This window comes from Puma concolor, chromosome E2, assembly GCF_028749965.1.
Source record: "Puma concolor isolate L17-30 chromosome E2, mPumCon1.1.hap2, whole genome shotgun sequence".
NCBI lineage: Eukaryota > Metazoa > Chordata > Mammalia > Carnivora > Felidae > Puma > Puma concolor.
In genome coordinates, this window is record NC_141681.1 from 57,969,199 (window position 1) to 58,112,948 (window position 143,750).

The 143,750-nt window shown below is 40.0% G+C and overlaps 2 protein-coding genes and 2 pseudogenes across 3 annotated transcripts; 2 read left to right on the plus strand and 2 right to left on the minus strand.

Annotated features, from left to right (window-relative positions):
* The first annotated feature begins 22,508 nt into the window (after positions 1-22,508).
* LOC112851108 (KRAB domain-containing protein 5-like) lies at positions 22,509-79,605 on the plus strand. Of its 2 annotated transcripts, XM_025914646.2 has the most exons (7): positions 22,509-22,646; positions 29,005-29,143; positions 32,543-32,669; positions 33,172-33,264; positions 45,083-45,304; positions 51,917-51,922; positions 74,454-75,516. In XM_025914646.2, the coding sequence occupies exons 2-7, from the start codon at positions 29,129-29,131 to the stop codon at positions 74,618-74,620; spliced, it is 630 nt and encodes a 209-aa protein (XP_025770431.2). In that variant the 5' UTR covers positions 22,509-22,646; positions 29,005-29,128; the 3' UTR covers positions 74,621-75,516. The 2 variants fall into 2 exon arrangements, with proteins under 2 accessions (XP_025770431.2, XP_086546739.1); XM_086690613.1 differs by lacking the exons at positions 22,509-22,646; positions 29,005-29,143; positions 32,543-32,669; ... (1 more) ...; positions 51,917-51,922; positions 74,454-75,516 and adding an exon at positions 75,523-79,605 and having other exon boundaries at positions 42,744-46,584.
* Positions 23,559-23,899, minus strand: LOC112851145 (large ribosomal subunit protein eL42-like; annotated as a pseudogene).
* A 14,538-nt stretch (positions 79,606-94,143) lies between the features above and the next one.
* Positions 94,144-100,080, minus strand: LOC112850897 (uncharacterized; annotated as a pseudogene).
* Positions 100,081-106,373: 6,293 nt separating this feature from the next.
* LOC147573821 (uncharacterized) lies at positions 106,374-137,972 on the plus strand. Its single transcript, XM_086688670.1, has 4 exons — positions 106,374-106,927; positions 110,121-110,247; positions 110,749-110,841; positions 135,223-137,972. Exons 1-4 carry the CDS (start codon positions 106,913-106,915, stop codon positions 137,970-137,972), a joined length of 2,985 nt encoding a protein of 994 aa, XP_086544796.1. The 5' UTR covers positions 106,374-106,912.
* Positions 137,973-143,750: the final 5,778 nt, after the last annotated feature.

The following is a 143,750-nucleotide window of genomic DNA, read 5'->3' on the forward strand; positions in this document are numbered from 1 at the left end:
TCTCTTTTATAGCTCAAAGTGTATAAGCTTTACTAAAAAAGGACAAACTTCACCCTATTATTTAAAAAGAGTGGGATGGGGGCGCCTGGGTGGCGCAGTCGGTTAAGCGTCCGACCTCAGCCAGGTCACGATCTCGCGGTCCGGGAGTTCGAGCCCCGCGTCGGGCTCTGGGCTGATGGCTCAGAGCCTGGAGCCTGTTTCCGATTCTGTGTCTCCCTCTCTCTCTGCCCCTCCCCCGTTCATGCTCTGTCTCTCTCTGTCCCAAAAATAAATAAACATTGAAAAAAAATTTTTTAAAAATAAAAAGAGTGGGATGGCATAGTGTTTGAGACTTTAATGAAGACTCTAAATCCATAAAGAACTTATCAAACTCAACACCCAAAAAACCAAACAACCCAGTTAAGAAATGGGCAGAAGACATGAATAGACAGTTTTTGAAAGAAGACAGCCAGATGGCTGACACATGAAAAATATGCTCAACATCACTCATCTTCAGGTAAATACAAATCAAAGCAATAATGACATACCACCTCACACCTGTCAAAATGGGTAAAATTAACAGAAGAATCAACAGGTGTTGGTGAGGATGAAGCGAAGGGGAACCCTCTTCCACTGCTGGTGGGAATGCAAAGTGGTGCAGCCACTCTGGAAAGCAATATGAGTTCCTCAAAAAACTAAAAATACAATTATGGGCAACTGGGTGCCTTAGTTGGTTAAATCTGAATCTTGATTTTGGCTCAGGTTGTGATCTCATGATTGTGGAATTGAGCCCCATGTCACACCAAGCATGAGGCCTGCTTGAGATTCTCTGTCTCCCTTGCTTGCTGCCTGTCCCCCCCCCCAAATAAACATTTAAAAACAAGAACAACTGGGTCACCTGGGTGGCTCAGTTGTTTAAGCGTCCGCCTTCAGCTCAGGTCATGATCTCGCAGCCTGTGAGTTTGAGCCCCACATCAGGCTCTGTGCTGACAGCTCAGAGCCTGGAATCTGCTTCAGATTCTGTGTCTCCCTCTCTCTGACCCTCCGCCATTCATGTTCTGTCTCTCTTTGTCTCAAAAATAAATAAATGTTTAAAAAAATTTAAAAACAAGAACAACTTAGTTTCAATCCATCATGACCAATAAAGATACTTGTATTATTTTAATCTTCCTAAATTTCTTAAGACTTGTTTTGTAGACTGGCATGTCATCTATCTTGATGTATCTCAGAATCTCAGAAATTTTGTTTTTAGGACTCGTTGTGGTTCTCATTCTATGCACGCACAAGCAAAGGGATCAACACATTAATAGGAAAACTATCTCAAGTAGATTGTCTCTTGAGATAACAGCTACCCCATGCATCCTTTCCTAGGGAGCATCTTAGTAACTTTTTGTGCCCCCTCTTCCATCATTGCAATTTTTCTCTTTTTCACCAGACCACCTGGCAGCAAGTGAACACCTGGGCTTAATGAATGCACTTTTCCCAACTGCCAGCCCATATTGTCTTGAGTGACTATAACTGTGTATACAGGTTCTTCTCTGTATCCTGGAAGAATTACAAAATTTCCTCATCTCATGAGAAAAATGTAGTCTGTTGTTTTTCATGTCAGTCATTTATATATTCATGCCTTATAGAGTATTATGTAGAAGTACAAGCCAGTGAAATTGTAGGTAAAATTATCAATAAGGTAATCTATTCTAGTAACAAACAAATTATACCTATAGAATGAAACCTCTTATATTTATGTATAAATGGCTGTACAGTTATATTGTTAATGGTCCCAGCAATAAAGCCAGAGTCTTATCAGTAATACAACCAGTTGTCCTGTAATAATGCAGAAATACTTGAAATTCTCTTTGATTGTGATTATAATCTCTTTCAATATGAGAGATTATATTTGCCCAACACTTATCTGAGTACGGGGTGTGAAGACAGTTGCACAAAGATAGTTAACAAGCTAGAGGGTCCCTCAAGAAATGGGGGTGAGGGAAATTGTCTTTGAATTGTAATGCAACTGAGCAGAGATGAAGTTGTAGGGAAAGTTAGGTTTTAGGGAATTCAGGCATTAGAGACCAAGTGGTGAACATTGTGCCTTGTATCCTAGGAGAAATGTTGAAGTCTTGATAGATGACAATACTCAAGGAAATCCATTCGCATGTTTAAGTGCTTTCAGTTATAATTGTAATATTGAACTGCTGGTACAGAAGAAAATGCAGGCAGATGTGTCAGCTGATATATAAAGAGAATGCTGGTAGGTAGCAAATAATGAATAGACTTCTTGTCTGAGATCAATTTAATGTATTAGGTGATGTGCTGTAGTTCACTTGGTCTGTGTTAAGCTTTGATGCCAATTCACTCTTTTGAAAATAGGTTACAAAAATAGTCTTCCGCAGTCTCAATTTTTTGAAAAAAATGTTGCTTTATTTAGAGACAGAGAGTATGAGCAGGGGAGAGAGGCAGAGAGTGAGAGATAATCTGAAACACTGTTAGCACAGAGACTGAAACGGGTCTCAATTCCAAAACCATCCCTGGGATTATGACCTGAGCCAAAATCGAGAGTCAGAGGCTCAACTGATTGAGCAACCCAGGTGCCCCAAGAAAAGAATTTTATTATTGGTAGTAGTACTGTTTTGGTTTACCTTGTGTAGAATAGGAGATAGTTGACCTCTAAACAATGTGAGACTTAGGGCCATGGATCCCATGATGAAGTTGATAATTCATGTATCACTTCTGACACCCCCAAATTTAACTGTTAATAGACAACTGTTAACTGGAAACCTTACCAATAACATAATCAATTACACATTTTGTATTATATATATATCATGGCCATCATATATAGATATGATGGTCTCGCAATATAAGTAAGCTAGAGAAGTATTAAAAAACATAAGGAAATTATATTTACAGTACTCTAATGTATTTATCAAAAAAAAAAAAATGGGGGCGCCTGGGTGGCGCAGTCGGTTGAGCGTCCGACTTCAGCCAGGTCACGATCTCGCGGTCCGTGAGTTCGAGCCCCGCGTCAGGCTCTGGGCTGATGGCTCAGAGCCTGGAGCCTGTTTCCGATTCTGTGTCTCCCTCTCTCTCTGCCCCTCCCCCGTTCATGCTCTGTCTCTCTCTGTCCCAAAAATAAATAAACGTTGAAAAAAAAAATTAAAAAAAAAAATGTGTGTGCAGATAGACCCATGCATTCAAACCCATGTCTTTCAAGGGTCAACTTTAGTTACTAGTAATATTGTCCCAGAAACCTGAGTGTTTATGTTAAATTGCTTTTTATTCTCTTACAAAATAGACACAGAATTGGCTTAAGTAGAATTGTACAAAGTTTTTGCTACATAAATTTGGAAAGACAAAACTGGGAATATCCCATAGGCAGGGAGATAAACATCTTTGCCTCCCCAGCTTCATCCAGAACCCTCGCTTGTAAAGCTCTTCTAGGTCTGGCCCCCTCCTGGACTCTCCCTTCACTGAAGAGCAAACCAAACCTGATCTCTGAGGTTTGGTTTGCTACTCCACCCACTTCTCAATGATAGGTGCTAACATTTTGCTGAAAATCCAATATGGAAGCAAAGTCTGTAGGTTTTGGTGACTTAATTTCTTTCTCATTAAATTCTGTGCCTTGAAAGGGATTGGGACAGGCCCTGCCAGAAAGTACCACTTTGGCATGTGGATTATTTGGAGCTGAAGGCAATGAAGACTCTATGGGCTCAAGAGAAACTTTGGTTCCTTCTTTAACTAGACAGAGGAATCTAAATTGGGGGCCCTTTCCATAATAAGAGTTATTACAGACATAAATTTTATCTGACTAATCCATGTATATAGCAGAGCAAGCATCTAATTACCAATGCCAGGGAGCAAGAATTCATGTTCCTTCAAGGGTCTTTCTAGCTGGAATAAGAATAAAATTGACAAAAGACAGATTAATAGGAGAAAATCAAGTGTAATAGCATATGTACAAGGAATCCACAGAGATATGGAAATTTTAAAGAAAGGCAAAATGAGGCATATATGTGATTGTGAACTGAGGCAAAGAGGGTAGAGGTCCCGGATTTCAGAGGGAAGGGTAATAATTCACAGGGTCATAGGAAGAGCAGAAGTCAGGTAATTAGACACTTCCCATACCACAGAGATGAGTCACTCAGAGAAAATTTATTTGTTAATAACCTTTATTCTGGAAATGGCCTTCAATTTAGATTCTTCTGTGTGGTGAAGGGAGGAACAAACCTTTCCCCTGAGACCATAGTGACTTTCAAGTGTTTTCAGCCCAGAATAATCCACATGCCAAAGTGGCACATTCTGGGTAGGGGGTGGCCGTCCTGAACCTCTTCATCAAACACCTGCTCCTTCCTATTCACTCTGTCAATAGCGTTCCTTTATTTTGAAATCCCAGACTCCCACTCCTTTCTCCTTGGTTCAGGATGAAATATATACCTCATTTTGCCTGCCTGACTTTGGAATGGCCATGTGTACATGGATTCCCCATAGGTATGTAGCAAGATTCTTGCACAGAGAGTCATGACACTGAGGCTTTTCTTTCTAGGAAGCAACTTTATTTGTGCCGACACGGGCTCAGTTGGGTTCATACCTGACAAACTGAGCCCTGAACGCCATGTGGTGTAGCCTTTCATGCATTTTCTACTTCTTTGTATTCCATATATGGGCAACAGAGAGACATACAGTCTGGTTGGGTGGTCTCATGTTACAGGGTCTTGAGGGATGTCACCTACGCACATAGCCAGGTTGCTTTCCCTTATGTTGAGGTCTTTTCTCACCACATTCCTTAGGGAGGGGACTCTACCACACTGCCCCCCTTTGATTCTTGGACCCCCCCATCTTGGACCAAAGAGCATCATCTTGGATTAGAGGTTTATATTTCCATAACATCATCACATGCATGGCCGTTTTTCTTTCAACCATTGCCTCAATGAGGCTGGAGACAGACCATATAAGCAGAGGAGCTAGGTAAGGTAGGATTAAGCAAGGCCCCAAAAATCAAGATGATAATTCACATGAGGGTTTTGAATCTCCTGAGACTTGAAAACCATCATCCGAATAACTTCCTGGGGTTCCAACATTTCCAGCTCTGGACTGGAACATGAACAACCTTTCTCATTCAATCTATGATCTCTTCTATGACTTTTTTTTCCTTTTTCTCTTTTTACTTCTTTAACAAACTTTTTATTTTAGAATGATTTTAATTTTATAAAAAAAAGTTAGAGACAGCACAGAGAGTTACCATATACACCATAAGCATTCTCCCCTATTGTTGACATCTTGTGTTTGTATGGTACATTTGTCACAACTAAGAAACCCAATATGATGGATAACTTATTCACTAGTCATTACATTATTTAGATTTTTAACATTTTTTACTTAATGTCCCTTTTCTATTCAGGATTCTATCCAGGATACCATGTTAATATAGTCATCTTGTCTCTTAGCTTTCTTTTGGCTGTGAAAGTTTCTTAGGCTTTTCTTGCTTTTAATGACCTTGACTGTTTTGAAGAGCACTTTTTTAGTCATATATTTTTTGGTCACGTACTTTGTGGAATGTGTCTCACTTTGGATTGGCTGATATTTTTCTCATGATTAAACTGGAGTTGTGGGCTTGAGGTTTAGGAAAAACCACAGAGTTAAAGTGTCATTTTCATCACATCATATGAAAGGTATATGCTATGAACATGACTTTTCACTGTTGGTTTTAACCTTGATCATCTGGCTGTAGGTGTTTTTCAGATTTCTCTACTGCAAAGTTACTCTTTTACCCATTTCCATACTGTACTCTTTTTAAGGAAGTCAGTATATTTAGTCCATAGTTACAAACTGAAGAGTTATTCTCCACCTTCCTGAGAGGGGTGTGTCTATGTAAATTATTTGGAATTCTGCACAAGAGATTTTTCTATTCTCTCCCATTTTAAAATTTATTCAGTTATTTACATCAGTATCAGTTCATGGTATATATTTTAAACTTTCAGTTATAATACAATATACTATATTATTTAATATTTTATTCAAATTGTTCCAGTTTGGGCCATTGGGGGGCTCTTTCACTTGGCTCCTGTGCCTCTTCCAAGTACACTTATCATTGTGCTTTTGTTACTTTTTTCTTGTTTTTCTCTTTTTTTTAATGCAATTTATTGACAAATTGGTTTCTATACAATACCCAGTGCTCATCCCAACAAGTGCTCTCTTTAATGCCCATCACCCACTTTCCCCTCTCCCCCACCCCCCATCAACCCTCAGTTTGTTCTCAGTATCCAAGAGTCTTTTATGGTTTGCCTCCCTCCCTCTCTGTAACTTTTTTTCCCTCTTCTCCTCCCCAATGGTCTTCTGCTAAGTTTCTCAAGATTCACCTATGAGTGAAAACATAGGATATCTGTCTTTCTCTGACTGACTTATTTCACTTAATATAATACCTTCCAGTTCCATCCATGTTGCTGCAAATGGCCAGATTTTATTCTTTCTCATTGTCAAGTAGTATTCCATTGCATATATAAACCACATCTTCTTTATCCATTCGTCAGTTGATGGACATTTAGGCTCTTTCCATAAGTTAGCTGTTGTTAAAAGTGCTGCCATAAACATTGGGGTACATGTGCCTCTATGCATCAGCACTCTTGTATCCCTTGGGTAAATTCCTAGCACTGCTATAGGGCCTGTCATTTCCTTTGAGTCTCCCTGTCCCCATACACTTAGACTCCCAAATGTTCCCCTCTGGCAAGTGAGAGCAGGAAGAAAGATGGATGAATAGTTCCCAGCACACAAGACCCTGACCAGCCTGAAGGAAGTACTGGACAGGCTGTCTTTCCACATATACAGTATAGTCCACCTGTGGCCTGCCATTTGATAGCTTTGTGGACATTGTCCCAGGCCTCTCAGAGATGAGAGAAGATAGGCAGGGGGTGGGGAAATGGCTCAAGATGCTCTGGGGACCCCCACCATTGGGTTTCCCAGGTGGTTGAGTTATAAAATCTTTGCTCTAGGCATGTTAAGTTTCTAACAGAGATGGTAGACTTTCTCCCCCACTGGGCTAGACAGTTTTTTCCAATAATTGAGCTTTTGTGGAGCCAAACCCCAGTAATAGGACTGGGGTATTCTGCTCCACTGTAAGGTTTGCAGGGAACTAATTCTCTAGCCTCCCATGGCCATTGATTCTTCATGTTGGTACCAACGAAGCATCCTATCCACAAAGGGAAGGTGAGTGCTATCAGAAACCTCTCATCACACTCCCAGCTGGCCAGGGTGGCCTCTGCCAATCCTATGGTGAAAAGTAGAGCAAGAATCACAATAACAGCGAGAGACACAGGGTGACAGTGCATCACAATAAGGAAACAGATATAGAAAAGACAGATAGTCTATTTGTTCCACCGGACCATCGACTCCTCAGGCTTTTGCCATGCGTGGATTAGTCAGCTTCCAGAGTAACTAAAGCAGGGCTGCAGTCTCCCAGAGCCTCTGGAGTTGCAGATTGCTTCTTCCGTATGGTCAGCTTGCACAGCCTTCATAGACCAGGAATGAACTCCCAGTTTTGAGATGCTGGCTTCACTCTGCTGTGGTGAATCTAGGGACCCACCTCGGCCACCTTTACTGCAGGAGGAGTGGACAATATGACAGTGAACAGGCCCCTCCAGAGGGGTTTTAGGGTTTGGACATTCCAATCCTTCACCCATACAGCATCTCCTGGTTTAAAGGGGTGAGCGTCTGTGGCCAGAATTCACAAGTAATTGCTCCCTAACCCAGTGGTGTAAGGTGGTTAGGGTAAAGCCAAAGACGTGCATCTGTTGCTTTAAGGTTATATTTCCTACCTCATTTAGATCCCCACTTATGCCCTTGATAATGGGGAGCAGGGAGGGCGAAGGAGCCCATAACAATTTCATAAGGGGAGAAATCTGCTTCTTCAGCTTCCCATTTGCATCTGCAGGCTGCCTTCCTGAAGGTCCCTTATCTCTCCCTACCTAACGCTAACCTTTTCCCTATTTATTCCTCCCCCTGGAATAGGGCCCCTACCTGCCATTAGGGAACAGGGATGATGACCTTACTGGCTTCTTCAAGCTGATAAGGGATGGTGTGGGGGTACAGCAGTTAGAGTTTACCCAAGGGTCGGTTGAGTGGCCCACGGTATGGTTCTACAGGAAGGCTGGCAGGCATGAGGTGGTATAAACATCGGCAGACACAAAGAGAAAAACACAAAGTAAAGATTATACTGACCAACAAGATGGCATCTTAAGATAATGTCCCCAGTTCCCAAACCAATCAAACAATCCAGGAGAGACCCTGACTTTGTTCAATTATGCCTGAATGCCATCTATCAGTTCTAAGACTGTGAGAATCATCGGTCATATTAAAACAGCATGTCAGCGAATCTCTCATAACCCAGGTGATGGAGGAGCAGTAAGTAATCATGACCTGAGTCGAAGTCGGACACTTAGCTGACTGAGCCACCCAGGCGCCCCCAAGAGAGCAGCTCTTAAAATTTCTTGTCACACATGAAACCTTGATAACTGTGAGGTGGTGGGTGTAACTAAACTTACTGTGGTAAATGTTTTGCAACGTATACATTTATCAAATCATTAAGATGTACACCTTCAACTACTATAATGTTATATGCCAGTATCTCTGTAAAACTGGAAACAAGTTAAATAAGCAGATTAGTAGAATCTTAGGCATGAGGATAAGAGGATGAGGGTAGGGATAGATAAAGAGTATGGAGGTTTCTTTATGAGGTGATGAAATATTCTATGATGGATAATGGTTTGCTTCTACCTACATATGAATTGGTTAAAAACCTATCAATTTTATGCATTAAATGGGTGAAATAAATATGCAGCATGTATATTATATCCAAAAAAGTTGTTTAAAAAGAACCCAAGGGGCACCTGGGTGGCTCAGTTGGTTAAGTGTCTGACTTCAGCTCAGGTCATGATCTCACAGTCCATGAGTTTGAGCCCCACATTGGGCTCTGTGCTGACAGCTCAGAGTCTGGAGTCTGCTTCAGATTCTGTGTCTCCCTTTCTCTCTGCCCCTCCCCTGCTCATGCTCTGTCTCTCTCTGTCTCAAAAATAAATAAAAACATTTTAAAAATTAAAAAAAAAACAAGAAATTCCTACATAAGAAGGCCTAGTATTAATAACAAGTATCAAAGACTGCATAAATTCAAGTTTTAATTAAATTCACACATACACACAGGTAAGCTTCCAATGGAAGTTAGGATTTAACTTTCTCCTCCGTTTTATTTTGTGTGATAATACAAAAAAACAATCTTGAAAAGAAGCACATAAGTTTTGTCAAATAAGACATAATTATCAGTGTGAAAGAAGTTCAACAGTTTGATGATGAATGAAGAAAATGTACAGACAGTAAAATCTGTATGAGGTGTCTCCAAAGAGAATCAATGGAATGGATATCTATACATCTATTTTTGTGTTTTTTTTTATATCTAAAGATCTAGAAATAGATATAGGTTTATTATATATAGAAATAGATATCTCTCTCTTTCTCCCTCCCTCCCTCCCTCCCTCCCTCTCTTTCCCTCTCTTTCCATAGATAGACAGGAATATTTCTTTAATGAATTGGCTAACACTATTGTGAGTCCTGGCAAGTGTTAAGTCTATAAAGAAGGCGAGCAGGCTGGAGACCCAGGGAAGAGCTGATATTGAAGCTTGAGAATCAGAAGGCAGTGTGGAGACACACATAGGTGAGTGGGAAAAAGAACCTCTGGAAAATACAGGTAATTACTATATTCTCTAGAATGGAGTGTCTAATGAGTCATATGGGTTTATTTGGGTAAACCTTTTATATAAACGGATTTAAGTTGGAATAATGCAAATGACTTTTAAAAAACAGTTAAACATAATCTTATAAATATTGTGACTAACTGTATGAGAATATATACCATCTCTTCCACAAAAGATACAAAGTCAGAATTATGGTAGGATGGACACATTTTTTTTTTTTAACATTTATTTATTTTTGAGACAGAGAGAGACAGAGCATGAACAGGGGGAGGGCCAGAGAGAGAGGGAGACACAGAATCTGAAGCAGGCTCCAGGCTCTGAGCTGTCAGCACAGAGCCTGATGCGGGGCTCGAACTCACGGACCGTGAGATCGTGACCTGAGCGAAGTCGGACGCTCAACCGACTGAGCCACCCAGGCGCCCCTGGATGGACACATTTAATAGTATAATCAAGAATGATACAATGTGTGCAACTCAAGAGTTTAGGGCAAGATGTGTGGCATGAAGACGTGGAGTGATATAGTTGAGTAAGAAAGAGGGCACAGGGACAAATGGAGCTGCAGAGAGCCTGGATGCTTGAGGTCACAGAGCCACAGGGGAAGACAGGACGGGATCTGTGTTAGTTTCCTAGGGCTGCTGTCACACATTCCACACCTGAGTGTCTAAACACACTGAGAAATTACTGTCTCAAAGTTCCGAGGTTCTTAGAAGTCTGAAGTTGAGCTGTTGGCAGAGCCACACTTTACTTCAAGAATTGAGTCTTTCCTCTTTCTAACTTCTGAGGACTGTCAGCTATCCTTAGCCTGGCCTGGCTTGTGGATGCATCACTGAGTCTCTGCCTTCATCATCACACACTGTTCTGTGTGTGTCTAAATTTTCCTCCTATACGGATATCAGTCAATGAGTTAGAATTGACCCAAATCCAGGATGACCTTATTTTAACTTGACTACATCTGCAAAGATCTTACTGCCCGGTAAGGTTACAATTACAGGGTTAGGACTTGAGCATATTTCTTTGAGGCGCACTATGTAAGAGCCACAGTAGGCACTAGGTAGTTAAGTGTCACTGAGAGGTTAAAGTACACTACAGGTTTTGAGGTTAAAGAGATGAGGGATATGTGTATTGAGGAAGTAAGAGGGTAAAGGAAGTCCTGGGAAGGAAGGGGATAATGGATGATGAGGAAACGATTGGCAAAAGGGAGTTAGCAGGCAAGGATGACTAAAAGGCATGCAAACCTTACAGCTTATGAAGGGTTATAGAACATAGGGATGGATGGGGCGCCTGGGTGGCGCAGTCGGTTAAGCGTCCGACTTCAGCCAGGTCACGATTTCGCGGTCCGTGAGTTCGAGCCCCGCGTCGGGCTCTGGGCTGATGGCTCAGAGCCTGGAGCCTGTTTCCGATTCTGTGTCTCCCTCTCTCTCTGCCCCTCCCCCGTTCATGCTCTGTCTCTCTCTGTCCCCAAAATAAATAAACGTTGAAAAAAAAAATTTAAAAAAAGAACATAGGGATGGAAGGGAGATAGTTCCTGGTGAATGGAGTCCTTGGAGAGTGTTTAGTGCTCTAACCAGAAATAAAGGGTAGCAAGAAAAGACGATGCCTGAGCAACACAATGGGTACAGTGAGTTAGTGTGGGTGGAGGCAGATCATCAGAGCTGGGAGAAAAGTGGGTACCAGAAGTCTAAAGGCCCATGAGGAAAAAATCAGGGAGTGTAGGGTTAGGGGTCATGGGTGCAAGATCACGAGGAAACTCAGGACTCATGATAAGTGATGGCTGGGACATTGAGGGTGGTAGACATAAAAGACAGCATAGATGGGCTGAGGTCATTGAAATGGCTTCATGGAGGCCCATGGAGGCCCATGGAGAGGGCCGGAGAGGCAATATAAATGGCAATGGAGGAGGAGGAGGAGGAGGAGGAGGAGGAGGAGGAGGAGGAAAAAATGGAGGATGGAGGAGTTGAGGGCCATGGCAGAGAAAGAAGATTGGGCTGAGGGTTCTGGGATCAGATAAAACAGAGTTTATTGGTACAGTGGTCTAAAATGCACCTGATGGGGGCGCCTGGGTGGCGCAGTCGGTTAAGCGTCCGGCTTCAGCCAGGTCACGATCTCGCGGTCCGTGAGTTCGAGCCCCGCGTCAGGCTCTGGGCTGATGGCTCAGAGCCTGGAGCCTGTTTCCGATTCTGTGTCTCCCTCTCTCTCTGCCCCTCCCCCGTTCATGCTCTGTCTCTCTCTGTCCCAAAAATAAATAAAAACGTTGAAAAAAAAATTTAAAAAAAAAAATGCACCTGATGAACTTAGGTGAGCAATGAAGAGAACTAGGAGGGTCATTTGTGGGGAAAGAGTTAGGTTTCATGGAAATCTAAAGGCCCTAGGGGTGCAGAGATTGAGGTAACAATGGTGATAGCGAGGGGTGAGGAGGAAAGTGAAGGTTGGGGTAATGAAAATGTCACGTGTACATTTGGAGGTCCTTAATTCATTCTTGTACTCGTTAATATTTTCATTTGGACTTTATTCACAATTGCCAACAGTTTCGAATTTCAGTCCATGAGGTAATAACCTTACTTCTATAAAAGACCCCGTAATCCTTTCAATTATATAGACGGCAAAGGAAAACGGGTGGAATTTTGAATGAACAGTGAGACTCATTATTTTCTCTCTACTGGGGGGATACCATGCACAAAGTGTGACCATGGAGGAGACCACGTGGAAACCACGAGAAGAAAATGGGTTATGCCCACAATGTGTATGGTCGTGAAAGTGACCTGATCTAGAGGTTCCCGAGAAAATTCATTGCCTCATGAAACTCGATTTTACCAATTAAATGTAGGCATGTCATTAATTGTAAAATGAAAATTATATAGTGTAAACTTATAAAATAAAGCAAAATATACTTTAAGTAAAATACTTAAATAAAGTAAAAAGAGAAAAAAAAAACGTTACCACCATTCGAGAAAAGTTTGATCTTCAGACATAACAGTTTGGCAAGTTGAGGTGGATCCTCCCTCTTGTGCAAACTCAGAGTGTATGTGCAATTGCATTTGAAATTGTATAACATACACCAGCAGTAAAATATTTTCTCCTTGGTTCAATGTTTACATAAATATTGTCATATCAAACTTACTGCCAATCAAATTACTTTCCTTAACCAATAATATATGAAGGTGATATTTTCACACCAGTAGAAATGGATCTGCTTCATATCCTAAGATAAATGTTAATTAAACCTCCTCATTGGAACACTCTTATTTATACATTTACATAATTGAATGTATCTGTCTCCTGCTATCACACACATCATGAAATGTGCATCTTTCATTTGTACACACATGACTTAACTGGGTGGTTCTGAGACAAGAGATTGTTGCACCATCATGACTGTGCATCCTTACAATGAGTGGACAATTTCTAAATTACCATGTTAGTGGATTAAAAAAAAACAAACAAACCTGTAATATATTACCAACTATGGTTTCACTGTTAAAGAACTCAGGTGGCTCTAATACCTTGATAGTCTCTGTAAAGAAACCACAACGTAATTCACGGTCACTGTACTGGACAGAAGAAAATGAACTGAAAAAAATTACAGTCAACTAGGTCTTCAAAAATAAGGCAACTGTTTAAGGTATATCCAATCAATTTCCTTGCTTTGCTTCCACATCCTCTTTAAAAACCTTACCACTACCTTCTACAGGTGGAGAATGCCCAACCGTCTGAATAGACAACTGGTCCAATGAACTCTTGAAAATCTGAACATACATCAGATCGTCATTGAACACCACACAGCATCACCTTCCATTTTGACCACTTTTTTTACATACCCTGAATACCTTGCTCATATTGTGGGCTTAAGAGTCACTGTGACATCTTTTCCTGCCCCTCTTGGCCCACTTTTGCACATGCGTGCTTAAGACACCAATGAAATACCAGACTTCACTCTTAGTAATAGCTCCGCATAGTGCATGTGCAGATTCAGTTTCCAGAGAAGTGCTGCACATGCGCACAGAGGACTTCCGGCACACACGACGCTTCTTGGGGCCAAAACCTGCAGTAGTGTGCTCCTCCCTTTATCAGCCCAGGTCTCCAGAGCGTCAGCATTAAATTCCAGCTCAACCAAGCCCACACACCTGAGTTCATAGTTCAGGCAAGCTGGGGGCACAGTCCATGGACAGATCAGTCCTCCCTCTGACCCATGTTGTTATTGCACCCAGAGGTTTTGATGCCCTCTGATGTTTCTCCTTTTCTTTCTGCCAAAACATCACACATGCGCACAAACAGAACACAGGTGACCCATCCCTCCATCGCCACCGCCACCCAAGGAACTGAATCCGGCACTTCCCACAATGCAGGGGACCACGGAGCAGACCGTGAGCAGGGACTGGCCATCCAGGATCACCCTGTGTAATATGAACACATAAGGCGCCCATCAATCCCACTCCAGCAGACCTTCTGATGCTCCTGCCCCCAGCCCCGGTTCTTGTTTCATACTTCGGGGCTAACATTCTGGGCACGGAGCTCAGCTATCCCAGAATTTGCATCAGGAATAGTCCCTTTGCCTAAATGGGGCCTGCAGAGCCTAACAGAGAATTATCTGTTCAGATTTTGTCGCAAATGACCTCTTAGACCACAAATTGCCCCCCACAGCTCCACTGCCAGTCCCTGATCCTCCCTTCTCAGAACAGCTCAGAGAACAGAGTTCCTGGCAGCTCCACCTCCTAGATGACCCAAGTTGGCATTCATACTTTGCTGACACTCAGACTCAGATAAAGGAGAGCAAAGGATTTACAATTTTGGAAGTCACTTTCACCTTTCTGGTTCAAACAGTACCTCCAAGGTAACACGTCTGCAAACCATCTTCCATTCCTGGGGTGTCAATTGATTTTTCACACATTAAAATAAACCAAATACATAAATGCAAATACATAAATGCATCAGGTTTCCCTCAGAGCCCCTAATCTACCCTTCCATTCTGTCCCCCAGTCTGCTTTCTATATTTGTGCCCTCACATCCAACATTATTTTTAAACTTACTGATAATGAGAAACAAGAGAAGGACTCTCTACTCCCAGGAAGGCATACACAGAAACCAATCCTCCTGGAAAAATGAACACATACCACCTGATTCCCCCCGACGTTAGAAAGATTAACTCACATCTTGTGTGTAAGATTCCCAGCACAGTGTTCTGGACATAGTGTGTCCTCATACACCTGGGGCATATAGTAGATACTCAATAAACATCCCTTTGATGAATGAGTACATATTATTTACCCCAAACAGCCTCGCTCAGACACCACTGCCTTATTTAGTCCCTTTCCAATTTGCAGGGGATTTGCAGAGAATGACATATTCCCAAAAGCTGTTAGTAGTTTTCACACTGGGAACAGCAGTGTTTGTGTTGAGATAGGACAGTTGGGTGTAAGGGACTCAGGTGTGGTCTTCTGCTTTCTCTAGCTTAGTGCTACTGGAGATGAAGCTTGGGGACAATAACTTCAATGCTTGTTAAAAACACAAATTAATAGGCTTCATCCAGATCTAAAGAGTAATGATATCTGAGTATGGGGACCCAGAATCTGCTTTTAAAGGGAACCTCAAGTGATTCGTATATACATGAAAGTTTGATAATGCATGTTTAGAAAAGTCGTTCTCAGCATTGGTTTCACACTGGGATCCACTGTGTAGTTCTAAAACTACAATCTCCTGTGTCTCAACCCTATAGTCCTTAGTCCCTGATGAGGCCTAGCATCAATTAGGTCTTAATGAAGTGGCCCAATTATTCCACTGTGAGTCCAATGTAAGCAGTGAGGCTCCCAGTACATTTCTGAGGAAAGAGTACCAGGTTTTGTTAATGGGGAGGGCTGCTCTGTATAAGATTTGATAGGGGAGCATCAGCCTGCCCCACATTTCTGATGTTGTACCAGAGTCTGTGTGTGTCTCCAGGAGACAAGTGTACCCCAAAATTGGAGAGGATTGAATCACATTGGGGCCTCCAGTTAAAAGTTCTCTGTGTGTACAAAATTTCACATCCTCCCGAAAGCAATGGAATAGTACTCAGGTCACATCCACCCTCACTGTACATGGGGAGGCTTTTGGAATTCACTGTGAATATCATGGAAAACACTGGCAAAATCGTACCGAGTACGAAAAACTACCCATGGCCATGTAACATCTGGCGGCTGTGAGAGAGGGTGGTGCCTTCTAAGTCTCTCTCGAAAGCTGTCCTGATATCAAAGAAGGCAAAGAAGTGTGTGTCTGTGTGTGTCTACTATATGTATGTTTGTGTACATGTATAAGTGTATGTGTATCTGTGTGTGTGTGTGCCTGTATCTGTGTCTGTATGTATGTCTGTGCATGTGTCTAAGAGTATATGTCTGTGTGTCTGTGTCTTTGTGTCTATGTGTGTGCTGTGTATATGTGTCTCCCCGTGTATGTATCTGTGTGCATGTCTGAGTGTATGTGTCTATGAGTATGCGTGTGTCTGTATGTATGTCTGTGAGCTGGCGTGTATGCGTATCTGTGTGTCTGTGTGTCTATGAATGTGTGTATTGGTGTGTGTGTGTGTATAAAATCCATTCAGAGGCTCACCTTTCGATGGGAAATACACTCCAGAATTCTGTCAGCTTCCAGGATAGTGGTAGGAGCTAAGATGGGAAGCCATGCTCATTCTTTTCCAAGGCCCATCCATAATTTCCACCCTGGGAGAAATGGAAATAAAAGTCTCCACTATTCAGTTCTGCATTGTGGACAAGCCAGTATCCCTTTCAGGAAAGAAAAAGATACAGACAGCAGAGCAGAATCAGAAGGCAGCAGCTCACATTCAAGTAACATTCAAATGACCAAAAGCAGAGTAAGTAGACACCAAAAAAGGAAGAGAGAAAAAAAAAAAAAAGGAAAAAAAATCTAAAAACAACAAATTCAGGCATCTGAGCCCATGTAACATGGTACAAAGAGGTCTGAAATAACTGGGTACTAGTTCTCAGTGTCACCAATCGGATCAGTAAGTGTGGGCAACTCTGGTACCCAGAGTCCCAATTTCCTTACCTGCAACATGGGCATGTCCTTCTCTGCCTCTGCCTGCAGAGTGTACTGGAAGGAGGAACGATCTGAGAGCCAAAAGATCTGGGTTCTAATCCCACCCAATCAGCCCGGTACCCAAAGGCAAGGTGAGTTAGCTGGGCTCCCCAGGCTTCTACCGCCTACCATCCCGTGGAAAAATGAGCTGGACCAAACGAATAATCTCTAAGACTCCTTCCAATGCTGATAGTCCATCAACCACACGCCATCCTGCAATGCTGGGTATTGATCCCAGACTATGGATGCCATGCAAATGCTGCATATATGGCAACATTTTATCTGCTTAAAGCCAACCATAATTTTGTTTTTTAGCTAAAACAATTCTTACTCAAGCATGTAGAAAAGTCCCTGTGGCTCATTGCTCTAACCCTAGCAATCAGACAACACTCCTCAATTGCCTTTGTACCCAATTCTGGCTATGCCTCAAGTGGGAGGAAATCTGTCTGTCTGTCTCTCTCTCTCTCTGTTTTTATATAAAAATAGAATTTTCCTGGAGGCGCCTGGTGGTTCAGTCGGTTAAGCTGCCAACTTTAGCTTGGGTCATGATCTCATAGTCTGTGAGTCTGAGCTCCACATTGGGCTCTGTGCTGACAGCTCAGAGCCTGGAGCCCACTTTGGATTCTGTGTCTCCCTCTATCTCTCTGCCCCTTCTCTACTCATGCTCTGCTTCTCTTGCTTTAAAAAATAAATAAACTTAATTTTTTTTTTAATGGAATTTTCCATCAGGCAGAGTCTATCTCTAAATCCCACTGTGAGAAGAGCTCCCCTGGAAAAGGAGCTGTCCACATGCCAAATCAAAGTGGCCAGCACTTCCAGCAACATATCCTGTCACTGTGCAACTCCCCACGGCTGCAAGCCCCAGGTCTGCCAGCAGAAATGCCATTTGCTCCATCAATAATGATGTTCTCACCAGAGTCAGGCCCCACAGGCAGCTGGCCCTCCTCTCACACACCCGGAGCCCCACTGCAAGGAGGTGGACCTAATACCTAAGGGAAACAGCACTGAGACATTCTCTCCTCTGTTTCCAGAATGAGGGGCAAAGGAATGGAGGGGGCAGGACGAGAGAGGGGAGGGGGATGACTTTGTTCCTCGAAACTAGAATTCAAATCCTGCTTCTCCTAAACCCTGAATCACCTCCCACTCTTCCAATAGATGAGTGTGGTGGGTAAGAATTTCCATATATGGAGAAGTCTGTTCTCTCCTCTGGTACTTGAAGAACATGGACCCACATAGGACAGAATTCCTTACTCAGAGTAGACAATTAACCCCAAAAGAAGTGGAGTCTTAACTGCCCCACAGGATATCCTGTTACAGGAATATGGTATCTCCAGCCCAAACAAGGAAGTGACTGGGTTGAAAGGCTTTACATTGACCTGAGGAATGGGCCTTCTAGAATGCAATGACATTTATGAAGTCAGTCTGTTAATTCAGAAGAAGGAGGGGGTGTTATGTGGGGAAGACGTACCTGAAGAGGTCACCAAGAATCTAGAGCACATTCTTCTAATGGCAGATGAGCCCTAAAACTATCCTCACTCTTGGCCCCAATTCCCTGACTCCCTTGGGCCAGGAATCCCCTCTGGGAATGTAGTTTTGCACTAGTTATTCACAGAACTGACACCAGGCAGAAAAATCCAGAATAAAACCAGACTTTCAGGAGAACACTGTAGGGGGGAAGGAGGGTTGAATGCTCAATTTAATTTGTAAACTTACTTGTGATCAGAAGGTCCTGACAAGTGTTTGATCAGTAAAGTGAACCAGTAAATCCAGTCTGGAGCATATCTGGTCTAAAATGACTCCAGATGGAATCAGCAGAAGAGGAAGCAGAGATGAAATGCTGGAAAAACCACAGTGCAGGTGGCGAGGGGTTGGTTCAGAGGAGGGAATCTGCATCTCTGCTTCCCAGTGGCTCTCTCTCTCTCTTTCTTTCTTTCTTTTTTTTTTTTTTTTTTTTGAGAGAGAGAGAGAGAGAGAGAAAGGCACATGAGCAGGGAAGGGACAGAGAGAGAATCTTAAGCAGACTCTGTGCTGACTTAGGGCTCGAATTCACCACCTGAGAGATCATGACCTGAGCTGAGATCAAGAGTCGGACACTCAACCCCTGTTCCTGATGACTCTTGACAATCTTCCAGCCCCTCTGCTTATATAACTCCTTCACAAGCTCAGCCCTCCTGTTCTGATTTCACACCCTCAACCCTAGTCACATGTCCTTGTGTCTGAAATCACCTAGTTTGTGAGCACACCTTTCATTTGTAGAACTTTCAACCCTGTTTCTGTGATTACAGTGCATGTCTGAGTACCCCTCCTATGCTCAGATGCTACAGACTGGATCCATGGCTCACAGTAGCTTCTCCCAAAGCACACTGGAACTCCAAGCCTAAGAAATGTCTTAGGGGGATAAAGAAAAAAAAAAAAAAAAAGGAGGAGGAGGGTGGGGACTTTGAGAAACAAACCTCTTGGGAGGTCACGGTGTGCATTAGGTTACTAAAGGCTCAGAGAGTCCCAAGATAAAAATACCCATTTAATTTTGTTGCGCTTGGACTTTACCACACTTAGTTGGCTACAGAACCTTTTTCTAACAGAATAGTCATAATACTCTGGGGAACAGGACCCCAAATAATCACAGCATTCTAAGGGACATCACATCTTGCCCAATATATATTCTATTGCACCTTTCTTACCGGACTGTGTGTCTTGTTTAAAAGCAAGGAGCCTGGGTGGCTCAGTCAGTTAAGTGTCCTACTTTGGCCCAGGTCATGAATTCATGGTTCGTGAGTTCAAGTGTTGCATCGGGCTCTGTGCTAACAGCTCAGAGCCTGGAGCCTGCTTTGGATTCTGTGTCTCCCTGTCTCTCTGCCCCACCCCTGCTTGCACTCTGTCTTTGTCAAAAATGAGTAAACATTAAAAAAAAAAAAAAAGGGCAAGGACCTTGGGACACCTGGGTGCTCAGTCAGTTGAGTGTCAGACTCTTGATTTTGACTCAGGCTGTGATCTCGGGCTGAATCCCTGATATCAAATACCTGCTTGGGATTCTCTCTCCCTCTGTCTCTGCCCCTCCCCCACACTCTCTAAACAAACAAACAGACAAATAAATAGCAAGGACCTTTTCCAAATCATCATGGCACCCCTGAGACACAGCAAAGTGCTTTATAAACTGCAGGCCAATAAATATGTGGTAAATGAATGCACTAAACCCAATCACCTCATTTCCATGATGAGAAAATAAAGCCAAATATGTCAACACAACTTTCTCCAGATCTTCCTAAGTGTTTAAAAGGATGTCTTAGACAAAGAAGGTGCTCAGTGGGGCACCTTGGTGGCTCAGTCAGTTGAGCACCTGACCTCGACTCAGGTCATGATCTCACAGTTTGTGAACTCGAGCCCAGTATCAAGTTCTCGGCTGTCAGCACAGAGCCTGCTTCAGATCTCCTGTCCCCCAGTCTCTCTCTGGCCCTCCCCTGCTCATGTTCTCTCTCTCTCAAAATAAAAAAACTTAAAAAAAAAAAAAAAAAAAGGTGGTCAGTAACTCTTGCAGAATGGAACAAAATAGAACAGAATAGCACAGAAGCTCCTCAGCTAAGCCCGAAGCCAAAAGTTCTCATAACACCATAACTACCTATGTCCTTCCCCTCTCCATTGCCCAAGTCAGGTGTCAGCCAGAAGAAAATGAAGATGACAAATCAGAAAATGAAAGCCATGGGAAAACCAAAGGTCCTTAGGGATGGGAGGGGGGGAAATGGTGTTTGCAGACTGAAGGGAGTCAACAGGACCCGTCTGTGTCTAATTTAGACTTAACTTCAATGTCTAACCTAAGACCTGGCCCTTCCAACAAACTCCCATATGAGTTCCAGTGCATACACAACTTAGTGCTGTAGTGTACCACTCTCGTGGCAGAACCTTCTTCCCTTTTTTTCAAGTTTATTTTTGAGAGAGAGCGCGCGCAAGCACACGCGCACACGCTCATGAGTGGGGGAGGGGCACTGAGAGAGGAAAGAGAGAGAGAGAGAGAGAGAGAATCCAAAGGAAGCTCCACATTGTCGGTGCAGATCCCTACTCAGGGCTCGAATTCACGAACTGTGAGATCATGACCTGAGCAGAAACCAAGAGTCAGACTCTTAACCGACTGAGACACCCAGGCTCTGGGTGGGAGGCCTGCTTGGGACTCTATCACTCCCCTGCTTGTGGTCTCTCAAAAAAAAAAAAAAAGACTTAAAAAAAAAAAGGAGTTCATTGAACCAAAATTTCTTGAGCACATAGCATCTCCTCTAACAAAAACGGTGGGTGTTTGTTGAGTCACTACCATGGGCCTAGACTTACGCTCATTTATTGCACTACCTACACAGTGAAATAATACTAAGTTTCTTGCCAGTGTACAGGACCTGCTAAGGACTTTCCCGTCAATTTCTCAGGCTTAACCTGCATGAGTCAAGGAGCACGACAGGCGCTGTGGAGATGGGAATCTGATTCTCATTCTGTCAGTTAAAGCCGAGCACCCCATGGGAAAGCTCTTCACCCCTGAACTCTTGCCCACACTCTGCAAAACAAGACTAATTCTTGTGACCCATCTCTCCCACAGCAACTGGGAGCTAAGTAATAAAAACAATTGTAAAATTCACCTACCACATAAAAAAGGGCTATGAAGGCAATGCAATACTAATGACTTCTGTGAGATGGCGGGCTTTAAGAGGGAACGAAAAGGGGCACCTGGATGGCTCAGTCAGTTGAGCATGGGAGTTCGGCTCAGGTGAGTTCAAGCCCCACATTGGGCTTGCTACTGTCAGCACAGAGCCCCGCTTGAGATCACCCCTCTCTCTCAAAAATAATAAACAAAAAACCAAACCAAAACAAAACAAACAAAGCCAAAACACCTTTATCCAATTCGTTCCCCCCGATTTATCTTGGATCAGGTTAAGCACCTCAGTTGACTGAGCGGTCCCTAAGGGCTGGGACTGGGCCCCACCGGCCTCTCTGACCCCACACCCAGCACAGCGCTTGGCACATAGCGGGTACTAGAGAAATGCTTGGAGAAAAGGAAACAGCACTTGGAAACCATCTATGTCAATTATGGCTCGGCCTCTAGTGAGTGACTCCGGGGAGGCCCTCCTCCTCTCCGGGGCTCGAACGACTAGCTTCCCAGGCTCTTTGTACCAGGAGAGCTCCAAGTAGCTGTGTGTGGCCCGTCCCCAGGACGCACAGGAAACCCAAGGCGGGGTGTGCAGGGGCACTCAGGGGAGGGCTCCAACCCCGCCCAGACCCAGACTTCCGGAAAGCTCAGAGTCCCCTCCGCCGTGCGTGCATCCAGTGCTTGCGCCGCGGCCGGCAGTTGCGCACCGTGGGCCGGGGCTATGCGCGCGCTCCAAGCTCCGCGCTCCTGCCTCCCCGGAAGCCCTCTCGCCGGAGAAGGGCCGGGGGTTCCCCGGGCGCCCCCCAGCGGAAGGTGGTGGGGAAGGAAGAAGGATTTGCAGCAATACCTCGGGGAGGAGGCGGCCGAGGCGGAGGCGGCGGCAGCTAGAGGCGGAGGCAGAGGCGAAGGAGGGCCCCGGCCCCGGACAGGCCCCGCCCCTCGCCCCGCCCCGCCCCGCGCCCAGGGCCGTGCAGCCTGCCCTTACCGTGCAGCCTGCTCTTACCGTGCAGCGCCGAGCTCTTCCCTGCCCGCTAACCCTACTTATCCCGGGAAAGCTCGCGCGGGACGGGGGAGCAGACCCACAGACTAAAAGTGAAACTTGAGCAGCGCTGGCACGGCTGCTGGCTGGTGCCTTTCCCCCTCCTGCCTCCCCGCCGTCGCCACGCCCTCCGCTGAGAGCTGGAGGCCGACGTCAGGGGCAGGATTCCTGACTACGCTTGCAGGCATCTGTCCAGGTAACTAAGGTATGGGAAGGTGTGGGTCCGTACGGTGGGGGGAGGGGCGCCCGCTGGAGCTCCCGCTGGGCCGGAAGGTGGGCGCACGCAGGGCACGTTGCTTCCGGGGAGGAAGAGGAGGAGCCGCAGGCCTGCTGGGAGCTTGCAAAGGAGGTCGGGAAAGAGGGAGGTGTGGAGGAAGCCTCCTATCCTGCACGGAAGGCTGTGGAAGGCCACCTAGAAGGAGAAAGTCTGAGTGGAGGGGATGCTGAAGAAATGTGTCTGCTATGGAAGAGCCAATTTATGGCTCTGATCCCTAGTAGGAGAGATCCTGCCATGGAATCCCCTTCTGAGATCTTGCTCCTGAGCCTCGCCCTGGATTCCCAGCAACGCTCAGCACCTGTTGGATGGCAGAACTGGCAAAGACCAGCTTCCCAACCCGCCCACTTCACGCGGGAGAAAACTGAACCTGGGAAAAGAAACCACTTGCCCAGAGTCATGCACAACACAGATCCAGTCGTGGGACCCAGATGCTAGCTTCCCAGCCCTGTTCCTGCAGCCAGTCAGGGTGCTGACTCCCTCTGTCCCACAGAGCTATGAAGCAGGGTACCTGTCCATGGGTCAACACACACCACCCTGTGAAGAGCTTACACCTATTCTTGGCCCCAAGAATCAGTTCCTGGAAGGGTCTGAGTTTTTGCTTTTGTTTTTTGTTTTTTTAACTTATTTTTAGAGAGAGAGGGCACCCATGCGTGTAAGAGGGGAGGGGCAGAAAGAGAATCCCACAAACCATGAGATCATGACCTGAGCTGAAATCAAGAGTCAGATGCTTAACCTACTGAGCCACCCAGGTGCCCCCTCCCCTCCCCCCCCCCCCCCCCCCCCCGCTTTTTGTTGTTTGGAACATAACCTCAAGATCTTATTATCTTCATAATGTAATAAAATATGAAGGTTAGAACTGGATCACTTGGCCCTTTCTTTTCTTATCTCCTCCCAGTTCAAAATGCTTACATCTCATAATAGCCAGCATTCTCTTATCTGCAGTTGGTACCAACACATTCAAGCCTCAGAACAATCTTCTTTGTAGTTTTAGCCTTTTTCCAGAAAGTCAGTTTCGTTTGCCCACCATAGCCACTCTGCTTCCTGTCATAACACCACTTTCCCTGGGCATAAAGAGAACCTTTGCCTTTCTTGTGCTGTGTCACTTTGCAGGATTGGTGCTTGCCACACTTCTTGCAGAAAGTCTGGTGGGTTTTAGGAAGGTTCACCATGGTTGTGAGAGCACTATCAGCAGGGTAAGAAAGAGCTGGAAGGTTCTGATTGATGGTGAGCCCTGACTAACAATGACAGTCAGTTGCTTCAGGGCAGCTTCCTCTGTCCAGTGCCCAAAGGAAACTCTGTAGTTTAACATTTACTTCCCACCCTTGTCTAGAAGCCCAGAAAGCTTGCTATGTGCTTATACCTGTGAAATAAATAAATAAATAAATAAATAAATAAATAAATAAATCTGTGAGTTGGGCGAACTGTTTTGAATAGAGGCAAGCCTGTTTTTGGGAAGTGTGAGTCAGATTTTTTTTCCCCCTCTGACATTTGTAAATGCGAGCAATCATGAAAACCACATTTACGTAGTGAAGAGGTTGAAATGTTCAGCGGCTAGTGCCTGGAAGGCATTTCAAGGATGGGGACGTTGTTTCCTTGTATTTCTGGCCTCCGGGTACCTAAAGTAATAATCCCCACCTCAGAGATGTGGAAAATTTGGGGTTTGGATCCCATGGCCAAGAAAATTCTTGAGATGTCTTTGGTGCAAAAAGGTGGTTTTATTAAAGCACAGGGACCATAGGCAGAGAGGGCTGCACTGGGGTTATGACAGGTGACTAATTATGTACCTTCAAGTTGGGAGGCGGTTAGGGATAGTGTAAGTCTAAGGAATTTTGGAAGCAAGGTTTCCAGGATCCTGAGGGGACTATCTATTGTTAAGAAAAGGTCATTTATTACTGTCTGGTAAAAACTCAGTCACAAGACCCTTCAGATGTATATCAATGGGCCAGATGCTTAGAAGATGATTGCCAACATATATCTTGGGATGGGTGGGGAGGGGGTAGAGATAAAAGAAGTTTCCACAGGAATTTTTATATGTTAAAATAGACTTACAGGATCCTGGAGGGTTGGGTTAAGATTGCCTTTTGTCCTTAGTGAAGAGTCATCATCCAGGCAGCTAAATTCCTAGAGGAAATGTCACTCTCTGTGTTTCAAGGACTTGTGAATGGGCTATAGGCAGTATGGAAATTTATTTTCTTGTGCCTTTGTTTCCCACATCATTTCCCCCAGAGTAATTTTGACCCTTAAATCTTTACGGCTGCTGAGGGTGGAAGGTCTCATCTTCTGTAACATCTTCCTACTGAATGAGGGGCATAGAGATGTCCCTACCTATGGGTCAACATTGATCAGTTGGGGACTTATATATAGGACAGCTGAGTCCAAGGGAGATCTCATGTATGGATCTTCCTGAGTGCAAAGGATCATCTGTCAGCTTGAAGTTATGGCGGTGAAGGAATCTAGGCACCAAATAGAGAGACATGGGAGAAAACAACAAAACACGATTAGAATAACAAAACGAAAATGAAGCTCAAATAAGAGTCCTTTGGTAGTTGACAAAAATCCTCTTCCAGTCCAGGAGTTTGACCAATCATTAAAGGAAAGGGAGGGATCTTTTAGAGCAGCAGTGTGAGTATTTATATCAGTTAGAAACCCAGAAACATTTTTATGGTGACCTGGAACGTGTACACGGCATTCTGTACTTAATGATAGCACATGTTACACCTTGTGCAGCAGGTAAAATGTCTAATGCCATTTTATTTTTAAAATTGCTTTACGCATTTGTATTCCTTCAGTGTTTAATAGGGAAATGCTATTTCGAGTGTCATTTAGGGCTTTGACTGTGTATTTATAGAGCTTCCATGTGCCAAGCAACATCCTCCAGTCCCAGGAGGGAACAAAGATGGATGCTAGGTGATCATACCGATAAGACACAGAACCTGTCCATCATTGCTTTAAATTTGGAAGTTTGGCTGGGTTGGTAATGGTTTTAATAATGCATCCATGTATCCAGGCAAAACCCAAAGTACAGTGGCCTATCCAGCCTGGGCTAAGCCATGGACACAGGTTAGACCCACATAGCCATCCAGTCCCCTCAGGAGCCGTCATCTAATTCCGGGCCTCCTTGAACTTCAGTCAGGATATCAAGGGCCATTTGGTTTTGGAGGGTTACCTTTCCAGAGCACTGTGGACACCAGACTAAATGTAAATAGTAATTAATTTCTTTAAGGTCCAAGCTATTTCCTGAATTATTTGTGCAATAAAAGACAGTCCGTTGTCACTTTGTGGGGATGAAGGCAGTCCAAATCTAGGGATAATTTCTTTTAGCAAGGATTTTGTCACCTCAGTAGCCTTTTTACTCAAGTAGCCTTGTGCAAACCCTACATTACCTTCCATTGATTATTTGGAGTGAGGGGGGGATAATAAATATTTTCCTCTCATTATTAACAAGCCAGTCCTGTGCATATTTTGAATATCCTTGTTACTGGGCTATGTGAATTTCTTGGCCTGAATAGACTGGAGTTATAGACTTTATCAGAGTTAGACTAGTGTAAGACTTCGTATTTGTTTATTTTGTGCCGCCTGCTTGGCTGCACAGCCTGCTAAATTGTTTCCTTTAGATCCTAAGGTCATATCTTTTTACTGTCCTTTGAAGTGAATTACAGCTACTTCCTTGGATAGGTGTACAGTCTCAAGAAGAGTAATCATTTAGGGCCCATATTTGATTGGGGAGTTATTATGGGCTTGATTGTAATCCCCTTTCCTTCCAAATTGTTCCGTGGGGTGTAGAATTAGGAACTCATATTTAGAGTCAGTATACATCTTAATTTTGAGACCCTTTGCCAGTTGTAAAGCATGAGTGACTCTGCTTCTTAGGCAGATGTATTTGCTGGGAGGGCTTTGGCCTCAGTAGTCTGAGTCAGACTGACTGTAGCCTACTGAGCTTTTCTTATCCCCCTTTCCATGAAACTAGTGCTATCAATAAGCCAACTGTCATCAGCATTTTCAATAAGGGGAGTCTTAAATCTGATTGGCTAGACTAAATGAGATCAATAATCTCTGAGCAGTCATGTTGTAACACAGATGTACGATAGTCAGGCCCAGACATAGGGGTAGCTGGATTTAAAATTGGACAGCTGTTAAGTATTTAAGGTATATTTAAGAGCATAACCTGGTATTTAATAAGTCAGCCTCCCATCACCCACTGGGCCTTTGGTCTCTAAGACACTCTGGACCTGATGTGGAGTCATTTCTGTCAGAGACTACCCCATAGCAAGTTTTGAGGTTTCTTTACCAGGAGGGCTGTTGTGTGCTTGTATAAAGCCTTTATTTCGAATTGTACATCAATAGAGGTGGTTCCTGGGACAAATAGGACTAAGGAATAAAACCATCAAAAAACCCTCTTTGTTTGAGGTCTAGCCTTACTAATATCCTAATTATGAGGAATCATTGGCAAGTGGGAGAAGACTTGTCTCAGGAGATAAGGGCATTCCTAAGTGCATTATCCAATCCACAAGTCCATAGTTAACCCTGGACTGGGGTACACTCTGGCTTTTAAAGAGCAACTTTGTCATTCTAGCCACAAAGAATTGATCAAGGTGATAGTTGAGTTATGAAGTTGTTGGGGAATCCATCCCATTTTCCAACTGTTCAAATAATCATATGTCCATGGGGTCCTGTTGTCCCCATAGAATAATGAGCAACTATCATCCAGTATGTCAGGAGGACTTTGAGGCCTTGGACCCTTAAGGTTCTCATAATTAAGTTTTTTTTTTTCCTCTTGTGATTTTGTCTTATGTCAGTTTAACTATTATAACAACCAAAGAATTGAGAATGGAAGAAGAAGAAAGTTTTCCTCTCCTACATATTCATTCTGTTATTGAAAACTGACATCAGTACTCCAGAGCCAATATAACCAGAAGTCAGAGACTGGGAAAAGGAGGAAAAATAGCTTTATTGTTTTGCCAGGCAAAGGTGGCTGCAGCAGGTTAGGGCCTTCAGAACTGTAAGCCCACCCAGAGGAAGGGGCTGGAGGGTGTTGTAGGGAAATGTGGGACCTATCTGGGTTAGACAGGAATTATCTTTGCTGCCAGCCTTGTTCATCATATTTTCAGTGCAGTACCGGTTCTGTAAAGGCAAAAAAAAAAAAAAAAAAAAAAAGCTAAGAAGGAAAGACTGAAAGTTTCCCAAAGGAGAAAAAAAAAGTTAGTTTAATGTCAACACTCATTGATGTTTTGATGTAGCCATTTTGATTTTTGTTCAACTTTATGTTTTTTAAGTGGTTTCAGTTTGAGTCATCAGGACAACTGTAGTAAGACCACTTCATATTTTACGGTGAAAAACCACTCGATATTTTCTAGAATGGCTAAAATAAAGAAAAAGGGTAACACCAAATTTCCATTTAAATGTTGAGGAGTTACAATTCTCATATATTGCTGATGGAAGTGTAAAAAATACATTCACTTCAGAAAACTGTGTGTGGCAGTTACTTATGAAAATAAACATTTTCCTACTGAAGAGGGGCATTTTCTCACCCCAAAATGTATCTTTGTCCTAAGAATTATTATAGGTTGTTATTTTAAAGAAACAACAAAGGAAAACCTTTAAACCCAGTACAAGTTTCCTTTTGAAGAGACATTTGCATGTCTGATACATGTGCATATATCAGGGAAAGTCCCATTTGTAAGGGTGTCTCCCTCCATGAAGCCAAAGGAGAGAGAATGTGTAATTCTCCAGAAACTCTGATCAGTGAAGAAGGAATGGATTTAAATGTGGATAACAATCATAGCCTTGGTTAATGGTTTTTTTGTTTTGTTTTGTTTTTTGTTTTTTGTTTGTTTTTTTTTTGCTTGGTCACCTCCCCAAATGCTTCAACATAGATCACACTTGGAGTTTCAAACAGTCATATCTGGTGCCTTCCCCCTCAGATTCCATCAGTTGGTGTGAGTGGGAACAACAGTGTTGTTTTAAGTGCTCCAGGTGATTCTAAGTGAGGCCAGGGTTAAGCACGAAGGCTTCCCATTAATTTAAGAGAGTGGAGTGCAGGGTTTGGCTCAAGGGTTTGGATCTAGAGGTAACTAGATCTCCCCTACAGGAGCCTGTGTGGGTCAGGCCCATGCAGCACATTGTTCCTATGCTGTAGCAGAATGGGTAGGAGGAGAAGCCCCTGAAAGAAGAGAAGGAAGAGTCAGTCACTGATTGGTCTGCAAGTAGGAGCTCATAGTTTCCAAATATCAGGATGCAAAAGACTAGGAAGTTTCGCCTTTTTTGCATTACAATGTCCTGCCTGCAGGTGAGCAGTTTACTTTTGAAGAGGCTCTTCCAGTGGGTATAAAGGCATTTTCCCCTGATGCAGCAGTGATTTCTCCACAAATATCTTCTGAGAAAGAAATCTAGAGAACGAGGTGAAAGAAGAAATGGCCAATCCTCAGGTAAGCCTGGTATCCCAGGTCAGAGTCTGTATTGTCTTTTTCTCTTGAAATTCCATGCATTTAGAAATTGGAAATGGGGGCGCCTGGGTGGCGCAGTCGGTTAAGCGTCCGACTTCAGCCAGGTCACGATCTCGCGGTCCGTGAGTTCGAGCCCCGCGTCGGGCTCTGGGCTGATGGCTCAGAGCCTGGAGCCTGTTTCCGATTCTGTGTCTCCCTCTCTCTCTGCCCCTCCCCCGTTCATGCTCTGTCTCTCTCTGTCCCAAAAATAAATAAATGTTGAAAAAAAAATTTAAAAAGAAATTGGAAATGTTGATTCCTCTACTTCTGATGTTTCTGCCTCATTTTTTCACCTAATTTTAAAACCTTTTCAGAAATGATATTCAAGGTTATATCTTTAGAACACTGTTGCAGACTTTGAGTCTGGAGTTCTCTCTTGTCCAGCAAGAGAACAGATGCAGAATTGAATATGAGAGGCTAATGTCCAGGAGGGGACAAGAGCCCTGAACACGGGTTTTGTCTCCGTATTTATTGAGCTCTCAAGAATTTACATATGTGATGAATGTGCAGAAGAAAACAATAAGATAGTGACCTTTAACTTGTGGGTGTAAGAAGCAAAAGGTTTGGGGAGCAAGTGGCATTAGAAGTTGAGATTAAAGCACAATGATATATATTGGCACCAGACAACAGATGGACAATACAGCCTTTGTGGGCTGTACAGCCAAGTAGCTGTTATCTCCAAAGTTTAAGATTTCTGGAGCATGCTGCCTCGAGGCTAACAAGGCACCCTTTTCACTAGCTAACCTTGGGTGCTTTCGCTCATTGGCAGCTTTCTGCCTCTATGCTTTGTCTTACTTAATGACTGGCCTTGGGCGCTTTCACCCTGTGGTGGCTTTATGCCCTAAGCCTTGTTAACCCATTGGTGCAAGCCAACAGACTTCTTTTTTTTTTTTTAATTTCTTTTTAATGTTTATTTATTTTTGAGACAGAGAGAGACAGAGCGTGAGCAGGGGAGGGGCAGAGAGAGAGGGAGACACAGAATCTGAAGCAGGCTCCAGGCTCTGAGCTGTCAGCACAGAGCCCTACGCGGGGCTCGAACTCACGAACTGTGAGATCATGACCTGAGCTGAAGTCGGACGCTTAACCGACTGAGCCACCCAGGCGCCCCACCAACAGACTTGTTAAACTTACTTCCCACCGAACACTCCTCCCCTATTTCCCAGAGACTATTCCTTATTCTCCAACCTGGCTTCCAATAGGGAACCAACAATTGTCGCTTTGATGTAAAGTCCTGCATGTATTGAAAATATTCCCCTTGTGACAGATTCACAGGGGAAGGTGTTGAGTCCAAGATTCCTATTGCTGATCGGCTCTGTTCTTGGCATTTCAATCAATTTCTTACATAGGTTCCATCTGGATGCGTTATCAGCTCTGTGTAGACCAGGATTAATACAATGCACAAATGCACAGGATGGATATGAGGCCCAAATAACTCAGAAAGTTCTTGAAAAAAATGGGAGGCTTCCTCCTTAGAATGTGAAGAAGATACTGTTTAAAATATACTGGATATTACAGAACGTGGAAAGTATATGTGATTGAACTTTGTATAAATGCACTGTATTTTCATAATTGGATTTTAATTCTGATTCACTCTTTTGTGGCCACAACAACACACCGCTAATAATAGGTCCTTTGGCATGCCTTAGGCACTGATATCATTTTTCTCATTAAAGCTGATGCTACCTTCTATTATTTGGCTTGGTGTCTTTGCCGGATTTCTCCCTTACAAAGTTCATATTTGTCCTCTCATCGTTCATAAGGATCTTAGGTGGGTTTATGGAATGATGTTCAGAAACCATCACAATTAAACTGGAAACTTTTTTCTGAGCTTCCCTTGCTTGCAGTTTTTGATGAGGAAAACAAAGACAAAAGAAGTGTAGATAAAATTAAATTTCCTTGAACTTGCAGTGCATTTGTAAATACCTGGGATAGGTAGAGTATGACATTGTTCAAGGAATGCCCAACAGCCTTAATTTAATGCTTTGTTAGATGCAAAAAAGGACTTTAGCTTGACCAGAGCCAGACTTGCAGGACTCTATTGGTCTTCTTTAACATATGAAAATCTCTTTAGAAACTTTCTTATCTCTACTCCCCAACTTAAAAGTATGAAATCAATGGCTTCTCCAAATGACAGTGTACGTTGCTCTGCCTATGGGTCATTACCCATGCTTTATTAAAAACAACTTTTTACACCAAAGTCACCTCAAAGATACTTTCTTGACCCTGAATTCCAGTCCCACATCACATCAGTTTTCACTGGACAATGAAGGGCTCACCTTTCTGTTGTAAGGACATTGACTTGTGGGAGTGGAGATTCTAAATCAGACTTCCACCCTCTATGTTTTTTTTTTTTTTTAATGTTTATTTATTTTTGAGAGAGTGTGAGGGGGAAGGGGCAGATAGAGAGGAAGAGGAAGACACAGAATCTGAAGCAGTCTCTGGGCCTCTGAGCTGTCAGCACAGAATCCGACATGGGACTTGAACTCACAAACCCTGAAATCATGACCTGAGCTGAAGTCAGATGCTCAACCAACTGAGCTACCCAGGTGTCCCCCATCCTCTATGTTTGTAATTCATTCCACATCAGGACACAGAAATACCATTCTATTTACTTCTTTGTATTTTCATAAAATGAAAACAAGAATCATATGACTGACATGTTCAAGTATCTTAAAATCCTGAAATATAACAGTCATAGATAGAAACTACACCAGGTGGAGTCACCACAGAAAGGAAACTTGATTTTTCACCAGTAAGGAGATCACGGGCAATAACTTCCAAAGCAGAGACACACAGAGGGAAGGGGAACGGTTTCCTTTTATTTAGGGTTAGGGTGGATGTTTAGAAAGAGAGGCCTTGTCATATAGATGTGGGCATAAGATCACACATGTTCCTTAAGACAACAGTTCTTTACATACTTTGTATCTTATATAAATGAGGTTTGTGTTCCTACTTGGGTGGGGATTTTAGTATTATAATGAGTAATGGTAATGAGTCACGAGGAGACTGGGTTACTCCTTGGTCCATCTGCAGAGGTGTGAGTCAGGGGTTCAGCTCAAACTAGGCCAATCCAAGCTCTTCCTCAGGGCAGTCATTGCCTTTTGTTGGATACTTTCTGTTTCCATCACAGGAGACTGTGCCCATGGGGTGTTTTGCCTGAAATAAAAGATAAGTTGGAAAGAAGAGTTTAAGTAAAATGAGGACTAAGGTCAGCGGGCACAAGCAGGTAAGCAGTGAAGTTCAGGTCTTGGGTCTAGCTGGTGACATTAACTCCCTCTTTCATCTTAGGTACGATTATGAACCCCACCTTGGGCCACTTGGTAACTGTGGTATTTATTGCAGGAACTGCTGACCTTCAAGGATGTGGCCATAGAATTCTCTCAGGAAGAGTGGGGTTTCCTGAACCACAGTCAGCGGGAGCTCTATAGAGATGTGATGTTAGAGAACTATGGACACCTCCTCCTCTTGGGTGAGGATAACTCCTTCCAGACTTCCCAAACCACACTCGGGGTTTTGTTTCTTCCTTTGAAGACTGTCTCTTGGAAGCTTCCTCTTCGCATGACTGGGATTCAGATCCCTGCAGTCAGGGAAAGAAGTAGGGGTTTGAAGATGTAGAGAAATACCTTCCTGATGTTTCCTTTTCAGCTTCAGCTTTCTCTTTCTTAAGGTACCATCATCATTTATGTTGATTAGTGGCCATTCTAAACATTGAATGGCATAACAAGGTATTGCCCACATCTTAAACTCCAGTTTTCGCTCCTTATTATTGTGTCTAGTACATGGAAGTGGGAGGTCAAGATGTGAACATTGGAAATCCCTTCTGTGTGTTCTCAAAGGGGCTGTTGGGCAACAGCATTTGGGAAATCATTTTCTAGAATTCTACAATGTCCTCTTTCATCTACTGAGCATAGTAGTGGACTGAAAGGTAGAATCTCCAGTAATACTCCTATTCCTTTTTTTCCAATTTACAGGTCTTGTGTCAAAACCAGACCTGGTCAACTTCTTGGAGCAAAAGAAGGAGGCTTGGGATGTGAATGGAAAGGGGACAGTAGCCACACATCCAGGTAGGTGGACCTGAATGAAGCAAATGACAGAGGAGAGGTCCAAATGTGAGGGAGGAAGATAGACCTTAAAATGTAGTTCAAGTGACTCTCCTTGAATGGAAGTTAGTCGAGAAGCCTAGTTTTATTTCTCTCCCTCTTACAGAGGGACATCTGCTACCCAACATTATCATGCCTTTATACTCCCTAAGGATTCTTCTTTAGCTCCAGTGATGGTTCATCATGTCCACTGTGAGGGCCAGAAGATTCCCCTCCATAATCTGAGATCTTCTCCTTTGCTTTGAGGGCTCCAGAGAAATCTCGGTATTTCTGAGGAACTGTATGCTAAGCCATTTCTAAATTCTGTTTTGCCTCCTGTTACAAGTGTGTTAAGAGTAGTGGCGGCCATATTGGGTTTTGGTGTAGAAATCCCTGGAACACTGGAGACTGTGATCACACATTTTCTGGTTTATGCTTTCCAATATTATGGAGGCTTTAGTCTTAATCCTAAAAAATTGAGAGTCAGTAATTTTATCAGGTAACAAAGCACCTCCCTAATAGGAGAAAGTCTAATCCGTTAGTTCACTTCAAAAATTCATTTTTCTTTGTATTAACTGAAGCTGAAATCTCCATTCTATGTGTTCATTCCTCAGTGATGAAATAATTTTTTTAACTTGTTTTTAATGTTTATTTATTTTTAAAAGAGAGAGAGAGAAGGAGATAGAGTATGAACAGAGAAGGGACAGAGACAGAGGGAGACAGAATCTGAAGCAGGCTCCAGGCTCTGAGCTGTCAGCACAGAGCCTGATGCCGGGCTCAAACTCACGAGCTGTGATCATGACCTGAACTGAAGTCGGACGCTTAACCGACTGAGCCATCCAGGTGCCCGTGATAAAATAATTTAATGTACCTATTCGTATCCTAGAATTCTTGCTTAAATTAATGTCACAGGGGACCTAGAACATTTAGAATGTAGAATTTGCAGCGTGTAAAAAAGTTTCAATTGTAACATTCATTAATAATTGTATCATTTTATAATTTTGACTTATATGAAGTTCTTGTTACCTTTTTATATGTGTTTTCACTTTCTGGTTAGTTATATATGAGATTCATCTCTGATTTTTTAGCTCAAACATTATGATATGGGCATGTGCTTTATAAGAAGTGAGGTGTAGGGTCACCTGGGTGGCTCAGTCGGTTAAGTGTCCGACTTCAGCTCAGGTCATGATCTCACAGTTCATGGGTTTGAGTCCCATGTCGGGCTCTTTGCAACAGCTCAGAGTCTGGACACTGCTTCAGGTTCTGTGTCTCCCTCTCTCTTTTTGCCCTTCCCCTGCTCACGCTCTGTCTCTCTCTTAAAAATAAAGATTTAAAAAATTTTTTAGGGGCGCCTGGGTGGCGCAGTCGGTTGAGTGTCCGACTTCAACCAGGTCACGATCTCGCGGTCCGTGAGTTCGAGCCCCGCGTCGGGCTCTGGGCTGATGGCTCAGAGCCTGGAGCCTGTTTCCGATTCTGTGTCTCCCTCTCTCTCTGCCCCTCCCCCGTTCATGCTCTGTCTCTCTCTGTCCCAAAAATAAATAAATGTTGAAAAAAAAAATTTTTTTTTTTAAATTTAAAAAAAAAAAATTTTTTTTAATAATAAAAAAATTTCAAAAAAGAAGTGAGGTGGATAATTCATTAAATTTTCATATTAAAAAAGTAGTTTTCTTTAAATAAAATTTAGGAAGAATTAATCATTAGGTTTTTTCTCAACTTAATCCCAAGTATCTGTTTTTCTGAACTTAATTCCAAATATTTATTTTTTCTAAAGTGATTTCCCTTATGTTTTACAACTTTGATGGTGTTTATTTAGAAATGAAAGGTTTTGTTCATCTGCTTGGTACTAAAGAATGGATTATAGCTTCGCATTCATAGTAAGAGAAAGAATATATTAATAACATAAAACATTTTAAATGTATTTTCAGTGTTTACTCATGAAATTTTTCATGAGAGCTCTTTATGGTTGGTTTTTTAAGTTTATTTATTTATTATAAGAGAGACACAGAGAGAGAGGGAGAGAGAGAATTCCAAGCAGGCTCTGTGCTCCCAGAGTGAAGCCCAACATGGAACTCAAAGTCATAAACTGCGAGATCGTGACCTGAGCCGAAACCAAGAGTCTGACGCTTAACCAACTGAGCCACCCAGGCGCCCCATGTTTATGATTGATTTTAATGAAAATTCTTTACTATTTATTGTCAATGAGACATTACGATAAGTCAAAATGATTACTTTTCATGAGTACACAGTCACAGTTTAAAATTATAGTTATATAGCACGTTTCCTTTTAAAAATTCATCTGTTTTTGTGTAGTACTTTTGGTTTAAATTTTGTTATTCTGGCTTTGCAATCCCATAGTAATATGCTTCCTTTTGTCGGGACCTTCCACAACATTAGGTAGCTGCTTTTGTCATGGTGTTTTAAAATTCTCCTTTTCTCTGTAATTTTCGAGGTTAGTTTTATAATGTGTCACTGTGTTCATGTTTTTTTTTTTAAATCATGCTTCACTGTGTTCATTTCTTGACATTTATCCTGCTGTGAATTTACTGAGCTTGTTGAAATTGTCTCTTTTTTCCACATATGTAAGAAGTACAAACCTTTAGTTTTTTGTGTAGGCTCTCTGCCCCCTTTCATTCTCCTCTCCTTATGGGATCCCCTTAATTTACATTTGGACCTCTTTTTTGTGTGTCACTTGAGTCATGTAGGCTCCATCCTTTTACATATTTTTCTAGTCTCGTCCCACTAGATAATTTAAAACAAGGTGTCTTTAACTTGTCTGATTCTTTTCTGCTTGATCAAGTCCATCCCCCACCCAACACCCCACCAACAACCCTCAGTTTGTTCTCTGTATTTAAGAGTCTCTTATGGTTTTCTCCCTTTCTGTTTTTATCTTGCATTTGCTTCCCTCCCCCTGTGATTATCTGTTTTGTTTCTTAAAGTCTAAATATGAGTGAAGTCATATATTTTTCTTTCTCTGGCTGACTTATTTCACTTAGCATAATACACTTCAGTTTCATCCATATTGTTCCAAATGGCAAGATTTCATTCTTTTTGATCGCTGAGTAATATTCCATTGTTATATATATATACCACACCTTCTTTATCCATTCATTAGTCGATGGACATTTGGACTCCTTCCATATTTAAGCTATTGTCAATAGTGCTGCTATAAACATTGGGGTGCATGTGCCCCTTTCAATCAGCATTCCTGTATCCTTTGTATAAGTGCAATGGCTGGGTTATAGGGTAGTTCTATTTTTATTTTTTTGAGGAAACTCCATACTGTTTTCCAGAGGGGCTGCACCAGTTTGCATTCCCACCAGCAGTGCAAAAGAGTTTCTTTTTCTATGCATCCTTGCCCGCATCTGTCATTGTCTGAGTTGTTAATTTTAGCAATTCCGACTGGTGTGAGGTGGTATCTCATTGTGGTTTTGATTTGTATTTTCCTGATGATGAATGATGTTGAACATTTTTTCATGTGTCTATTAGCCATCTGGATGTCTTCTTTGGAAAAGTGTCTATTTGTGTCTTTTGCCCATTTCTTCACTGGATTATTTGGCTTTTTTTGGGTGTTGAGGTTAATAAGTTCTTACTAGATTTTGGATACTAACCCTTTATCTGATATGTAATTTGCAAATATCTTCTCCCATTCTGTCTGTTTTGCTGTTTGTTTTTTAGTTTTGCTGTTTGTTTCCTTCCCTGTGCAGAAGATTTTTATCTGGATGAAGTCCCATTTTTGGTTTTGTTTCTCTTGCCTCTGGAGACATGACAAGTAAGAATTTCATGCGGCTGAGGTCAAAGAGGTTGTTGCCTGTTTTCTCCTCTAGGATTTTGGTGGCTCCCTGTCTTACAGTTAGGTCTTTCATCTATTTTATTTTTGTGTATGGTGTAAGAGAATCGTCCAGGTTAATTCTTCTGCATGTTGCTGTCCAGTTTTCCCAACACAATTTGCTGAAGAGACTGTCTTTATTCCATTGGATATTCTTTCCTGCTTTGTCAAAGATTAGTTGGCTGTACATTTGTGGGAACCCAATTCTGGGTTCTCTATTCTGTTCAAGTGATGCATGTGTCTGTCTTTGTGCCAGTACCATACTGTCTTGATGATTAAAGCTTTGTTAACACAGCTTGAAGTCTGGAATTGTGATGCCTCCAGCTTTGGTTTTCTTTTTCAACATTACTTTGGCTATTCTGGGTCTTTTGTGGTTCCACACAAATTTTAGAATTGTTTGTTCTAGCTCTATGAAGAATGCTGGTGTTACTTTGATAGGGATTACACTGAATATGTAGATTGCTTTGGGTAGTATCAACATTTTAACAATATTTGTTCTTCCAATCCATGAGCATGGAACGTTTTTCCATTTCTTTGTGTCTTCTTCAATTCCTTTCATAAGCTTTCTATAATTTTCAGTGTATAGATTTTTCACCTCTTTGGTGAGGTTTATCCCTAGATATTTTATGGTTTTTGTTGCAATTGTAAATGGGATTGATTCCTTGATTTATTTTTCTGCTGCTTCATTATTGGTGTATAGAAATGCAACTGATTTTTGTACGTTGATTTTATATCTTGCGACTTTGCTGAATTCATGGATTCACTTCTAACAGTTTTTTTTTTGTGGAGTCTTTTGGGTTTTTCATGTTGTCAGTGAAGAGTGAGAGTTTGACTTCCTCCTTGCCAATTTGGATGCCTTTTATTTCGTTTTGTTGTCTGATTGATGAGGGTAGGACTTTCAACACTATGTTGAATAACAGTGGTGACAGTGGACATCCTTGTCATGTTCCTGACCTTAGGAGGAAAGCTCTCAGTTTTCCCCATTGAGGATGATATTAGCTGTGGATTTTTCATATATGGCCTTTATGATGTTGAGGTATGTTCCTTCTATCCCTACTTTCTTGAGGTTTTTCATCAAGAAAGGATGCTGTACTTTGTCAAATGCTTTTTATGCATCTATTGAGAGGATCATATGGTTCTTATCTTTTCTTTTATTAATGTGATGTACTATGGTGATTGATTAGGGATATTGAACCAGCCCTGCATCCTAGGAATAAACCTCACTTGATTTTGGTGAATAATTCTTCTAATGTATTGTTGGATCTGGTTGGCTAGTATCTTGTTGAGAAATTTTGTATCCATGTTCATCAGGGAAATTGGTTTGTAGTTCTCCATTTTAGTGGGGTTTTTGTCTGATTTGGGAATCAAGGTAATGCTGGCCTTGTAGAATTTGTTTGGAAGTTTCCCTTCCATTACGATTTTTTGGAACAGCTTCAAAAGAATAGGTGTTAAATCTTTGAATTTTTGGTAGAGTTCCCCTAGGGAGCCATCTGGCCCTGGAGTCTTGTTTGTTGGGGGATTTTTGATTACCAATTCAGTTTCTTTACTGGTCTGCTCAAATTTTCTATTTCTTCCTGTTTTAGTTTTGGTAGTTTACATGTTTCTAAGACTTTGTGTATTTCTTCCAGATTACCCAATTTGTTGGCATGTAATTGCTCATAATATTCTCTCATTGTGTTTCTGCAGCGTTGGTTGTGATTTCTCCTCTTTGATTTGTGATTTTATTTATTTGGGTCCTTTGCTCTTTCTTTGTGATCAATCTGGCTAGGTATTTATCAATTTTGTTAATTCTTTCAAAGAACCAGCTCATGGTTTGTTTGCTATTGATCTGTTCTACTGGTTCTTTTTGTTTGTTGTTTTTTTCCCCGATATCATTGATTTCTGCTCTAATCTTTTTTCTGGTTTGGGGCTTTATTTGCTGTTCTTTTCCCTGCTCCTTTGGGTGTAAGGTTATGTTCTGTATTATGTTCCCTATATACTTCCTATTACTGCCTTTACTGCATCCCAGAGGTTTTTGGATGGACTATTTTCATTTTCATTGGCTTCCGTGTACTTTTTAATTTCCTCTCTAATTTCTTGGTTAACACATTAATTCTTTAGTAGGATAATCTTTAATCTCCAAGTATCCATGGTCTTTCCAAATTTTTTCTTGTGGTTGATTTTGAATTTTATAGCCTTGTGGTCTGAAAATATCATGCATAGTTTTCTGATATCATTTAGTTATCTAGTTGTTTTCCATTCTTCCTCCATGAGCACCTTTATGATGTTTTTTTCCTTTTTTTTTTTTTTAAGATTTTATATTTAAGTGATCTCTACACCCATGTGAGGCAAGAACTCACAACCCCAAGATCAAGAGTCACACGCTCCACCAACTGAGCCAGCCAGGTGCCCCATTTATGATCATTTTTTGAAATCTTTGTTGGGCAATTATTAGTTCTTTATTAATTTAGGGCCAGTTTTGTAGGTTTATTTTGTTCTGATTTAAATGCATTTTTCCATTTCTTGGTATATTTTGTGATCTTTTCATGAGATTTGGGAATTAAAAAAAAAAAACCCTCTGGGCACAGACTTATGGACTTGCTTTGTAGAAAAGAACACAAATAATGGTATTTCTGGTGCCTCTCACACATGATCTGGGCATTTGTAATGTCTGAGTTTTTGTTATTTCTCAGTTTAAGAAGTTGTAGTTACAATTATTCCTCTCTTTGTCTCCAGCTCTGTAGTTTCTGTTGTTTGAACAAATGCTGACCTTTTATCTGAGTGGCCACCACACTGTGTCCAGAGGATGCTCTCATTCCCTCTATTTTCCATGTAATCCATGACAGAAACAAGTCCCTTACACAGCTGCAAAGAAGTTGTGAACATACAGGTCACTCATTTGTTTCCATCAGGAGAGTCAAGGGAAATGGATCGCAGTGCTGTGGAGGGCAGGGAGCTGTGACTGTGGAGAAGGGTCAGAGAAAGGAGACCACACAGGGGAATTCAGGAGAATGCTTCTCCAAAGCCAGTGGCGTGGCAAATGAGAGGGGCTATACTTCATAAGTTCTTAAAACTATTATGGCTTAAAGCCTAGAGTTTTAACAGTCAGGTGGAGACAAATAGCCACTGCATTGCACCTGGAGAGAAGGCAGGTACACTACCCGGGGGCAGACAGCTTAGAAACAATGATCTGAAGAACACTAGGAGCACACAGGCATGAGATTATTCACTATTCTAGGAGCATTACCCTCAGAGGCAACATTCACTGAGATGCCTGCTTGAGAGCAAAGGAGATGGGTGACACCATTTCCCTCCCCACTCCTCAGAATAAACATAGAGTCACTTGAGTGAAGCAGCTTAGTGGGGACACTGGCTGTCTAAGTTGGTTACACCAACCTCCCCCCACCCCCACCCCCACCCCATGCTGTGGTGGGAGTACCATCCTGATTCAAGCTTGCCTCAGGCTCAAAAAGGTCAGCTCCTCTCCAGGAGACATACACAAGCTGCTGCCCACACCACATTTCCTGACCAGATAGTTCTGCAGGGCCTCAGTTCTGGTGGAGTCGGTATCAGGTCTGATTTCACAAAGAGACCAGACCACACCTAGTGAACAGTCGCCACATTCAGGCGAGGGACCAAATACTGTTCACAGCAGGCAAGGAGAGCATCCGCGGATCTGGCCTGGAGGATATAACAGAAGATAGAACTGCCTTTTCTAACTTCCAGAGGAAGGCAGAGATTTAGACAAAGTGCCAAGATGGAAGAATGTTTCCCAAATGAAAGAACAAGATGTGGCTTCAGCCAGAGATCTAAGCAAAACATTTATCAGTAACAAACCAAATGGAGAATATAAGACATTAATCATAAGGACATTCACTGGGTTGAGAAAAGAATCACACGAACCTTACTTTATTTTTGAGAGAGAGAGAGAGACAGCGTGAGCAGGGGAGGGGCAGAGAGAGAGAGAGAGACAGAATCCAAAGCAGGCTCAGACTGTGAGCTGTCAGCACAGAGCCTCAGGCAGGGCTCAAACCCACAGACTGATGGGGTCAGATCATGACCTGAGCCGAAGTTGGGCACTTAATCGACTGAGCCACCCAGATGCCCTTTGAGAACTTTACCACAGAGGAAAAAGAGTTAAAGAAGAATCAAACAAAGATAAAGAATGTGAATAAATGAGGTTGGAAATTGGCTTGTTGCAATGAGCAGCAGGCTGGATGAAACAGAGGAATGAATTAGTGACCTAGAAGACAAGATAATGGAAATTAATCAAGTTGAACAAAAGAAAGAGAAAAGAATGATCCAGTATCAGAATAGATTTAGGGCATTCACTGCCTCCATCAAAAGTAATGACATTCTTGGGGAGCCTAAGGGTCTCAGCCAGTTGAGCATTGGACTTCAGCTCAGGTTGTGGTCTCACAGTTCATGAGTTCGAGCCCCACGTCAGGCTCTGTGCTGACAGCTCAGGGGCTGGAGCCTGCTTCAGATTCTGTGTGTGTGTGTGTGTCTCTCTCTCCCCCTCCCCTGCTCATGATCTGCCTCTCTCTGTCTCTCAAAAATAAATAAATGTTACCAAAAAAAAAGTAATGATATTCTTAATATAGGAGCTCCAGAATAAGGAGAGAAAAAGCGTAGAAAAATTTCTTCAAGAAATAGCAGAAAACTTCCCTAATCTGGAAACAGACATCCACATTCAGGAGGCACAGAATACTTGCATAAAATAACCAAAAGTGGACCCACACCAAGACATTGGATTTAAAATTTCAAATACGGTGATAAAGAAAAAAATCTTAAATTTGTCTTAAAGACAAAAGCAGTCCTTCACTTGCAGGGGAAAACCCATAATGCTAGCTGGAGATTTCTCAATAGGAACTTGGAAAGTCAGAAGGGAGTGGCATGATGTATTTAATGTGCTGAATTGGAAATGTCTGTAACCAAGAATACTCTATCCACCAAGGCTATCATTCAGAATAGAAGGAGAGATAGAGTTTCCCAGATAAGCGAAAAGTAAAGGAATTTGGGACCACTGAACCAGTCCTGCAAGAAATGTTAAAAAGGAATCTTTGAGGTCACAGAAGACACCAAATATGAAAAGACAAGAAAGGATCAGAGAAAATGTCCAGAAACAATGATAGAACAAGTAATAAGGCAACAATAAATACATATCTATCAATAATTACTTTGAATGAAAAGGTACTTATACACTCCCATCAGAACACTTACGGTGTCTGAATAGATTAACAAACAAACAAACAAAAGACAAACAAAAAATGACCCAGACCCATCCATATGCTGCCTACAAGAGACTCAATCGAGTACTGAAGACACCTGCAGATTAAAAGTGAAGGGGTGGAGAAACATTTATCATGCAAATGGATGTCAAAAGAAAGTCAGAGTAGCAATACTTATGAATGACAAACCAAACATTTTTGTTCTAGTATTGCATTTATCCTTCCTAGGACCAGTGTAATCCTGGCCTCATAGAATGACTTTGAACAGGTTCCCTCTATTCCATAATTTGTAAGATTTGGAAGAAGATTGTCATTAATGTTGTTGTTGTTGTTTTTTAATGTTTGTTAGAATTGACCAATGAAGGTATGTGGTCTTGGACTTTCCTGTGCTGGGAGGTTGTTTTTTTGTTTTGTTTTGTTTTGTTTTGTTTTGTTTTTAATTTCAAATTCAATTTTAATCATTATTCATCTCAGAAGATTTCATATTCCTTGGGATTAAGATTCATATTTTAATCTTGCTAAGTTGTGTGCATTTTTAGGAATTATCTGTGTTTTCCCCCTAAGTTATCTGATTTTTTAATATATATTTATTGTAATCTGTTATCATACTATATACTAATTGGATTCTTTGTTGTGTTATTTTCTCTTCAACTTCTCATTTGGTTTTTGAGTCTTCTCTCCTTTTTTCCTTGGTTAATGTAGTTAGAAATTGCCAATTATGTTTATTTTTTGGAAATACTGGGTATCACTTTCAATGTTATATTGTTTATTCTGTTCTCTATTTTATTTTTTTTAATTTTTTTTAAAGTTTATTTATTTTTGAGACAGAGAGAGACAGAGCATGAATGGGGGAGGGTCAGAGAGAGAGGGAGACACAGAATCCGAAACAGGCTCCAGGCTCTGAGTGGTCAGCACAGAGCCCGACGCGGGGCTCGAACTCACAGACCACGAGATCATGACCTGAGCTGAAGTCGGAGGCTTAACCGACTGAGCCACCCAGGCGCCCCTATTTTATTTATTTCTGATTTTTCCTTGTTATTTTCTTCCTCTACTAAATTTCACCTATATTTGTTCTTTTTTTTTCTAGTTCCTTGTGGTGTAAGGTTAAGAAAATAAAGTTGAGGGACACCTGGGTGACTCGGTTAAGTGTCCTACTGTTGATTTTTGGCTCAGGTCATCATCTCAGAGTTCATGAGTTCAAGCCACATGTCAGGTTCCACTCTGGCAGTGCATAGCCTGCTTTGGGTTCTGTCTCTCAAGAATAAATAAACATTTATTTATTTATTGAAATAAATAATTTATTTATTGAAGTTGAAACAAACAATTTAAACATTTATAGCATACAAAATTTGAAATTGGAGTGTTCAGTAGATAAAATTATTAGAAATAAACAATGCAAGTGATGACCAAAAGAATAACACAACTAAAATATAAAAATAAGGATTCTTTAGGATTTCTGTAGATTATCATCTGTGAACAGAAATAATTTTATTTTTTCTCATCTAATTTAGAGTTCTTTAATTTTTCTTTTCTTTCCTAATTGTTCTGACTAAAACATACAGTACTATTTTGAATGGAAGTGGTGAAGTCACTTCATTACCTTGTTTCTGATCATACAGGAAAAGCTTCCAGTCTTATACTACTGAATAATATGTGAGATATCAGCTTTTCCTACATACATGGCCTTTAGTGGGTTGCAGCTGTTGCATTGTATTCCTGCTTTACTGAGTGTTTTTAATCATGAAATGGTGTTCAATGCTCACTTCCTGTTCTGTAACTAATATGATCATAGCATTTTTGATCTTCATTCTGTTAATTTGAAGTTTTAAACTGATAGTTTTCCATATGTTGAAACACCCTTGAATTCCAGGAAGAATTCACAGTTGACTATGCTATAAAATGGTAAAATGAACTTTTGATCCAGTTTGCTTTATTTTTTGGTGGGCTTTGCATGACTATTCCCCACAGGTAGTAGTTTGTAGTCTTCTTCACTTGTAGCATCTTCCTTTAGCGTTGATAACCTCTTAATGCTCGTGTTACAGAGAGTTTTTCCATAATCTCCCTTGTCTTTACTCCTTGAAAATGTTTGAGGAGAATGAAGTACTTTCTCATTAAATGTTTGTATGAATTATTTAGAGAATTCATCTGGTACAGGACTTGTCTTTATTTAGAGTTTTTGTTTTGTTTTTTGTTTTAATAACTTTTTCAATTTACTTATTAGTTGTAGATCAGTTGAGATTTTTAAAATCTCATAATTATCCATTGTCACCTCTTAAAATTATTTTTATTTCCATGCTATTAGTTATACTGTGTCTGCCTTCACTTCTTCGCTTCTGATTGTAGTTGGTCTTCTCTCTTTCATTCCTTCTTGATTTAGTTAAAAGTCTGTCAATTTTGTTGATTTGTTCTGAAAAACAAATATTCCTACTGTTGATATTCTCCTATGTTTGTTATATTCTAGTTTGTTCATTTGTGTTTTGTATTTAAATGTCTTCCTTCTGATAATTTTGGCCTCATATGAGGCATAGGAAAGTGATTTGTGCTACACCATGACAATACTACAGAATTATCTATCAGGCCATGTGCTCAGTACATTGTGTGCAAATTTATGTGTCCACAGAGGAATGAAGTCCTTATGATTACTTCTCAGCCATCTTGCTGACCTTCTCTGACTGATATTAAGGTTGTATAATAGAAGTCATCAGCTCATTCATCTGCAAGTAGGAAGTGGAAAGATTTTACTTTTCTGTTATTTGATATCTTTCAGCTGTATCTTCACATGGCACCCTGAGCTTCCTGCCAAAGTCTTGCATAGAAGCTTCTTTTCAAAACAAGTCAATGGGGAGATGCAAACACAGCACCCTTGAGAATTTACACTTAATGATAGACTGGGACAATGATGGTGAAAGTGAAGGGCATCAAGGATATCACGAAGGACATATCCAAACTGAGACAAGTGCCCATAATAAGAATCTCAGTGCCCAAAATGGTGAAGAATATAAAGCATTTTGGAAAAACCTTTTTAAGTCCAGCACTTCAGCAGCGCCATGTGTTTCTGTAAGCAAAAGCTCAAATCAAGTATTGAAACATACATATTTATGGAATGAAAATTTGGAAGATGTGGAAACCTACCTAGTGAATGCTGAAAATAATTATTTGAACTATTTTGAAAATAGAATTATATTGACCTTTCAGTCCAATATTTCTGAAAGTCAGAGATTTCAAGATGAAGAAAAAAGTGCTAAGTGGCATAAATTTGGGAGGTCCTTTACCGAGCAGTTGACCCCACAAACTTACCAGAGCACTTATAATGAAGACACAATTGTTCAATGCAGTCAATATGAGAAAAAATTTAACCACACCTCAAATGTTAACAAACATCTGAGGAGTCATTTTCCAGAGAAGCATTTTGAATATAATAAATGTGGGGAAGATTTTTATCAAAGCTCAAAACTTATTATACATAATCAGAATATGAGAGAGAATCCTCACAAATATAATGAATGTGAGAAAGCTCTTAACCAGTTCTCCAGTGTTGGTGATCATCAGAGGACTCATGTGGGGAAAAACACATACAGATGTCATAAACCTGGGAACATGTTTAGTCAGTCATCAAGACTAACTATACATAAGACAATTGAAGCTGGAGAGAATAGGTACATTTGTAAGGAATGTGGCCAAACCTTTGACTCACACTCAAAACCAACTCAACATCAGCAAATACATACTGGGGAGAAACCTTACAAATGTGAAGAATGTGGTAAAGCCTTTAAGGACGGCTCATCACTAAATGGACATAGGCGAATCCATACTGGAGAGAAACATTACAAATGTAAAGAATGTGGCAAGGCCTTTACCCATCGCTCAAGCCTTACTCAACATCACAGAATTCATACTGGAGAGAAACCATATAGATGTAAAGAATGTGGTAAGGCCTTTAACCAGTACTCAAAAGTTATTCAACATCACAGAATTCATACTGGAGAAAAACCTTACAAATGTAAAAAATGTGGCAAGGCCTTTAACCTGCATTCAAACCTTACTCAACATCACAGAATTCATACTGGAGAGAAACCTTACCAATGTAAAGAATGTGGCAAGGCCTTTAACCAGCACTCACACCTTACTCAACATCACAGAATTCATACTGGAGAGAAACCTTACAAATGTATAGAATGTGGCAAGGCTTTTAAGAGGCACTCAAATCTTATTCAACATCACAGAATCCATACTGGAGAGAAACCTTACAAATGTAAAGAATGTGGCAAAGTCTTTAATGGTTATTCACAACTTACTATACATCACAGAATCCATACTGGAGAGAAACCTTATGACTGTAAAAAATGTGGCAAGGCCTTTAAACACCAGTCAAACCTTACTCAACATCACAGAATCCATACTGGAGAGAAACCCTACGACTGTAAAGAATGTGGCAAGGCTTTTAACCAGCACTCAAACCTTATTCGACATCAAAGAATTCACATTATATAGAGACCTTTAAAATGAAAGAACCTGGCAAGGCCTTTACCCAGGACTCCAGCCTTACTCAACTATCGCAGAATTCAAAGTGGGGAAAATCTTTACCAATGTAAAAAAAATGTGGGAAGGCCTTTAATCACTGTTCCACCTTTAGTCATTATCAGAATTCATACTGGAGCAAACCTTACAGATTTTAAAACTGTGAGAATTTGTAAGGATGTTCAACACTTACTCCACATCAGAGAATTGATATTAGAGATTAATGATACACATGTAAAGACTGTTATAAGATGCTTAAGCTGTGTAAACCCTGATTCCTGACCACAGAATGTGTCCTAGAGATGATTTTACAATATAAAATATTTGGCACGCCCTTTAATCCATGTTTAAGTCTCAATTGACACCAGAGAATTCATACTAGAGGGGAACTCTATAAATAGGAAAAATGTGGTAACATTTTTCAGACTGCTTCAGCCTTACTTAGCATCACAGAGTTCATTCTGAGGAGAAGCATCACAAAATGCAAAGAATGTGGCAAACCTCTAGCTGAAACTCACAATGTACTTAACATCATAGTTATGAAACAAGAAAAAACTGTAAAATGTAAAGAGAGTAGCCTAGCCTTTAATTGCCATTCGATCGTTATTCATGAGTACCCCAAAATGAACGCTTGGTTCAATCCCTACAAATGTAGTGAATTAGCAAAGACCTTCATTTTAAATATAAACTTTAGAAAACATAAAAAAAAAAAAATAAAGTAACTTGGAAGATATAACTATTTAGAAATGTATTTAATTGAATATCAAATGTCACAAATTCACAGAAAGCAGCACATCAGTCACTCTATTCAGACATTACATCAAAAGATTTATAAGGAATAATGCAAAGTTCAACACTTAGAAAATGTATATGCTATTTTGTTTCAAAAGATAGAAGAGATAGATTTTTGCATAGGTATAATTTCAATATGTTTTTGTTTTACATTGACCTTTAAGATTTGTGACTAGCAAATATTAGTGTATTTCTAGTTTCATATCACTCTAGAAAATTCATTTATTCTTACGGAGGTGTAAAAGTATGTGGCTGATTGTTGCTGCATCAAAGATATGAGATGCCCTTCCTTAGGTGGGACTCACGCATATCTAATTTTCCATGGAAGATGAAGGACAATATGATGTGCAATATGTGTAGAAAATCTAAATGGAGATGCCATTTGTGGTTATAACATTGAAGGAATTTCATGAAAGAGGTGTTCAAAGCATCATCCTTCTCCATTTATTAAAACTAACCATGGTTCTCAGTGTTAGAAATAAAATATTTTACTAATTGGTCTCTAAGGAAAAAGAGGTGGCAGTCTAGTGAAGTACTGATGAAATTTCATAATAACAATAGAAATAGAGAATATGAATCAATGTGGTTGGAATGAAATCTTCACAGATATCACAAAGAGGATAGCTAACTCTTCCCTAAAGTGGCATAGGATTGTACATTCACATTTTTTAAGAATAACTTCAGGTTTGGAAGAGGTTTAGTATGCAAAATTAAGCTGTTAACAACTGAAAGTAGACTATTATGTTTTCTTTAAGCCTCGTGGTAACCATAAAATGAAAACCTGTAGTAGATACACAAAAGATAAAAGGATGGATGTATACCACGATAGAAATCATCAAATCACAAATGTAAAGAGCAAATGAATAAGAAAGGGCAGATAATTCTAAAACAGCCAAAAAACAATGAAAATAATGTTTCCAGAATTTGATGTGTGTGGGAAAATACTGTTGAATAAAGGTTGTAATTTACTGTAACAAGTAGCCAATAGTTTATCAAAACCAACTTGTACAGGCTAATAAATCTTTTCTACAGTACTCTGTTTTCTAACCTCTTTCTATTATACACTGTATTTTTTTCACTCATGTTATTTAATTTACATTTTATCTGGTATTCTAATCTCCATAAGTTACTTGTCCTTTCAGGCATGTTGCCATAATATCCCCAAAGTCCTAAGATTTATTATATTAATTTTGGGGCAGTTTTTCCTTGTGTAAAATTGCATTCTAAAAATAAGATACCTAATGAAGGTTTATCCAATCAATGTCCTTCCTTTGCTTCCACATTATCTCTAGACAAACCTTATCACTGTCTCCTACAGAAGGAACATGCCTAACCATTTGAATGGACAAATTTACTGGTCCAATGAATTCTTGAAAATTTGAATGTACATCAGTTCATCATTTAACACCACACAGTATCACCTTTTATTTTGATCACTTTTCTCACATGGTATGAATATCTTGCCCACTTGCATTGTGGGCATAAGACTCAGGGTGACATCTTTACTTGCCCCTCTTGGCTCACTTTTCAACATGCGCAGTATAAGACTTCATGGTTAGTAGTGGCTCCCCCGAGCGCATGCGCAGAGAGAGTTTTCTCCTCAAGTGCTGCACATGCTCACAGAGGACACCACACATCTCAGGGCCAAAGCCTTCAGTCATGTGCTCCTACCTTAACCTGCCCAGATTTTCAGAGTACCAGCCCTGAATCTTAGCTCAACCACCCACACACCTGAGTTCACAGTTCAGGCAAGTTGGAACCAGGCCTCTCTCAGACCAATGTTATCACACCCAGAGTTTTTTGTTTTGTTTTTTATTATTATTTTTTAATATGAAATTTATTGTCAAATTGGTTTCCATACAACATCCTGTGCTCATCCCAAAATGTGCCCTCCTCAATACCCATCACCCACCCTCCCCTTCCTCCTACCCCCCCCCCCCCCCCAACCCTCAGTTTGTTCTCAGTTTTTAAGAGTTTCTTATGCTTTGGCTTCCTCCCTCTCTAACCTCTTTTTTTTTTTTTTTTCTCTTCCCCTTCCCCATGGACTTCTGTTAAGTTTCTCAGCATCCACATAAGAGTGAAAACATATGGTATCTGTCTTTCTCTGTATGACTTACTTCACTTAGCATCACACTCTCCAGTTCCATCCACGTTGCTACAAAAGGCCATATTTCATTCTTTCTCATTGCCACGTAGTATTCCATTGAGTATATAAACCACAATTTATCCATTCATCAGTTGATGGACATTTAAGCTCTTTCCATAATTTGGCTATTGTTGAGAGTGCCGCTATAAACATTGGGGTACAAGTGCCCCTATGCGTCAGCACTCCTGTATCCCTTGGGTAAATTCCTAGCAGTGCTATTGCTGGGTCATAGGGTAGGTCTATTTTTAATTTTTTGAGGAAACTACACACTTTTCCAGAGGGCTGCACCAGTTTGCATTCCCACCAACAGTGCAAGAGGGTTCCCATTTCTCCACATCCTCTCCAGCATCTATAGTCTCCTGATTTGTTCATTTTAGTCACTCTGGTGTGAGGTGATATCTGAGTGTGGTTTTGATTTGTATTTCCCTGATGAGGAGCGACGTTGAGCATCTTTTCATTCATACCTAGAGTTTTTAATGCTCTCTCCCATTTCTACCTTTCCTAGTACCAAAACTTCAGACATGCACACAAGCAGAATGCAAGTGAACCCACTGCCCTACACCCCAACTAGGGACCTGAGTCTGACACCGTCCACAATGCAGGGGACCCTGAGCAGACAGGGAACAGGAACTAGTCATTCAGGATCACCCTGTGTAATATAAACACATAAGACACCCATCAATCCCACCTCCAGCAGACCTTCTGATGCTCCTGCCCCCAGCCCCAGTTCCTGTTTCATACTTCGGGGCTAACATTCTGGGCACGGAGCTCAGCTATCCCAGAATTTGCATCAGGAATAGTCCCTTTGCCTAAATGGGGCCTGCAGAGCCTAACAGAGAATTATCCCTTCAGATTTTGTCGAAAACGACCTCTTAGACCATGAAATTGCCCTCCACAGCTCCACTGCCAGTCCCTGATCCTCCCTTCTCAGACAGCTCAGAGAACAGAGTTCCTAGCAGCTTCACCTCCTGGGTGACCCAAGTTGACATTCATACTTCACTGACACTCAGACTCAGATAAAGGAGAGCAAAGGACGTATAATTTGGGAAGTCACTTTCACCTTTCTGGTTCAAACAGTGCCTCCAAGGTAACACATAGCATCCCACCTTCCATTCCTGGGATGTCCATTGACTTTCCACCCATTAAAATTAACCAAATACATAAGTGCAGATGATTGACTCATTAAATTTCCCTCAGAGCTTCTAATCCACCTTCTTTCTGTCTCCCATTCTGCTCTCTATATTTGTGCTTCCACACCCAACATCATTTTTTAAATTACTGATAATGAAAAACAAGAGAAGGAATGTTTGCTCCCAGCAAGGCTCACCCAATATTTAAATCCTCCTAGAAAAAATGAACATATGGTATCTAATTCCCAGGGTTTTAGAAAGATTAAATTGCATAATGTGACAATCCCAGCCCAGCATCCTGGACACAGTGAATTCTCATACACTTGGAGCCTATAGTAGATACTCAATAAACATTCCTTTCATAAATGTGTGCATATTATTTAGTCCATACAGCCTTGCTCAGACACCACAGCCTTATCTAGTCCCTTCTCAGCTTGCAGGAGATGAGCAGAGAATGTCATCTTTCCAGAAGCTGTTAGTAATTTCCACTGGCAACAGCAGTATTTGTGTTGAGATAGGATGATGGTTGGGCATAAGACAGTCAAGTGTGCTCTTCTGTTTTCTCTTGCTTTGTGCTACTGGAGATGAAGTCTGGGGAGAGCAATCTTACTGGTTGTTAAAAATACAAATTAATGAGCTTCATCCAGACGTAGGGAGTCATGATATCTGAGAGGAGGGCCCTAGAATCCGTTCTTAATAGGAAACTACAGTGATTTCTGTGTACATGAAAGCTTTACAAGCAATGTTTAGAAAAGCTGTTTTTAGCCTTGGCTTCATATTGGGATCCCCTGTATAGTTTTTAGAACTACCATCTCCAGTGTCTCAACCCCAGAGATTCTGTCACTTGTTGATAGAGTTTTGCATCAAGTAGGTCTTAATGAAATGGCTCAACTTATTCCACTGTGAGGCCAATGTAAACACAGAGGGTCCCAGGTTCACTCTTGAAGATGAAGTACAAGGTCTGGTCAATGGGGAAGCCTCCATGGAGAGGCCTTCTCTGTGTTACATTTGATAGGGGAGGGTCAGTCTACCCCACACCCCTGATATGGTACTAGAACTTGTGTGTGTCTCCCGAAGATAAGTGCACCCCAAAATGGGAGAGGACTAAATCATATTGGTACCCCCACTTAGAAACTCCCTATATGTAAAGTTTTTCACATGTCCCCATAGCAAACAGATCACACACCTTCACTGGCCATGGGGTGGCTTTTGAATTTTACTGTGGATGCCAGGGAAGCCACTGGAACAGAACATAAGTCCTTAGAGGATGTAGGAGCATGGGAAGAGTGAGACAGAGAGATGTCCTTATGTGACCACCAGAGAAATAAACCTAGGCTTCCAATATCAGTCCATTCCAGCAGAGCTTCCCAAAGTACATTTTAAGGTTGGGTTTTCTCCTTTGACTTTTGGCCCTCACCTGTGCCACCTGCTTCATTCATTCCCACCTACCTGGGTGTGTGGTACTGTCTTCTTTCTTTTCATGTGCCAGGGCTCTTAACTTCCCCAAGGAAGGTGACCAGATCAAGTCTAGAGACAGCAAGACCTGTTTATAAGCAAAAGAAAGAAACTCTTGCTGGAGAATCTTCTATTTCAAATCCAGCACTATGGTAAGTAGAGAAGAGATGACATTACAGAAGGATATATAAAATTATTTCTCCAAATGCTGTTTGGAGTCCCCTGTATGTAACCTCTTCGTCTCATTCTCTCCACAATCCTGAATTCAACAATTTATGCATTTGCTGTAGTCTAAAAATTCCTGTGTGGTAGGGATCACGACTCTTCATCTGTTTTTCTAATGGCCAGAATCCATGGAAACGATCAGTTTCTATCTATTTGCATCTCTATACTTGCTCAGTGTCCTTTAACATAGCAAAAGGAATTGGAATGAGTCCCACATGGGTACCACAAAGGAGATTCCTCCTATGGAGAAAGAAGACCCTGGATGACTCCTTTTTCTCTGAGATGAAAGCGGATTCATATTCTGTTGTCAGTCTAACTGCAGTCTATGTAGGATATACCCAAATATTCCAAAGAGTCCGTGGTCCTGAAGATAGTGTCCCTAGTGAGACTAACCTGATGACCCCTTAGGGATCCAGGTCCAGAACCTGAGGCTGAGTCTGGGCCATCAGGTAGAACAGAGACCTGTCTTGATGGAGCAGTATCCCTGATGCAGGTGTGATGTTTCCTGTCCCTGAAAAGGACTCTCTGGAGTAAGAAGCTTTTACTTCAGTTAACACAGGTTAGAGATAGCTGTAGTTGTGGTCATAATTCTAGATATTTTGTGGTCTTAACCTTGCAGTGTTAAAGATCTCTCCTTCTCAGGTTGCATTAAGGTCAGACCTTGTGACAGGTTTTAATGCCTATGCTTGATGCCACTTAGAGATTCTGTAGTGACCGTTAGGAGTGCCAGTTACTTGAATGACCATGAAACATGGTAACCATCTTTGTGGAACTGTCTTCAAAACCTCACACCCAGGTAAATTTTAATCAAATATAATATCTTATAGTGAAAGATACACATTAAAAGATAATTTGGGGGCGCCTGGGTGGCGCAGTCGGTTAAGCGTCCGACTTCAACCAGGTCACGATCTCGCGGTCCGTGAGTTCGAGCCCCGCGTCGGGCTCTGGGCTGATGGCTCAGAGCCTGGAGCCTGTTTCCGATTCTGTGTCTCCCTCTCTCTCTGCCCCTCCCCCGTTCATGCTCTGTCTCTCTCTGTCCCAAAAATAAAAATAAACTTAAAAAAAAAAAAAAAAAAGATAATTTGAATATCCCTGCATTTTTTCAGGAAAAACTATTTCGTTCCTGATTGAACTTTGACCTTATCTACTGGGAAATTAATACAACATAATTTTATGAATAATTATAAAACAATTCATTGTATGGCTATAATTCATTAGTTATTACTAGAATAGATTCTCTATGTTAGTCACAATTTTACCTACAATGTGAATGCCTTATAATTCTACATACACTCTGAGACATGAATATATAAATGACTGACAGGGGGAAAAACCGACATAAGTTTTATCATAAGATGAGGAAGTTTTATAATTCCTGCAGTATATAGAGAAGAACCTAGATACACACAGTGGTCATCATTCAAGAGAAATTGGTCTGTGGTTCTCCTTTTTAGTGAGATTTTAGTCCGGTTTTGGAATCAAGGTAATGCTGGCCTTGTACAATGAGTTTGGAAGCTTTCCTTCCTCCCTTCCTTCCTTTTTTTTTTTTTTTTAACAACTTCAAAATAATAGGTGTTAACTCTTCTTTAAATGTTTGGTATATCCCCTGGAAATCCATCTGGTCCAGGACTCTTGTTTATTGGGAAAGTTTTGATCACTGATTCAATTTTTTCTACTGGTTATGGGTCTGTTCAAATTTTCTATTTCTTCCTGTTTCAGTTTTGGTAGTTTATATGTTTCTAGGAATTTGTCTATTTCTTCCAGATTGCCCAATTTTTTGACATATAATTGATTATAATATTCTCTTATTATTATTTGTATCTCTGTGGTGTTGGTTGTGATCTCTCCTCTTTCACTCATTATTTTATTTACGTGGATCCTTTCCTTTTTACTGATCAATCTGGCTAGGGGTTATCAATTTTGTTAATTTGTTCAAAGAACCAGCTCCCAGTTTCATTGATCCATTTTACTTTTTTTTTAAATTTTGATATCATTGATTTCTTCTCTAATCTTTAGTATTTCACTTCTGCTGTTTTTGGGCTTTATATGCTTTTTTTTTTTTTTTTTTTTTTTAGCTCCTTGAGGTGTAAAGTTATATTGTGTACTTGAAACCTTTATTCCTTCTTTAGTAAGTCCTGGATTGCTATGTACTTCCCTCTTATGACCACCTGCGCTGAATCCCAGAGTTTTGGGAATGGACTGTTGTGTTTTCATTTTCATTGACTTCTATGTACTTTTAAATTTCCTCTTTAATTTCTTGGTTAACCCATTCATTCTTTAGTAGGATGTTCTTTAATCTCCAAGTATTCATGGTTCTTCCACATTTTTTTCTTGTGTTGATTTTGAGTTTCATAGGGTTGTGGTCTGAAAATATGCATGGTATGATCTTGATATTTTTGCACTTGTTGAGGGTTGATTTGTGACCCAGTATGTGATCTCTTCTGGAGAATGTTCCATGTGCACTCAAGAAGAATGTGTATTCTGCTACTTTAGAATGAAATGTTCTAAATATATCTGTTAAGCACATCCAGTCCAGTGTGTCATTCAAAGCCATTGTTACCTTGCTGATTTTCTGCTTAGATGATCTGCCCACTGATGTAAGTGGGGTGTTGAAGTCCCCTACTATTATGGTATTACTTGTGATGAATTGATTTCTATATTTGGGTGTTTCACATTTGGGGGTATAAATATTTATAATTGTTAGATCTTCTTGGTGGATAGACCCCATAATTATGATATAATGCCCTTCTTCATCTCTTGTTACAGTCTTTATGTTAACATCTAATTGGTCTGATATAAGTTTGGCTACTCCAGCTTTCTTTTGATGACCATTAGCATTATAGATGGTTCTCCACCCCCTTACTTTCAATCTGCAGGTGTCTTTAGGTCTAAAATGAGTCTCTTTTAGGCAGAATATATGGTCTTGTTTTCTCATCCATTCTGATACCCTATGACTTTTGATTGGAGCACTTAGTCCATTGACATTTAGAGTGAGTACTGAAAGCTATGAATTTAGTGTCATTGTGTTGCCTAAAGAGTTGGTGTTTCTGGTGATATTCTCTGGTCCTTTCTAGTCTTTGTTGGCCTTTTTTGTTTTGTTTTGTCTTTTCTCTACTCAAAGAATCCCCCTTAAAATTTTTTGCAGGACTGGTTTAGTGGTCACAAACTTCTTTGGTTTTTGTTTGTCTGGGAGGTCATCACTCAAGAGAATAAAGGGACTGGCAGTTGAGAAACATGCATTGATAAAGGCCTGGGTGTTCACTTCCCTCCACATAGTCTAATGAAAAAGAAGAAAAAATTACAATGGTGGAAGAGATGGTATGAAAAGTTACAAAAGTGCTCCTCGGGACAAGAATGCTTGGTGTAGCTGTTATCTCATGGGAGGATCCAGGTGTGCTTGTTCCTGTGAATATATTGGCTCCTCTGCTTGTGCATGCACAGAATGAAAACCATAATGAGTCCTAAACACACAGTATCTGGGGGTACATCTGAACGCTGCATTGAGTAAGTCTACGTGATTGCCACAAAGTATAGCAGAGCAGGTTCCAATACTTACAGTGTTTGTGATGTATTTGTTGTTCTTGGCACACATATCCATAGCAACTGTGATATTTACCAGTTCAGATAGGATCCTGTAGATGATATTGGAGGGGCCTATGGAGTCTGGGGCTGTTACTTAATTACTTAATGCTTTGCCCACCTGGAATTCCTGGGACTGATGGTGATGGCCTGGAAAACACTCAAGGACCAGAGTTGCCAATGGACTCACCTCTGAACACTGTCTGAAACTAGAATATAAGTCTGTGTCCAAAATCATGGAGAAAACGTTTCAAACCAAAAGTTGCCAAGATATCTAGGATGCCCTAGAAGGAATGAGCAACACTTGGCTACATTCAGATGACTGTGAAAAATTTGTCAGATTTGTGCTGGTTCCACTTCAGTAAAGGAAAATAATGACATAAAAGGTAGAAATCCTGCAGGTTTCCATGGAAAATCTGAACAGAAAGTTCATTCCCAGTGTCAGATTCTCAGTTGCCATTTTTCAGGGTTCAAAATTTATGTTCACAAACAGAGAAACCAGCATGGAAACATCATTTGTGGACCACCTTTTCCATGAAAAATGAAATCTACAATATTCATTAACATCTAAAGTAATTATATAGTATATGGCCCACTGTTACTATTCATTAACATCTAAAGTAATTATATGGTATATGACCCACTGTTACTAATGCTATCTTCCATTCATTTTAACATTGATGACTTTATGCTTCTGGACTAATTTTTTTTTCCACTGATGTCAAATAATATAATACATACATATTTTTCTCTCTTCCTGATTTTGGCACAAGTCTCCTAAAACTCTAATAATTTTGAAGTGATAATAGATAGTACTTGGAGCATTTCATGTTCTAATGAAGTGACTCTGGGTGGGCTTCTGGATGGGAGCTGACCACCAGAAAGACCAAGCCATGATCAGAAACTTGGGACATTCAGCTTCATCTCCCCAATCCCCTTACTCTAGAAAAGAAAAAAGGGCTGGAAATGGAGTTAATGACTGGTCATGCCTGCATGAAAAGGGGTCTATAAGAGCCCAGTAGTATGGAGTTGGACAGCTTCCAGGCTGGTGAACACATCCACACGTCCTAACTCCATAGGGACAAAAGGTCCTATGTGTAGGACCCTTCCAAACCTCACACTATGTATCTCTTCATCTGGCTGCTCATCTGTACCCTTTATCATATCCTTTGATAAGCTGGTAAACATAAATGTCTCCCTGAGGTTTGCGAGCCACACTAGCAAATTAATTGAACCCAAATAGGAGATTATTGGAAGCTAAAATCGATACCCAGTCATTCACAAGTATGAGTAATAGCCTGACCTTGTGAATAGTGTCTGAAAGTATGTGTATTGTTGGGGAGGGGGCAGTCTTGTGAGATTGAACCCTTATGTGTGAGACCTAACAATATATCTGGGTAAATGGTGCTCAAATTGAGTTTAATTGCAAGACATACAGGTGGTGTTGGAGACTTGCTAGTTGTTGAATGGAAAGCACATTCTTCATATTTGTGACTAGAAGTGTCATAAGTGCTTTGTGTGTATAGTAAGAGTGACATACAGGAGAGAAACACAGTAGAGAAGAACTGGCCTTTTCCGTTCATAGGATAGAAACAATAGGGTTTTTTTTTTCTCTTTACAACTGACCAAAACAATTCAGTTTAAAAAAATGTTTAGTGATCACCTAATTACCGGTAGAATCAACATTTGAACCTGGGTACTGACAGCAACAGCAGGAATTCACATGCCCTCCCAGAAGAACAACTGTTCTTGGATTCTCTCCTCTGTTTGGCCATCAATGCTTCATCCAGAAGCCTTCACGTGGAATAGCCTTCATGGTCTGAGACTAGACTAGACTAGTCTTTTAAAAAAATGTTTTATTTTTTATAGTTTAAGAAAACTATATGTGTGAAGAGATAGAAATAGAAGTAGAGTGAGAGAGGAGACAAAGCCCTCATTCTTAGCATATATACAGAAGTACAAAGCCTGAAGAAAAGGATATCACAACTGAACAAATAGGCACAATAAATAACTATAGACTTTGAAAAAAAAAGATTATCTAAAGGTTAATGCCCAAACTCCATAGTAACAGGAAGTAGTAATGAAAACAACAAAGATGCTCAACATCACTTACCACTGAAGAAATCCATATCAAAACTATGTTGAAATATCATGTGACACCTATCAAAATAAAAAACATAAGAAACAACATGTGTTGATAAGGATCTGGAGAAAAAGGAACCCTCATACTGCTGTTGGGAATGCAAACTGGTGCAGCCACTCTGGAAAACAGTATGGAGGTTCTTCCAAAAGTTAAGTATAGAACTACCCAACTATCCAGCAATAGCACTTCTAGGTATTTACCCAAAGGATACAAAATTACAGATTCAAGGGGTACATGCACCATGATGTTTATAGCAGCATTATCAACAATAGCCAAACTAGAAAAGAGCCCAAATGTCCACCGACTGATGAATGGATAAGGAAGATGTGGGGTGTGTGTGTGTACAATGAAATAGTACTCCGTCACCATAAGAACTAAATCTTGTCATTTGCAATGATGTGGATGGAGCTAGAGTGTACAATGCTAAGTTAAATAAGTCAGTCAGAGAAAGACAGATACCATATGATTTCACTTATATGTGGAAATTAAGAAACATAACAGATGAACATATGGGGGAGAGGAAAGAGATGGGAAACAAACCATAAGAGACTCTTAGCAATAGGGAATAAACTTATGGGTGATGGAGGGATGTGGGAGGGGCATAGGCTAGATGGGTGATGGCTATTAAGAAGGGCAGTTATTATGATGAGCACTAGATGTTGCAAATAGGTGATCAGTCACTGAATTCTACTGAAACCAACATTTCGCTGTATGTTAATGAACTATAATTTAATTAAAAATTAAATAATAATAATAATAAAGCAAAAAAAATTAAGACTTAATTATAGGCTGCTTGAGATTTTCTCTCTGCCTCTCCTCCACACATACACACCAAAATAAATGTTTAAAAATTCTAATCCTTCAACATTTTCATCAATATTTGGTGTTCTTCTCTTTTTTTATTTCAGTTATTCCAGAAAATACTGTTTTCTTACTGTAAATATGAAGTGGTCTTACTAGTTTTCCTGGCGACTCAAATTAAAATTGCTTAAAAGCAGGGGCGCCTGGGTAAGTCAGTCAGTTAAGCATCCGACTTCGGCTCAGATCATGATCTCGTGGTTTGTGGGTTTGAGCCCCGCGTAGGGCTCTGTGCTGACAGCTCAGAGCCTGGAGCCTGCTTCAGATTCTGTGTCTCCTTCCCTCTCTGCCCCTCCCTGACTTGTGCTCTGTCTCATTCTGTCTCTTAAAAATAAATAAATGTAAATTTTTTTAATTGCTTAAAAGCATAAAGTTGAACAAAAATCAAAAGGGTGACATTAAAACATCAGTGAGGCTTGATATTAAACCAAGTAACCTTTTTTCTCTTTTAGGAAACCTCCCCTCCTACTGTTCTTTATCCCTAGACTCTGTCTTCTCCTTGTATTGCTCTGAAGCACTGAGGTTCATTTTCAGCAACAGAATGGATGTGTAGGAGAGGAAAACTTTTTCTTCTCCCATTCTCAATTCTTTAGCTGGTTATTTTATTTTATATTTTATTTATTTTATTATTTTATTTTATTTTATTTTATTATTATTTTTTTCTCAACTTAGTTAACATACAGTGTAGTCTTGGTTTCAGGAGTAAAATCCAGTGATTCATCACTTACATATAACACCCAGTGCTCATTGAACAAATGCCCGTCTTAATTCCCATCACCCATTCCCCCCCACCACCATCACCTCCATCCCCATCAACCCTCAGTTTCTTCTCTTTATTTAAGAGTCTCTCATAGTTTGCCTCCCTCTCTGTTTTTATCTTATTGTTCTTATCCTCCCCCTACGATCATCTGTTAAGTTTCTCAAATACCACACATGAGTGAAATCATGTAATATCTTTCTCTGACTAACTTATTTTGCTTAGCATAATACCCTCCAGTTCCAACCATGTTGTTGCAAATGGCAAGATTTCATTCTTTTTCATCTCCTAGTAGTTAGTGTTCCATTGTGTATATATACCACATCTATATATAATCCATTCACTGGTTGATAGACATTTGAGCTCTTTCCATAATTTGGCTATTGTTGATAGTGCTGCTATAAACACTGGGGCACTAACCCCTCCACAATTGGAAATCTGTGTATCTTTTGAGTCCCCAGAACTTAAAACCATACCTACTTTTCCATCGAAATAGCCTATTCTTGGCCTGAAGCCTTACATAAAACATTAACAGTCAATCATTCCATTCTTAGTATGTTGTGTGTGTTATATATAGTACTGTTATAATTTAGTAAGCTTGAAAAAAGAAAACATTAACTAAACTATGATGAAAACACATTTCCAGTAGTACATCATATTCATAAAAAAAATAATGTGTATAAAGTGACCAGTCCTGTTTAGACACATGTTATTAAATGGTCAACTTTTTTTAATATGTCTGAAAAGATCAAGGGGGGAATGGATGTCTAGAGAGGTATAATTATTCTCAGTGTGTCTCTCTTTTTCTTTTGACCACATTCAAGTTTTTTTTTTTTTTTTTTGCATGACATATATTACTCATTTTACTCTTAAAGTAGCTCATGCTATGGTTTTATAGCTTCTGTGCATGCAGAATGATTTGATTGTTGCTGTTTCACAGACATAAGGGGCTATTAGATGATGGGGAATTCATGCTTCCCTACTTTTCCATGGAAGATTAAGGACACTGTCATGTATAATGTATGAAGAAAGTCTACATGGAGATGTTATTTGTAATTGACATATGAGAGTGATATCAGTCACCAAGAAGTAAGTGTTTAGGCCACTATTCTTTCCATTAAAGTAAGAGAGAGAAACATTCTGAATTTAAATAGTTTTGGCAGTTGCTCTATAGAAAGAATATGGTGGCAGTTCATAAAAATCTGAGCATATCTTCATAATAGCAATTGTTACAAATCAAGAATATTAGTTATACTGTTGAAATAAAGATATTTTCAAAGATATTTGAGGAAAGTATAGACAACTTCTGTAAAAGTATGTAAAAATTTGGAAGTCTACTTTTACTCAATAATTAGTCTCAGTTTGAGTAGCACGGAAAGCATAACTCACAGATCCTTATATCAGAGGAACAAGAATGGTTCTTGAAAGATTGTGATGGGTATTTTGATCAAAGATCATACAGTGATTTTGCAGTGGTTTGTTTAGTGTGTATTTTAAATTCATATATTTTCATTAATAACCCTGAATGGATTTTAATGTCTTAACACTGACTTTTAATAAAAGAAGTGTTATCCTACACCAACCTTAGCCTGCCTCATCTTCATCAAGGTTGCAGGTAAACAGACAGTAACCCAAAGTACACTTGACCCTTGTAAAACATCGGTTTGAACTGTGGTGTAGGTCCAACTTCTAGTACTATAAATGTATTTTCTCTTCCTTTTGATTTTCTTAATATTTTCTATTCTTGAGTGCCCTTTCTGGTAAGAATACATATCGAACACCTATATATATCAAATATATATTAATTGACTACTTTTGATAAGTTTTCTTGTCAACAGTAGACTATTAAAATGAAGTACTGGGGAGTCAACTTTGTACAGATTTTCAACTGCATGGGTGGTGCATGCACTGAACTCTTAGAATATTCAACGATCACTTGTACTTGTTAAAACAAAGGGATGATATCATTAATAATCTCTTTTCCCAGTGGCCTTAAGCTACAAATTATTTGAGTTTAATTTTCCCAAAGTTTATATATTACATCTTTTCTTCCTTTTTGTAACTGCTGGGACATTATGGTGTTATTAAGAAGGATAACAAAGAAGGATTATTGAGAGTGTAGATGAATAATTTCTTGATACTGCTGACTTGGAATCCATTGTGTATAACCAGGCTGGCTGCGGGGTTCTGAAGTAACTCTAGCTCCACCCAATAGCAAACACACTAGATAACAGCCCCTACAGTCAAAAGCAAATATAAGTGCTATAGTTTTCAGCATACAGGTCTTTTACATCTTTGGTTAGGTTTATTCCTAGGTATTTTATGATTCTTGGTGCAATTTTGAGTGGGATCAGTTTCTTTATTTGTCTTTCTTTTGCTTCATTGTTAGTGTATAAGAACGCAACTGATTTCTATACATTAATTTTGTATACTGCGACTTTGCTGAATTCATGTGTCACTTCTACAGACTTTTGGTAGAGTCTATCAGATTTTCCATGTATAATATCATGTCATCTGCAAAAAGCGAAAGATTGACTTCATCTTTGCCAATTTTGATGCCTTTGATTTCCTTTTGTTGTCTGCTGTTGTTAGCACTTCCAACACTATGTTAAACAACAGCGGTGAGAGTGGACATCCCTGTCGTGTTCCTGATCTCAGGGAAAAAGCTCTCAGTTTTTCCCCATTGAGGATGATGTTAGCTGTGGGCTTTTCATAAATGGCTTTTATGATGTTTAAGTATGTTCCTTCTATCCCGACTTTTTTGAGGGCTTTTATTAAAAAAAGGATGCTGAATTTTGTCAAATGCTTTTTCTGCATCGATTGATAGGATCATATGGTTCTTTTCTTTTATTAATGTGATGTATCACATTGATTGATTTGCAAATGTTGAACCAGGCCTGTAGCCCAGGAATGAATCCCACTTGATCATGGTGAATAATTCTTTTTATATGCTGTTGAATTCGATTTGCTAGTATCTTATTGAGAATTTTTGCATCCATATTCATCAGGGATATTGGCCTGGAGTTCTCTTTTTTTGCTAGGTCTCTGGTTTAGGAATCAAAGTAATGCTGGCTTCATAGAATAAGTATGGAAGTTTTCTTTCCCTTTATATTTTTTGGAACAGCTTGAGAAGGATAGGTATTATCTCTGCTTTAAATGTCTGGTTGAGGGGCGCTTGGGTGGCGCAGTTGGTTAGGCGTCCGACTTCAGCCAGGTCACGATCTCGTGGTCCGTGAGTTCGAGCCCCGCGTCAGGCTCTGGGCTGATGGCTCAGAGCCTGGAGCCTGTTTCCGATTCTGTGTCTCCCTCTCTCTCTGCCCCTCCCCCATTCATGCTCTGTCTCTCTCTGTCCCAAAAATAAATAAACGTTGAAAAAAAAAATGTCTGGTTGAGTCCCCAGAGGAGCCATCTAGTCCTGGACTCATATTTGTTGGGAGATTTTTGATAACTGATTCAATTTCTTCGCTGGTTATGGGTCTGTTCAAACTTTCTATTTCTTCCTGTTTGAGTTTTGGAAGTGTGTGGGTGCTTAGGAATTTGTCCATTTCTTCCAGGTTGTCCAGTTTGTTGGCATATAATTTTTCATAGTATTCCCTGATAATTGCTTGTATTTCTGAGGGATTGGTTGTAATAAATCCATTTTCATTCATGATTTTATCTATTTGGGTCATCTCCCTTTTCTTTTTGAGACACCTGGCTAGAGGTTTATCAATTTTGTCTATTTTTTCAAAAAAAAAAACAAACACTCTTGGTTTCATTGATGTGTTCTACTATTTTTTGGATTCTATATTGTTTATTTCTGCTCTGATCTTTATTTGTCTTCTTCTGCTGGGTTTGGGGTATCTTTGCTGTCCTGCTTCTAGTTCCTTTAGGTGTGCTGTTAGATTTTTTATTTGGGATTTTTCTTGTTTCTTGAGATAGGGCTGGATTGCCATGTATTTTCTTCTCAGGACTCCCTTTGCTGCATCCCAAAGCATTTGGATTGTTGTATTTTCATTTTCATTTGTTTCCATATATTTTTTAATTTCTTCTCTAATTGTCTGGTTGACCCATTCATTCTTGAGTAGGGTGTTTTTTAACCTCCATGCTTTTGGAGGTTTTCCAGACTTTTCCCTGTGGTTGATTTCAAGTTTCATAGCATTGTGGTCTGAAAGTGTGCATGGTATGATCTCAATTCTTTTATACTTATGAAGGACTGTTTTGTGACCCAGTATGTGATCTATCTTGCAGAATGTTCCATGCACACTCGAGAAGAAAGTATATTCTGTTGGTTTGGGATGCAGAGTTCTAAATATATCTGTCAAGTCCATCTGATCCAATATATCATTCAGAGCCCTTGTTTCTTTATTAATCCTGTGTCTAGATGATCTATCCATTGTTGTAAGTGGAGTACTAAAGTCCCCTGCAATTACCACATTCTTATCAATAAGGTTGCTTATGTTTGTGATTACTTGTTTTATATATTTGGGGGCTCCTGTATTCAGCTCATAGACATTTATAATTGTTAGCTCTTCCTGATGGATAGACCCTGTAATTATTATATAATGCCCTTCTTCATCTCTTGTTACAGCATTTCATTTAGAGTCTAGTTTGTCTGATATAAGTATGGGTACTCCGGCTTTCTTTTGACTTCCAGTAGCATGATAGTTCTCCATCCCCTCACTTTTTTTTTTTTTTTAAATTTTTTTTTAACGTTTATTTATTTTTGAGACAGAGACAGAGCATGAACGGGGGAGGGTCAGAGAGAGAGGGAGACACAGAATCGGAAGCAGGCTCCAGGCTCTGGGCCATCATCAGCCCAGAGCCCGACGCGGGGCTCGAACTCACGGACCGTGAGATCGTGGCCTGAGCTGAAGTCGGACGCTTAACCAACTGAGCCACCCAGGCGCCCCCATCCCCTCACTTTTAATCTGAAGGTGTCCTCAGGTCTAAAATGAGTCTCTTGTAAACAGCAATTAGATGGGTCTTGGGTTTTTTATCCATTCTGATACCCAATGTCTTTTGGTTGGAGCATTTAGTCCATTTACAATTCAGTGTTATTATTGAAAGATATGGGTTAGAGTCACTGTGATGTCTGTAGGTTTCATGCTTGTAGTGATATCTCTGGTCCTTTGTTGTCCTTGCAACATTTCACTCACAGAGTCCCCCTTAGGATCTCTTGTAGGGCTGGTTTAGTGGTGATGAATTCCTTCAGCTTTTGTTTGGGAAAACCTTTATTTTTCCTTCTATTCTGAATGACAGACTTGCTGGGTAAAGGATTCTAGGTTGCAAATTTTTCCTGTTCATCACTTTAAAGATTTCCTGCCATTCCTTTCTGACCTGCCAAGTTTCAGTAGATAGGTCTGCCACTAGTCTTATGGGTCTCCCTTTGTAAGTTAGAGCATGTTTATCTCTAGCTGCTTTCAGAATTTTCTCTTTATCCTTGTATTTTGCCAGTTTCACTGTGATATGTTGTGCAAAAGATCGATTCAAGTTACATCTGAAGGGAGTTCTCTGTGCCTCTTGGATTTCAATGCCTTTTTCCTTCCCCAGATCAGGGAAGTTCTCAGCTATGATTTGTTCAAGTACACCTTCAGCCCCTTTCTCTCTCTTCTTCTGGAATTCCTATGATGCAGATATTGTTCCCTTTGATTGCATCACTTAGTTCTCTAATTCTCCCCTCATACTCCCGGATTTTTTTCTCTCTCTTTTTCTCAGCTTCCTCTTTTTCCATAATTTTATCTTCTAATTCACCTATTCTCTCCTCTGCCTCTTCAATCAGTGCTATGGCCACCTCCATGTATTTTGCACTACATTTGTAGCATTTTTAAATTCCTCATGACTATTTCTTAGTCCCTTGATCTCTGTAGCAATAGATTCTCTGCTGTCCTCTATGCTTTTTTCAAGCCCAGTGATTAATTTTATGACTACTATTCTAAATTCTTCTTCTGTTATATTGCTTAAATTGGTTTTGATCAATTCATTAGCTGTTGCTACTTCCTGGAGATTGTTTTGAAGAGAATTCTTCCGTTTCATCATTTTGGGTAGTCCCTGTGGTACCTCCAAACTGCAGGGCACTTCCCCTGTGCTGTCCAGGTAATTTGTGTTGGTGGGCGGGGCCACAGTCAGACCCAAGGTCTGCTACCACCCCATCGCTGGGGCCACAGTCAGACTGGTGTGTACCTTGTCTTCCCCTCTCCTAGGGGCAGGGCTCACTGTGGAGTGGTGTGGCCCCTGTCTGGGCTACTTGCACACTGCCAGGCTTATGGTGCTGCTTCAATGGAATCTGTCCAAGGGCATATTAACTGGGGTAGATCTACAAGGTTCACGGGCGGGAGAGGTAGGCTTAGCTTGCTTTGCCTTGGGTGGCCCCCTGCGAGAGGGGCCCTGCAGCACCGGGAGGGAGGCACGCCCCTAGGATGGATGGATCCACACAAGAACAGCATTGGGTGTTTGCACAGTGCAAGGAATTTCGGTGATGGGAACTGGTTCCCTTTGGAATTTCGGCTCAGGGATGGGAGAGGGAAATGGTGCTTGCTAACGCCTTTGTTCCCCCGCTGAGCTGAGGTCTATCTTCCAGGGCTGAACAACACTCCCTCCCGGTGTCCTCTCATCCTCCCTGCTCTCCAAGAGTAGAGCTGTTGACTTTTAACATTCCAGATGTTAAGTCCCGCTGGCTGTCAGAACTCACAGAGTCCGGCCCCTCTGCTTTTGCAAGCCAGACTTTGGGGCCTCTGCCTTGCCCAGCAGGCTGTCCCTCCACCGCCCCAGTTCCCTCCTGCAAGTCTGTGTATACACACCACCTATCTGCCCTTCCTCCCTTCTTCTGTGGGCCTCTTGTCTATGGTTGGCTCTGGAGAGTCTGTTCTGCTAGTCTTCTGGCGGTTTTCTGAGTTATTTAGGCAGATGTGGGTGGAATCTAAGCCATCAGCAGGACGAGGTAAGCCCCGTGTCCTCCTACGCAGTCATCTTCCCAGGTCTTCCTAGTTTCATGTTTTAAATACAGTTAGTGCCTTAGACTGAACTCAAGCTGGATTCCATGCGGACTCGATTCAATCTCTTGGTTCCCATTCAAGGTGTGCCTGCCTCTTCCTTCTATTTTTCTACCACTTAGTGAGGAATCAATTTTTATCATTCTTTGATTAAACCTGAGAGATAAATGAGGTAAGGGAGCCATAGGTTCAGCCCTGGCATTAAGTGAATTCTGCCTGTTCCTCTTCTACCTTACTGGATAAATAATGTTTGCATGGAGAGATACCTTGCTCTGGGCACTCTGAGTCATAAGAGAAGAACATTATCCTGTAGACAGAAAAAATTGGACAGGAACCTTAGTTAGCATGAGCACTAGTGCTTCTGTTAATACTCCCAGTCCATCTGTGTTGCACTGGAGAAATCCCAGAGGGTTTCAGGAACCCCGGAGGACATTATTAAGTGAGGGAAGGGCACATACGGGAGATTGGAGTTCCACTATTCTTCTACATCAGTTAACCTCCCATGTCAGAGTCTCTGGACCAAGACTTTGTGATTGAGCTGATGAGAACACAAAGATGAGCCTGTGAAGCCTCTGATCACACATGAAAGACAAAGCTGAAATGCACTATTACACATTTCAGAATATGGGCACTTTATTTGGCTTGATATTTGAATAAAACAGATGTTTTCATGTTTACTTTTAGATTGCAATGTACTTACCTACTGCTCTGGACATTTATTTCACAGCAGTTATTATGTGTCCTCTCAAGAATGTTAGGCACCTGATACCGCTGAGAAACATTACAGGTCCATGTGCTTTATCTTCTCTGTACTCTGTGTAGTATCCCTCCACATTAAGGTTAATATTTTCCGCATATATCAAAATACCTTGGGAGGATTTCCTGAACGATGTGCCTAACTCACCTCATTTAATCTGGAAATTCACTTCTTTGTTTCACGTTGTTTTTAGTCTCCTTTAGAACATGAACGCTGTCTCCTACGTTTGCTGGAGATACTAGTGTTTGAAGAGGAAATTGTAAATCAGACCTTGCTTCTGAAAGTTTCCATTTGATTCTATACTCATGTCACAGATATACTGTTCCTTATCACTTCTCTGTTCTAGTAGAAATAAACATGCCTCATATATACTCAACTGTCTTAAAATGGTAAAATATAACTCAGCTGAAAAGATAAATGAGACAAAAAAACTTTCAATGTCCTAGGGGATTCACAAACAATAGCTACATTGGTTATATCAATGTGAGTCTTTTTTCTCTGTGGTGTGTTTGCAGGACACAAAAACCTTCCATCACAAATAGATTTATACATTTTAAGCCCCTGAAAACTTTTCTTAGTTTTAATGACCAAAAAATTTTCATTCTATCACATTTATTATTTTTATTCATTTTGTACTTTTTACATTTTGTGTTGTATCCTTACTCCCCTCTTTTGGTTGATCATTTCTGTGGTTTAATCATGCTTGCATTATCATTGTTATTTTGAAACCTGCTGAATCTTCTTTTAGCGTTTCCTCTGTATAGTGGTCTGTGTGTTCCTCTTAGACAAATTCAAAGTCAGACAATCTGGGCTAAAACTAGGACTCTTCTATTAGTGAAGTTTTGCCAGGACATTCTTTTAAAAGATTAAAAACAATTCTAATGTTCTCATTGGTTACTGTGGATCATGGGTGAATTTATGTGTTAGAATTTTAAGTAGTGTATAGTAAATGTTCAAGAACAATTGTTTCTGTTCTTATAATTTCTACAATTATCTTTAAGTTCAAAGTCATCCATGATTATTATTGTTTCTTCTTATTCTTCTCCTTCTCCTAATTCTTCCTCTTCCTCTTCTTTCTTGGAATTTAAGTGTGTCTGTTGAGTATGTTAGCATCACATACAAGCTTGTGAGAAATGTGGAAACTCAGACCCCAACCTGAAATCCAAGTCAGAATATGAATTTAACATGATCTTCAGTTCTTTGTCATATGCGTTAACATTGGTGAAGTATACGTCTAGCTCATCATCACTTGTCCATTATTCTATGCCTGTCTTTATGTCTGTAGGATATGTTGATAACTATGGCTTTGTAGTATACTTTAAATTAGGAAGTGCATTGCCACCAAGGTGTCCTTCATTTTCAGGATTATTCTGGATATATGTTACCCTGTGACATCCGTGTGAAAGTTTGGATGGATTTTGATATTTCTGCCAAAAATGGCATTGGGATTTTGATAGAGATTGCATTACATCAGTAAGCCCTTTGAGTACTACTGACAGTTCAATAATATTAAGTATTCGAATCCAATAATATGGATGTGCTTTCATTTGTTTCTTCTTTCCATTCCTGCACGATATTTTATAGCATTAATCAAACCAGGCTTGACCTCTATATGTTAAATTGTAAGCATTTTATATTTGGACGTGCTACTGTAAATGTATTACATCTTTATTTTGGGAATTGTTCTTTGTTGTGTAGAAACACAACTAATTCAGGGGCGCCTGGGTGGCGCAGTCGGTTAAGCGTCCGACTTCAGCCAGGTCACGATCTCGCGGTCCGTGAGTTCGAGCCCCGCGTCGGGCTCTGGGCTGATGGCTCGGAGCCTGGAGCCTGTTTCCGATTCTGTGTCTCCCTCTCTCTCTGCCCCTCCCCCGTTCATGCTCTGTCTCTCTCTGTCCCAAAAATAAATAAACGTTGAAAAAAAAAATTTTTTTTTAAAGAAACACAACTAATTTTTATGTGTTGGGTTTGTATTCTCCAACTATGTAAAATTTGTGTGAGTTTTAATAAGTTTATATATAGGTATTCTTCAGAAGAGAGAAAAATGGTAGTGCGGTAGGACCCGAGACTCCTTGCAGCTGACAAACATGACTTGATAACTGACAAATCATTCTAAATACTCAGAAATGGGCCTAAGACTGACAGAACAAACTCCCCAACTTAAGGGAGAGAAAAGGCCACATGGAAGAAAGTAGAAAGTTCAGAGACCTGATTTAAGGAGAAAAGGATTGCAGCGCTGCAGAGGGCAGGGAGCCTGGGTCAAGGTGAAGGTCACGTGAGACAGAAGCACACACAGGAATGCGTAAGGAGAACATTTCCCCAAAACCATTGACTTGGAAAATGAGAAGGACCGAATTTTGTGAGCTCTTGAAGCTAGCCTATCTTAAAGCCTGGACTTTTAAAGATCAGCAGACTTGGCTGGGATACAGCCAAAAGGACACTGTGCTGCTTCTGGAAAGAAGGCAGACAAACCACCTGGGGGCAATCAACATGGACAAAGCCATCTGAAGAATGCCTGGGGAACACAAGGTGGGAAATTATTTACTACTGTAGGGACACTTCACTGACAGGCACCGTTCATTGAGATGCATATTTTGGAACTAAACACCTAGCTGGAACTTCTTCTTTCCCCTGCCCCTCAGCATAAACACAGAGACACCTGAGGGAAGTAGCTCTGTAGGGACTTTGGATGTCTGCCTTGCTTATACCAAGCCATACCCCTCAATGCTCTGGTGGGACTGCCCTTTTCTGTCGAGCTTGCCTCAGTCCCAGCAAGGTCTGCCCCTGTCCCAGGAGACCTACACAAGCTGCTGCCTATACTACATCTGACCACACAGTTCTGTTGTGCCTCAATTTTGTTGGAGTTTATGTCAGGTCTATATTCACAAGCAGACAACAGATCACCCAGCTATGACTTACCATGTTCAGGCCAGGGATCCTATACTGTCTGTACCAGTCAAGGAGAGCATCTGCAGGCCACTGTCCTAAAAGACAGAGCAGGAGACATAACTGTCTTTTCTAACATACAGAGGAGGGTAGAGCCTTAGACAAAATGCCAAGATGGAAGAATTTATCCAAAATAAAAGAACAAGATATGGCCATGGCCAGAGAAATACGGGAAACAGTTATGAGAAACATGCTTGATGGAGAACTTATGGCAATATTCATAAGGATAGTCACTGGGTTGAGAAAAGAATAGTGAGAACCTTACCAGAGAGCTGACACAGTTAAAAAAAAAAAAAAATCCAACAGAGATGAATAGTGCAATGAAGAAGGTTGAGGGATACCTGGCTGGGTCACTCAGTTAAGCACCCACCTTTTTTTTTTTTTTTATCTCCAAAGTGATAGTTTATTGAAGATTTTCTCATTTTTTAATTTATTTTTTATTTTTAAATTTTATTTTTATTATTTTAAATTTACATCAGAATTAACATATAGTGCAACAATGATTTTGGGAATAGATTCCTTAGTGCCCCTTACCCATTTAGCCCATCCCCCCTCCCACAATCCCTCCAGTGACCCTCAGTTTGTTCTCCATATTTATGAATCTCTTCTGTTTTGTCCCCCTCGCTGTTTTTATATTATTTTTGTTTCTCTTCCCTTACGTTCATCTGTTTTGTCTCTTAAAGTCCTCATATGAGTGAAGTCATATGACTTTTCTTTCTCTGACTAATTTCGCTTAGCTTAATACCCTCCAGTTCCAGCCACGTAGTTGCAAATGGAAAGATTTCATCCTTTTTGACTGCCAAGTAATATTCCATCGTATGTATATACCACATCTTCTTTATCCATTCATCCATCGAGAGACATTTGGGCTCTTTCCATACTTTGGCTATTGTTGATAGTGCTGCTATAAACATGGAGGTGCATGTGTCCCTTCAAAACAGCACACCTGTATCCCGTGGATAAATGCCTAGTAGTGCAATTGCTGGGTCGTAGGGTAGTTCTATTTTTACTTTTTGAGGAACCTCCATACTGTTCTCCAGAGTGGCTGCACCAGCTTGCATTCCCAAGCACCCAACTTGATTTTGGCTCAGGTCATGATGTCACAATTTGTGTGACAGAGCACTGACTTGGGCCTTGTAGTGACTTCATGGAGCCTGATGAGGATTTTCTCCCTCTCTCTGTCTCTCAAAATAAAAACTATGTTTTTTAAGTAAAGGAAAAAAAAGATTGGAAATCGGCTTGATGCAGTGAACAGCAGGTTGTAAGAAACAGGAATGACTTTATAAGCTAAAAGAAAAACTAAAGAAAAATAATGAATCTAAGCAAAAGACAGAAGAATTATGCAAAATAATTGACTTTGGGAACTCAGAGACTCTATCAAATGTAATAATATTCATATCATAGAAGTCCCAGAAGAAGAAGAGAGAGAAAAGGGGACAGAGTATTTATTTCAAGGTATAATAGTAAAAATCTTCTGTAATCCTGGAAGGAAACAGACATCCAGATCCAGGAGTATCAGAATGGATTTGAAAAAAAAAATCTATATGCGACTACAAGAGACTCAGTTTATTTTATTTTATTTAAAAAAAAAATTTTTTTTTCAACATTTATTTATTTTTGGGACAGAGAGAGACAGAGCATGAACGGGGGAGGGGCAGAGAGAGAGGGAGGCACAGAATCGGAAACAGGCTCCAGGCTCCAAGCCATCAGCCCAGAGCCCGACGCGGGGCTCGAACTCATGGACCGCGAGATCGTGACCTGGCTGAAGTCGGACGCTTAACCGACTGCGCCACCCAGGCGCCCCAAGAGACTCAGTTTAGACAATACAATCATCTACAGATTGACAGTGATGGAGGAACATTTGTCATGCAACTGGATGTCAAAACAAAGCCAGAGTAGCAATACTTACATCAGACAAACCAGACTTTTTTGTTCTTGTATTGTGTTTATCCTGCTTTGGTGTCAGGGTGATGCTGGCCTCATAGAATATTTTTGAATGTGTTCCCTCTATTCTGCTATTTGGAGGATTTTGAGAAAGATTGTATTTAATTATTTTTATTAAATGTCAGTCAGAATTGACCAATGAAGGCATGTGATCTTGGGCTTTTCTGTGCTGAGAGATTTTTTTTTATTTTGAGTTCAACTTTCATTCTTCTTATGGGTGTAAAAAGATTTCTTAATTCTTGGGTTTAAGGTTCATAATTCAATCTCAGTAACTTGTGCATTTTGGGGAATTAAATGGATTTCTTTTCTAAGTTATTTGATTTGTAAATATATAATTGCATATGTAGTTAAAGCATTGCCAATTTTGTTATTTTTCTAGTTAAACTGTGCATTACTTTCAATGTTATGATATTTTTTAGTTTGGTCTCTATTTAATTTACTTCTGATTTTTCTTTCTAAGTAAAATAATTTCAGATATTGTTTGGTATTTCCTTCCTCTACTAAATTTCAGCTAAATGTCTTCCTTTTCTAGTTCCTTGTGGTATAATGTTGTTTATTTCAAAGTTTTTCTTAAATGAAACATTTATAGTATAAGAAAATTTGAAAATCAAAAGTCTAGTAGTCAACTTAGCAGAAGTAAACAATACAAGTGATGACAAAAATAATAAAAGAAAAAATAAAAATAAGGATTCTTTAGGGTTTTCTATATATCATGTCATCTGTGAACAAAGATAATTTTTTCAGTAGTTTGTAGCCTTCATTATTTGTAGTGTATTCCTTTGGCTTTGGTAACCTGGTAATGCTGATACCACAGAGACTATTTTGATATTTTCCTTTATCATCATTCCTTGGAAATGCTTGAGGACTTTTGAAGTACTTTCTCATGAAATGTTTGTTCAAATTATCCAGTGAATTCATCAGACTTAGGACTTTTCCTTGTTCAGTTTTCTTTTATTATTCTTTCAATTTACACAGTATTCAGCAGTAGTGATTTTTTTAAAAAATTTCTTCGTGATATAGTTCAGGTAGGTTATACCTTTCTTTGGAATTTATACTTATCTATTGGTATCAATTTGTGGGCATATAATTATCCATTGTCACTTCTTATAATTATTTTTATTTCAGTGGTATCAGTTACACTGTGTTTACTTTCACTTCACTTGGGATTTTAGTTGCTCTTTTTTCTTTCATTCTGACATGATTAAAGGTCTATCAGTTTTGTTGATCTTTTTTGAAAGCCAAATCTTCCGATGGTTGTTATGGTCTTATTTTCACTGTATCCTATTTTGTTGATTTTGGCTTTAAGTTTCCTTCTGTGTTAATTTTGGGCTCGTCTGGTACTTTTCCTGATTATTCGAGGTAGAGGAAAATTATTTGTGCTTTAGGATGGCAATACTACAGAGTTATCTGTTAGGGTATATGGTCAGTTCATTACTTGCAAGTTTATGTGTCCATGGAGGAGAGGGAGACACAGAATCTGAAGCAAGCTCCAGGCTCTGAGCTGTCAGCACAGAGCCAGATGTGAGGCTCGAACTCACAAACCCTGAGATTATAATCTGAGCCGAAGTCAGACACTTAACCGACTGAGTAACCCAGGTGCCTCCTTGCTGACATTTTCTGATTGATTTTAAGGTTGTATAATAGAAGTTGTCATTACATTCATCTGAGAGTAGTAAGTGGAATGATTTTTACTTTCCTGTTATTTGATATCTTTCAGCTGTATCTTCACATGGCACCCAGAGCTTATCTAATAAGTGTCAGTGGATACATATACATATAATACCCTTGAGAATTTGCACTTAATGATAGACTGGGCCAATATTGGGGAGAGTGAAGGGCATCAAACATATCTTGATGAACCTATCCAAACAGAGACAACTGTCCATAAGAAGAGTCTCACTGCCCAAAATGGTAAAGGATATAAAGGTTTTTGCAAAACCTCCCCTTTTAAGTCAGCTACTTCTGTAAAGCAGTGTGTTTCAGTAACCAAAAACTCAAATCAAATATTCAAACATAAATATTTGTCTAAAGAAAATTTGGAAAACCTGGAATGTTACTCATCCATGTTGAAAATAAGCATTTGAACCAATTTGAAAATAGGATTGCATTGACCTTTCAGTCAAATATTTCTGAAAAATCAGAGATTTAGAAATGAAGAAGAAAGTGTTAAGTGGTATCAGTTTGAAGAATACATCTCAAAGAAGTTGACCCAAAGGGGTATCAGTTTGAGGAATACATCACAAAGAAGTTGACCCAACAAAATTACCAGAGTATGTTTAATGGAAATAGAATTGCTCATTGCAGTGAATCTGAGATAAAATTTAACCAGAGCTCAAATGTTAACAAATGTATGAACACATTTTCCAGAGAAACATTATGAATGTAATGAATGTAGGAAATCTTCTATCAAAGCTCAAAACTTGTTATACTAAAGAGTACAAATATGGGAGAGAATCCTTATAAATATAATGCATGTGGGAAAGATCTGAAGGAGTCCTCCAGTGTTGGTGATCATCAGACGATTTGTGAGGGGAAAAACCCATACACATGTTATAAATCTGGAAGCGTGTTCAGTCAGTCACCAAGACTAAATACACATGAGACAATTGGTACTGGAGAGAAAAGGTACACTTACAAGGAATGTGGCATAGTCTTTCATTGGCACTCGGCACTATCTCAACATCAGCAAATGCATGCTGGAGAGAAATCATACAAATGTGAAGAATGTGGTAAAAGCTTTAAGGACTGCTTATCACTAAATAGACATGGGCAAATCCATATTAGAGAGAGACTTGACAAATGTCAACAATGTGGCAAGGCCTTTAGCAGGCACTCTTACCTTCCTAGACATCACAGCATCCATACTGGAGAAAAACCTTACCAATGTAAGGAATGTGGTGAGGCCTTTAGCCACCTCTCAACACTTACTCACCATCACAGAATGCACAGTGGAGAGAAACCTTACAAATGCAAGGAATGTGACCAGGCCTTTAATCACGGTTCAACCTGTACTCATTATCACAGAATTCATGCTGGAGCAAACCTTACCAATTTAAAGAATGTGGGAAAATGTTTAGGGACTAAACAACCCTTACTCCAAGTCAGAAAATTCCTATTGGACAGAAACCATACAAATGTAAAGAATGTGCAAGCCCTTCCTGCAAGTCACAAACTTACTCAACATTCTAATTATTACACAGGAGCCAAAGTGTGAAATGTAAAGTGGCCATGCCTTTACCTGGAGTTTAGTTGTTGCTCAATTTAACAAAATACACACTAGATGCAAACCCTAGAAATGTAATGAATGAGGAAAAACCTTAATTTAATTTTAAATATACAATTTAGCAAACACCAGACAGTGCATAAAAGAAACAAACTGGAAAGACACACTTATAGAAGTATTTAATTGAACACCAAATGTCAATAAATGTTACAGAAATCAGGTAGAAAGCAGTACACCAGTCACTCTTTCCAGACATTTTATCAAAATACTTATAAGGAATAATACAAAGTTAAACATTTAGAAAACAGATATGCTATTATGTTTCAAAAGATTTAGTGGATGGATTTTTGCGTAGGTATATTTAATTTCAATATGTGTTTTGTTTTTTTTTTACATTGACCCTATTTGGGATTTGTGACTAACAAATATTAATGTATTTCTACTCTCAGATCACTTCAGAATATTCATTTATTCCCGGTCGGTGTGTGAAACCATGTGGCTGCTTGTTGCTGTAAACAAAATATGAGATGCCCTCCTTCACTAGGCAGGACTCAGGCGTGTCTAATTTTCCACAGAAGATAAAGGACAATATGATATACAATCTATGAAGAAAATCTAAATGGAGATGCTCTTGTGGTTTTAACATTGATATAAGTTATCATGAAATAGGTGTTCAGAACACCATTCTTCTCCATTTATTAATACTAAATAACTGCCTGAATATTAGAAATAAAATGTTTTATTCAATGGTCTTAAAGGCAAAAGAGGTGGCAGTCCAGTGAACTGATAGATCTTTATAACAGCAATAGAGCACATGAGTTGATGTGGCTGCAATGAAGACATCTTCACAGATGGCAGCCAGAGCCTAGCTAACTCTTCCCCCAAATGGCATATAATTATACATCCACATCTCTCACGAATTACCTCAGGCCTGAACTTTATGGAAATCACTACTCCCACATCATTAAGTCAACACATGAATGCTTTTTGAACACTTGTATTCTGTATTGTGAACAAGGACTTGTTGAGTAGACTGGATTTGAAATGCATAATTCATTTATGTGTTAATACATTTTAAGTAATACAACATAATGATTTTTAACGTGTTAACATGGATGTGTAATGAATGAAGTGTTATCCCACCAGCAATGTTAACCTATCTGCTTTTCTCTAAGGTTGTAGGTAACTGATGGAATCTATCACTTACTTGGTAATGCAATGCTAGCACATGCCTAGTAATCCATTTTCTCGGTGGCCTTAGGATTTACATAATGTGTCATTATTTTTCCCTTTGCTTATCCATTGTACCATTTTCTCCTCTTTGTGAATACTGTGATATTATTGTGGATACATTACAGATTCTTATAGGGGTACTGTTGAACTTTTAGCTAAAGTATTCAGTGATACTGCTATTTGGCATTCGTTTTGCATAACCAGTAGTTTTTCTCTTTTTTTAAGTTTATTAATTTATTTTGAGAGAGAGAGAGAGAGAGCACAAGTGAGGGAGGGGTGAAATAGGTGGGAGAGAATCCTAAGCAGGTTCTGCTATCAGCATACAGCCCAACACAGAGCTCGAACCCATGAACTATGAGATCAAGAGTCAGATGCTTAACCTACTGAGCCACCCAGGTGCACCTAGCCAGGAGTTTTGCAGAACCTTGAATGACACCAACCCCTCCCACTAGTGTATTCCCTAGACAACCCCCTGCAGAATCACAAGATAATGTAACTTCTGAAAAGACATCTTCAATCCTCTCTTGTGAGCAACAAGGTCTCCTTTCTCCAAACGCTTTCTCCTGTGTGTCCCTTAAAGAAGGCACAGAGCTTACCTAAACCTGTTTTAGTTTGAATTGCCCAATCTGGACTTAGCCAGGGACTCTAAAGCACTCCACCATGGCAGCTAATACAGGTTATGTGCCCCCAGTCATAAGGGGGAGGCTTCATTTGATGTTTGTATGAAGTGAACATGCACATATTCTAGTGCTGGGTGTGTAATAGATACCTCATAAGTAGGAGAAACAAATTCCAGTAAGAGTGATATTGTAGCCCCAGGTAAGACATAGAAAATATGCAAGGTAAAGAATTAGCATAATTAATTCTACATGTGGAGGAAGACACCTGTCTCAGGTTGCACAACTGAGAATGTATATGAAAAAATAACTTCTAGGGTGCCTGAGTGGCTCAGTCGGTTAAGCATCCGACTTCAGCTCGGGTCATGATTTCACAGTTTGTGGATTTAAGTCCCACATCAGGCTCTGTGCTGACAGCTCAGAGCCTGGAACCTGCTTCAGATTCTGTGTCCCCCTCTGTTTCTCTGTCCCACCCCCACTCACTCTCTGTCTCTCTCAAAAATAAATAAACATTAAAAAAATAATAAGGAAAAATAACTTCTACTTGTTTTATTTCCTAGTTATCTCCATATCTCCAGTCCTATTTTTCTTCATTTTTTCCCAGCTACATAAGCATCACAAAAATTCTTCTGAGCCTGTGTTGTGATGAGAGTGTCCTCACTAGCTGCTTAGTTGAGATGAGAGAGATGTAAAGCCAATGGGTATTCAAACATGCCAATATATGCATTTGCATAATTTCAATAAGAATCTGTTCTTGTTATGACAAGACACAATTGGGAACACTGTTCTATAACCAAGGCTTTGGCTAGAATGTCACAGCTGAGAAAGACCTGAATAGACTCAGATATGAGGAGACAGCTATAAGAATCTGAGATGGATGTTATGGAGCCAATAAAGCCCCCTTGAAAGTATGACCATGATACTTTGCTTACAGAGTTCCCAGAAGCCTTACCAGGTGAATCAAGAATTTCATTTCACACTAGCTGCAATAACCCTGGGACATTTTGGGGACCTCAAGAATAGAGGAATTCACCCAAATTATAGGTATTGCAGACAAAGTCTTGTGGCAAGCATTAGGCTTGGCTTCTGCCCTTGAGAGGTTATTAAAAGTTCAATCTAGTGATTTCTTATGAAAAATTCCAAGAAAGCTGGAATTTTTGGTTTAAAAAAATTTTTTTAACATTTATTTATTTTTGAGACAGAGAGAGACAGAGCATGAACAGGGGAGGGGCAGAGAGAGAGGGAGACACAGAATCTGAAACAGGCTCCAGGCTCTGAGCTGTCAGCACAGAGCCCAACGCGGGGCTCAAACTCATGGACCGTGAGATCCTGACCTGAGCCAAAGTCGGACGCTTAACTGACCAAGCCACCCAGGCGCCCCTGGAATTTTTGGTTTTAAAGAGTCTATTGATCAAAACTGTATTCTTGTTGCACTCATGAAAATAAGCAGGTCAGGTTGTTGTTGTTTTTTTTTTTTTTTCTCAAAACACACTTTACAATTAAATTAGTGTTAATTTGGCTCTGCTTGGTAAAAATGTGAGTGTTTATAGAGAAAAATGTTTCAATAACAGATTTGTAGATACTGGATTTTAATACTAATCATCATAAACTGGACCAGATCCTGGTTTCTCTAATGGCTGGCTAGAACTCCGGAGAGTAACATTTTTATTAAATGTTCATTGATTTTTAGAGAGAGAGAGAGAGCACAAGTGAGGGAGGGGGAGAAACAGAGGGCAAGGGAGAATCCCAAGCAAGATCCCCACTGTTAGTGGAAAGCCCAAAGCTGGGCTCAATCCTAAGAACTGTGGGACGATGACCTAACCCAAAACCAAGAGTCCCACACTTAACGGACTGTCACCCATGCGCCCCTGCCCCCAAAGCAACAATCTGACTTTTCTCCTACCTTTCTGATTTGGTGTCATGTAAGAACTAAAACTGCCTTTTTTCCCCCTGAAGCTCTAAAAACTTAATGTAAGTGATTTGATGTAAAGAAATCATCATAGGGGCGCCTGGGTGGCGCAGTCGGTTAAGCCTCCGACTTCAGCTAGGTCACGATCTCGCGGTCTATGAGTTCGAGCCCCGCGTCGGGCTCTGGGCTGGTGGCTCGGAGCCTGGAGCCTGTTTCCGATTCTGTGTCTCCCTCTCTCTCTGCCCCTCCCCCGTTCATGCTCTGTCTCTCTCTGTCCCAAAAATAAATAAAAACGTTGAAAAAAAATTAAAAAAAAAAAAAAGAAATCATCATAATAGCTCATGTATAGACAATCTGAATGCTGTGCCTGTATAGGCCACTAAAAACATTACCAGGGGCATTTGAAGTATAATCCAGGAAGGTCTGTCAGGTTGCCCCTACCTGCCTTCACTGCATCTAAAGATGATTCGGGTCTGACATCTAGACGTCTGTGCCGCTGGCTGCTCTAAGTCAGAAACTGGCTTAACAGTTGATTTAATCATTAAGCATAGTTGTCTTCTTTTGTTTTCATACAAAGGCCTCGTTTAATAATATTACTTGAACCACAGGGCGAACTTTGAAAATATACCTGCATCATGGCCTCCTAAAACGAGTTTGACTAAACTGATTTATCATCAGTACTAAAATGCTGGGTCAATGACATGAAAAAGTCTATCAGGTCAACATTTAATATGTGAAGCTCCCAAGGAAGTCTCATATGGTGGCAAGGAAGGGGTTAAGGACAACATTTCCAGCTCCCTCACACCCAGAATGGCCACTTTGTCCTATACATAATTTGAGATGAAGGTATTTGAGAACCTGCAGGTTCAATAGCACGTTTCCCCCCTTTCTTCACCACACAGAAGAGTCTAAATTGGGGGTGGAGAGTCTTCCCAGAAAAAGAGTTATTAACAGAGCCAAAGTTATCTACTGACTCACCTGTAAGGTAGAACAAACATCTAATTACCAAGTATGTGCTCTTCTGATCGACCTGTGAAGTGCATTGCTTTCTTCTGAAGCCCCAGGCCCCCACCCCTTTTTCCTTAGTTCACCATGATATTTGGACCTTATCTTGCTAGACAGTCTGGAATTTCAATGTTTGTGTGGATTTCTTGTACATACACCTATTAAATTTTATTTTCTCCTGTCAATCTGTCTTATGTCAATTTGATTCCTAGTTCAGCTAGAAGGACTTTTAAGGCAACAAGAATTCTTGTTCTCTGACAGAGAATTTGACTTTAATACCTTATTTCCTGGCATCCCATTTCAAGAATAAAAAGATGCTGGAGCAGTACGAAGTCCTTCTAGAGGAGTTGTTATTTTTGAGTTCAGTTTCTGTCACTATTTCAGGAGGTTCCTTATTCATTACCTGTGTAGATACTATCTTGTCAGTGTTTTCTTTAAAATCTTCTAAGTAGCAGTCAAAATATGTATCCCACTAGATTTGTCTAACTGATTAGATGGCTCTAAGGAGGTGGTACATAAGTACACAGATTAAGTATTTCAAGGGTCCTCATTTAGGCCACTTGAGCATTGAAATCATCCTTAGTACAATTTTGAATTTATTTAGATACTTGCAAGTATATCCTCCATGTATGTTAAACATGATTCCCACCACATTGTTGGAAGGTGGTTCTCCATTGTTTTTCCTGTTATAATGTTTTTATTTGTTTGTTTGCTTGTTTGTTTTATTCCTAGTGGGTTTTAATGTTCAGCACTACCTGATGGATTTGAGCTGTGAATGAATGTGATACTTAGAGTGATCTTCCTCCTGCACATGTCGCCCTGAAGATGGTTGATTGTATTTTGTATCTTGGTTTTCTCTGGACTTAGCCTGCCAGAGTGCTCTGAAGGTTAAGTGGCTGATTCTTCTATGATTCTCCTGAGAGAGCAACTACATTATTTGTGTTGTGAATGGTATTCCCTCTAGGATGGCTCCTGGGTGGTGTTGACTCTCCCATTGTCTAATGAGAAGAGCTAATGTCTTTTGTCTTTGGTTTCATTCAGAATTTCATCTACAGAATACATCAAGCATTTACATTGGCAACACTGTGAAGAATTTTGAATTTCTAAGAGGAAGAGACATCTCTGCCACAAACCTGCAATCTGTGTTTTTCCTGACTGTAAAGTGTATTGTGGCCATGCAGTATTACAAAGGAAAATGATCATCCTTTATTACAGTCCTTACTGAACACTAGCCTGTTGTGTGACATGCAGCCTCACATGTGGGGAGTTAGATCAGAAACAGTTCCCTATTGCTAGCCAAGAAACAATTTAAACACTATAAGCACAGAAGAAAGCCTCTCAGATTCTGAAAACGGTTATAAACAGAAGAGGACTGGTCTTCAGGAAAATGAATTTATGATGAAACACTAACCAAGTAATTAAGAAATATCTCTGGTGTCATCACATGCTAAGTTATTTACCAAAAGAGTCCTTCCCAGCTAGATGCTGTATTTCTCTCGTTGGAAAATGAAAGCACCACTGTCAAGAGACATTTCGCATTTTCCATCATAGTTTTTAAAGCTAACTTTTTGATATGCTCAATCTTTTTAAACCTTTTGTGTGGCTCCTGGGTGGCTCAGTCAGTTAAGAGTCTGAGTCTTGGTTTCACCTCAGGTCATGATCTCACAGTATTGAGCATTTGAGCCCTAATTGGGCTCTGCACTGGCAGCACAGAGTCTGCTTGGGATTCTCTCTCTCCATTTCAACCCCTCCCCAGCTTGCACTGTCTCTGTCTCTCTCAAAATACATAAATAAACCTTAAATTATAAAAGTAAACTAAATGTGTATGTGTGTGTTCATGACAGCAAATTTCTAAATTTTACTCTGTGCCTTTAATATGGAACAATTGTTTTGACATGAATTTTTCCTTATGTATATATTTTTAGGTGAAGACCAAATGCATAAAGTCTTGGGTATGTGACATTTGTGATGTGTCTATATCAGAACAAATGTAAAAAAAACTCCTTGCTTTATAAATGCATTACCTCTGGTTCTCTATATAATGGGATATATTAAAAGAACACTGTGTATATACAGTATGTCAGCATTTCTTAGTAAATTCTCTTGAATCCATTTTTAATACCAAATGATGTACAGGTTAGGACTTCGACTCTAACAGACAATCTCAAGTGGGATCCATACCATCAACACAGAGCCTGACACAGGGCTAGTGTCATAGACTCTAAGTCTAAGTTCTCTTTTGGCCAGCAAAAGAGAGGACACAGGATTAAAGCGAGAGATGGCTAATGTCCGGGAAAAGACAAGCACCCTGAATAAGGGTCCTTGCCCCATATTTATTCAGATCAGAAGGCTTACAAATGTGATGGGTGTGTACAAAGAAACAAAGAAACTGTGAACATTAACTTAGGGACATGAGAGAAGGGGGGGGTTGAAGATATATGGTGTTTGGGGTTTGGGTCAATATAACACAAAATCCTGGTGCCGGGCAGATGGGCAGATGGTTGTTAATGGCAGACAGGAGGCGCCGTGCCTGTTTATCTCAGCTAACCTGGGGGATAAGGCAGATGGGAATAACCTCAGGGTTAATAGGGCACCTTTTCTTTTATTAACCATCTCTACTCTGGGCTACTTTGCCTGTAGTGCGGCAGTCCATAGTCTAATTCACCAATTTACCTAACCTGGTCCTATTCTCCTGTGAAAACAGCTTTTCTGCTATATGGCTAAATTGGGGGTGTGTCCACCCTGAACATCTAATCTTGTTTATTTCATATACCTATGTATTGAGCACCTTTGCACCATTTCTATTTTAGGCCTTTTCCTCTCCCTCTCTATTTTGGGGGCTCTGCACCCCCTCTCTATTTTGGGGTACCTTTTCACCTCCCTAATCCTGGCACCTTTGCACCTCCATATTCTCGGGGTGTCTTTGCACCCCCTATTCTTGGGGTGCCAATCTGATTTACCCAAACTCAGGTGTGAGCATTTTATGGCTTTGTATTTCTTTATGCCTTGTTAACCCATTGGTGTAAGCCTGGAGGTTTCCTAAGCTTATCCCCCACAGGCTACAAGCCACAAACCATGAGATCATGATCTGAGCTGATATCCAGAGTCATATACCCAACTGACTGAGCCACCCAGGCACCCCAAGGTGGTCCAGTTTTATTTCTGTGCATGTCACTGTCCAGTTTTCCCAGTACCATTGGTTGAAGAGACTGTCTTTTTTCCATTGAATAGTCTTTCCTGCTTTGCCAAAGATTTCTTGACCATATAGTTGTGTATCCATTTCTGAGTTTTCTATTCTGTTCCATTGATCTACTTGTCTGTTTTTGTGCCAGCACCATACTGTCTTGTTGATTACAGCTTGGTAACACAGCTTGAACTTTGCTTTTCTGTTTCTACAGTATTTGGCTATTTGGATTTTTTTTTTTCTGCTTCCATACAAATTTAGAATGTTTTTTCTAGCTCTGGGAAAAATTTTGGTGTTATTTTGATAGGAATTGCTTTGAATGTGTAGATTGCTTTGCATAATATACACATTTGAACAATATTTGTTCTTCCAATCCATGAGCATGAAATGTTTTTCCATTTCTTTGTGTCCTCTTCAGTTTCTTTCATAAGTGTTCTCTATTTTTCAGAGTACCATTCTTTTCCCTCTTCAGGTAAGTTTATTCCTAAGTATCTTATGGTTTTTGGTGCAATTGTAAATGGAATCGATTCCTTGATTTCTCTTTCTGCTACTTCATTATTGGTGTATAGTAATGCAAACAATTTCTGTGTTTTGATTTTATATCTTGCAATTTTGCTGAATTCATGTATGTGTTCTAGCAATTTTTTGGTGGTCTTTTAGGTTTTCTACATAGAGTATCATGCAGAAAGAGTGAAAGTTGCCCTTCTTCCTTGCCAATTTGGATGCCTTTTATTTATTTTTGTTGTCCTATTGCTGAGACTAGGACTTCCAGTACTATTTTGAACAACAGTGGTAAGAGTGGACATCCCTGTTGTGTTCCCTGACTTTCGGGGGAAAGCTGTCAGATTTTCTCCTTTGATGATATTAGCTGTGGGTCTTTCATATATGGCCTCTATGATGTTGAAGTATGTTCCTTTTATCCCTACTATCTTGAAGATTTTTATCAAGATGCTGTATTTTGTGAAATGCTTTTTCTGCATCTATTGAGAGGATCATATGGTTCTTATCCTTCCTACAATCCTTCCTTTTTAATGACAGTAACCACAACATTAATTACTAATTGTGTTTCTTCATCTATATTTTATATATTTTATATTTTTGGATAACAATTTTCAACTGAGTACATTTGAAGACAGTGTAGGAGTTTTTAAAAATTATCTATCTATCTATCTATCTATCTATCTATTTATTTATTTATGAGAGAGAGAAAGAGAGAGAGAGAGAGAGAGCACAAGCAGGGGAGGGACAGAGAGAGGGAAACACAGAATCTGAAAGCAGGATCCGGGCTCTGAGCTATCAGCATAGATTCAGATGCAGGGCTCAAACTCACAAACTGTGAGATCATAACCTGAGCCAATATCAGACACTTAACCAACTAAGCCACACAGGCACCCCAACGACTGTGTAGGTTTTAACTCAAATAGGAATCAGCCATATGTCAATTGCCAATAAAATTTTATGTGTATTTGGTGTGTAAATATTACCCATACATTGTTGGTACATGACTTTCTTTTTTCTTCTTCCCTTGGTTAGTTGTCAATGGTTGTTTTGCCCTGACTTTTTATCCTGGGTAAGTTGTCATATAGTATTCATGTCATCATCTATTTGTGGATGAATTTATGTTCTCTTTGTGAAGCAAACAGCTTTTTTCAAATTGAAGGTAATTTTTTTACACTGGGCTTGGAACCTTACATTATGCAAGTTAATCTTTCTAAAGTCATATGAACTGGGTATTGTATGTTCATTTTTCCAGGAGGATTTGGTTGCTCAATGAACCTTCCTGGGAATAGAGATCATTTCTCTTCTTTTGCATTATAAGTAATCTTAAGAAAATAGTATTGGATATGAGGGCACAAGTACAGAGAGCAGAGTAGGAGACACAAAACAAGCATGGAATAAAGGCTCTGAGGGAAACCCGATGGGTCAATTATTTGCATTTATGTATTTGGTCAATTTTAATGTGTGAACTACCAATGGATATCCCAGAACTGGAAGATGGGAGCCTATGTATTCCCTTGGAAGCACAGTTTGAATCAGAAAGATGAAACTGACTCCCCAAATTGTAAGTCCTTTGCTCTCCTTTATCTAAGTCTGAGTGTCAGGAAAGTATGAATGTCAGCTTGAGCCACCCAGGAGATAAAGAAGTCAGCAACTGTGTTTCTGAGCTGTTCCAAGAAGGGAGGGTCAGGGACTGGCAGTGGAGCTGTGGAGGGCAATTTTGTGGTGTAAAAGATCATTTTTGACAGAATCTGAAGGACAATTCTCTGTTAGGCTCTTCAAGCCCCTGTAGGCAGAGAGACTATTCCTGATGCAAATTCTGGGGCAGCTGAGTTGTGTACTCACAACATTAGGCCCAATGTATGAAACCGGCGACTGGGTGTGTGAGAAATTACACTGGAGAGATGGGACTGATGGGTCCCTTATGTGTTTTATTACACAAGGTGATCCTGGGTAACCAGTCTTTGCTCCCCATCTGCTCTGTGGTCCTGTGCATTGTGGGAAGTACCAGATCCAAGTCCTTGAGGGATTCATCTGTATTCTCTTTGCACACATGTGAGAAGTTTTGGCAAGAGGAAAGACAGGAATGGGAGAGAGCATCAAAAACTCTGTGTGTTATAACAACATTGTTCAGAGGGAGGACTGGTCTAGCCATAGACTCTGACCCCCGCTTACCTAAACTGTGAACTCTGGTGTGTGGGCTTGGTTGAGATGGGATTCAAGGCTGGTGCTCTGGAGACCTGGACTAGTGAAGGGAGAAGCACATGACTGCAGATTTTGGTCCTGGAGGAGCTATCGGTTCCACGCACCCTCTGTGCACATGTGCAGCACTTGGTGGGGAAACTTTATCTAAGCAGGTGCCCTGGGGATCCATTACCAAGAGTGAAATCTGGGCAAGGAAGGGCAGAGTCGCCATTGGTGTCTTATGCACATGTGCAAAGTGGGCAGAGGGAGGCTGGCAAAGGTGACATACTGAGTCTTCTGCCCAATTATGTTGCAAGTGGGCAAGGTGTTCAAGCCATGTGAGAAAAGTGGTCAAAATGAAAGGTGGTACTGTGTGGTGTTAAACGATTAACTGGGTTACATTCAAATTTTCAAGACTTAATTTGACCATCTATTTTATCTATTGAAATAGTTAAGCATGTTCCACCTGTAAGAAATTGTGGTAAGGTTTTTCTAGAGAGGATTTGGAAACAAAGCAAGGACCTTGTTTGAATAGATATACCTTAAGTGTTTGCCTTATTTTTGGAAGGCCTAGTTGACTATGTTTGTTCATAAGTTCATTTTTTTCCATTCAAGTGCAATGACTGTGATTAAGTTGTGTTTTCCTTACAAGGCTATCAAGATATTAGAGCCTCCTCAGGCTGTGGTTTTCCTGTTTAATTTATTTAACAGTAGAAACATATTTAGTTGGATACTACCTGATTTATGTGTCGTTGTTGTTGTTGTTTGTTTTGGTTTTTTGTTGTTTTTTGTTTTGTTTTGTTTTGTTTTGATTGAGAGAGAGGGAGAGAGTGCAAACAGGGGGAGAGAGGCAGAGAGACAGAGAGAGAATCTTAAGCAGACTCCATGCTCAGTGTGGAGCCCAACCTGAGGCTGAATCCCACAACCTTACAATCACAAACTGAGCTGAAATCAAGATTTGGTTGCTCAACAGACTGAACCACATAGACACCCTGTATTTTGTTTTATTTATTTATTTTTAAATTCGATTTGCCTGTGTAATTTAGCAATGGTCATTATGGGGGCACTGGGGTGGTTCAGTTGGTTGAGAGTCTGACTTTGACTAAGGTCATGATCTCACCGTTTGTGGGTTCAAGCCCTGAATCGTGCTCTGTGCTGACAGCTCAGATCCTGAAGCTTGCTTCAGATTCTGTCTCTCTCACTCTTTCAAAAGTAAATAAACATTAAAAAAAATTTTTTTTTAATTTTTTTTTTTTAACGTTTATTTATTTTTTTGGGACAGAGAGAGACAGAGCATGAACGGGGGAGGGGCAGAGAGAGAGGGAGACACAGAATCGGAAACAGGCTCCAGGCTCTGAGCCATCAGCCCAGAGCCCGACGCGGGGCTCGAACTCACGGACCGCGAGATCGTGACCTGGCTGAAGTCGGACGCTTAACCGACTGCGCCACCCAGGCGCCCCCCAAAAAAATTTTTTTTAATGATCATTATGATGCAACAATCTCATGCCCCAGAACCACCCTGTTAAGTCATGTGTGTAGAAATCAAAGATCCACATTTCATGATGTGTGTGATAACAGGAGACAGATACATTCAACTATGTAATTATATAAACAACAGAGTGTTTCTACAAGGAGGTTTTCTTAATTACTGTGGGATATGAGGTGTTTTTGTGTTGCAGTAGATCTGTTTCTACCTGTGTGAAACAGATCTACTGCAACACAAAAACACCTCATATCACCTTCATGTAGCATGGTTAAGGAAAGATATTTGACTAAGTTTGATGTGACAATATTTATGTAAATATTGAACCAAATTCTCTGTGTTATACAATTGCAAATGCAATTTTACATATATTGTGAAACTGCGTAATAGGGAGGATCCATCTCAACCTGACAAACTGTTATGTTTGAAGATTGATCTATTTTTGATTGTGGGTAACTAATGGAGATTTTTACTTGATTTAAATATTTTTTACATTTTCATTTTACAATTAATTATATGCCTATGTGTAGTTGTTTTCTATCACTACCATAACCAATTGCATGTATTTAGGAATGATAAAAACATAATTCTGTTGTTAATAAGTCTGAATTTTAATGAACTTGGCTGGGCTTTCTGTTGAGGGTACTATGTTAAAATTAAGGTTTCATGAGGCATTGGATCTTCTTGGGAACCTCTACAAAAGCAGTCACTTCCAGGACCATTCAGGTTGTTAGCAGAATCCATTTTCTTCTTATGGTTTCCATACGATCTCCTCCATGGTCACACCTTGTGAGGGGTATCTCTGAAGAAGAAAAAAAATGTTGAGACTCACTGTTTACTCAAAATTTTACCTGTGATCTTTTACTGTCTATTCAATTGAAAGGATTACTGGGTGTCTTATACAAGTAAGGTTATTGCCTCATGGGCTGAAATTAGAAACTGTTGACAATTGTGAATCAAATGCAAATCAGAGAATTAGTGTGTAGAATGATTTGTGACCTACAAATGGACCCCTGCAAATTTTCATTACCTCAAGCACCACCTTTCTTGTCTGCCTCACATTTTGACCTCATTCTCTCTACCCCCAAGGGAGAAACAGAGAGAGAGAGACAGAGACAGAGAGAGAGGGAGGGAGGGAGGGAGAGAGGGAAGGAGAGGGAGAATTGCAAATAGGCTCTGTACTATCAATGCAGGGCCCCACCTCATGAACCATGAGATCATAACCTGAAGTCAAAATAAGTGTCCCTTAACCGACTGAGCCACCCAGGAGCCCCGTTTTTGTTTTTGTTTTTGTTTTTTAAATTTTTATTTTGATGTTTTATTTTTGAGAGACTGAGCATGAGTGGGAGAGGGGCAGAGAGAGAGGGAGACACAGAATCCGAAGCAGGCTCCAGGCTGAGCTGTCAGCACAGAGCTGGGCTTAGGGCTTGAACTCACAAGCTGTGAGATCATGACCTGAGCCAAAGTCAGATTCTCCACCAACAGAGCCACCCAGGCACACCCCCCCTTTTAAAAATATATTTATGTATTTTGAGAGAGGTGAGAGAGGGGCAGGGAGGGACAGAAAGAACCCCAAGAAGGCTCCACACTGTCAGTACAGAGCCTGGCATGGGGCTCAATCTCATATACCATGAGATCATGACATAAGTCAAAATTGAGTCCATCACTCATCAGATGAGCCTCCAGGTGCCTCAGTACCTATCATGTCCTTTTTTTAATGTTTATTTATTTTTGAGACAGAGGGAGACAGAGCATGAGTGGGGGAGGGGCAGAGAGAGAGGGAGACACAGAATCTGAAGCAGGCTCCAGGCTCTGAGCTGTCAGCACAGAGCCCAACGCGGGGCTCGAACTCACAAACCGTGAGATCATGACCTGACCTGAAGTCGGTCTATCAACTGACTGAGCTACCCAGGCGCCCCCCTATCATGTTCTTTATCCAACATGAAAATGTTGAACTTGCTTCACGCTAATAATTATACATATTATGTCTAATTTGACAGAACTTCCTTACCATGTGCTTCTTTTCAAAGTTGTTTTTTATATTATCACACAAAGCAAAACAGAAAGTTAAATCCTAGTATCAATTTGGAATCTTACATGTGTGTATATGTGTGTGTTTGATTAATACTTGGATTTATACAGTCTTTGACATTTATCCTAAATACTAGGTATTCTTTTAAAATTTCAAAAATATTTGTTTATTTGTTTGTATGTTTGTTTGTTTGTGTGTGTGTGTGTGTTTATTTATTTTTGAGCTGTCAGCACAGAGCCAGACATGGGGCTTGAATTCACAAACCGTGAGATCAGATTGAAGTCAGATGCTTAACCAACTGAGCCACCCAGGCATTCTTTTTAAACCTTATCTGGATATGATTTACAACCTGCATAATTCATCCATTTACTTTGTACAATTGATAGATTTTTAACCAATTCAGATTTACATACAAGCAAACCATTGTCAATTTTAGAACATTTCATCACCTGGAAAAGAAACCTCAATATTCTTTAGCTATCCCCACCTTCATCCTTTACCCTCATGCCTAAGCAACCACCAATCTGCTTCTTTAAGGTTTTTCCAGTTTTATTGAAATATTCTTGTCATACAACATTATCGTAGCTTAAGGTGTACATCTTAATGATTTGAGAAATGTATACATTGCAAAAACATTTACCACAGTAAGTTTACTTAACATCCACCATCTCACATTTATCAAGTTTTTGTGTGATAAGAATTTTGAAGAGCTACTCTGTTTAGATTCTTTCAAATAGGCAAAACAATATTGTTCATTTTAGCCACCATATACTGTATATATGCACCATATAATCTTCTCTGACAACGGACACAAGTTATTTCCATGTCTTGATTATTATGAATAATGTGGCATGTTGCTTAGTTTTCTAGTTTTGTCCTTATAACTGACTTCTAGTTTCCTGCCATGGCGGTTGGAAAAGATGCTTTGATAGTATTTCAATCTTAAACTTATTAAGATTTATTTGTGGACCAACATATAATCTATACTGCAGAATGTTCCACATGCACATGAGAAGAATGTGTTTTTTGCTGTTGGATGCAATGTTGTAAGTCTGTCTGCCTAATGGAATTGAAGTCTGATGTTTCCTTATTGATATTCTGTCTGGATAACGTATCCATTATTGAAGATGTGGTATTGAAGTCCCTAGCTATTGTATTGCTCTTTCTTTTTCTGTTCTTGTCTCTTAATATTTCCTATATATATTTAGGTGCTGTGGGGTGCATAATTATACAAGTTATATCCTTAGGTTGAATTGACTCCTTTCTTTTTCTTTTTCTTTTCTTTTTTTAGTAAAAGCAGGTTATATTTATTTCAAAATCGATAAAAGATTACTATATATCGATCAAAGAATTTTTTTTTTTAGGTAACTGATGCACATGCATCCAAATGTTGATAAAATCAATGCACAATAAGATTGTATAACAAAAGGAAAAAGCAATAAGCAGAACTAAATGTCTTATCAATACAAATACAACACAGATATACAACACAGCTTTAGTGGAACATAAACAAATCTTACATACATGTAATAGCTACCTTACTCCAACATTAAAGGAGTGAATGTTTTCTATGTAGTAAATACACATATAATGTACAAAACCTTTAGTCACATGTAATGTAGTCTAAAAAGTGTGAACCAAGTAGAATATAAGGTTATCTTATGGGAAGATGCAAATTTGAGAAAGAACTCAACTTGCAACAAACCCACTATCACAAGTATTGCAAAGGTGACCCATAAAAAGCCTATCATTTGTAATTGTATACAAAGAAAAACTACACAGAAATATCAGAAATATTACTGGGAGATATTATTGTAACTTGCCTGAAAAGACAAATAACTTATCGAGGGCTTAAAAGAGCAGATAAAAATATAAAGTAAGTAACATGTTGTGAAAAAATATGATGTATATAATAGCAAGATGTTAGAAAACTGAATACTGTGGAAAACATTAGCCTCTACAAGTTGGTTTTGATAAATTATTGACTGCTTTTCCAGTAAATCACCCAAGATTTTCTTTGAAACTGTATTTTCCCACACACTTCAAAATCTGGAAGCAATAGGACCTCCTCAAGTTGTCATTTAGTGTTCTTTTTTCCCCCAACCCTATAAACATAGAAATACATTTTTGAGTATCAAATAACAATTTAGAGGAGTCATTAGACACAGATGTTCGGAAATATTACACAAGCTACAATTCAGGTACCTGGACAAACACCACCAACATTTATGGAAAAAGGTGTTTGTTTTCCATGTGGTAAGTACTACATGAGTTATAGAACCACACCATTCCTGTTCTTCAAAATCAAAATGGGGGGAAACTTTCTTGCTATTCTGCCAACCACATTAACTGAAAACTGCACAAACTGACCCCTTTATTTTATATTGATCTTCACTGTGCCTTATTACAGTCCTTGGCTTCAAGTCTATTTTGTCTGAAGTAAGCATAGCTACCCCGCTTTCTTTTGGTTTCCGTTTGCATGGAATATCATTTTCCAGACCTGCACTTTCAGGCTGAGTGTGTTCTGAAAGTGAAAGTGAGTCTCTTGATGTCAGCATATAATTGGATCTTATATTTCTTTCCATTCAGTCTATCTATATCTTTTGATTTGGGGAATTTAGTCCCTTTATATTTAAAGTAAGTATTGATACAAGTATGGTATAACTGTTGTCATTCTCTACATTGTTTTCCAGCTGTTTTAGATTTGCTCATCCTTTTCTGTTTGCTGTTAATCTTTGTGATTTGATGATTTTCTAGAATGGTAAACTTTGATTCTTTTCTCTTTATCTTTTGTATATCTATTACGAGTTTTCATTTTCTGGGTACCATGAGGATTCAGGAAGACATGACAGTCTATTATAAGTTATGAACATCTTAATTTTGCCTACTAAAACTCTTTCAGACCTGAAGTAATTATTCAAAAATCCTATGTCATTTTAGGAAGACTTAGCTATTCTCTTTCTGATATCTGTGAAGATTTCTTCCTTTCAACCACTTCGATTGATATTGACTACTTGTAACTATTGCTAGGATGAAGATGCATCACTTTTTTGTGTGGATTGACACCTCTTTCCCTTGAAGACCAGCCAGTAAAATATTTTATTTGTAATATTCACAAATGTTTTTAGTTTTAATAAATGGAGAAGAATGATGTTTTGAACACCTACTTCATGGTCATTTACATCAGGGTTAGAAGCACAAAAAGCATCTCCATTTAGATTTTCTTCACATATTGTCTTTCATCTTCCATGGAAAACTAGATATGCATGAGTCCCACCTAAGGAAGAATGGCACTTATATCTTTGATGCAGCAACAATCGGCCACATGCTTTCACACACCCACTGGGAATAAAAACATTCTGAAGTGATTTGAGAGTAGAAATGCATTAATATTTGCTAGTCACAATCTTAAATAGGTTTAATGTAAAACAAAAACGCATATGGAAATTGATTATACCTATGGAAAAACCCAGCCCTTCTATCTTTTGAAGCATAATAGTATATACATTATCTAAATGTTTAACTTCGTATTATTCCTTATAATAAGTATTTTGGTGTAATGTAATGTCTGAATAGGCTGATGTACTGCTTTCTGCTGTGAATTCTGTGACGTTTATTGACATTTCATGTTCAATTAAATATATTTCTAAGTGCTTCTTTCAAGTTATTTTCCATTCTGTACTCTATGACGTTTTCAAAGTGTGTATTGATAAAGAAGGTCTTTGCTCATTCATTAGGTTTGTTTGATTCATGCATTTTTGGGTATTGAATAAGGATTAAATTCCAGTTTAAAGGTTGTTCATTCTTTTTACATTTTAGAGTTTTCCTCCTTTATGAGAACTATGATGTTGAATAAGTTATGAGTTCCAGCTAAAGTTTTGCCATATTCATTACATTTGTAATGTTTCTCCTAAGTGTGAACAATGAGATGCTGAGTAAGGATTGTGCCTTCTGAAAAGTTTTACCACATTCTTTGCACTTATAAGGTTTCTCTTTAGTATAAATTTGATGGTGAATGAGGCTTGAATACTGATTACAGGGCTTGCCAAATTCTTTATGTTTATAAAATCATCTCCAGTAAACATTCTCTGACAAAGAATCAGGGATTAGCATTGCTTAAGGTCTAGCCATTCTTTACACGTGTATCATTACTCTTCAGTATGGATTCTGTGATGTGGAGTAGGGTTGAGCAGTCCTTAAAACTTCTCTCACATATACTCCAGTATGAATTCTGTGATATTAAATAAAGGATGAACAGTGATTAAGGCCTTTCCCACACTCATTACATTGATAATGTTCTCTCAAGTATGAATTATGTGATGTTGAATAAGGTGTGAGTGCTGGTTAAAGGCCTTGCCACTTTCCTTACATTGGTAAGGTCTCTCTCCAGTATGGATCCTGTGATGTTCAGTAAAGCTTGAGTTCTACCTAAAGGCTTTGCCACATTCTTTACATTGATAAGGTTTCTCTCCATTATGTATTCTGTGATGTTCAGTAAGGCATGAGTGCTGGCTAAAGGCCTTGCCACATTCTCTAAAATGTTTCTGTCAGTATGGATTCTCTGATGTGTAGTAATGTATGAGCATTGGTTAAAGACCTTCCCACATTCCTTACATTGGTAAGGTTTCTCTCCTGTTTGAATTCTGTGATGTCGAGTAAGGTCTGAGTGCTGGCTAAAGGCTTTTCCACATTCTCGACATTTGTAATATTTCTCTCAGTGCAAATTCTGTAATGTTGATAAGGTGTGAGTGCTGGCTAAAGGCCTTGCCACATGCATTACATTTATAAGGTTTCTTTCTAGTATGGATGCTGTGTCGTTCATTAAGGCCTAAGTACCTGCTAAAGGATTTGCCACATTCTTGACATTTGTAATGTCTCTCCTTGGTATGGATTCACCTATGTCCACTGAGTGATGACCCATCCTTAAAGGTTTTACCACATTCTTCACATTTGTAAGTTTTCTCTGTAGTATCCATTTGCAGTGTTGAGATAGTGTTGAGTGCCTGTCAAAGGTTTTGCCAAATTCCTTACAAATTTACCCTTTATCACCTGTACCAATTGTCTTACATGTATTTAGTCTTGATGTTTGACAAAAACGTGTTTCCAGATTTATTACATCTGTATGTGTTTTTTCCCACACCAGTCCTCTGATGATCAGCAGTATTGGAGGACTGCTTCAGAGCTTTCCCACATTCCTTATATTTATGAGGATTTTCTCCAATATGCATACTCTTATGTATAATAAGTTTGGATCTTTGATAAAAGTCTTCCTGACCTTTATTACATTCAAAATGGTTGTCCTGCAAATGGGTTCTCAGACGTTTCTTAACATATGAGCCCTGGTTAAATTTTTTTCTCAGATTCACTGCATTGAGCAATTCTATCCCCATTGAAAATGCTAGGGTTATTTTGTAGGGCCACCTCCTCAGTGAAGCACCTCCCAAATTGATACCACTTAGACCTTTTTTCTTCATTTTTAAATCTCTGGTTTTTAGAAACACTTGACTGAAAGGTCAATACAATTCTATTTTCAAGTTGGTTCAAGTAATTATTTTTAGAATGGATGAGTTAATTCCCCAAATGCTCCAAAGTTTCTTTGCCCAAATATGTATATTTGAATATTTGATTTGAGATTGTGCTTACAGATACACACTGCTTTGCACAAGTAGAGGACATAAAAGGGGAGGTTTTCCAAAATGTTTTATATCCTTTGCCAGTTTCAGCAGTGAAGTTCTTATTCTGGGCAGTCGACTCGATTTGGCTGTGTCCTTCCTTATATCTTTGATGCACTTCACTCTTTCCATCGCTGTCCCAGTTTAACATTAAGTGTAAATTCTCAAGGGTACAATGTTTATATGTACCCAGTGACACTTTTTCTAAAGGAGCTTCTATGCATCGCTTTGTTAGGAAGCTCGAGGTGCCATGTGAAGATACAGCTAAAAGATATGAAATATCAGAAAAGTAAAATCATTCCACTTTTACTACTCTCAGATGAATGTACTGAGAACCTCTAATATACAACCTTAAAATAAGTCAGAGAATGTCAGAAAGATGGTTGAGAAGGAATCTTCAGGACTTCATTCTTCTGTGACACAGAAACTCACACATAATGTGCTGAAGACATAGCCTAATAGATCATTCTGTAGTATTTCATGGTGTAGCACAAATCACTTTCCTACACCTCAAATAATCAGGAAAAGTACCATATGAGCCAAGATTTAGTAGAAGGAAGAAAATTTAAACAGAAAACAGAAATTAAGACAATAAAATACAGCAAAAATAGGAAAAAAACAATAGGAGGAGTTGACATTCAGAAATAATCAACAGGGGCACCTTGGGTGGCTCAGTGGGTTAAGCATCTGACTTTGGCTCAGGTCATGATTTCACTGCTCATGGTTTTACGAGCTGTGCTGACAGCTCAGAGCCTGGAGCCTGCTTCAGATCTTCAGATTCTGTGTCTCCCTCTCTCTCTCTGCCCCTCCCCTGCTTGCACTCTGTCTTTCAAAAATGAATAAACATTAAAAATTTTTTAAAAAAGAGAAATAAGCAACAAAACTTGTAGACATATAACTCAAGTAAGAATGAAAAAGTGAAGATCACTTAAAATCAGAAGGGAAGAAGTAAAACAAGATACAGTACAAGTGATAGCATAGAAATAAAAATAATTATAAGAGAGACAGAGGATAATTATATGCCAACAAATAGGTATCAAAAAAAAGTATCTATTTCAAATAAAGGTATAACCTATGTAACTCCATCATGGAGGGAAAAAAATGTCAGAGGAGCCCAGGTGGCTTAGTCAGTTAAGGGTCCAACTCTCAATTTTGGCTCAAGTCATGATCTTAGACACATGTGATGGAGTGCCATGCAGGGCTCTGTTCTTCTCTCTCCCTCTGCCTTTCTCCCCGACTCACTTGCTCTCTCACTCAAGAAAAGTTCAACTGACTTACAACTACCAAGTAGATTAAAAATGTAATAAACAAACTCCCAAAAAGGAAAAGTCCTGTGCCAGTGACTTCACTAGATAATTCATAGAAACATTTAATGACAAAGTACTTGAAATCTCCTCAAGCATTTCCAGGGAGTGAAAAGGGAGATTATGAAAAGACTCTGTCATACCAGCATTTACAGGTTATGAAAGGCAAAGGAAAACGCTACAAATATAGAAGACTACAAACTACTACCTGTGGGGAGTACTCACGCAAAGTCCACGATAAAACACAGCAAAGTGGGGCGCCTGGGTGGCTCAGTTGGTTAAGCGTCCGACTCTTGACTTCAGCTAAGGTCATGATCTCAGGGTCGTGAGATTGAGCCTTGTGCTCAACTCATTGCAAACCGCAGAGCGTGCATAGGATTCTCTCTCTTCCTCTCTCTACCCCTCCCCCTCTCATTCTCTGTCTCTGTCTCTCTCTCTCTCAAAATAAATAAACTTAAAATAAAAACAAGGAAACTGAGGGGCGCCTGGGTGGCGCAGTCGGTTAAGCGGCCGACTTCAGCCAGGTCACGATCTCGCGGTCCGGGAGTTCAAGCCCCGCGTCGGGCTCTGGGCTGATGGCTCAGAGCCTGGAGCCTGTTTCCGATTCTGTGTCTCCCTCTCTCTCTGCCCCTCCCCCGTTCATGCTCTGTCTCTCTCTGTCCCAAAAATAAAATAAATAAACGTTGAAAAAAAAATTAAAAAAAAAAAAAAAAAAAAAACAAGGAAACTGAATCAAAAGCGCATTTTACCAAGGGTAAAATCCATTCTGTAGAATCAAGCAAACAAAAGACTTTTTAATTTTTAAAAAATGTTTATTTCTTTATTTAGAGAGAGAGAATATGCACACACATGAGGGCAGGGGAGTGGCAGAGAGAGGGAGAGAAAATCCTAATCAGGCTCCATGCTTTCAGTACAGAGCCTGACAGGGGTTCAACCTCAGGAACACTGAGATCATGATGTGAGATGAAATCAAGAGTGGGAGGCTTAACCGACTGAGCCACCCAAGTGCCCCAAGCAAAACCCTTTCATTTCTTTTTTTTTTTTTTACATTTATTTATTTTTGAGAAAAAGAGTGAGACAAAGCATGAGCAGGGGAGGGGCAGAGAGAGAAGAAGACACAGAATCTGAAGCAGGCTCCAGGCTCTGACCAAGCGGTCAGCTCAGAGCCTGATGTGGGCCTCGAACCCACAAACTGTGAGATCATGACCTGAGCTGAAGTCAGACGCTCAACAGACTCAGCCAACCAGGCGCCCCAGAACCCTTTCATTTCTAAATAAACACCATCAAGTTGAAAACTAGGCTGACAGTCACTTTACAAAAAAATATTTATGCTTAAATCCAGATACATTCTGAGGAAAATAGAAAAAAAATTAGTTATTAATTTATTGTGAAGTAAAATTACATTTATGATTAAGATTTTTTTCTAAATGTAAAAATTTTACTAATTATCTACCTCATAGCTCATAAAGCACATGCCCAAGTTACAACTTTGATCTAATAAATCAGAAATGAATCTCTTATGTAAGTACTTAGAAAGTGAAAACATTTATAACAAAGTTACAGGAACTTCATATAACACAAAATATGAAAATGATGAAATTATTAAGAAAGAAGGTAACCATTGAGACTTAATAATAGGCTGCAAGTTCTAAGTTCTAAATATTCTAGTTTACCTATGGCATTAATTTAGTTATGAATGTTAGGATAAACAAATTATTTCACCATTGAGAAATGGGACACACAGATTGGAAATTTCTTATTTTAGTTCATACAAAGAAAAATGAACTTCTGATGTGAAATAAAGGATAAGATTTTCTCATTTTAGGAAGGTGCTTTGTTATCTGATGAAATTACTGAATCTCAATTTGGTACAATTAAGATTAAAGCCTCAGTAACATTGGAAAGCATAAAACAGAAATCATGTGATACTTGTCTCCAGTGTTCCTGGGATTTGGACCCCAGCCCCCGCTTCCCCCAGTATGCCCACCACTACCCTGAGACACTTCTCACAGGAGGCAGAGAAACTGGAAATGTCTTAGCATAGAGTTCTTCAGAAGTACAGAAAATTCCCCAGGGCCCTCAAAGCAATGGAGAAGTTTTCAGGGTATTGTGGCTCTCACTGTGGATGTGATGGACCACCAGTGGGCTGAAGGAGAATCCTTAGAGAGTGTAAGAGCATGATTTGTTAGAAAACAGATGTCCCACTGTGAGAGGGAGAGACATAAAACTAGGCTTCTCAAACTAATTTCCATTCAAGGAGCCTACTTGAACCACATTTTAAGGTCTATCTTCCTACTTCCTATTTGGACCTCACCTCTGTCATTTGCTTCATTCATTCCCACCTAGCTGGGTGTGAGGCTACTGTCTCCTTTCTCTTCACATCCCAGAGCTCCCTCTGTCGTTCCAAAAAAAAATGACCAGGTCTGTTTTTGAAACAATAGACCTGATTATCAGAAAAAAAGAATCTAAGTATTGCTGAAAATTCTACCTTTCAACCCAGTATTGAACTCAGTAGAGAAGAGAGGACATTGTAGAATTCTAGAAAATGATTTCCCAAAAGCTGTTGCCCAACAACCCCTTTAAAACATGCAGGAGGGATTTGCAGTGTTCAGATCTTGACCTCCACTTCCAAGTACTACCACTACAGTAATGAGTAGCAAATGGAGATTAAGTGGGCAATACCATTTTATGCCAGTCAATGTTTGCAATTACCAGTAAACTACAGAAATTATGATCTTGCATTAAAGAAGGGGAATCTACAGCTGAAAAGTAAACATCGTGAAGATTTTTCTCTACATCTACAAACCCCTACTTTCCCTTACTGAAGGGATCTGAATCTCAGTCATGCAAAGAGGAAGCTTCCAAGAGACAGTCTTCAAAGGAAGGAACAAAACCCTGAGTGTGGTTTGGGAAGTCTGGAAGGAGTTATCCTCACCCAATAAGAGGAGGTGTCCATAGGTCTCTAACATCACATCCCTGTACAGTTCTCGCTGACTCTGGTTCAGGCATCCCCATTCCTCCTCAGAGAATTCTATGGCCACATCCCTGAAGGTCAGCAGTCCCTGCAATAAAAATGACAGTTACCAAGTGGCCATAGGCTGCATTCATAATGGTACCCAAGATGAAAAAGGGAGTTAATGTCACCAGCTAGACACCAGGACCTGACCTTCACTGTTTACCTGCTTGTACCCACTGACCATAGTCCCACATATAATCTCTTCATTCCACCTTATCTTTTACTTCGGGCAAAACACCCTATGGGAACAGCCTCCTGTGATGAAAACAGAAACTATACAAAAGTAATGTCTTCTCAGAGAAAGAGCTTATACACATCCAGCTTGAGCTCAACTCCTGACTCACATCTTTTTCCCAAACTCTGTCTTCACATTATATTTTAGCTCTGAAGAACAGAGGTCAGTTTTCAACAACAGAATGAATGTGTATAAGAAGAAAACATTTTCCTTCATCTGTTCTCTATTCTTTGGCCAGTCTAACAATTATACTGACATCAGGCAGGTTCAAAAGAGGGAAAAAAAATAATTTCTTAATTATGGGAACTTTAAAGACATGAGACTCAAAGACAGGCAATCGATGCTTATATGCCATTTGGAATGAAGGAGAAGGGGGTAGGGCTTTACAACTCAAGAAGCAGGAACTACATCTACATTCAATGAAAAAGGAAAGAGCAAATGTTTATCAAACATGTTTGCACTGCCACGCAGATAACTCTTTATAAATGGTTCTTCGCTGGGGGCACCTGAATGGCTCAGTCAGTTAAGTGTCCCTCCTTGGCTTAGGTCATGAAGTAGCAGTTGGTTAGTTTGAGCTCCACATCGGGCTCTCTGCTGTCAGCACAGGGCCAACTTCAGATCCCCTGTCTCCCTATCTGCTCCAACCCTGCTCGTTCTCTGTCTCTCTCTCTCAAAATAAATCAATAAACTTTACAATAAATAAAAATTAAGTGTTCATCTCTGCTATTAACTCCTTCCTAGTAGATGTCCTTCACCTAATTTATTCTTGGCATATGTATCAGCCTCAGAAAAGAAGGACATCTTTCCATTGCCAGCAACTTAGAGGTTGCTAGAGGATATTTTGTTAAGTTAAATAAACCACATACAGAAAAATATATACTGTATGAAATCACATACATGCAAATCTTTAAAAAGGCAAAATTATTAAAGATTAGCAAGTTTGTTGCCAGGGGCTGAGGATGGGGGAAATGTTTAGATGTTGGTCAAATGGCAAAAAGCACTACTAATGCAGGATGTGTGAGCAGTGAATGTTTACACCTCGGTGAGTGTGCTTAATACTAGTGTATTGTACCCTTGAGATTTGCTAAGAGAGGCTATCGGAAGTGTTCTCAACACACACATGTACACACACACACGTATTAACAATGGTAGATGAGGGACATGTTTATTGGATAGATTGTGGTAATGACGTTGTAAGCAGGACCCAAGGGTACAGGAGCACCTGGTTCCAGGGGCCCCAGACAGACCCAGTTCTGCCACTCATGGCTGACCAAATCCAAGGGCAAGACAGAGGACTTTTGCTGCCTCAATTTTGACCTCAAACTTCCTCACTGGGTTCCTTCCAGCTTGTCTCCTGGCTCAGGAGGAAGACCCTGAGGACAAAGTATCCCTCAGGGGAACTGGAACTACCCCTCACGCCTCAAAGACTGCCCTGAGCCAGAAAGACCCCACCCTAGACTGACTCCTAGACAACGACAGACTTCACTGTCTACCTGCAGGTCCTGACTCCTTTTGCCCCTCCACCCACCTCTCCCCTTTTCCCTTCCATACACCTGGAAGTGTATCCAGCACTTTGGAGACAGTCCTTGAGACGTTATTCAGCCATCTTTGCAGTGTCAGCCTCCCTGAAATAACTTCCTCTCGTGTTTTGCCACCTCTCATCTCTCTGCCTTTGGATTTTTCAGTGGTAGGTGGCCAAACCCGATCTGTGTAGGACCCCCGGAGTCGGCAAGAACACCGGCGAGATGAATGGTGATAAAACAAGAAGGAGATTTTCTTCACGGAGGCCAACACTGAGAAGAGAGGTGACCAACATCTCAAACACTGTCCCCAACCTGTTGAAAATCCTTCCACGTTTATATAAAGAAAATGTAGGACGAAGGGTGGTGGTGCATGAAGGTGGTGAAGGTCAGGCCAATCACTGCACTGCTGTCAGTCATGTGGGGTCTTGCTGGCTCAGGGCAGTGCCTGTTGCTGGAGGGGGTAGTTTCCTTTCCCATCCTGGGGTGCTTTCCCTGCTGGGGCTTCTTCCTGAGCTAAATGTTGACCTGGAGAGAAGAATGGAATCAGTTAGAAAGTACAGACCAAGATCAAAATAGCCACAGTTGAAGGCACTGCTGGGTCCTCTTTCCATTTCACAAAGTCTATGTATATTAACTATTTAAAGCTTGACTTCTAGGTGTTCAGAAATAGAAAGCAGGGTGATGAATGGGTTGGCTCCTGAAACTCCCATGGAGCAAGAATGTCCTATCCCCTTTTGGGGGTGTCAGAATTCCTGTCCCTTTCCAGTTGTTCAGGCTGAACTAAGAAATTGACATGAGACTGGGTAGTTCAGTTGGTTGAGCATGTCTTGGTTTTGTTTGTGAGATCAGGGATTGTGAGATCAAGCCGCACATCAGGCTCTGCTCTGACAGCACAGAGCCTGTTTGGGATTCTCTTTGTCCCTCTCTCTCTGCCCCTCCCTGGTTCTCATTGTTCTCTCTCTCTCTCTCTCTCTCTCTCTCTCTCTCTGTCTCCCATTCTCTCTCTCAAAATCAATAAACTAACATTTTTAAGAAAATTGAGACTGGCAAAGACTATCCTTGTAAGCTGTTTCTTTTCAAAAGAGTCAATTGACATCAAAGCTCAATATAGACCAAGTGAACTTCAGCACATCTATCCATTTCAGTTCCTCAGCCTGGAAATGTCTATTCATTATTGACTACCACCAGCTTTCTTTTTATATGTATCAGCTGACACATCCGCCTGCATTTTCTTCTGTCCCAGGCAGTTCACTATTAAACTTATGACTGAAAACACTTAAAAATGCTAATGGATTTCCTTGAGCATTTCATCTATCAAGATGTCAACATTTCTCCTAGGACACAAGGCACAATGTTTACCACTTGATCTGCAATGTCTGCATTCCCTAAAACCTAGCTTTCCCTATAGCTTCACCTGTGGTCAGTTGCATTACAATTCAGAAAAAATTTCCCTTAGCCCTGTTTCTTGAAGGACCATCTAACCTTTAAACTGTCTTTGTGCAACAGTTTTCGAACTCCACATGCAGATAAATTGGAAGACTATAATGTATCATATTGAAAGATACACATTCAAAGATAATTTCTAGTGTTTCTTCATTATTACAGGAAAAACTTATATTACTGCTAAGACTCTGGCCTTTTTGCCGGAACCATTAACAAAATATTTGTAGAGCTGCTTATATGATAATTATGAAAGGTTTTATTTTATGCCTGTAATTTATTATTTTTTGCTAGATAGATTACATTTTTTCTTAGTTTATTTTAATTAATTTATTTTGAGAGAGAGAGAGACTTCCAGCACAAGAAGGGGAGGGGACAGGGAAGAGAAGACAGAATCCCAAGCAGGCACCACGTCATCAGTGCACAGCCTTATTGGGGCTGAACCTCAAACCGTGAAATCACCTTAGCCAAGATCAAGACTCAGAGGCTTAACCGCTTGGGCCACACAGGCATCCCTAGAATACATTACTTTATTCACGATTTTACTTACAACGTCACTGACATGTACTTGAACATAACACTCCTGGAGACATGAACATATAAATGACTGACAGGAAGAACAACAGACTACATTTTTCTCATGAGATGGGGGAGTTTGGGTATAAAGGTTACAAAGATGCTCCCTAGGACAAGGATGCTTGGGGTAGCTGTTATTTCAGGAGACGATCTACTTGTGGTACTGCTCCTACAATAGGTTGGCCCTTCAGCTTGCACATGCATAGCAGGAAAACCATAAATGAGTCCTAAACACAAAATATCTGAGGTGTGAGGATCATCATCCTGTCTAGAGGATGTGCGAGTCTGCAAAAGAAGTCTTAGGAAATTTAGGAAGAGTAAAATCATACAAGTATCTTATTTTGGCCACCATGGACAGAAACTAAGTTATTCTTTGCTTTTAATGTGTATTTATTTGAGCGACAGAGAGTGAACAAGTGTGAGTGGTGGAGGGGGAGAGAGGCTCCATACTCACTGTGGAGCCCCATGTGGAGCTTGACCCATGCCCATGAGATCAAGACCTGAGCAAAATCAAGTTAGAAACTCCACAACTGAAGCACCCAAGCACCTCCAATTCCATTTTTAGTAATTTTAAAACCTCATCTACTGTTCTCCTGAATGGCAGCTGCACCATTTTGCATTGCCACCTACAAACAACACGGTTCCCCTTCTCTTCATCCTCGCCAACCCCTGTGGTTTCTTGTGTTCTTAATTTTACCCATTCTGACAGGTGGAAAGTGATATCAGTGTTTTGATTTGTATTTCCCTGATGATGAGTGATGTTGAGCATCTTTTCATGTGTCCTTTAGTCATCTGGATATCTTGTTTGAAAAAGTGTCTATTCATGTCTTTTGACCATTTCTTAACTGGGTTGCATGTTTTTTTGGGTGTTGACATTGAGAAGTTTTTTTTTGTAGATTTAGACTTTTCATTCAAGTCTCAATTACTATGTCATCCCCATCTTTCCAAATGATAGGGTTAAGTTTGTCCTTTTTTGGTAAAGCACATACACTTTGAGCTATAAGAGAGAATTTTGGAATCGAATTTCAGCAAAAACCAAACAGTCCCAGAAAGCCTCAGAATTGGTACTTAGTTGTAGATTTTTGATTTTCGGGATGCGTTGAAACCTAGTCCTTGTTCTGACAGCAAGTGCCTTAAATACCCATGCTGGTTTTGAGCAAACTGCAATTTTTCTTTGGACACTTGATGTCTCTTTAAAAACCACGAGTTTTCACAGGTGTATGCTGGTGTCATGCAAAGAATCTTGAGAAGGGGAGCAGAGAACAAAATTATATGCATACTATAACAGAGGAGAGACTGCAGAAAACTTACTATCATCCAATATAGCCTTAAGATCGTCACCTATAGGATGGACGCTCTGTGGAACCCTGAGGCATTACTGCCCAGGTGTATTGCCTTTCCTCCCAAGTAAAGGAAAAGATACTGGCTATCCATATCAAATGGACTATTTTTAAAAGGACTACATGGGCCAGTTTCAGGGAATAATTGGTCTTCAGTAGGAATCGATGTCACTAGTGCATGAATGTTGGGAACAACAGGATACAGACAGATAACGTTATTTATTGCTCAGGGGTCCTAATCAAACTTCCATCCTCAGCCTTTGGGTTTTCTCACAGGTACAATAGGGGTGATACAAAGACTGGAACTACTCCCCTCTTAATATAATCTTCCCTTGCCAGGACTCTCCTTCCCAGGAATCCCCTTCACCCTAGGACCCCTCCTCCTCCCCAAAGGAGCTCCTCCACCCTCTGCGCTCTGCCCCCCCAACCCAGTCTACCATGGTACCGGGTCCTGTCCTTCATTGCAGCAGTGGCCAAATATTTCTCGAGCATGACCATTGATCTAGGGCCTGAGTTTTGTAATCCACTATTATGTGTTTGATGCCCGGTTGCATTTCTTTACTTATAGGGTAATGATTAATTCTAGACAAAGACTTTGAGGGATCTATGTGAAACTTGATGCGTGATGCACTGTGGATCGTGCCAATATCACTTGAACATTCTCATCACAAGATGGTTGGTAGGTCATCCAATAGGACTAAATGATCAGTTCCACTAACCTCACCTGAAGTGCCATCACAGACAGAGCATAGAAAACACGTTGAAATATCATTTATCTCCTCTTGTTTCCAAATGTGGTTACTACTGTCAAATTCTTGATTTTCCCACTTTTGGGGGAAAAGAAATTCTGGCATGACATTTCCCAAAGAAATCTCAGTCCAGTGAATGAATTGGGGCAGATGAACTAAGGAGAAATGGGTGTGTAATGTTCAAAAGGCCTAGACACAAAGGAAAAAAGTTAATAGACAGGGACCCATTGCTATGTATTGAAGACCTATATTCTTTGAATTGTTTTAGTTCTCTGAAGCAGGGGCTGCTGGTAGCATTGGGTTGGAATACTAAGAGTGTAGCTCAGATGTCAATAAGGACAGAGACAAGTTTATTCCCAGGGAACAGAGTAGTTTCTCCAAGCCAATTGACAGGGAGGACTAGGAAGATGCCTGTGGTTTTTGGAGCCCTGTCATTGGGAATTAGGAAGACATGGAGAAGTTTGGCTAAAGAGCTCAAGGTGTGTTTGGCTCTTAAATTTGTCACTCTCCTTTTTCCAATATCCAGAAACTCTGATCAGAGAAGAAGAAATGGGTTTAAATCTGAATAATAACCATAGCCTTCCTTACTTCCTAAAATGGTTCCCAAGGGATCCTGTGTGGATTTTTCAAACCAACCATTGCTGTTTCCCCCCTCCTCAGATTCTGTCAATTGGTGTGGTTGGAAACAACAGTGTTGACTTAATTAAGTGTTCCAGGTGATTCTCCCTGAGGCCAGAGTCAGTTGGCAAGGCTTCCCATTAATTTATGAGATTTGAGTGCAGGCTTTTGCTCAAGGAGAGGTAATGGGGTCTCGTCTACATGAGTGTCAGAGGATTAGGTCTGCGCAGCACACCCTTCCTATGCTGTAGCAGAATTTGTGGGTGTCTGAGGGAGTGGAGGCCACTGGAACTATAGAAGGAAAACTCAGAGATTGGGCTCCAAGTACGTAGTCTCCATTTCTGAAAAGCTCCTGACACAAAAAACTAGGAAGTTTTGTCCTTCTGCATTTCAAGGTCGCGCCTGCCAGTGAGCACTTTTCTTTTGAAGACGTTCTGTTGGTGCCTTTAAGGGCATTTTCTCCTGATGCATGTGTGATTTCTCCACCGATATCTTCTGAGAAACAAATCTAGAGGACGAGGGGAAAGAAGAAGAAATGGCCAGCTCTCAGGTAAGCCTGGTGTTCCAGGTCGGAGGCCGTGTCATCTTTTCCCCCTAAAATTCCATGCATTTAGAAATCGCAAATGTTGATTTCTCTGTGTTTGGTGTTTCTGCCTTATGTTTTCACCAAAGCTTTACAACCTTCTCAGGAACGATACTCAAGGTTAGGTCTTTAGAACTCTTCCCCCCTATAAGCAGGAATCTTCTCTGTATTCTCGAACAAGGCTTTCACTAGGATGTCAACACTTGTCACTTTGAGGTAAAGTCCTGCAACTATTGCAAATAATCCCTTTAGTACAGACCCAAAGGGGAAGGTGTTGAGTCCAAGATTCCTGTTGCTGATGGGGTCTGGTGTTGGGATTTCAGTCGAAGAGACCTGTTCCCCTTTAGTTCCCCATTTAGTACCTCTCTGTAGAGCAGGATGAAGAAAATGAAAAATACAAGGCCCCCAGTATCTTAGGAGTCCTCTTAAGCATATGGGAATCCTTCTGGAGACCTCCCTTTTACCTTTCCCTCCCCCGGCTGCATAATCACTCTTCACAACCCCACTGTGGATCTTGGTGCCCACAGGTCCTCTCTTTGTGTTATAATAAAACGACCTTTTTGTACCAAATAATAAATGCAAAAAAACACAGGATGGATATGAGGCCTGAATAACTTGAAAGTTAAAAAATCGGGGGGGTGGGGAAACAGTCTTGGTGTAAAATGTGGAAAAGATAATCTGTTTAAAATATACTAGACATACTACGTGGCAATGAGAAAAAATGAAATATGGTCTTTTGTAGCAACATGGATGGAACTGGAGAGTGTGATGCTAAGTGAAATAAGCCATACAGAGAAAGACAGATACCATATGGTTTCACTCTTATGTGGATCCTGAGAAACTTAACAGGAACCCATGGGGGAGAGGAAGGAAAAAAAAAAAAAAGAGGTTAGAGTGGGAGAGAGCCAAAGCATAAGAGACTGTTAAAAACTGAGAACAAACTGAGGGCTGATGGGGGGTGGGAGGGAGGAGAGGGTGGGTGATGGGTATTGAGGAGGGCACCTTTTGGGATGAGCACTGGGTGTTGTATAGAAACCAATTTGACAATAAATTTCATATATTAAAAATAAATAAATAAATAAATAAATAAATAAATAAATAAATAAACTTCAAAAAAAAAGAAAAAAATATACTAGACATTACAGGACAGGGAAACAGCCATCTAAAAGTGGTGTTTCTCCCATTCAGATGGGGCTCCCAAATACGGGTCGTTGATCCTATGGAAGCCGAGGGCATCAGTGGTGAAAATAATTCACGTGTGGCAGAATAAGACATTAGATTTATGAACACATCTCAAGGGAGTGGTGGGAAGGACAGCAGAGGAGAGGCTCCTGCCTTGAGGCAGTGACTTGGGGCTAATTTTGCAGGGGGGAGATGTGTATGTATGGTAACTTATGGAATTTTCCCTCATGTGGTAATTCTGCCTGGGTTGTAATGGGTTACAAATGGGTTGTAAGTACCCATTTGTTAGTTCGTTAGGGCCTATAGATATTTTAAGGTAGGTCACCTGTTGGGCCTGCCTCTCTTCAGCCAGGTGGGCCCTGTGGACTCCTCTACAATCTGGTGCTCAAGCCTGTTTGCCTCAAAGCAGCCTCTACTGAAAGCATATGTGACTGAAGTTTGTATAAATCCACTGTATTCTCTCATAATTAGACTGACAATCAGATTTACTGTTTGGGGGCCAACAGAACACACCAGGGATCATGTGTCCTTTGGTATGTCTTAGGCACTGATACCAATTTGTTTCCTTACACTTCGTGTTCACTTCTTTAACTGGCCTGGTTCACTCTGCCAGATTTCTCCCCAATAACGTTGATCTTTCCCCCCCCCCCCATCTTTGCTAAGGATCTTAGATTTACTGAGTGATGTGCAGAAGCATCACATTTCAGCTGGAAACTTCTTTCTTCTGGGTTTCTCTTTGCTTGTAGTTTCTGGTGAGGAGAACCAAGCCAAAACAAATGTAGCTTCAATTAAATTTCCTTACACTTACCTTGAAGCCCATTGATAAAGGAAAGTCATACTCTGCCTGTTTCAAGTATTTAATAAAAATTAAACATTGAGGCATGAAAGCACCTATGATTCCTTGAGGAAGGGCATATCCTGCATGTCTCAGGTGCCTATCATTGGCTCCAAGGTGTAAGGAAATTTAATTGAAGCTACATTTCCCCACGTGAACGAATTACAGCCTTACATCTTTAAGGTTGTTAAAGATGGAAGGTCTCCTCTTCAGTAGCTTCTTCCTGCTGAATCAGTTCCTACCGATGAGTGGAGGTTGGCCAGTTGAGAATTTAGTAGGAGTTGGAAAGGCAAGGCAGCTGTCTTTAGAGTTGATGACACGTGGGAGTTTCTATGAGTAGAAAGAGTCATCTGTCCCCTGGATGTTCTGCCACCAAAAGAGTCTCATCACCAGGTGGTGATGCTTTATATTTTCAGAAAATGAAAACAAGATTCACATACTTGACATGTTTGTGTGTTAAAATCCTCAAATATAATAGAGTCCTAGATAGAAAGTGCAGCACGTGAGGTCGTCACACACAGGAACCTTGATTTGCAGCCAATAAGCAGATCAGAGGGAATAACTTCCAAAGGAGAGTTGCACAGAGCAAGAGGGAGGGGCATGATTATTTCCTTTTATTTAAGATTTGGGTGGACACTTAGGAAGTGGAGCCATGTCATTTTCTCTGAACTGGGCATAAGGTGGCACACATGCCTTAGGAAAACACTTCCGTACATACGCTATGTGTTATGTAAATGAGGTTTGTGCTCCCCCTTGGGTGGAGATTTTGGTATTACAGGGGGTCAAGGTAACTGTCCTCACTCCATGAGTTAACCCAGTCGTCCATCTGCATAGGTATGAGTCGGGGGTTAAGCGCAAAGTCGGCCTGCCCAAGCTCTTCCTTAGGGCGGTCGTTACATTTTGCTGTATGTTTTCTGTTTCCATGACAGGAGACTCTGCCCATAGGGTGTTTTGCCAGAAGTAAAAGATAAGGTAGAAAAAAGAGGTGAAGTAAAATGGTGGAGTATGGTCCGTGGGTACAAGTAGGTAAGCGGTGAAGAACAACTCTTGGAGTCTAGCTGGTGACATTAACTCCCTCTTGCATCTTAGGTACCATTATGAACTCTGCCAATGGCCACTTCATAACTGTGGTTTTTATTGCAGACACTGCTGACCTTCAGGGACGTGACCATCGAGTTCTCTGAGGAGGAGTGGGGATGCCTGAATCACAGTCAGAGGGAACTGTACAGAGATGTGATGTTAGAGACCTATGGACACCTCCTCTTCTTGGGTGAGGATATCTCCTTCTAGATTTCCCAAACCCCGCTCGGGTTTTGTTCCTTCCCTTGAAGAGTCTCTCTTGGAAGCTCCCCCTTTATATGACTGGGATTCAGATCCCTGCAGCAAGGGATAGAAATGGGGATTTGTAGACATAGAGAAATATCTTCATGATATTTCCCTTTCAGCTTTAGCCTCCTATCTTTTAAAGGTACCATCATCATTTTTGTAGATAAATGGCAATTCTAAACATTGAGTGGCATAAGACGGTATGGCCCACATCTTAAACTCCAACTTTTACTCCTTATTGTATTGGTAGCACTTGGAAGGCAGGTCATGATGTGAATGTTTGAAAGTCCTCCTGCATGTTGTAAAGGGACTTTTTCTTGTGCAACAGTGTTTGGGAAATCATTTTTTAGAATTCTCCCATGTCCCTTGTTGTCTGCTGAGTACATTACCAGGTCAAAAGGTAGAAACTCCAGCAATAATTATATTCCTTCGTTCTGATAAACAGGTCTTGTGTCAAAACCAGACCTGGTCATCGTTCTGGAGCAAAAGAAGGAGCTGTGGGGTGTGAAGAGAAAAGAGACAGTAGCCTCACACCCAGGTAGGTGGGAGTGATGCACACGACACAGGTGAGGTCCAAATGTGAAGGAGGAAGATGGATCTTACAATGTTGTTCAGATAGCTCTCCTTGAATGGAAATTCACTTGCAAAGCCGAGTTTTATGTCTTTCCCTCTCACAGAGGGACATCTGCTCTCTGACACATCATGTCTTTGATTCTCCGAAGAGTCTCCTTCAGCTCCAGGGAAGGTCCATCATATCCATGGTGAGGACCTCCATAATCTGAGAGCTTCTCCATTGCTGTGAGAGCCCTAGAAGATCTCTCTGTATTTCTGAGGAACTCTATGCTAAGTCATTTCTAAATTCTGTTTTGCTGCTTGCGATAAGTGTGTGAGGGTAGTGGTGGGCCCATTGGGTTTGAGGCAGAAGTCTTGAGAACACTGGAGACAGAGATCTCATGTTTTCTGGTTTAGGATTTCCAAAGTTACAGAGGATTTAATCTTAAGTGTGCAAAATTGAGGCTCAGTAATTTCATAAGATCACAGAACACCTCCCTCAAATGAGAAAATCTAATCCTTTATTTCACATCAAAAGTTTATGTGTCTTTGTAGTAACTAAAATTTGAAAAATCCACTCTGTGTTCCACTGCTCAATGGTGAAATAATTTAATGTATCTATGTGTTTCATAATTACCTATATATTAATGCCATAAGGGAGCTAGAACATTTACAAGTTAGAACCCACAGCCTATAATAAAGTTTCCATCATTACCTTTATTTCCTAGTAATTGCATTATTTTATAATTTTGTATAGTTGAAAGTTCCTGTGCTTTTTCATATGTGTCTTCACTTTCTAAAAACTTGTATATGAGACGCATCTCTGATTTTTTAAATCAAAAGTTCTCTATGACCTGGGTATGTGCCTTATAGGAAATGAGGTAGAGGGTGCCTGAGTGGCTCAGTCAATTGAACATTGGACTTGGGCTCAGTTCATGATCTCACAGTTGGGGAATTGGAAGCTAGCATGGGTCTGTCTGCTGTCCATGTGGAGCCTGCTCTAGATCATCTGTCCCCTCTCCCTTTGCCCCTCCACTGTTTGTGTGATCTCTCTCAGTAATAAATAAACTTTAAAAACAAAAGGAATTGATGTAAATAAACACTTAAGTCCATATTAAAGAAATAAAAAAGGATTCTTCATAAATGTAATCTTACCTCAGGAAAAATTAATCACGAGATTATTCTCCCACTTTCCTCAGCATGTATCTGAAGTTCATCCCAAATATTTATTTGATTATGAAGTGATTGTCACTATATATTCCAACTTTGGTAGTGTTTGTTGATTTAGAAAGGTTTTTTTTAGTCAGCTTGGTTCTAAAGAATGGATTATACCCTACACTCTGTGTAAGAAGAGGAATATCTTAAGAAAATAATTCCTTTTTAATGTCTTTTACGTGCTTATTTGTAAAATTTTTCAGTAGTTGATTTTAATGGATATCTTTCCTGTGAACTGCCAATGAAGACATGACAATTCAAAAGCTTCTTTTTCATGGGTCCGTGGTTGCAGTTTAAAATTATAGTTACATAGTACATTTCCTTTAAAAGGATTAATCTATTTCTTTTATGTAGACTGGTTGGAGTTATATTTTGTCTGATTCTGGCTTTGCATTCTATAATAATGTGCTTTCTTTTGGATGCAACATTCCACACATGAGTTCGTTGTAGTTTCATTTACTTGTATATCTTGTTACAGGATGTCAGTGTTCATCAAGTACATTTTAAGACCATGTGAGTTGAAGTCAAGTATGAATCAGCCATGCCTTTTACCAGTAAAATTATGTATGTACTTCTTTGTATAAATATGACCCATACATAATTTGGGACTCATCATATCTCTCTCTTTCTTTTGTTAGTGGTCAGTGAATGTTTTATCATGTCTCGGTGAATTGTCATAATAATAGACAACTAATGTCTTGGTCAGTTGTCATAATAGACCATTAATTTCATCTTATATTTATTGGTGACTTTATATTCTCCTTGCATGAGAGAATCACTTTTATGAATTGAAAGTAATTGTCCAACATTCTATATCTCCAGAGTACCTGGGTGACTCAGTCTGTTAAACGTCTGTGTCTTGAATTGGGTTCAGGTCATGAACTCAGGGTCATGCGATTGAGTCCCATGTCAGGCTATGAGCTGAGAATGGAACCTGCTTGGGATTCTCTCTCCCTCTCCTCCTGCCCTTCCCCTGCTCTCTCTCTCAAAAAAAATTAATTAATTAACAACTTTTATTCCATAACTTTTATTATGAGGATTTTTTTCTTATAGTTTATTTGAATTTTATTTTTTTTTACTTACATTCAAATTAGTTAGCGTATATTGCAACAATGATTTCACGAGTAGATTCCTTAATGCCCCTTACCCACTTAGCCCACCCCCTTCAACACTCCCTCCAGTAACCCTCTGTCTGTTCTCCATATTTATGAGTCTCTTATGCTTTGTCCCCCTCCCTGTTTTTATATTATTTTTGTTTCCCTTCCTTTATGTTCATCTGTTTTGTCTATTGAAGTCCTCATATGAGTGACGTCATTTGATATTTGTCTTTCTCGGACTAATTTCGCTTAGTGTAATACCATCCAGTTTTATCCACGTAGTTGCAAATGGCAAGATTTCATTCTTTTTGATTGCCGAGTAATACTCCATTGTATAGATATACCACTTCTTCTTTATCCATTCATCCATCAATGGACATTTGGGCTCTTTCCATACTTTGGCTATTGTTGATAGTGCTGCTGTAAACATTGGGGTGCATGTGTCCCTTCAAAACAGCACACCTGTATCCCTTGGATAAATACCTAGTAGTGCAATTGGTGGGTCATAGGGTAGTTCTATTTTTAGTTTTTTGAGGAATCTCCATGCTGTTTTCCAGAGTGGCTGCACCAGCTTGCATTCCCACCAACAATGCAAAAGAGATCCTCTTTCTCTGCATCCTTGCCAACATCTGATGTTGCCTGAGTTGTTAATATTAGCCATTCTGACCGGTGTAAGGTGGTATCTCATGGTGGTTTTCATTCATATTTCCCTGATGATGAGTGATGTTGAGCATTTTTTCATGTGTCCATTGGCCATCTGGATGTCTTCTTTGGAGAAGTGTCTATTCATGTCTCTGCCCATTTCTTCACTGGATTATTTGTTTTTTTCGGTGTTGAGTTTGATAAGTTCTTTGTAGATTTTGGATACTAACCCTTTATCTGATATGTCATTTGCAAATATCATCTCCCATTCTGTTGGTTGCCTTTTAGTTTTGCTGATTGTTTCTTTCGCTGTGCAGAAGGTTTTTATTTTGACAAGGTCCCAGTAGTTCATTTTTGCTTTTGTTTCCCTTGCCTCCAGAGACCTGTTGAGTAAGAAGTTATTGTGGCCAAGATCAAAGAGGTTTTTGCCACTTTCTTCTCAAGGATTTTGATGGCTTCCTGTCTTACATTGAGGCCTTTCATCCATTTGAGTTTATTTTTGTGTATGGTGTAAGAAAGTGGTCCAGGTTCATTCTTCTGCATGTCGCTGTCCAGTTTTCCCAGCACCACTTGCTGAAGAGAAAGTCTTTATTCCATTGCATGTTCTTTCCTGCTTTGTCAAAGATTAGTTGGCCATACATTTCTGGGTCCATTTCTGGGTTCTCTATTCTGTTCCACTGACCTGCATGTCTGTTCTTGTGCCATTACCAAACTGTCTTCAGGATTACAGCTTTGTAGTATAGCTTGAAGCTCTGGGATTCTGATGGCTCCTGCTTTGGTTTTCTTTTTCAAGATTGCTTTAGCTCTTTGGGGTCTTTTCTGGTTCCATACAAATTTTAGGATTGTTTGTTCTAGCTCTGTGAAGAATGCTGGTGTTATTTTGATACAGATTGCATTGAATATGTAGGTTGCTTTGGGTACTATTGACATTTTAACAATATTTGTTCTTCCATCCAGGAGCATAAATCTTTTTCCTTTTTTTTTGTGTCGTCTTCAATTTTTTTCATAAGCTTTCTATAGTGATTTTCAGTGTATAGCTTTTTCACCTCTTTGGTTAGATTTATTCCTAGGTATTTTATGATTTTTGCTGCAAATGTAAATGAGATCAATTCCTTGATTACTCTTCCTGTTGCTTCATTGTTGATGTATAAGAATGCAACCGATTTCTGTGCATTGATTTTATATCCTGCAACTTTGCTGAATTCATGAACCAGTACTAGCAATTTTTGGTGGAATCTTTAGGGTTTTCCATATAGAGTGTCATGTCATATTCAAAGAGTGAAAGAAAGTTTGGCCTCCTCCTGGTCTATTTGGATGCCTTTTATTTCTTTCTGTTGTCTGATTGCAGAGGCTAAGTCTTCCAATACTATGTTGAATAACAGTGGTGAGAGTGGACATCCCTGTCTCATTCCTGACCTTTGGGGGAAAGCTCTCAGTTTTTCCCCATTGAGGATAATATTAGCATTGGGTCATTCATATATGGCTTTTATGATCTCGAGGTGTGATCCTTCTATCCCTACTTTCCTGAGGGTTTTTTATCAAAAAAAGGATGCTGTATTTTGTCAAATGCTTTCTCTGCATTTATTGAGAGGATCGCATGGTTCTTGTCCTTTCTTTTATTGGTGTGATGAATCACGTTATTTGTTTTGCAGATATTGAACCAGCCCTGCATCCCAGGTGTAAATCCCACTTGGTTGTGGTGAATAATTTTTCTAACGTATTGTTGGAGCTGGATGGCTAATAACTTCTTGAGGATTTTTGCATCCATGTTCATCAGGGAAATTGGTCTACAGTTCTCCTGTTTAGTAGGGTCTCTCTCTGATTTTGGAATCAAAGCAATGTGGCTTCATAGAATGAGTTTGGAAGTTTTCCTTCCATATCTATCTTTTGGAGCAGCTTCAAGAGAATAGGTGTTAACTCTTGCTTAAATGTTTGGTAGAATTCCCCTGGAAAGCCATCTGGCCATGGATTCTTGGTTTTTGGGAGATTTTTGATTACCAGTTTGATTCCCTTACTAGTTATGTGTGTGGTTCAAATTTTCTATTTCTTCCTGTTTGAGTTTTGGTAGTGTATATGTTTCTAGGAATTTGTCCATTTCTTCCACATTGCCCATTTTATTGGCATATAATTGCTCATAATATTCTCTTATGATTGTTCCTATTTGTGCTGTGTTGGTTGTGATCTTTCCTCTTCATTCTTGATTTTATTTATTGGGGTCCCTTCCTTTTTCTTTTTGTTTGTTTGTTTATTTATTTTTGGGACAGAGAGAGACAGAGCATGAACGGGGGAGGGGCAGAGAGAGAGGGAGACACAGAATCGGAAACAGGCTCCAGGCTCCGAGCCATCAGCCCAGAGCCTGACGCGGGGCTCGAACTCACGGACCACGAGATCGTGACCTGGCTGAAGTCGGACGCTTAACCGACTGCGCCACCCAGGCGCCCCCCTTCCTTTTTCTTTTTGATCAAACTGGCTGATTTATCAATTTTGTTAATTCTTTCCAAGAACCAGCTTCTGGTTTCATTGATCTGTTCTACTTGTTTTTTGTTCTCGTAGCATTAATTTCTGCTCTAATCTTTATTATTTCCTGTCTTCTGCTGGTTTGGGGTTTATTTGCTGTTCTTTTTCCAGCTCCTTAAGGCATAAGGCTACGTTGTGTATCTGAGATCTTTCTTCCTTCTTTAGGAATGCCTGGATTGCTATAAACTTTCCTCTTATGACCACCTTTGCTATGCCCCAGAGGTTTTGGGTTGTGGTGTTATCATTTTCATTGGCTTCCATATACTTTTTAATTTCCTCCTTAACTCTTTGGTTAACCCATTCATTCTTTAGTAGGATGTTCTTCAGTCTCCAAGTATTTGTTACCTTTCCAAATGTTTTCTTGTGGTTGATTTGGGTCAAACTTAGAATTTTTATCCTTAATTGTGGTGCTATTCCCATGACATGATTTGGCACCATTCTCATTAACTTGTGTGTCCTCTGTAGTATTTGTGGCTTAATAAAGATTACTTAAAGCAACTTCAAGGTATAAAAACTCATTTTAAACTGATACTCTAAGTTGCATACACAATCATTCTACTTTTCATCTCCACCCCTGTGCCCACCTTAACTTACTGATGCCACAAATTCTATCTTTTCATAAGTACTTTATTACCTACATTTATGATTTTTATACTCTTTTTTTTTAAGTTTGTTTCTTTTTTTATTTATTTAGAGCAAAGGATCAGTGAAGGGTCAGAGAGAGAGTGGGACAGAGGATTGAAAGAAGGCTCTGATAGCACAGAGCCCGATATGGGGCTCAAACTCATGAGCGGCGAGATCATGATCTGCGCTTCAGTTTGATGCTTAACTGACTGAGCCACCCAGGCACCCCTGATTTTTTTATACTCTTACTGAAAAAAGTATTGTAGCAGAAATTAAAATGACTTGTTCTACCTCATTACAATGCGACAGGTTTCTAAAAGTGTAGTTTTTTTAGATTTTGTAATGTGTTTTTATTTTTGAGAGAGAAAGAGAAAGCACAAATGGGGGAAAGGCGGAAAGAGACAGACACACAGAATGCGAAGCAGACTCTCGGCTCTGACTGGCAACACAGTGCCTGACGTGGGGGTAGAACTCATGGACCTCGAGATCATGACCTGAGCAGAAGTCAGTCACTTAGTCAGCTGAGTCACCCAGGCGCCCCAATTGTGTATTTTTTATATTTAGCAGAGAGCTTTATGTTCTTATGTGGTTTTAGTTACTGGTTACAATCCTCTTATTTCAACCAGAAGGATTTGCTTAATATTTCCTGTAGGACAGGTCTACTTGGAAACTTAAACTGGTTTTTACTTGGGAAAGTCTCCATTTCTACATTCATGGAAAACAGTTTGGCCAGGTAGGGTATTCTTAGTGGACATGTTTTGAACTTGCAATAGTTAAATACTCTGGCATTTCTTCCTATAAGATCTACTAATCATCCCACTACTAATCGTATAAGAGCTCTCTTGGACGAGACAAGTTGCTTTTGTCATGCTGGTTCAACATTCTCTTCTCGCCTGTGAGTTTGATAGGGTTAAATATAAGGTGTCACTGTGTTCACGTCTTGATATTTATCCTACTGTGAATTGACTGAGCTTGTTGCAATTGTCTCTTCTTTCCACATACAAGACTTCAGCTCTTCATGTCAATGGTTTGCCCCCTTTCCCTCCCCGCTCTTAAGGGGTTCTCATAATGTACATATTGGATCACTTGTTGGTATTCCATGAGTCCATAGACCCTGTCCTTTGATTCTTAGCAGGTATTGAACACAAGAGTATTTTAGGTTGTCTGATTCTTTATTCTACTTGACCAAGTCTGTTGTTGGCCCCTTAGTGTATTTTTAAATTCAGCAATTGTACTCTTCATCTCCCAATTTCTTGTTCATTGCTGGTGATATGTTCTGTTTCCTTGGCTTTACATTTTGGTCATGAATAGTTTTCGTGCTATCATTTAGTTACCTATCTATTTTTCTTCTTCCTCCATGAGCATCCTTATGGTGGTTATTTTGAATTCCTTGTCAGGCAATTAATACTACTTTATTAATTTAGGACCAGTTTTGGAGATATATTTTGTTCCTGTAATTGGAACGTGATTTCCTCTTTCTTTGCATCCCTTGATATCGTTGGGTAACATTTGGTAATTAACAAACAAAAACAACCCAAACAAACCATAAAAACATAACAAAACAACACAAACGAAGCCTCTGGGTCCTGGATGATGGACTTGATTTGTAAAGAGGAACACAAAATATAGTAATTCTGGGGGCAGTGACACACGTTCTGGGCATTTGTCATGTCTGAATTTCTGTAACTGCCAAGTTTAGAAATGCGGTTACTTTTTAGAGTCCGTGATACCTTCCTGTCTCGGTTTGTCTTCAGCTCTGTAGTCTCTCCCGTGTTTGAACAAATGCTCACCTTCTGTCTGAGCAGCCAACACAGAGTATCCAGGGGATGCTTTCATTCCTTCTGATTTCCATGTCATGAATGACAGAAGGGAGCCCCTCAGGACAGCGAAAAAACCAGATCGTCGAACATATATTTGTTTCTGTCCTCAACAGAGGGAAGACTTTTCTCGCTGTGTTGCCATGGAGTGTCAGGGAGGGTGAGCAGCTGTTGTAGGCAAGTGTCCATGTGACTCTTCTTCATTTGTACTTGACTGTGTGTGCTGTATTCTCCTATTGGGCTTCTGGAGCCCTCAAAAAGGTCCTTTGGTCTATTTTTGTCTTCATGAGGAGCAAAGTCCTGGTGCTTCCTATTTCTCCATGCTGGTTGTATCCTATCATGGGTATTTTGCACATTACCGTACTTACATATATGCATGTCAGTGTAGTAAGTGTGATGACTGCTTTTGTATCTGTTAGTTGTATCTTTCCATAACACCCTAGGCTTGTTGGTAGACAAACCAACAAGAGTCCTTTGGTACAGTGATATGGGAAGAAGTGGACACCGTGGTCGTGACTATTTATACTTAAGGGATAATGGGCAAGGTGATGGGGTGCAGTGAAATGCAGAATGTTTACTATAATGGGTATAACCAAACAGGAACAATTATCTGTAATGAAATGCTACTGCTAGAAGAGATCAAGGATAGAAAACCTTCTGGGGAAAACCCCACCTTAAGTCAGTTATTTGCAGAACAGTGTCTTTGAAGCAGTAGTCAAAAATCCATTTTTAAACAAACATATTCTCTGGAAGGACGTTTCAAAATGCTGAAAAGTCATCTCGTCCATACTGAAAATAGTCACTGGAAGTATTTCAAATATAAAGTTGGATTAGCCATTCCCTGAAATATTCTGAGAGTTAGGCATTTGGAAAGGAAGATAAAAATTCTAAATGTGATTGATTTGAGAAGCCCTGTTTGGAGGGTTCATTATACTTCCACCAACACGTAATCCCCCTGTTCCCAAGGCTCTGATTTTGATAAACACAGGAGGGTTTAATCCATACATCACTGTTCAATAGTTACAATAAAAGACTTAATTTGGAGCAAGTATTTGTGTGCTGTGATCTTAGGAAAGCCTTGAGTTGAGCCCTCTAGCTTCTGTAATTACTGTGTGTTTATAGTGGAGATAGAAGGTACCAAGGCACTGAGTGTGGGAGAAACATGAATCCAGGGGAAATGTTAATAGACATGAGAGAACTCCATCTCCAGAAAACCAGTATAAGATTAAGAAATGTGGAAAAGTCTTCTATGTAAGCTCAAATCTGATTGTACATGATTGTATCCACACTGAAGAGAAGACTTACAAATATAATCACTCTGGACAGCTTTTAACTAGTCTTCGAAACTCAACAGCAGAGATGTATTTCATAATGGGAAGAAATCTAACAAATTTATACAATGAGGCAAAGTCTTTACCACTCAATACGCTTCTACCTAAGGAGGTACATACTGGGGAGAACGCTAAATAAATGTATTTAAATATATATAAACACACACACACACGCCCGGCAAAGTTGTTAAGCCCAACTACAAAATTTCTGAACATCAGCGAGAGTACACTGAATGAAACCCTACAAATGTAGAGAATGTGGTGAAGCACTTAGTTTGTAAGCAAAACTGTTCAAAATGAGATAATACATCCTGGGGAGGTAACTTACAAATGTCAAGAATATTGGCAACCTCTTTCCCTGGAACTGAACCCTTCCTCAGCATCAGAGAAAACATACTGGATAGAAACCTTAGAAATGTAATGAATGAGGAAGTATTTTGGGTTTTAATATACACCTCAGGAAAAACCAAAGCCTTTATAAAGGATAAAAACTTTACTAAGATGTAGACATTTGGCAAAGTATGGAATGAAAAGGCAAATCTAAATAAAATGAGAGAATTCACCCCAGGATGCAGTAAGTCAATACCACTTTTCAGACATGATTCTAAATCAGAGTGTTTATGGAGAGGAAAATCCAAAGTTGAAACCTGGATATCACTTCCATCAGTGTAGGCATAAGGGGCACTAACCCCTCCATCGTGGAAAATCTGAGTATCTCTTGAGTCCTTGGAACTTAAAACCATACCTACTGTTCCATGGAAATAGCCTATTGTTGACCCCAAGGCTTACCTACATTACCAGTCAGTCATCCGATTCTTAGTTGTCTGTGGTATAAATGGTATTGTTAGAATTAAGGAAGCTTGAGAAAACAAAAGATTAAGAAAACTATAATGAAAACACATTTACAGTAGTGAACGGGTTTATATTTTTTGAAAACCTGTGTATAAATGGACACACACAGTTTAGATGCATGCTATTGAATGGTCAGGTGTATTTTTAAGATGTCTGAAAGGATCAAGGCAGAATGGATGTCTGGAGAAGGACAATTATTCTCAGTCTGTCTCCTTTTTTCTATTATCCATATTTGAGGGTTTATTTAACATGGCATATGTTACTAATTTTACCCATAAATCATCTCATGCTATGGCTTTAGTGCTGCTGTGCATGGAAAATGATTTGATTTTTGTTGTCTCACAGACATGAGGGACTCTTTTATGATAGGAAATTCATGTTTACCTATTTTTTTCCTGGGAAGATTAAGGACTCTGGTATGTCCTACATAGGAAGGAATCTTACATGCGGATGCTGTTTGTGATGGATATATAAGAGTGACATCAGCCACCAAGAAGTGTTCAAGGCATCATGTTTTGCAAAAAAATGCTTGACAGAGAAACGTTCTGAATGTAAATATTTTGCCAATTCGTGTGTAGAAAAAACAGTGGTAGCTCATAAACACCTGAGTATATCGTCATAATAGCAATTGTTACAAGTCAAGAATATTAGTTATGTATCTGAAATCAAGAGATTTTCACGGATATCTGAGGAAAGTATAGCTAACTCTTCTCCAAAGGGGTGAAAGATGATTGTCGATCTACTTTTACTCAATAATTAGCCTTAGTTTGAACAACATGGAAAGTACAACTCACAAATCAATACATTAGAGGGAAAAGAGTGGTTCTTGAAAGATTGTAATGTGTATTTTGACCAAGGATCACACAGTGATTTTGTAGTGGTTTGTTAAAAGTCTACTTGAAATTAATATATATTCATTAATCATCCCGAATGGATTTGAATATGTTAACACGGATTTATAATGAAAGCAGTGGTATCCTAATGCAACCTTAGCCTGCCCCATTTTCATCAAGGTTGACAAAGTACACTTGACTCTTGTACAAGATGAGTTTGAGCTGTGTGGGTCCAACTTGTAGGCAGTTTTATTTATAATACAGTACTGTAAATATAACTTCTCTTCCTTTGAATTGTCTTAATATTTTCTTTTCTTGGGCTTCCTTGGTGGTAGGAATACCATAATAAACACCTATAAAATATCAAGTATATTTTGATTGACTGATTTTCTTGTCAGTAGTAGGCTATTAAAATGACGTGTTGGGGAGTCAAACTTGTACACAGATTTTCAACTGCATGGGTGGTGGGTACACCAAACCCCTGCCTTATTCATGGGTCACTTGTACTTGTTTAAGCAGTGCGGTGCTATCACTAATAATTTTTTTTCCAGTGGCCTTAAACCTCAAATTCTTTGAACTTAATTTTCCCAAAGTTTACATATTATATCTTTTCTTCCTTTTTTAAGTGCTGGGGCATTAGGTGTTTTAATAAGAATGATATAGTATTATTGAGAATGTACCTGAACAATTTCCTGATACTGCTGCCTTGGAATCCATTTTGTATAACCAGGCTGACTGCAGGGGGTTTGAACTGACCCCAGCTCCACCCCCAATAGCAAAGTCACTAGATAACAGCCCCACAGTCACAAGCAAACAGAAGTTCCTGATAAGAATTCCCCAATCATCATTTGTGTAAGAGTGCCCATTCTCAGTATATTTACCTTGCACATCCTTTAGAGAAAACCCATGCAGAGAGCGTCTGCCATTCTCCACTCATTTTGCTGTGAATTGTGCATTCTAGACTTAGCCCTGGAGCTCCACAGCTGTCCAACCATGCACCCCAAAAAAGACATCTGTCCCAATTCCTGCCATTCCCTCTGCCTGTCATCCTTGACCTCTACATCTTGCTCCCCATGACATATTATATACATACCCCATGGTCTATCAGTAGTCAATTATTTCTCTTTTGTTTATTGATACTTGGCTCACAAAATGATTCACAGTTTCTACTTAACAAGGGCTAATTGAACAAAGTTACTGCAAATATAAGACCTCTCTACAAAACTCAATCACTATTTAAAGTCTTAACCTATATGTTTAGTTTTTTCCTTCTGTCGTTTCTGTGAGCATATGGAACACAGATGTTTATGATTTTGATATGCACAGAACGCAATATTTTATATTAAGTTAAAGAATGATTTTGGAATAACAGTCCTAATTAGGAAGAATTAAGCGTGTGTATATGTATGTATGCAAACTAGATCTCGTGTGTATATGTGTGTATGCAAACCTAGATCTTCAGAAGGAATGGGAATATTTGTTCAAATGAGGATATTCCAAATCTCAAAATTGACCATTTCCTCACAACCAAAAATGTTACGGATTTTTAAAAATTGGGAAACTTCTCTACATTGTTTGTATTGACTGTATGTGTCCTATATCTCTGTGCATCTTGGTTTGAGAATTTCCCCATGCAAATCCTGTCTTGCCTACCTGGCTATTACTCATGTAGGATGTACTCTGTTTCCAAGTTCCAGACTTTATAAACTATTGCTTCTATGACTTTTGCAGTGATTTTAAGATTAGTTTGCATGAAATGACATGGTGTTCAAATGTTACTTTGAATATGGGAGTAATTCTACAGGGAGTATATTAAATTCCGTGTAATTTATTTGATACATTTCCTTCCTTCTCAATTGGAGAAGAACACTGAGTAAAACTTCTTCAGATACTATTCTTTTCCCTTCTCAGGAGTGACCTCATCGAAGTTACTCCCTTTAGGGGAACAATTTGATGAGGTGAAAACTTGGAGAACCGTGAGTCATGGGTTGTTTTCACATTTATTTCAAGGAAAGATGGACAGTGCTGAGAGTTTAGTAGATGTTCTAACTGTAGGAAGAAAACAGTATTCCATTAAGAGTGATGATGTCGCTCAAGATAAGAGATAAAAAAAATCTAGCCTGAAGCATTGGCATGAATTCTTCATGTGGGGAAGGACATTTGTCCTAGGCTGCACGAGTGACTCTGAATTATAGAAGGGTAAGTTTTACTCATTTTCTTTCCAAATCCTCTCCAGTTCTTCTGTCTCCTCATCTCCATTCCAGTGATGTAGCCATCACAGTTGTTCTTTCCTGTGTTAGGGAGACTTCCCCCTCCCACAAAACCATGCTGTGCTTCTTGGTTCTTAATGGCTTAGAATTTTTAAGTTTTTAAAAAGTATATTTAATTATCAGAGAGAGAGAATTGGGAAGGGACAGAGAGACTGAAAGAGGGAGAACCTCAAGCAGGATCTGCACTGTCAGCACAGAGCCTGATGCACAGGGCTCAAGCCCATAAACCGTGAGATCATGACCTGAGCTGAAGTCAGATGCTCAACAGACTGTGCCACCCAGGTGCCCCTAGAATTTTTTAATATAATGGAAAACGGTTGGTAATTGAATCAACTGAGCCATCTCTAATATTGCAATACATTGTTGACACCACTTCAATGGAAGGAACAGGAAAATACCATCAATTGTACACAGGATTCCTTCAGGCACTTGGTATGGAGAGAATTATGAGGACAGATAAAACATGAGGATAGTATGCTTTGAGAGGAAGATAGGTCTTACTAAAAGCAAATATGAGAAACTCCTGAAATGTGATGAAAGCTCTGACAAGAAGCTCCCTTTGGTCACTGCAAGGTCTTTGAAAACTTCTTGTGATGAACAAACGTGACAGAGATGGGGACTTGTGAATCAACGTGGTGTTTTTCTGGGATCGAGGGAAGTCTGATTCTTTCCTCATGATTTATTGAATTCTGTAGTGGTACTGTGGACCAAATGCTATGGAATGCCATAGACAACTGTACTTTCCCAGGCCAAGATTTGTGGGTATTAATGGAGAGGAGAACATTGTGGGCATACCTTAAAGATGTCACATGCCAGAGTTGGTTCTGAAGAGGAAGATGGCTGCTGGACACTAATAATCAGAACCAGCAAGACCTGTGGGTAGTTCCTCAAAGCACTGGCATCGCAGGAATAAGCCCAACATAGGTCTGATCCAGTGTTGATGGGTGTTCTTCCAAGAATCCTGACCCACAGCTGGCAGAGACCTCCCTCCAATCCACTCAACCCTGTGTTGAGTCGAGTCTGTGCTCCGAACTGTGTGCAGAGCACTGGTTCCTTGGGAAGCTGGTCACCAGTCACCGGCACTGAGCATATTTCTGCTCTAAACAGCCTACCCAGTTTTTGGTTAAATGTCCCTATGATGTTTCACAGCCTACGCTGTCCTTATACCCATTTGGACCTGAGTGGGAAGAGGATTTCTATCAGTTGTAGAAACCAATAAGATAAAGTAGGGTAGCATGTTCTACCCACATTTCAACTGGTTCAATGGAAGGAGAAGAATTTATTTTTCAATACCTGTTATTTTGGGGTATTGAGATTTCCCCAGTGATGTCTAATGTGAATCGTTGCCAGCTGAGCTTACTATGAGAATTACTGAGTAGGAACTACCTCTGTCACCATTTTTATGATGTCACTCCTTTGTGATGAATGTTCTTATCTCTCATGGGCTAAGAAAGGTTTCCCTATACACATGTATTTATATTTGTATACTTAATACAAATGTATGTGTGTATAACTATGCACACACACACTAAGATTTTTTGTCATCCAGGAGTATAATATTGAAATAGTGTAACTTGATATTGAAAAATAACACTATTAATACAGTGACAAAGTCCTTTCTTTTTTTTCTTTATTTTTTTTTACATTTATTTATTTTTGAGAGACAGTGAGAGATAGAGCACAAATGGGGGAGGGGCAGAGAGAGAAGGAGACACAGAATCTGAAGCAGGCTCAAGGCTCCAAGCTGTCAGCACAGAGCCCAATGCGGGGCTCGAGCCCATGAACCACGAGATCATGACCTGAGACGAAGTCAGACGCTCAACTGACTGAGCCACCCAGGAGCCCCCAAAGCCCTTCTTTTTAAAGATTATTCCATATGATATATTGCATTGTTGCTTGTTTGATTGGTTATGACTACATGGTTGTTGTCTTTTGATTCTTTTCCTATTTTTATCGTCTTCTTGTAGGTATAGTTCTAGGAAAATTCCAATGTACTATCTTCAAGCAAAGTTTTGTGCTACCAGGAACATATTGTTTACTTGGGTGACTTCCACATCATTCAGATTAGTCTCATGGACTCTGGTTTGAAGGAGCTTAAACTGAAAGCTTTCAAATAAATTCAGTTTTTAATCTTCCTCTGTATGTCACTGTCAAATGAGCAACAAAACATCATGAAGGAAACATATTTTGGGTACTGTTGTGGATATCCAAACACAACCATACATTTGCTTTATTCAGAATTGTTCCTATTTCTTGAGATTGTGTTGTCAGCTTATGATGTGGGCCAACATTTCCATGATTTTCATCAAGTACAAGCCCAAGGAGTGTGTCAAGTGCGTTCATAAGATCAATGTTTCTTCCATATCTTCACCAAAATTCAGAACCATCTGAAGTATTTTTGTCCTGTGATCACTCCACTGTTTCATTTTATATACTCTCCTCCATCTATTATCTCCGGGTTGCTCTTCCAAATATGCCCTGTTGATGGTTTGTGAACACCTGCGAATTCCTACCCTTTTCTCAATTAGCAGCTCTTTCATTACAATGAGTTGTGATTTCATGGTATCCAGGACTTGCTTTGCCTGGGTAAGGAGAACAAAATCCTCTCATCTTCTCTGATACATGTATATCCTATGCTTTTGCACAGTTCAGGTGTGTCTTCACCCATCTCCCTTAGAAAGTTCACTACAGAAATTTAAGGTAGATCATCATGGGTATTAGGATTTCTTTACCTGGTTGAATGTAAGGACACCCCCCTCCCCACCCCCCACCCCCGGCTGGGACATGACAGAAGTGAATGCTACAGGCCACCTAATTTTTCTTCATTGAATCATGTTAATCACAGTCTTGGAATATATTTCCTGACATGAATTGAATAGATTTTATCCCATTTCCTGTGTTTGATTCATCAGTGTTTGATGAGATGGTGGACATGAGGGAAAATGAGGCTGGAGCCAAATTTAGCCAAGGTCAAAGTGATAGGAAAATATTGTTAGGAGATGGTTCTCTATGGGTTTAAGCTTTTTCATGAGTCATGGATACAAGCATTGAAAGTTCTTATTCTATGCCATTCCACTTATGTTTGTGTATAAAAAAGCTTTGGAATATAATGGTAGTATCTTGCTCTTAGAGGACAGGTTTGTTTCTTGGACACGAAAACACGTGTCTGCTTCATCGGCAAAGGTTTGAGCAGATATGCTAGATATTCTTTGAAGATACTGAGTTTCCTATGTCCAGGGTCTCACAAACCCACTGTATGTGGAGCATCTACCTGTAGGAGTTGGGGGTGGGGGCTGACAAGTGATATTAGAATGATCAAGAAGTTTATGGTGCTAGGTGTGTCATGAGCCATAAGATCCTTGGGGGTTGATCTAGGAGTCTCCTATCTTCAGCCGGGATTGGAAAATTGTTACAGACCAGCTGGTTACATTATGGAATGTGTAGAATCATGGAATTTTATAGTTCTCGAGATTCTCCATGGATTTTATCAAACCAAAGTAGATATTCATGGGTCGGTTTCTCCTCTTGTTTGTGCATTTGTTTTGTTATTTACTTGTACATTATGTGAAACAACATAATATTCTTTCGTTGACTTATGTCACATAGCATAATACTTTCTAGGTCTATCTATGTTGTCACAAATGGCAAGAAAGGACAGCAAACCAGAAATACCTGGTTACCAGAGTGGAACAGGGAGGGAGCATGGGCAAAATGGATAAATGGGATAGCGAAGGACAGGCTTCCAGTTAGGGAATTAATAAGTCATGGTGATAAAAGACACAACGCAGGGAATACATTCGATGTTATTATAACAGCACTGTATGGTGACAGATGGTAGCTCGCTTGTGGTGAGCATAACTAACCCTGTAGAGTTGTCAAATGACCAAGCTGTATATCTGAACTGCTGTAACATTGTGTGTCAAGTATACTTGAAGAGAAAAGAGAGAAAACAAAGTAGTTACCAATTCACCTGTACATATATAGGTTAAACCATTTTGTTAAGAAGTTGTCTGTAATGAAAGCTAACCTACTCTCCAAATCATGCTCATCCTAGGTGTTCATAGTAAGATGCAGACTTAGGAAAGCTAATTTATCTTTATCAAAATGGAGATAAAGGTAAATTGCTGGAGGACAGGCAGGCCATGGGAGAGAGGAGAGTGTGTCCCGCTGAGTGGAAAGGTGAATAGGAGCATCTAGAGGAGTCTGGAGTCCTCACTGGCTGAGCATCCCAGGAGATACATGAAGAACAGTCATTTCTGTGAGAGCTTCTCAAACCGCTTGCCCTGCCGTGTGCTCTGTTTCATCTCTCCTCTCCTAAAGTGCCTGTCATAATGGGCACATGTCTTCTGAAGGCTTTTCAGTGTAAGTGAATTCTTTTGGGAAAACGCCAAATTGCAACTACACTTTATGTTCATGCTCATTTTAGTCAAAGTCAGATTTTGGGAAGAAACCTGAGTTGAAAACACAAGAGATCCTGTAGCATGAAGCTGTGGGAGTTACTAAAAGGACAGGGAAAACTTGATATTTTTAAAGGTTATGGAATTGATAGGCTCCAAGCTAAGAAATGTAACATTGCAATCAGAAGCAGTTGTACCTGCATCGCTGGGTAAAAGAGCCAACTGCTTCCAAGAATATGTTTGGTATGGTGACGAGAAGAAGGAGAAATAAAAGTGGTTGACCAAGTTCTCCATGCAAGGGTGGAGGCAGCTTGAATGAAAAGAGAAGAGAGAGAAGAACCTTAGGCTCACCTATTTTATCCTCTTCCCCATGTTTAAATATCCTTTGAAACTGTTCATTTCCTGTGATGCAGGCCTGGAATTTTATCTGGGGCATATGTTCTACAGCCTAGAAGGGGCAGTGTGCTTCTGATTATAGAAGTATTGTGTGGTTTTGTTTCATTTTGTAAATACACGTAGTGCCCATGACTGAACTCAAGCTGATTTCCATGGAGACTTGATTCAACCTGTTGGTTCCACTTGAGGTGTGGGAACCAACACTTCCCTCTCTTTTTCTACCACCTCAAAAGGATTCACATTTTTACCATTCTTTGGTTAAACCTGAGAGACAAATGAGGTAAAGTAGCCATAGATTCAGCTGGCATTAAATAAACTCTGCCTTTCCTCTTCTATGTGACAGGATGAATACCATTTGTATGGAGAGGTACCTGGCTTTGGGCACACTGAGGGTGGAATACAAGAACATCATCCTGAGAGAAAAACATTAGACATCAGTCAGCAGGAGAACTGGGGCTCCTATCAGTATGTTTTCATGTTTACTTTTACATTACGATTTACTTACTTGCTGCTCTGGACATGTATTTCCCAGCAGTTATTATACGTCCTTTCAAGAATGCTAGGTACCTGACACAACTGTGAACCATTACAGATCTCTGCACTTCATTTGCTCTCTGCTCTCAGCAAGATCCCTCCATGATAAGTTAATATTTTTTTCCCATGTAATGTTAAATTCCTTGGGAGGATTTATTGAAAGATGTGCATAAATCACGCCATTTAATCTGGACTGGCTTCTGTGTTTCATGTTGTTTTTAGTCTCTTTAGAAAATGAAGGTTCTTATGTTTGCTGGAGATACTAGTGTAGAAAGTGGAAATTGTAAATCAGTCAGGCCTTGCTGCTGAAAATTCCCATTGGATTCTAAACTCATGTCACAGATGGACTGTTCCTTATCACTTCTCTGTTGTTCTAGGGAAAAAAAATAATTATGCATCATATATACTCAACTTCTTAAATATTTAAAATATAATTCAGCAGAAAAGATCAATGGGACAGAACTTTGAAAACCCTAGGGGATTCACAAACAATAGCTATGTCAGTTGTACCAATGTGAGTGTTGAACTCTGTGGTTTGTTTGGAGGACACAAAAAGCTTCCACCACAAATAGATCCGTATGTTTTAAGCCCCTGAAAACATTTTTGGTTTCAATGACGAAAACAGTTTAATTCTATCACATTTGTTTTTTTATTTGATTTGTAATTTTCGTATTTTGTGTTGTTTCTTTACTGCTCTCTTTGGGTTGATGAGTTCTGTGGTTCAGTCGTGTTTGTGTTACCTTTTTCACTTTGGAACCTACTCTGAACCTTCTTTTAGGGTTTCCTCTGTATAGTGGTCTGTGTGTTCCAATAGACAAATTAAAAGTCAGGCAATCTGGGCTAAAACTCAAGCTCCACTAGGACTACAGTTTTTCCAAGATATTCTTGTGAAAGATGAAAAACACATAGAACGTTCACATCGGTCACCGTGGACTCATGGGGGAATTTATGAAAAAGTGTTAGAATGGTTTGTAGTGTGTAGTAAATGTTCGAGAACACTTGTTGTTACTGTTCATGAGGTTATAAGTTGTAATTTTCCCAACAGTCTTTACGTTCAAAGTCATCATGATTTCTTCTTTCTTCTTTTCTTTCTTTTGTTTGTTTTTGTGTTGTTGCTTGTTTGTTTCCTTTGTTTTGTTTTGGAATTTAAAAGCATGTCTTTGAACTGAATATGTTAGCATCACTTGCAACTTAAAGACATATGGAAACTCAGACATCAGCCTGATTCCAAGTCAGAATATGAATTTAATGAGATCCTCACCTCATTGTCCTACACGTTAACATTGGTGAAGTACACATGTAGCTCAGCATCACTTGTCCATTATTCTAGGCCTGTCTTGATGTCTGTAGGATGTTATTTTGATAACTATGGCTTTGTAGTATGCTTTAAATTAGGAAGTGTTTGCCACCAAGTTGCCCTTCATTTCTGGGATTATTCTGGGTATATGTTACCCTGTGTCATCACTTGTCCATTATTCTAGGCCTGTCTTGATGTCTCTAGGATGTTATTTTGATAACTATGGCTTTGTAGTATGCTTTAAATTAGGAAGTGTTTGCCACCAAGTTGCCCTTCATTTCTGGGATTATTCTGGGTATATGTTACCCTGTGTCATCCATATGAATGTGTGGATGGATTTTGATATATCTGCCAAAAAAATGATATTGGAATTTTGATTAAAAATGCATTAAGTGAGTAGAGCACTTTGAGTACTATTAACCGCTCAAGTATTAAGTACTCCAGTCCAAGAACTCGGATATGTTTCCATTTGTTTCTTCTTTCAATTCGTGCACAATATTTTGTAGTGTTAAGCTAGGTTTGACTTTTATCATTATGTTAAAGTATAAGCATTTTTTTGTATGGAAACACAACTAATTTTTTTTTAACATTTATTTATTTTTGAGACAGAGAAAGACAGAGCATGAATGGGGGAGGGTCAGAGAGAGGGAGACACAGAATCCGAAACAGGTTCCAGGCTCCGAGCTGTCAGCACAGAGCCTGACGCGGGGCTCGAACTCACGGAGCGCGAGATCATGACCCGATCCGAAGTCGGCCGCTTAACCGACTGAGCCACCCAGGCGCCCCACTAATTTTTATGCGTTGCATTTGTACTCTCCAAATTTGTAAAGTGTGTGTGAGTTTTACATATAGGGATTCTTCAGAGGGGAGGAAAATGGCAGTGGAGTAGCAGGACCCTAGGCTCCTCACATCTCATAAACATGACTGGATAACTGACAAATCATTCCAAAAATCTCAGATATGTGCCTGAACACTGACAGAACAAAGTCCCCATCGTAAGGGAGAGGAGAGGCCACACACACTCAAGATGGTAGAAAGCTTAAAGACATGGTTTAGGGAGAAAAGGATTGTAGTGCTGCAGAAGGCAGGGAGCCACAGTCAAGGAGAAGATCACCTGAGACAGGAGCACACACAGGAATGCATAAGGAGAACATTTCCCCAAAGCCATTGGCTGGGAAAATGAGGACTGAATTTCATGAATTTTGGCAGCTAGGCTATCGTAAATGCTGAAGTTTTAAAGATCATTAGGCTTGGCTGGGATAGAGCCGAGAGGGCACTGTGCTGCCTCTGGAAAGAAGACAGACAAACAACCTGGGGTCACTCAATGTGGCAAAGTCCTCTGAAGAATGCCTGGAGCATACAGGGTGGGAGATTATTCACTTCACTAGAAGCACCGTGCTGACAGGCAAAATTCTCTGAGATGCCTCTAGGGGAACTAAAGACCTAGCTGGAGCCCCTTCTCTCCCCTGCCCCTCAGCCTAAACACAGAGCCACCCGAGGGAAGTAGCTCAGTAGAGACCCTGGATGTCTGCCTACCTTACTCCAAGCTCCCACCTCCCTATGCTCTGGTGGGCCTGCCCTTCTCTCTCAAGCCTGCCTCATTCTCAGCAAGGTTGGTCCCTGCTCCAAGAGACCTGCACAAGTTGCTGCCCACACCTCATTTCCTGACCAAACAGTTCTGGAGGGCCTCAGTTCTGGTGGAGTTGATGTCAGGTCTCAATTCACAAGCAGACTGCAGTGCATCTAGCTATGACTTACCATGTTCAGGCCAGGGACCCTACACTGTCCATAGCAATCAAGGAGAGCATCTACAGGCTGCTGTCTAAATGGTCTACGGGAGACATAACTGTCTTTTCTAATTTTTTTTTCAACGTTTATTTATTTTTGGGACAGAGAGAGACAGAGCATGAACGGGGGAGGGGCAGAGAGAGAGGGAGACACAGAATTGGAAACAGGCTCCAGGCTCTGAGCCATCAGCCCAGAGCCCGACGCGGGGCTCGAACTCACAGAGTGCGAGATCGTGACCTGGCTGAAGTCGGACGCTTCACCGACTGCGCCACCCAGGCGCCCCAACTGTCTTTTCTAACATACAGAGGAAGGCAGGGCCTTAGACAAAATGCCAAGGTGGAAGAATTTATCCAAAGGCAAAGAAGAAGATATGGCCATGAAGAGAGATTTAAGTGAAATGGTTGTAAGTAACATGCTTGATGGAGAATTGAAGGCAACATTCATAAGACACTCTCTGGGTTGAGTAAAGAATAGTGAGAACCTTACCAGGGAGCTAAAACAGCTAAAAAGAATCAAACAGAGAAGAACAGTGCAATGAACAAGATTGAGGGACACTTGGGTGGGTCATTGAATTAAGCATCCAACTCTTGATTTTGGCTTAGGTTATGATGTCACGGTTTGGGAGATAGAGCCCCAACTTGTTCTCTGCAGTGACTGCCTCTGGAGTCTGATAGGGATTTTCTCTCCCTCTTGCTCTGCCTCTCTTCTTCTTTCACTCTCTGTATCTCTCTCAGAAAATAAACAGGTTTTTTTTTCAGCAAAGAAAAAAAAAAAAAAGATTGGAAACAGGCTTAGCAGTGAACAGCAGGCTGGAAGTACCAGAGGAATGACTTTGTCACCTAGAAGAAGAAAAAAATGAAGAAAAATAATGACTCTAAGCAAAAGACAGGAGAAGAATCATGCAACAGTATTGACTCGGGAAACTCAGAGACTCCATCAAATGTAATAATATTTGCATGATAGGAGTCTCAGAAGCAAAAGGGAGAGAAAAGGGGGAAGAACCTTTATTTCAAGAAATATTAGCAGAAACCTTCCGTAATCCTGGAAGGAAACAGACCTCCAGATCCAGGAGTATCAAAATAAATAAAAGCAAAAAACCAAAAAACTATATGCTGCCTCTAAGGACTCATTTAGACATAAAGCCACCTGCCGGTTAACAATGAAGAAATGAATAAACACATACCATACAACTAGATATCAAAAGAAAGTCAGAGTGGCAAAACTTGTATCAGACAAACCAGACATTTTTGTTCTTCTATTGTGTGTATCCTGCTTGGTGTCAGAGTATTGCTGGCCTCACAGGATAGTTTTGAATGTGTTCCTGCTCTTCCACTACTTGTAAGATTTTGAAAAGATTATCTTTAATTATTATTTTTTAAATGTTAGTTAGAATTGACCAATGAACGCATGTGATTTTTGGCTTTTCTGTGATGAGAGATTTTTTATTTTGATTTCAACATTTATTCTTCTTGTAGGTATAAGATTTTTGATTTCTTGGGTTTAAGGTTCATAATTCAATCATAGTAACTTGTGCATTTTTAGGAATTAAGTGGAAGTCTTTTTTTTTCATGTTTCTTTCTGAGAGAGACAGAGTGTAAGCTGGGGGCAGGGTGTGCAGAGACAGGAGACACAAAATTGGAAGCAGGCTCCAGGCTCTGAGCTGTCAGCACAGAGCCTGATGCAGGGCTCAGACTCCCTATCCCTGAGATTAAAACCTGAGCCAAAGGGGGACAATGAACTGACTGAGCCACCCAAGGGCCCCAGTGGATTTCTTTTCTAAGTTATTTGATTTGTTAGGATATCGTTGTATATGTAGTTGAAGCATTACCAATTTTGTTATTTTTCTTGTTACATGGGCATTACTTTCAATGTTATGTTACCTTTTTATTCTGGTCTCTATTTCACTTATTTCTGATGTTTCCTTCTAAATAAAATAATTTCAGATCTTGCTTTGTAATTTCTTCCTCTACTAAATTTCAGCTAACAGCGTTCCTTTTCTAGTTCCTTTTGGTGTAATGTTGTTAATTTCAATGTCTTCCTTAACTGAAGCATTTATGGCATTAAAAAATAGAAAACTTGAAAGCAGTATAAAACCTAGCAGAAATAACTCAAGCAATGACCAAAATAATACAAAATAAAAATAAGGATCCTTTAGGGTTTTCTATAGATCGTGTCATCTGTGAACAGAGATAACTTTTTTTAGGAGTTTGTAGCCTTCTTTACAGTAGTTATTCCTTTCATTTGGTAACCTGGTAATGCTGGTACCACAGAGTATTTTCATATTTTCCCTTATCTTCACTCCTTGGAAATACTCGAGGAGATTTAAAATACTTTCTCATGAAATGCTTGTTTGAATGATCCACTGAATTTATCGGACATAGCACCTTTCCTTGTTTGGAGTTAGTTTTTGGTCTTAGTTTTACTGTATGCTATTTTGTTGTTTCAGTTTTATGTTTAAGTTTCCTTCTGTGGTAATTTTGGCCTCATGTGGTACTTTTCCTGATCATTCGAGGTATAGGAAAATGATTTGTATGATAACATGACAATACTACAGAATTACCTATTAGGCTATATGGTCAGTGTATTGTGTGCAAGTTTATGTGTCCATGGAGGAATGAAGTCCTGATGATTCCTTCTCAAACATTTGACCAACATTTTCTGATTGATTCTAAGGTTGCACAATAGAAGTCTTCAGTATATTCATCTGAGAGTAGTAAGTAGGATGATTTTACTTTTCTGTTATTTGATATCTTTCAGCTGTATCTTCACAATGCACCCAGAATTTCCTGCCAAAGCCGTGCTTAGAACTTTCTCTCCAAAAAGTGTCAATGGGTGAATATAGTACCCTTGAGAATTTACACTTAATGATAGACTGGCACAACGATGGGGAGAGTGAAGGGCATCAAACATACCATGACGGACATTTCCAAATGGAGACATCTGTCCATGAGAAGAATCTCACTGCCCCATATGGTGAAGGATATAAAGCATTTTGCAAACCCTCCCCTTTTAAGTTAGCTACTTCTACAAAGCAGTGTGTTTCTGTTACCAAAAACTCAATTCAAAGATTCAAAGATAAATATTTGTCGAAAGAAAATTTGGAAAATCTGGAAAGTTACCCCATTCAGATGGAAAATAAGTATTTGAACCAATTTGAAAATAGGATTGGAATGACCTTTCAGACAACTGTTTCTGGAAATAATAGATTTAAAAATGAAGATGAAAGTGTAACGAGGTGTCAATTTGAGGGGCATGTCAGAAAGGAGTCAACCCTACACAACTACGAGAATATTTTCAATGGGTATAGAATTGCTCCTTGCAGTGAATCTGAGAAAACATTTAACCAGGGCTCAAATGTTAACAAATATCTGAGTACTCATTTGCCAGACAACCATTTTGAATGTGATAAAGGTGAAGAAGTTTTGTCTCAAAGATCTAAACATATTATACAGAAGAGTAGGCATATGAGAGAAAATCCTTATAATACCTGTGGGAAAGATCTGAAGGAGTCCTCCAGTGTTGGTGATCATCAAACAATTTGTGTGGGAAAAAACACATACACGTGTAATAAATCTGGAATTGTGTTGAGTCAGTCACGAAGACTAAATGCACATAAGACGATTGGTCCTGGAGAGAAAAGGTACACTTGTAAGGACTGTGGCATAGTCTTTCATTGGCACTCGGCACTATCTCAACATCAACAAATGCATGCTGGAAAGAAATTGTACAAATGCGAAGAATGTGGTAAAACCTTTAAGGACTGCTCATCACTAAATAGACACAGGCAAATCCATATCAGAGAGGGACTTGACAAATATCAGCAATGTGGCAAAGACTTTAGCAGGCACTCCTACCTTCTTAGACATCACAGCATCCATACTGGAGAGACCCCTTACCAATGTAAAGATTGTGGCAAAGCCTTTAGCCAGCGCTCAAACCTTACTCGACATCTCAGAATTCACACTGGGGAGAAACCTTACCAATGTAAAGATTGTGATAAGGCCTTTAGCCAGCACTCAAACCTTACTCGACATCTCAGAATTCACACTGGGGAGAAACCTTACCAATGTAAAGATTGTGATAAGGCCTTTAGCAAGCACTCAAACCTTACTCGACATCTCAGAATTCACACTGGGGAGAAACCTTACCAATGTAAAGATTGTGATAAGGCCTTTAGCCGGCACTCACACCTTATTCAGCATCATAGAATTCATACTGGAGAGAAACCTTACCAATGTAGTGAGTGTGGCAAGGCCTTTGGCCAGCACTCACACCTCACTCAACATCACAGAATTCATACTGGAGAGAAGCCTTACCAATGTAAAGAATGTGGCAAAGCCTTTAGCTTTCATTCAAACCTTATTGAACATCTCAGAATTCATAGTGGAGAGAAACCTTACCAATGTAAAGAATGTGGCAAGGCCTTTAGCTACCACTCAGTCCTTATTCACCATCACAGAATTCACACTGGAGAGAAACCTTACCAATGTAAAGAATGTGGCAAGGCCTTTAGTCAGCATTCAAAACTTACTGGACATCTCAGAATTCATACTGGAGAGAAACCTTACAAATGTAAGGAATGTGGCAAGGCCTTTACCACGTACTCAAACCTTATTCGACATCTCAGAATTCATACTGGAGAGAAACCTTACCAATGTAAAGATTGTGTTAAGGCCTTTCGCCGGCGCTCACACCTTATTCAACATCATAGAATTCATACTGGAGAGAAACCTTACCAATGTAGTGAATGTGGCAAGGCCTTTGGCCAGCACTCACACCTCACTCAACACCACAGAATTCATACTGGAGAGAAGCCTTACCAATGTAAAGAATGTGGCAAAGCCTTTAGCTTTCATTCAAACCTTATTGAACACCTCAGAATTCATAGTGGAGAGAAACCTTACCAATGTAAAGAATGTGGCAAGGCCTTTAGTCAGCATTCAAAACTTACTGGACATCTCAGAATTCATACTGGAGAGAAACCTTACAAATGTAAGGAATGTGGCAAGGCTTTTACCACGTACTCAAACCTTATTCGACATCTCAGAATTCATACTGGAGAGAAACCTTACAAATGTAAGGAATGTGGTAAAGCCTTTAAGGACTGCTCATCACTAAATAGACATGGGCAAATCCATATCAGAGAAAGACTTGACATATGTCAATGTGGCAAGGTCTTTACCAGGCACTCAATCCTTACTCGACATCACAGAATTCATACTGGAGAGAAACCTTACAAATGTAAGGAATGTGGCAAGGCCTTTAAAGGACCCTCAGACCTCACTGGACATAACAGAATTCATAGTGGAGAGAAACCTCACCAATGTAAGGAATGTGGCAAGGACTTTAAAGGACCCTCAGACCTCACTCGACATAACAGAATTCATAGTGGAGAGAAACATTACCAATGTAAACAATGTGGCAAGTCCTTTACCCAGCCCTCAATCCTTACTCAACATCACGGAATTCACACTGGAGAGAAACCTGATAATGTAAAAAGAATGTAAGTCAGTGCCTGAAAGTGGTGCCCAGCCCTTACGGGACATCAGAAAATTCCTATTGGAGAGTAACCATACAAATGTAAAGAATGTGCAAGCTCTCCCTGAAAGTCACAACTTACTCCACATTCTAGTTATCACATAGGAGCCAAAGTGTGAAATGGAAAGTGGCCACGCCTTTACCTGGAATTCAACTTTTGCTCGATATCACAAAAGACACCCTAGATGCAAACCCTAGAAATGTAATGAGTGAACAAAGACCCTCATTTTAAATATACACTTTAGGAAACACAAGAGAGTGCATATAAGAAAGTAACTGGAAAGGTAGATTTACAAAAGTATTTCATTGAACATCAAATGTGAATCATGTTACAGAAATCAAATAGAAAGAAGTATATCTGTCATTTCATTCAGACATTGCTTCAAAATACTTATAACGAATAATACGGAGTTAGACACTTAGAAAACATATATGCTATTCTGGTCCTAAAGATCTAGTGGATCGGTTTTTGCATAGGTATAATTAATTTCAAATTGTGCCTTGGTTTTTTTTTTTACTTACATTGACCCTCTATGGGATTTGTGACTAGCAAATATCCATGTATTTCTACTCTCAAATCACTACAGATTATTCATTTATTCCTAGTGGGTGTGTGAAACCATGTGACTGACTGTTGTTGCATCAAAGGTATGAGATGCCCTTCTTCATTATGCAGGACTCAGGCATATCGAATTTTCCATGGAAGATAAAGGACAATATAATGTACAACATCTGAAACAAATCTAAATGGAGATGCTGTTTGTGGTTATACCACTGATGTAAGTTGTCATGAGACAGGTGTTGAGAACACCATTGTCCATTTATTAACTCTAAAAACTTCCTGAATATTAGAAAGAAAATGTTTTATGTTAAGGTCTTAAAGGCAAAAGAGGTAGCAGTCCAGTGCACTGATAGATCTTTACAACAGCAATAGTCAGAGCACATGAGTTGATGTGGCTGCAATGAAGACATCTTCACAGATGGCAGCCAGAGCCTAGCTAACTCTTCCCCCAAATGGCATAAATTGTACATCCACATCTCTCAACAATTACCTCCGGCCTGATATTTATGGAAATCACTACTCCCCTGTCATTACATCAACACATGAATGCTTTTTTACCACTTGTATTCTATATTTTGAACGATTTGTTGAGTTGAGTGGATTTGAAATGCATAAATTGGTCTGTGAACTTAATATATTTTAATTAATAAAATATAATTGTTTTTAATGTGTTAACATGGATGTGTAATGAATGAAGTGTGATCCAACCAGCAATGTTACCACATCCTCTTGTATTTAAGGTTGTAGGTAACTGACGGAATCTATAACTCTTTTCCTAACACAACGGCATAACATACCCAGTAATCCCTTTTCTCCGCGGCCTTAGGATTTACATAATGTGCCATTATTTTTCCTCTCGTTTATCCATTATACCATTTTCTCCTCTTTGTGAATACTGTGATATTATTATGGATATATTATGGGGTCTAGAGGGGTACTGCTGACCTTTTACCTAAGGTCCCCCGTGAAACGCTATTTGGCATTCATTTTGCACAGCCAGTCCATTTGTTTTTAAGTTTATTTATTCTGAGCCAGAGCATAAGCATGGAGGGGCAAAGCAGTGGGGAGAGAATCCCAAGCAACTCTGCTGTCAGCACACAACCAGACACAGGCTTCAGACCCATTAACTATGGGATCAAGAGCCACATGCTTAACCTACTGAGGCATCCAGGTGCCCCTAGCCAGGAGTTTTACAGGGTCTTGACTGACACCAGCCCCTCTCACTAGTACATTCCCTAGACAACACCCTACAGACTCACAAGATAATGTAACTTTTGATAAGACAGTTTTAATCTGCCCCTGTGACCAAGCGGGTCTGCTTTCTCCCAGTGCTTTCCCCTCTGTGTCCCCTACAGAAGGCACAGAGCATGCTTAAATCTGCTTTAGTTTGGCAAAATCTGGACTTAGCCGGGGCTCTAAAGTATGCCATCATGGCAGCTAAGACAGCTACCTGCCAGTCTTTGGCGGGTGGGTGTTGTTTTCATGTGCATATGAAGCAAACATGCACATATGCTAGTACTGGGTGTGTAATAGATACCCCATAAGTAGGAGAAACAAATTCCAATAGTAGTGATAATGTAGCCCCAGATGAGACATAGAAAATATACAAGGTAAAGAATTAGCATAGTGCATTCTGCATGTGGAGGAAACACCTGTCCCAGGTTACACAACTGAGAATGCATATAGAAAGATAACTTCTGGGGCGCCTGGGTGGCGCAGTCGGTTAAGCGTCCGACTTCAGCCAGGTCACGATCTCGCGGTCCGTGAGTTCGAGCCCCGCGTCAGGCTCTGGGCTGATGGCTCAGAGCCTGGAGCCTGTTTCCGATTCTGTGTCTCCCTCTCTCTCTGCCCCTCCCCCGTTCATGCTCTGTTTCTCTCTGTCCCAAAAATAAAAATAAGAAAGAAAAAAAAGAAAGAAAGATAACTTCTACTTGGTTTATTTCCCAGTTGTCTCCATATCTCCACTGCTGTGTTTGTTCATTTTTGGTGCCAGATATGTAGACATCACAAACATTCTTTTGTGCCTGTGTTGTGGTGAGAGTGTCCTCACTAGCTGCTTAGTTGAGATGAGAGAGATGTAAGGCTGTAGGTATTCAGACCTGTAGCACTGGGATGAGGGGTGGGAATATAAGTAAAACATGATGAAGCCATCATCCTCAGAGAGTAAGATAAGACCTATGAAAATAAAATGTGAAGAACTCTTTCCAATGCAGGGAGGTACCTGGAGGTGGTTCCCTTTAGTCACCCAGGGTCCTAGGTAGTTCTTGGTGGTGTCATTGGATGAATAAGTGTCATGGAGATAAGGAATTGGCAAATATGGTGGGTTTCTGAAGATTGGGGATGCCCTCCTTTATCTCCATGATTGCACTGAATTCCTTTTTCTTACTGAGGTCCAGAAGCTGTCAGATGACAATGATTACTGGTTTGCCCAGGCCTAGATCAGAGGCAGTGGATGGAGGAGGGGTATTAGATGATGCAAACATTTTGGGCATAGCTTTAAAATATCACATGGCAGAGTCAATTTTGGAGATGAAGAAGACTTCTGGACACTGTAATGGGATCAGCAGGATGTGTGCTGTGGTTGTTCAAGCACTAATATCCCAAGATATAACTCCAATGAAGTTGGAGTTATATCAACTCCAACTTGGGTGAAGTTGGGTGAAGACAATTCATTGTTGTGAGGGAGCTTCCTGTCATCAGTCAGCCTCAAGATGAGTATAGTCCTGTACTCTTGTTCTGTCCAGGGCCCAGATTTGTTGGAGCAGCAGTTCAGCAGTGACAGGCAGTGAGCTTTTCTGATTCCAACAGTCCAGCACAAGTGTTCACTGACTCCTGAATGAATAAAGATTTATGTGTATGTGAATGTTAGTAGACACAAAAAGGTATGAAACCTTGCCATTTTTTAACATTTATTTGTGAGAGACAGAGAGAGACAGAGCATGAGTAGTGGAGGGGGGGAGAGAGGGATAGAGAATCTGAAGCCAGCTACAGGCTCTGAGGTGTTTGTTAGCACAGAGCCCAACGTGGGGCTTGAACTCATGAAGTGCGAAACCATGACCTGAGTTGGAGTCAGAAGCTCAACAAACTGAGCCACCTAGGCACCCCTGAAATCTTGGCATTTGTATGAATGGGTGGTGTTACACCCATTCTAAGTGAAAACAGTCAGAGAAAGACAAATCCTATATGATTTCACTCACATGTGGAAATCAAGAAACAAAACAAGTGAGCAAAGATAAAGAAAGATAGCAAAAGGGAGAGGCAAACCAAGAAAAAGACACTTAACTATAGAGAGCAAACTGATGGTTACCAGAGTGGATATGGGTAGGCAGATGGGTTAAATAAGTGATGGGGAATAATGAGGTCCCTTGTGAGTTGAGACCTGGGTGTTGTATGGAATTGTTGAGTCAGTATATTGTCCACATGAAACTAATGTTACACAATATGTTAACTACCTGGAAGTTAAAGAAAAACCTCTGGGAAGTGTTTTGTTGTTTACTGATTGAGGAACCTTTTCCTCTTAGGTTAACTGACTTCAGCAAGTGCACAGAATATAACTTGGTGAACAAATGGAAACATTTATCTCTTCTTCCTACCTGGTTCTTCCAGATCTCAGAAACTCTCTATTCTTATATGTTTATTCTAATACATGTGTTTGCGTAATTTCCATAAGAATCGTTTCTCTGTGTGACAAGACGCAGTTGGAAACACTGTTAGGTAACCAAGACTTTGACTAGAATGTCATAGCTGAGAAAGACCGAAATCGATTCAGAAATGAGGAGACGGCTATAAGGATCTCTGATGGACTTCATGGACCCAATCAAGCCCCCTTGGAAGTATCAGCATGATTCCTTGCTTACAGAATCCCTGGAAGCCTTCCCAGGTGAATCAAGAACTTTATTTCCTAATAGGTCAATAATCTTGGCATGTTTTGGAGACCTCAAGAATATAGAAATTCACCCAAATCTATAAGTGTTGCAGGCAACACCTGATGGCAAGTATTTGGCTTCGTTTCTGCCCTTGAGAGGCTACTAAAAGTTTAATCTAGTGACTTCTTATGAAAAATTACAGCAAAGCTGGTTTTAAAGAGTCTATCAGTCAAACCTCTATTGTGGCTGCACTTATGTAAATAAGAAGGTCAAATTTTTTTCTCCAAATACACTGAATTTGCAATCCCATTACTGTTAATTTGGCTCTACTTGGTAAACTGAGGATGATTATAGACAAAAATGTTTCAATAACACATCTTTGTTGATTTAGACTTTAATAGTATTCATCATAAATTGTACCAGATCCTGATTTCTTCTTGTGTCCTCCAATGGCTGGCTAGAAATCCTGAGAAGAAAATTTCTATTAAATCTGCATTAAATTTGAGAGAGAGAGAGAGAGAGAGAGAGAGAGTGAGAGGGAGAATCCCAAGAAGTCTCCCTGCTGTCAGTCAGGGCAAAGCTCAAGGCTGGCTCAATCCCAGCAACTGTGCAGTGATGACCCAAGCCACAATCAAGATTCGGGCACTTAATGGACTTGGCCACCCATGGGCCCACCACCCCCATAAAGTAATATTTTGATTTTTTCCTACGTTTCTGTTTTGGAATCACTTGAGAACTAAAACTGCCTTCTTTCCTGAAGCTCTGGAAACTTCATATAAGTACTTGATGTAAAGAAATCGTCATAATAGCTCATGTACAGACAATCTCAGTTCTGTGGCTGTATAGGCCACTGAAAAGATTACCAGAGGCATTCGAACTATAAACCAGGAAGATCCTTCAGGTTGCTCCTACTTGCCCTCACTGTATCTGAAGGTGATTCAAGTCTGACATCTAGACGTCTGTGCCTCTGCCTACTCTGAGAAGTCAGAAACTGGCTTAAGAGTTGATCTCATCATGAAGCATGGTTGTCTTCTTTGGTTTTCATAGAAATGGCTCATTGAATAACATTACATGAACCACAGGGCTGACTTTGAAAAGGCACCTTCATCGTGGCTTCCTAAAACGAGTTTGACTAAAAAGATCTAACGTCAGGACTAAATGCTAGATCAGTGACGTGAAACAATGTAGGCCAATTTTAATATGTGCAGCTTCCAGGGAAGTTTCATATGGGGGAATGGAAGGGGTTTAGGACAGCCTTTCCAGTCCCCTCACCCCCAGAATGGCCACTTTGTCATGCAGATACGTTGACATGAAGGTAC

What these genes read in the sequence shown, in the direction of transcription:
- LOC112851108 (XM_086690613.1), top strand. Translation starts at nt 45,154, where the DNA reads ATGGGGAGATGCAAACACAGCACCCTTGAGAATTTACACTTAATGATA. An exon ending in AATGTAAAGAATGTGGCAAA is followed by an intron (nt 46,585 to 75,522) that starts GTCTTTAATGGT and finishes GAATGTGACCAG; the next exon opens with GCCTTTAATCACGGTTCAAC.
- LOC147573821 (XM_086688670.1), top strand. An exon ending in TGGACACCTCCTCTTCTTGG is followed by an intron (nt 110,248 to 110,748) that starts GTGAGGATATCT and finishes TCTGATAAACAG; the next exon opens with GTCTTGTGTCAAAACCAGAC. An exon ending in GACAGTAGCCTCACACCCAG is followed by an intron (nt 110,842 to 135,222) that starts GTAGGTGGGAGT and finishes GATATCTTTCAG; the next exon opens with CTGTATCTTCACAATGCACC.